The sequence below is a fragment of the Mesoplodon bidens genome (assembly GCF_964165515.1).
Source record: "Mesoplodon bidens genome assembly, chromosome: 5".
NCBI lineage: Eukaryota > Metazoa > Chordata > Mammalia > Artiodactyla > Ziphiidae > Mesoplodon > Mesoplodon bidens.
The window spans coordinates 4,379,083-4,521,796 of record NC_138161.1 but is presented as its reverse complement, the minus strand read 5'-3'; the positions used below and the strand labels follow the sequence as shown (position 1 = coordinate 4,521,796).

Below are 142,714 nucleotides of genomic sequence, written 5' to 3'. Positions count from 1 at the left end.
CGGCCACGTGAAAGCACCAAAGATCCGCTGCCCCAAGTCTTCCTGACAGTTCTGGTTTGTTTTCAAACAGAAATGAGTTAAACCTTTACCATGTACTGCGATTACCTTTCTTTTCCTAATTCCACTTACGGATGTGAGATATCTTATTAATAGATTTATTATCACTGAACTCATTTCACCTGACTCAAATAAAGGTCACAGTCATCACTGATCACAGTGCATCACTGTCTTAATGCACAGCTGGGCCTGGTCAGTAGTTCCAGTCGGCAGTCGAGGACTTTGCACCGATGCTCAGGCTATATGAGGATTCTCAGATTATTCTGTACTTCAAAGAATTATGTGTTGCACTGTTTCCCTACTTTTAAAACGATTTACTTGTGCTTTGATTTTACCCCATCTCCCTGCCTTTGGACGGCTTTATTTTTCTTGCTGATCCTCTTCGGGTCTTATCTTTCTCGAGTAAATGACTCGGGTCTGGGCGACCCCCCGTGTGGCCTGGCCGCCTCTCCTGCCTGACGGCCGGGTCACCCCCCACCTCCGGGCACCCGCTCTCGCCTTCGCCCCTTCCCCCCCCACACTGAGCACAGAGCCCGGGCCCCCCCACCTCCGTGCACCCACTCTCGCCTTCGCCCCTCCCCCCCCCACACTGAGCACACAGCCCCGTCCCCCGACCTGCCCTCACCTTTCCCACACTCGGCGCACAGGTACTCGCGGATGTTGTCATGCACGCGCATGTGTTCCTTCAGCATGTCCTTCCTGGCAAAGGACTTCCCACACTGCTCACAGGCGTGGCTTTTCACACCTACAAACAAACAGGTCAGACATACACAGCAGGAGATCCACACCCACAGTCACCGTGGGACAGCAGTGATGGGAGAAGTTCGGCCCCCCCGCCTGCAGCTGGAGCAGTGCCTGCTGAGCCCTCCTTCCCCGGTCTCCGCGAGGACCCAGAGCGGGGAGGGGCCGAGCTGGGTGGGGGGAGTGGTGGCAAAGACGGACAGAGAATCACCGGCAGGGAGGCGAGAATGACTGCTGGGCAGGAAGCAGCTCGGGCCCCTGCGTCCTCCCAGGCACGGCTACCTGTGTGGATAAGTTTGTGCCGCTCCAAGTTCCCGATGCTGTTGAAGATCCGCCCGCAGATCTCGCATGGGTGGATGTACCTGAAACCAGGCACAGGCTCAGCACGACCCGCACAGCCTCGTGGGGCCGTCAGCGGCCGAGTGCACCTGCCTGAGCGCCTCTATCAGCAGGTGGGGCATAGAAGGTGCTGGGGGTGGACAAGGGACCCAGAGACTTCAGCCTCCATCTGGGCTGAATTGTCCCCCTCAAAATTCACACATTGGTGGCCTGATTCCCAGCACTGCAGAATGCGACGGTGCTTGGAGATGGGGGTCTTCACAGAGGTGGCTAAGTTAAAACTGAGGTCCTCGCGACAGGCCCTAATCCAGTATGACTGGTGCCCTTAGGAACAGGGACACAGAGACACGCACAGAGGGAAGGCCACGAGGACACAGGGAGAAGATGGCATCCACACGCCAAGGAGAGAGCCTGGGACAGACGCTCCCTCACGCTCACAGGAGGAAGCAGAAGATGTGCTGCACCTAGAACGTCCGGCCTTCAGCACTGAGATAATACAATTCTGCTGTTCAAGCTGCCCAGTCGGCAGCCCGAGCAGACTACTCAGCTCTAAACAGGCTGTTGCCTGACTTGCTTGGACACACAGCGCTGATTACGGGCTGTAGCCAGATGTGGGACTGACATTCATGAAACCTAATTACTGTGGGGCAAAGGGGCTCTGGTCGTATGTAGGCAGGGCCTGCAATGCGGCCCACTGTGCTGGGGGTCCGGGAAGGCGTGCAGGCTGGGAGAGGCCTGATGACCCACGAAGGAGCAAGGCCAGTGCTTCCCCCAGACCGGCCCGGGGCTCCCGGAGGAGAGAGAACTTGCTCTACGCTCTGGACGGCTGATTTGGGCACCTGCCTCTCTGCAAGGAAGCCCGCCCTCCCTCCGCACCACCCTAGGCCAGGGAGCCCCTGCCCGGGGGGCCTCACTTCTGCACGTTGGGGTCAGGCAGGTTCTCGCGGTGGATGACCATGTGGGCGTGGTAGGTGGCCTTCAGGGCGAAGCGCCGGTGGCAGGTGCTGCAGCCGTAGCCCTTCTCCTTGTGCACTTCCATGATGTGCTTCAGGTACTCCTTCCCGCGGCCGAAGGTGAGCTGCGGACACGCACACTGCTCACGTGCGCACGCGGCCCGGATCTCCGCGGCTGACGATGCACCACCGCCACCCAGGCACCCTGGACGCCGGGGAGAGCCCGCTTCCCAGCAGGAGAGGGGGGTCTCCTGAGAGCAGGGCCAGCGGTGGGCAAGATCACGAAGCGGGGTGAGCATAAGAAGCAGATTCCAGTCCTCCTGGACCTGCCGGCAGGTCCCACCCCGCCCCCAGCCGGCTTCCAGAACCCCCTCCTCTCCACCCACCTGACCCCATCTCTCCCCCAAGCCTGAAGGCCCTGACAGGTGCACGGCCAGGTGCTGTGCCGAGCCCACGGGTGCGAACACCCAGGGAGAACGCAGGGACCTGCTTGGCAGTGGTGAACCACAGCTCCCTGAGCAGCGAAGCCGCAGAGACCATGGCCTACAGCAAACTGCTGAAGACTCACCGAGCCCCCAGCCTCTAAGCAAGGGTCCCTGCCGTGTGGGAGGCAGGCGGAGGAGAGAGGAGCCCTGGCCTGCGCCCACCTTGGCGGACACGGATCCCCACCGGTCAGCCACACGGGCACGTGTGGACCACACTGATTCTGAGACAGTGGTCCCTTGACGGCGGCGAGACCCGTATCCACCATCCCTGAGACGCAACGAGACCCGGGGCGCCTTCCAGGACATCTGTGAGGCGCCCCCGCCCCCAGGCCAGAGCCTCTGCGGGCCGGCAGCCCTGCAGCCCAGGGCTCGAAGGCTGGAGGTCCAGTTACCTGACACCTTTTGCAGCTGTACTTGTGAGGCTCCGAGTCTGCACTCTCGTCGGAATTGTCATCATTTTCCTCCGAGGAGATGCCAATCTTGCCGATGAACTCCTCCCTCTGGTGGTCGTCCATCAGCGCGATGTCCTGGAAAACAGCCACTGTGTCCAATTTCTGACATGCTTGGCGCAAGCTTTAACCGGTGATTTGTCGACCGGATGCAGAAACCGTGCCCTCGGGTCACCTGGGACACCCCACCTCCTGACGGCAGTGCCATCAGGCCTTGCCCGTGTTCAGGTGACCGTGAAGGCCAGGGCTGGAGCTGCTGGGAACAGTCACCGAGCCGGGCCGCGTCTGGAGGGCGTGTTCTCCGTCCTCACGTGGGCCTCGTCACCACCGACCGCTCCCTCCTTTTCCCTGGATCGGCACTTCTTCCCCCCACCAACCCCCGGAGCCATGACCCCGAATCCTCACTGCTCTCCCCACCACACCCACAAGCTCCCGTCTCATGTTCCTCAAAGGCAGGGAGGGAAGCAAATGCCCCCCCCGTCCCGACCCTCGGCCCTCGTTCTCCTCCCGGGAGGTGCCCAGCGTGGAGGGGTTTTAACGCGAGCCCTGCGGGTGGGCCGCAGGAGACGCAGCGAGAAGACTCTAGAGGGCTCACGGGAAGAGCGGCAAGGCGGCCACGCTGACCACGAGGGCCGGCCCCGCCCCCCGGTGCGGCCCGGAACGGGGACGCCAGCTCACCTTAAAGTGGACGTGGATGTGATCCCGGAGCACGTCCACGCGGAAGAACTTGCGCCCGCAGATCTCACAGGTGTACTTCTTGTCGCCGTGGGTCAGCAGGTGCTTGTTCATGTTGCTCCTGCAGGAGAACACCTGTGGGGGGAGAGCCGGGTCGGAGAAGCCCATTACCGTGCACGCCCGGCCCGCTGGGAGGCCGTAACCGGGCCCAAAAACGCAGTTTCTCCCCAGGGTTTGAGCTGCAGCCACTCCTCAGTGTTTGAGACACAAATAATCACGTGGTGCTAGAATCATGACCCTTGAACCGTTTAAGTTGGTGCTTACATTGTAACACAGAATTAACCATTGTCTAGTCTTCACCATAAACGGTATTCTGCTCAATTTTATTCAGCTCACTTAAATATTTCACTAGGATGGGGCCTACCAAGAAGACTAAGTCACAGGAACAGCTGCAGTTTTCTGAAAGCGGATATCAAAAAAGAGTTATGTACTCAGTGGGTGTTCCGAATTTCACGCACAATTCACACCGCCTCCCCATTTCTCAGTGCTTCCTGTCTAAAGTGATGAGTGCGGAGACTCGGCCATTCACCCAGTACTCATCCATTGGGTGTCCCTTCTGCTGCCCACAGGCCAGGTGCAGCCCCGCATCCACCAGCAGAGCTCAGTGGACAAAACCGGCAGCAGAGATGACCCCCAGGGCCCACACTGATCTGAGAGTCTTTGTCCACACGGCCTTCGCCCCAGTGGCCGAGTAACCTGGAGAGCAGGCCTCCTTAGAGCTCACCCCGACCACGCATGGTCTCAGGAAGAGAACATGCCATGAACGAAAGGGAAACGGTTCACGGGGAACAGAGGCTACCGCCTTCGCGGGACACTGCTTTTCAAGACCTGCAGGTGACTTGGGGCCAACAGCCCTGAGACCACAGCCCAGGGAGGCTGGGCGGGAAGAGGAGTCAGCAAGGCAGGAAGATGGGCCTCCAGGGAGGGACGGAGGCCGCAGGTGTCCCCCGGCACTTGTGTTCTCCAGGCAGACGGGGATGGAGACAGGGGATACTTGGAAGCAACGAAGAATTCAGTTCTAGAGACATTCAGGCTCTTTCACCGCCTGCCTGGCCCCTCCGTGAGGGTTCGGTGAATATTTCACAGAATAAAAGGTGTCTGAATGTCAGTCACACAGCTGGCTGGTTTCAGGTACACCATCTCCCAAGGACACGGAAGGGACACGGTGCCACCACTCCTCAGAGCCGGTGGTCAGTGGGCAGAATGAGCGGCACACGTGAACACGGGGCAGCCTCCACCCACCCCTGCCCGTGAGCGGTCCGGCCTGGCCACCCGGGCTCAGGCATGTTTTCCGTTACCCCAGCTCCACCGCCCCCAGCCCCCAAACCCACACTAAGTCAGAGCCCCAGCGTAGAGCCCACAGACCACGCTACCCTGCGGACCTGTTGCTTTGTGGTTTGAAAAAAAATCAGGAAATTTCCCACAAAAACACGGGTTTCTGTTTTCTCTTGAAAAGGTCAAAAGATCTGGCAATGCTGCCACGTGCCAACTGGCTGGGCCGAGTCACGGGAGGTGAGCCTAAGGAACGAGCAACCGCACCTCCAGCCGAGACCAGGCGTTTGTGCGCAAAGACCACTGCCATCTCACATGGTCAGCTGACGTGGCCTGGATGGCAGCGCCCGGACAGGGTTCCCTGTGCAGGGCTGACGTGGCCCGGAGCTGCTCAGATGGGGAGTGTACTCCAGACATTTAGGGCTGCTGAGGAGTCAACCCCCTCTGACGGCCAGCCGGACGCCCCGGACAGATCTGCTCACTCGGGGCGCCGGCATCCGTGGACCGGGCACGGAGCACATGGCTGTGGCTCGGTCAGTCTCTCACTGGGAAATGCTGCAGGGGGGACCAGCGCTGACCAGGAAAATAAACCTGGACATCCCGTCTCCGCCAGAGGCACGTGGCTCGGGGTGCTGGAGATGGAGTGTTCGTGCCGGGGTGGCACTAGTGGAAAATCGTGGCCGAAGGGAGGCAAGGCTGAGCTCCTTCCTCCACCGCAAGAGAGGAGATGACCAGAGCACCAAGTGAGGGGACGCTGTGGCTCGGGACACCAAGTACCCACTCGATCTTAACATTCCCCCGCCCCCGCCACAGGCAGTGCATAGAGCTCTGAGTCTTCCCGTAAGAAAAGGTGAGCCGTGTCCGGGCCCCGGCCCCAGCCTGCGTTACCTTGCCGCACACCGGGCATCCCGACGGCTCCTTCCTGTAGCGCACGAGGTTCTCGCCACCGCTGGCCTCCACGTCTTCCCTCTTCACCCGCCGCACTCCTGAAACCCCCCGCCCCCCGCCCGAGAGAGTCAGTATACACACGAGACCTTCCCACATCAGCCAGGGTCACCTCCAGCTGACGGAGGACAGGGCTGCCCACGGGTGGGACAAAGGAGCAAGCGGGGTCACTCGTCCATGACGCACCAGCGCTCTGACACGCGACCCGGGAGGGAGGGCAGTCGGCCCGCACTGCCGACTCCGGAACCCGGGCCGCACCTGAAACTTGGAAATCCAAGGGCAGCAAGTGTCTTGAGCTTTCCACGCAGAGGAGTCAGAATGAGCTACTGGTAAGGGAGGTATCTGTGCTCAATCTAAAGGCTCAAGGGCAAGGTGGGGTTCTCAGAGGCATCTGTAAGTAGGAGGGCATTTTTATTAAAAAGATACTAATATTCATCCTTCAAGTTAAATCAGCCCAATGAGGAATAAGGTAAAAAGTCAGAAAATAATAAAGTTTCTATCGTTTTAAGGCATAAATGTTCATAATTGGGATCGAAACAGACTTAGAAGTTCTCAGGAAACAGGGAATCTCTGAATAAAAGAAAGAGAGAAGTTCCTTCTCATGGTCTCTCTCTACACCACTGACCCGTCCTTCTGGGACATTCCTGCACAGCTGGGCTCAAGAATGGCCAGCACGCTGGCCTGGAGACAAGTATGTGACTCCCCAAAAAGCTCCCAGCGGCATAAAGCACACAGGTCTGAACTGGGCGTGGATTACGCTTCAGTATAGAGGGAAAAACCATGGAACGGCCACACAGCACTCGCTCATTCCCGAGGAAAATGATCTGAGTGTGTCAGCTGTAAAATGTTGTAAGATAAAGTTGTAAAATGCAACCCACATATCTGTCAATCAGGAAACACCTGACTTCCAGCAGTAATGGTGGCACTTATGGGCCCGCCTGGGGCTTTATCATCAGAGTCCGGTTCAACCAGCCCAGCAGGTCGGCACATCGGCCATCGCCACGACACAGGTGAGGAAACCGAGGCCCAGCAGCATGACCAAGGCCACCCAGTCACTAAGTGGACAGACACCAGGCGCTAAGAGCAGCATCGGATCACAGATGGAAGGGAGTGGAGCTTATGAACCCACGTGAAGGAGAGCCAGGTAAAAAGGCAGAGTGCAAAGGTGACGCAGGACGTGACCTGACTCCAGGCTCGTTTTAAAAGCCATGGAGACACGTGTATATGCACAGCTGTGTGCGATGGTCAGACTTCGCATACAACTTCGTTTTCTGACCTTTTTCCCTCGACAAGCGTATACTTCATTTACAATTCTTTGTAAAATTATTATTTTCAAACTTTTATAACAAGGTGAGCTGGTCAGTGAGTGCTTCTTACAGAGGCTGGTCAGCAAGCAGGCACTGGGTTTTAGGGTAAAAAACTAAAATGTCAAGATCACTAAAACTAAAATGCTATTTTGAAAGAGGGTCTGTCTGAGCAAGCTCTTTGAGAAAGCCTCCCAGGTAGGGTAGGTGCTCAGGACACACCTGTGGCCCAAGGTCCCCGGTCTCTCTCTTCTCTCGGGGCCCCTGCCTTCCCCTGCACAGCTCAGGGTCTGCCCTGTGGGGTCGCCCGCACCCCACCTCATCCCTCATCGTGTCACCTCCCGCCTTCCCCCGCCATTAGCGACCCCACTGAAGTCCATCTTTCTCCTGCGCTGGCCTCTCGTAAACCCACCACACGACAGGCAGCCCCCAGGCACCCCAAGCCCACCGCAAATGGCGAGGGTCATCAGGGGTCCCCGGGGAAACAGGAGCAAAGGCAAAATCACTCACGGCCCCAAACAGCCTCCGCCTGAACCGTTCCGTCCCACGCACACGGCTGAAAGCGCACCACACCCCATGTGAAATTTCAGACACTGCTTTTCTCCTGCTTTCGTATGGAAAGCACCTTCTCACAATATTAAGCTCTCTGAAAACAAAAAGGTTTTGGTGACTGATAAAATTCAGTCTTACAAAGAGTCTGGTTTTCCTAACTTTCCCCGCTGTGGAACGTCTGGGACATTTCCAAGCGTCCCCACTCGCACGTGATGCTCTAATTCCCCATCAGGACCTCTTGATGCCTGAGCCGATTCCCATCAGGTGGTGCCTCGCCAACTGGCACCCACAGAGACGGGGCCACCGTGAGCCCTGCCCCCTCCCCGGCAGGTGCATTCACCTTCCAGGTGCCTCCTCTGGTGGTCCAGCATGACGTCCTTGCGGTAGAACATTTTGTTGCAGACTTCACAGGCGAACTTCTTGTCCCCGTGCTTCTTCTTATGCTTGGAGAGGTTGCTGTTGGTGGAGAAGAATCTGAAACACATCTCACATTGGAACGTCTTATCATCTGTCGAGGAAGCAGGGAGACACACAGTAACTTTTAGGTCCGTGACACCGAGTACAAGCTCAACATCATGGCCGTGGGACCGGCAACGAGGCACGGAAGGAGGGCGGGGCACGGAAGGAGGGCGGAGCTGACGAAGCCCCCCTGTCAAGCCAGGCCTGAGCAGCGTGCAGAGCAAACGGGGAGCTCACCTCCTTCCTCCCTGGCGCCACAAGGCTCCCACAGCATCTGGGGATCCGTGGCAAGGAAAGCGGCTGGGCCACAGCTGTCCTTGGGCCGTCACCCCCTCAGCCAGCCTGACCGCAGCGCCGGCCCCTACTTCCCGCAGCGGCAGATGAGCGGCCCCCTGCCCCGCCCCGCCGCTCCTCCGAAGCCCACCCATCACCTGCCCCTCCCCTCCCACGCGCCCTCCACAGGCTCCTCCTCCATCGCACAAAGACATCCCCAATGTCTCCCACCTGTAAACAAAACCGTCTGGTCCCTAGGTCCCCTTTGGGAGACGTGCACCCACTCCCAGCAAACACCCCCTCCCACAGTGAAGCCTTCAGAGATACCCACAGCCCAGTGTCCCTCCCCAAAGGTGGCCAGACAGCCCCACCAGGGCCTCTGACAGTCCCCACCCTGCTCTCTCCCTCCAGGTGCCCAAGGCAGACCCTGGGGTGTCCTGTCCCCTCCCCCCGGCCCGGGGGGTCTACCCCCCATGAGCACAAGCACAGGGGCCATCAGGGCACCTGCCCCGCCCTGGCACCTCTTCAGCTGTCTGCCTTGGCCCCAGCCACCCGGCCTCCACCCCTGGTTTAGGGGGTCTCGGCTAGCGCTCTCCTCTCAGACGTGTCGTCTGCCCTCAACCCCACCACGCCCACCCTGCTCCTGCCAGGACATGTTAACTGCCCACGGGTCCGTCACCTAAACCAGCCCCGAAAGGCAGCCCTCACTGCCCGCGGCCCTCCTGCAGCGCCGGGAACACCGTCCCGTGTCACCTGAGCCAGTGGGCATGACAGTGTGCGTCCCCCTCCAGAGCGAGGGCCTGAGGTCACACCGTGTCACCCTCATTTCTGGGCCTTTGGCTACAGCCCACTGACCACTTCCCGTAGTCAGTAAACGTTTGCTGAATGCATAAATCCCGGAGGCCGGAGGCCAAGTTTCGTTGTCTACAGTGGTTCTGATTGTGGTCCTCACTCTGCTGCACAGTGGACTCCCGTGTCCGGGGATCACAGCCTGGGCGCTGCTGACATTCCGGCCGGATCACTGCGCGAGGCTGTCCCGTGCCCTGTGCGTTGAGCAGCGTCCCCCAGGCAGCTGTTCCAACCGAACCGGTTCCAGACTCTGCCCAGCGTCCCCGGGGACTCAGGCCTCAGCAGTTCAACTTCTGCCAGGCGGACCCCGATGCGCAGCCAGGTTGAGGCCCCGGGGTATCCACACAATCCCCTGTACACGCGTCTGTGTGTGTGCAGTACCTGTGCTTATCATGCGGACATTTCCATGCTTATTTTAGTGGTTACATAATATTCCACCAAGTTCATACATCGCAATTTACTTCATCTTTTTTTTTTTTTTTTGCAGTACGCGGGTCTCTCACTGCTGTGGCCTCTCCCGTTGCAGAGCGCAGGCTCAGCGGCCATGGCTCAGGGCCCAGCCGCTCCGCGGCACGTGGGATCTTCCCGGACCGGGGCATGAACCCGCGTCCCCTGCATCAGCAGGCGGACTCTCAACCACTGCGCCACCAGGGAAGTCCTACTTCATCATTTTTAATACTGTAGGTAACTTAATGATCCTTTTCCTACTAGATTTCCTCAGCATGGATCCTTAGGAATGAGACCACCAGAGACAAGGGCCGCGCCTTACAGGGCTGTTCCATCGGATCACCCGAGACCCCGTCCACTCTGGGCCTGCTAAACCACACAGGTAAGCCTCCCTCCTGGGCAGGTGGCCCACAAGCCCAGGAACCTGACAGCCGTGGAAGGTGCAGCGCGGCCCTTGGACTTTTGCTTCTTCTCTCTAACGGGTCGAGTCCCTCCCAGCGTATGGAGAGGACCCACCTCTAACCATCCCCAACAGCTCCGGTGTGGCCTTCGCCGGGCGACAGCAGAGCTGGAGCAGCTGTCCGGGCCAGGCTGTCACCACGGTGGCTTTTCCTGCCACGGCGTCCACATGTCACCAGTTCAGGAATCCAGGAAGGTGCTCGACGACAACCTTCCCCCCCGCCCCCCGTAATCCCTGCTGCCCTCGAGGTCTACTCTCATGTTTTAACAAAATGCAGCAACTGAGAACAAACACCTATTACGTGGTGGAGGGTCAGGCCTCTCAGCATGGCTGTCCCCCGCTCCCTGTCCGCCCCCTGCCCAGCCAGTGCCCGCCTCACCTCCACACGCTCCCCTGAACTGCTCGCCCCCTGCCCCAGCTGGCGACTGCTCTAATCCTCAGGCCAGAAAGCCTCTGCCTTTCTGCTAGTTCATTAAAGGGAGACACCTGCCCTCCTGAGGGGCTGAGAGGGGCATGCCCCAGCCGCTGGTTTCCCTGGTAACTGATGAGCCAACCTGATGTCAAGTTCCCCTATAAACGGCAGCCTCCTTCTCCCGAGGTGGGAAGATCTCTGCCTGACGTGTGCTGCCTGCCCTCTGCACGTAGTGGGGTGTGGCTTCAGGACCTTTGTTTCGGACGTGTAAGGTTCCCCCGTCCAATAAACCGTTGATGTCTCTGTCGCTGTCTCCGGGCTCTTTCTTTGGTCTCGAGGTTGGGCCGCTCCAAGGCTTGCAGGCCTGGGGGTGCAGCCCAACGCGTGGGCTCCGGTGAAGGAGGGGGCACAGGGTCACTCGGAGGCGGGACAGGGGATTTCCGGGGAGACCCTGTCTTGCCTGAGGGCCTGGACGTGAGCCTCTGCTCTTCTCCAGCTCCCTGAGGAAGGTCGAGGGCGGACGAGGGCCACCTCACACCCAGGACAGGCCCTGCTGAGTGAAAGCCTGAGAAAAAGCCGAGCAGACCCATCATTTCAAAGCTCACGCAAATCCCTGACTTGATGGTCTACGGAAGACACGTTCTCCTAATATGAACACTATAAGTACAATAGCCTGCAAATGATATATTACACAAATGACCTCAGCTCCCAGGTTTATCCTTTGTCTTCCATCCAAAGCTTCTGACCTTTGAAATTGAGAGAAACTGCATTTCAATTCATTGCTGCTCTGTTAACTTCTATATAAAAAAGACAGACAAACGTCTGGTCTAACAGAACTTTTTGCTGACATGTAGCAACTGCTGCTTTGACTTAGTACCTTCTGTTTCATTTGTGTCCAGAGAAATAAAGATTAAAAAGAAGAGAACTTCTCTGCCTCAGCCTCCAGCGGGCCTCAGCAAACACCCGGGCCGGGGCAGGGGCATCGCCCTCCGCTCTGATGCCCACCCACCGAGCTCGTGCAGAACCGAGTGTGGCCTCACGGAGCGCCATCCTGCCCGGCGATAAGCACAGCTCGAGGGTCCTCTGACTGATATGGCATCAAAAGATTGGTGGATTTCCCCCAGGTTTTGGGAACACCTGGGCTGCGGAATGCAGGTGGTGTAGCACCTGGAAGTGCACCTGGAAGCTTCCAAGGCCACTTCATGCCTGACCGACGCTCAGGACAGCCGGAGCTCAGGTGAGACAAGACTCACCTGCCACTCAGAAAAGCCCCGCCCTGGGAGCGAGGCACTGTGGGCGGAGGAAACCAGCGCGGTTTCCAGTGGGAGCCCTCAAAGCGGAACAAGCAAATGAACCAAACGAAGGGACCCTGCAGAGGCGGCAGGAGCGGGTGCCGGCCACCGGCAGGGAGGGGCGGCGGCGATTTGGGTGACGGGGTAAGGGTGCCCTGAGAGGTGGGCCGGCCGGCACCCTAACGAGAACCAGCACAGAGATACAGAGTGACCGGTGACACACACAGAGGGCTCGACAGGAAGGGGGCTCGGAATCAAAGGTTAACCTGGCAGGTCTCTAAGCCGACTGCCGCTGGTACCCACCCCCCAGGTGTGCGACGATGCCTAGAAGAGGGGGCCGAAGAGACAACTGCGACCCTCCGCCACCCCCATCCTCCCTGGGTGGGAACGCAGCCGCCCGCCTTCGCCCACGGGGCACAGGGCAAAGAGCCGCAGGGACAGGACACGGGCCTCCCCTGCCGGCTGGGCTCCCGCGCAGCCGTCCCCTGGCCGTCCACGGGGATTTACACATCGCGTACACTCGCCAGCTGCGTGCTTGACCAGACACGGGGCCTGAGACCCTCGGCCAGGCCCAGAGACCCGTCCCGGCCACCGGCTGGCCCAAGCACGCCGGCTTCAGCTGCACGCAAACAAACGAGGGTCCGTGTCATGAGAGGGGACTGGGGACAGCGGCAGGCTCAGCGGAGGCCGGTGTGCGCGAGGGAGCGGCAAGGCCCTCACCTGGACCCGGGCGGGGTCCTCGGAGGGAGGAGGGCGGACAGCTGAGGAAGCCCCTGCCGAGAGCGAGGCGGAAGCCCACCCTCCAGCCGCGACCCCACCTCTTCAAGGAGTTCTCACGGGGTCCCAGAGCAACCCTACAGCTCACCATCCTCGGCGACGATGAAACCCCCCTGCTTCACTACGGGCCCAACTGTGGGCCACATGTGGCTGCTTTGGAGGAATAATAGGATGTGAAATAAATCCCCTTTTAAAGGGAAAGTTTCAGTCTCTTGAGAGTAAGTAACAGCTGCTTGAAGCACCCCGAACGGAGGGGAATGTTACAGGTGAGGATACCTGTTAAATCCACCTTCACCCTCTGCCGGAACACCTGGTCCCCACCCCGCCAGGTGCCCGCGCCTCAGCGCCGGGCGGGGCTGCTCACCTGTCCGGCAGTTGTGAAACTCCAGCGCGCTCTGGATGCGGAAGGTCTTCTCGCAGGTGCCGCACCGGTACCTGTACTCGCTGTCGACCTGGCGGGAGCGGGGCGGGAAGGTGGGGCAGCTGGGACGCGCCCCCTCAGGGAGCTGCTCCAGCAACGGGCCCTTGCCCCGCCCCCCTCCTGCCCAGCGTAGAGCGTGAACCCTGTCTGGCCGTCCCCTGCCCTGGAAAGGGAGCCCCGCGTCCGGGTGAGCTCGCTGCCCACGCGGGCCTCCCGCTTGGCCTGAGCCCTGGCGGCGCCCAGCCAGGCCCGGCCCCACCTCGGCCACTCCGGCTCCCGCTCCCCACCCCCACCCCCGGGACTCCTTCATCCACGCCAAGGGTCTGCTTGCCTCCGTCACTAGACAGCAGTGGTCCTTCACCCACCTCGTTCCTGCTGTGCTTGTACGAGACGTGCTGCTTCAGGCTCTCCTTGCGGCTGAACAGCTTGGTACATTCCTCGCATTTAAACAGCTTGTCGCCTAAGGGACAAGCAGTGACAAGCCGCGCGCGCCACTGCCCCAGGTGCCCTGAGACCACGTGCCCGCCTGGGACACGCCGCCCGGCTCCCGGAGCGGACTGAGCCGCCCTGCACCGACGTCTGCGGGGACTCACCGTGGGAGCGCACGTGCCTGCTCAGGTTGCTGCTGTTCTGGAAGATCTTGCTGCAGATGCTGCACTGGTAGACCCGCCTGTGCTCCCCCAGCTGCCGGACCAGCTTCCGCCGGATGCCGTGGCGGCTTGAGAGAATCAGGCTCCTCTTGAGGGTGAGGCTGCTGCTCTGATGGTGGGGGAACCTGCCGGGTTAGACACACAAGCTGGTGAGACCGCTGGGAGACGGGGTGGTCGGAGAAAAAAGTTCAGGGTCACAGTCACCTTGGAGAGAGTCCCTGTCAAATCTTCCTAGCCCGACACGAGAGTGGGGGGCCGTGATCAGCACACCCCTGTAGCTTTGGGGCATCTGTAAGGGACAGACACCCTGAACGTAAAGTGGCACCAGCTACCTTTTCCTGTACTGGCCACTCAGCTCCCTGGGCATTAACTCCGGCCACCAGGAAGCCTGGAGCTCAGTGTGTGCGCCGACCAGAGTAACCATAACTGTTCTTTTTTTTTTTCACTTGCCTCTACCCTGTTTCATATTTTCCCTGAACCTGATTTTTCAAACTTCTTCTCCCTGTGACATGTGTTTCTGACGATAAGTTACCGAAACCCTCTGGGCAATGAGATGGAGTATAAATAAGTAGGTCAGGTTCACCATTTCTGACATTGCCCTGCTCTGTTTTCAGTTTTTCCACAGCTTCCCGAACCCTACAGGACCAGGTGCATTTTGACCTCATGGGAAAAGGGCTGGAAAAAAACACTGCCACCAGCTTATTCAACTTCAGGGCAAAAAACTGCCTAAGGATAATAACTAAAAGACAAACATTTTCCTCGTTCATAAAAAGAAGAAACACACAGAGCAAGGTGTTAAATTTACAGAAATTTAAATACAAACTGTTCTATCATAGCGGCATTTGTTCACAGCAGCCAAAAGGCAGAAGCAACACAAGTGTCCTTGATGGAAGAATGGATAAACAAAATGTGGTCCATCCACACGATGGAATATTATTCTGCCTTAAAACGGGAGGACATTCCGACACCTGCTACAACATGGATGAAGCCCGAGGGCATTACGCTAAGTGAAATAAGCCAGTCACAAAAAGACAAACACCATGTGAGAACACTTATATGAGGTCCCTAGAGACACAGGTACCTCCTCTGAGGTCTTCACAGAGACAGAAGGCAGAATGGTGGGTGCCAGGGGCTGGGGAGGGGGTGATGGGGAGTCAGTGTTTTTAGTAAGTATGGAGTTTCAGTTTGGGGAAGATGAAAAAGTTCCACAGACGGATGGAAGGCTGCACTGCAACGTGAATGTATTTAAAACCACCGAATCGTACACTTAAAAACGATTAAGATGGTAAATTTTGTACTATGTGTATTTTACTACGGTAAAAAATAGTTTTTAAAATTTTAAGCTATTTTCACAGTGGATGCACTATTAACCCCCTGGGCTCCAGAGTTCCTGCTGCTTCCCAAGCACATACGTTTCCTACAAGAAGTAAACCATCCCCTCTCATCCGGCCTTCCCTCTGGAATGGATTAGCCACCACGGCGCCTTTGCCTGTGAAGCCGGGCCCACGCGCTGCTCTGGGACATACTTTGGCACTGAGCTTGCGTCGCTGGGGGTGGCGGCCAGCTTCCCCAGAACCAGCTCCATGATCCGTTCATCCGGCGACGCAGCCACAGGCTCGACCTCGCTCATGATCTCTGCCACTTGCTCTGTGTGGAGGGGACAGGACAAGCTGTGTCATCACCAGGGCCGGGGATGGAACACAACCGAACCAAGATGACAGGCCCGAGGGGCCACAGCCAGGCCAACGTTGCAGACACAGATCACAAGATTGACACGGGGGAAAAAAAAAAAACTAGCAATAGTTTAGAATCCACACATTTACCTGCAGATTTAGAAAAGCAAAATGTTATTCTTAACTCAAAACTGGAGTTATGGGCTTCCCTGGTGGCGCAGTGGTTGAGAATCTGCCTGCCAATACAGGGGACATGGGTTCGAGCCCTGGTCTGGGAAGATCCCACATGCTGCGGAGCAACTAGTCCCATGAGCCACAACTACTGAGCCTGCACATCTGGAGCCTATGCTCCGCAACAAGAGAGGCCGCGATAGTGAGAGGCCCGCGCACCGCGATGAAGAGTGGCCCCGCTTGCCGCAACTGGAGAAAGCCCTCGCATAGAAACGAAGACCCAACAGAGCAAAAATAAATAGATTAATAAACTCCTACCTGCAACATCTTCTAAAAAAAAAAAAAACTGGAGTTATAATCTGTGATTAAGTCATGACACTATCTCAATCCTTTTTCGTACCACCTAAAACCAAAACACTTTGATGTACAGCGGGACCTTATAACCTAGCTAAATCTGTCCTGACAGAGATTTGGAAATATTAATTTTTATAATTACACAAGCCATCTTGAGTATGTTCAAAAGCAGATCATCATTTTGTGCAAGATTCAGATATCAAATAACCCCAGTAATAGGTTAGACCCAGGCCTGAACCTCTGGACAAATGAAATACGGGAAGGTTACACGAAAAGATTTAGCCACTTCACCTACTATGATGTCTTCCGAATGCCACTTAGAATTAGTGAAATAATCATTTAATAAGCTTTTCACCTCCTTCTCCTTTTCTCTACTTGTTTATAGAGAAGTAGGGAAACTGTCCAGGGGAAGTTTAAGCCACTTCTCCTGAGAACATTATGTGAGGGCTGCTCCTCTGAATTCTCTTTAATTCCAAGAAAGGATAAAAATTTCTTCTCACTCTCGCAAAAGAAATCCTGGGCTACAGCAAAAAGAAAAACTGCCCAGTAATCAGTGAGGAAGGTAGTGAGGGGACTCACTAGCGCCTGAGCATCATGTCTGGTCCTTACGTGCGAGAACCGCCAGGAATCCTCTGGCACCAGGCACTTCTGGCAGAGGCCAGGTGAGGGCCGAGGGGACATGGCATTTTGGGAATCCCACACCCGAGAATGAGGGCCCAAAAGGTCCCTCCAAGCTCAACTGAGGCTACTGTACAGTCGGAGGACGGCTTTAGCCACGGCCTGGAAGCCAGCTGCACGACCGTCCACAGGGGACACGCGAGCAGACGGTGGGGCATCCACATGACGGACCAACACGGCTCAGCAGCAGAGGAGAAGGGGCAGCGGGGACCCGGACGTGGACGAGCCTCCCCGACACGCCGTGTGGGAGATGCCGGGCACAGAGAGAGCGCGCAGGACGGGAACGCCCGTCCACGCGGAGACAAGCAGGGAAGTGGCTGGGGGGAACGGACATGCTCTCTGTCCTGATAGCCGGCTACACAGGTGGACCCGCTTGTCGAAGGTCACAGCCGGCACGCCCTGCCAACCGCGCTGCGAGTCGCCGTACGCGAAGAGCTGCTCCAGCGAAAGAGAAGGGCTTAGCGTTCGCCTCCGTGTGGGCTCTGTGCCGAGTTTTGCTACCTGGCATGGAGGCAACATGGCCTCAGGTCCCTCCCCATTCCCTTCACCGCTACCCCAGGACCAGCACCGCCTGCGGGCCCCTCCCCGGGGACCAGCCTCACCTGAGGGCTCCTTGCCTTCAACAATAACTAGAGGCTGCTCTGGTTTGGATGCTTTGGGTTTTCTCCCCCTTCGAGGCTTTTTCTTCTGCTCTTTGGCGGCACTGACACTCTTGGGAACTGCGGGAAGCTCCCCCCGGGGCACGTCTGCTTCCTTCTCTGCAGGCGAATCCTGCTGGCCGGCTGGGGGGACGCTTCTGGATTGTTCCAAATGGCCCAACAGGTGCTCTGCAGGACAGGGAAGCACAGGCGTAAGGCAGGGTGTCCACTCCCAACCTCCACTTGGTTTGTTTTTAATTTTATTTGCTCATGGTGTGCCCTCTGCGTAGGCAAATAAACTTTATTTCTTCTGCTTTGAAAACGACAGCATTTCCACTGCACCAAACACAACCACCATTTTAAAAAGTCAGTCAGGCAATAGAAGCAGGGAAGTTTTGTAAAATCACGTACAGTTTTGTGTAAAAACTAAAAGCATGGGTACACGTGTATGAGCAAAGAGAAACTGTGGAAGAACACAGCAAAAAGGTAATGTGGGTCTCTCTATGGTGACCTTACGGGCAACTTTTATATTCTTCTCAAAGCTTATTTAAGCTTTCTAATTTTTCTATGATGAATATATAATACAATTATTTTAAAATGTAGCCTTTGAAGAGGAATATTGATACATATTCAATTCATAATGAACAAAATTGTCTTTCAAAACACTGCATGAAGGCCAAAAGCCTTTATTTTCAATGGAAGAAACCTCAGAGACCTCCCAAGGAAAGATAACTGGGCCACCCACAGGAAACAGACAGAGATGGCCATGCTCCCTGAGTGAAGGTGAGCTGCGCTCAGGCTGGCCGGAGGGGAGGGCACCAGCAAGAGGGCGGAGGAGTGACCCATGAGACAGGTGGGCACCAGCGCCCTCAAGGGACCACTGGCGCCCGCCTGCACATCCGGCCAAGGACCGATTCTTCCCATCCACAACATCGACTGGCTCACACAGGCCTCGGTGTGAAGTGGCGGCTGTCTCCCCATTTGTTCCACGCTCAGGGCCACTGTGCAGGGCGAGTGCCCTCGAGGGGCCAGGGAAGGAAACAGGTGAGGGATGAGGGAAGGAAAGTTTTAAGGCAAACAACGTTACGTGCTGCGTGTCAAGGGAAGGGTTCGGAAGTTTGGCCACACAGCAGAACAAGCTAACGATGAGGCCTCCCGGCTGCAAATGCTTGGGAAGGCTACAAAACTAGAGACTGCCCCCCACACCAAACTAACGCTCTGCTGAGCTTCAGAGAAAGAAAACAAGATCCCTCGCTGCCAGGCACGCAGAGAACTTCAAGCTAAAGCACAGATCCCGGGAGGAGGCGTGGGAGACACAGGCTGGGAGCTGAGCGGCTCCCGCAAAGCCAGGGAACTCCCGTGCGTCCTGCCACCATCCCGGAGGGACGGCGTGGAAGTGACAGAGCACATCAGGGTGAGCGCAGCACGGGACTCACTGGCGTCTGGCTGAGCAGGCGCCTGCCCCTTACCATTCAGCAGCTGCAGCTCAAGGAAGGCGGCCGAACACACCTTGCACACCCACCGGCTGGGTTCCGCCTCCACCGGCGTGCTGCTCTCTGGGGTGCCTGCAGCTTCAAAAGACAAGAGGGGGAGGTGGTCCAGCAGCTGCCCTCTCTGTGCAGCCCAGCCCAGTGCAGGGCACACGTGCCCTCGTAGGAGGTGACAATGACAGCGGTAACAACTGCCACCACTTGGGAGCAGGTCCAATGCTCCAGGCACCGTTCTCAGAGTTTTACCTACACAGACTCGTTCGTGTCTGTGAATGTCCCCATTTCACAGAGGAGGACTGGAACCAGAGCCTGACAAAGGGCTGTCACCAGTCATGGAAAGGTGGCCTCCTCCCAGAAGCCAGTCTGGTGGGACCAGACACCGTCCCCCCATACAACTTCAAGAAAAGAAAAAATGCATGCTACAGCCCACATCGAATTCCCCAACCTCTCACTGGCTCATGTGACAAGAAAGGGCGGAACCCCAAACACCCAGGCCATGTGCCCTGGTGTGGCCACGGCTCCTGCCCAGCACTGGCCAGCAGAGCTTTCTGCAATGACAGAAATGTTCTGTAACTGCTGGCCAGGGGGGCAGCCACGTGCGCCAAGTGCCCCTGAGGAACTGGACTTTCACTTTTATTGAATTTACATTGAAACAGCCGCCTGGGGCAGGTGCTTACTGCAGAGGCAGTGCCCCTAGCCCTCCCGGCACCCCCGTGGGAGTCTGGGGGTGGGAGGGAGATGACCAGGGTCCATGGAACACAGAGGGAGACCCTGGCTGCTCAGGGTCCTTTTCAAAAAAAGCTACTGATGCTCTTGTGAGACCTCAAAGTTGGGGATGTAATGGAGAAGAACCTTTGTATTCTATTACAAGTTAATCACTAAAGGGATGTTGCCTATAAGCTTAAATTATACTTAACGGCCCTGAACTGGGAACCCTGCCTCCCAGGTAAAGACAGTCAAACTAAAATACCTTTGTTTAGCTCATAGGAAACATCTTGACCAGGCTCACCTGTGAATGGCTGCAGGAAGGAAGAAATTAACACATCCCCTGACCAGAACCAGGAAATGCCTGATTTTATTCCCTCCCCTTTTAGTATAAAAGCAGCCTGAATTCTAACTCAGCTGGTTCTTTGGGACATGAGTCCACCATCTCCTCGGTCTGCTGGCTTTCCAAATAAAGTCGCTCTTTCTTGCCCCAACTGGTCTCTCGATTTACTGGCTGCTTGTGCGGTGAGCAGTACGAGCTGACTTGGTAACGGGGACATTCTAAGTGAATGTATGTTTGTGATTTCCTGGCCCAGGAAACTGATTCGCTAAACCCCACGTGGCAGCCTGTCAGGGCTGGACGGGGGCCACCAGCCCTCACCACCACCTCCGCTCCCGCCTCTGTGCAGCTTGTGTCCACACGCACGACCCATCGCAACCCTCCGGGGCCGCTCACGAAGCAAAACCATCCAGAAGAGTGACTGCACATGCGTTCAGAACCAGGAAAAAGCACACCTCCGTCTGTGTCAAAAAACAGCGATAAGCTTACAAAGGACGGAAGAAACAGACGGAGACCACTGCCACAACCGTTTGCATGCATTTTCTGAGTCTCCGTAAGATAACAAGAAGAGAGAAATGTAACTGCAGCATGAAATTTTGGGTTATACCAAAACCAGAGCAGAAAGAGTGGAGAGTGGGCAGCCCAGAAGCAGGGCGCTGTTGTGGGGTGTGCCCTGCGGCCCAGCCTCCACTCTCCTCTGCGCCCACCTCTGGGAATCCACCGAAGAGCCTCAGGAGGAGATCAGGGCCAAACGGAATAAAGGGCCAAATTCCTGTATCTCACTCACCTTCCCAAACACACACGGTTCTAAAGAGGGCAAAGCACTCTTGCACAGGTGAGTTTCAGAGAGGGAAGCTGAGAAGGGGTTAGCTGGCAGTGGATACCCGGGAATAAAGGCAATTTCTTTTCATGTGAGTGAGCTGCTATCTCTCCACCACGAGGTCCCTGCCCAGGAATGGAATTCACATAGGCCTGACCTTCAGCAGGAAACCCATCTCTTCAGCCTGTCGTCCTGAACACTAGGTCAACGGGACTAACTAGAAGAACCAGTCATGACTGCTGTCCTCCCGCTGAGGGCAGTACTCTATTTTCCAAAAATTACCTTTAAAAGATAAGACTTAAAAGGCAATTCCTCTTCCCAATCACTCACACGTCCAACAAAAGAGAAGTGTCTACGCAAAACGAAACAGTAGCTGGCAGTGGAGAGACAGGGAGAAGGCCCACAGCAGGACGGTCAGCGAAACGTGTAATGAAGATCAACACGTGGTACATCAGCATGTACAGCAAGACCTCAACCAGGCAGAAGTGCACGGCTTTTTTTTTTTTTTTTTTTTTTTTTTTTGCGATACACGGGCCTCTCGCTGTTGTGGCCTCTCCCGTTGTGGAGCACAGGCTCGGGACGCGCAGGCCCAGCGGCCATGGCTCATGGGCCCAGCTGCTCCGCGGCATGTGGGATCTTCCTGGACCGGGGCACGAACCCGTGTTCCCTGCATCGGCAGGCGGACTCTCAACCACTGCACCACCAGGGAAGCCCCTGCACGGCTTTTTAAACGATGGAAAAGAAATGGTAGAACTACAGGGACAGAGGGTAGACGCTGGCCGCCAGGGGATGGAGTACAGAGCTGTACAAGGGAACCGTCTGGGGTGCTGAGAACGTCCTACATCTTGATTGTGGTGGAGCTCACACGACTGCAGACATTTGTCCAAACTCTGAACTGTCCACCTAAAATCACTATTTTATTGTTTGTTAACTACACGCCCACAGTGCTGGTTTTTTAAAACTATTAGAAAATGCTAATCAAAAATGCTAAGAGGGCTTCCCTGGTGGCGCAGTGGTTGAGAGTCCGCCTGCCGATGCAGGGGACACGGGTTCGTGCCCCAGTCTGGGAAGATCCCACATGCCGTGGAGCGGCTGGGCCCGTGAGCCATGGCCACTGAGCCTGCGCATCCGGAGCCTGTGCTCCGCAACGGAAGAGGCCACAACAGTGAGAGGCCCGCATACCGCAAAAAAAAAAAAAAAAAAAAAATGCTAAGAGTCGTAAAGATGGTGATGTTATATGTGATTTAAAAGTTCCCCAAATGGGGCCTCCCTGGTGGCGCAGTGGTTGAGAGTCCGCCTGCCGATGCAGGGGATACGGGTTCGTGCCCCGGTATGGGAGGATCCCATATGCCGCGGAGCGGCTGGGCCCGTGAGCCATGGCCGCTGGGCCTGCGCGTCCGGAGCCTGTGCCCCGCAACGGGAGAGGCCACAACAGTGAGAGGCCCGCATACCGCAAAAAGAAAAAAAAAAAAAAAAATTCCCCAAATGTTATGAAATGTACTTATATTTCATTTTTTTTCACTAGAAAGGTGATTTTGAAACTCTGATGCTGACAGCCGACTCTGAACCCCAAGCACCTGCCCACTGAGACCACTGGGCTTCCCGGTCCTCCTCCTTCATCTGCCAACAAGCCCAGGTGTGTATAAAGAAGAAAAATCAGCCTTAATGTGAGCTCAAGGAGAACATGTGATCAGAAAAGTAAATCCACTACCAGAAAAAAAAAATACAGATTAATTTTTGAAAGGAGTGTGCCAAGTAGAAGGAAACCCACTTCCCTCTGTATTTAAAAGTCTACTCTGTCAGTCTACAAATTGGCCGATTTCTATGACAAACATCTTTGACAAAGATGTTTGAAGCAAGTTCAAAACAGAGAGAGAACTAATGAGTCTTAGCAGGTCTGATGCTCACCTAGAAAGTTTATAAATAATGTAGAGGCACAGACTGCTCCTTGCCCAGGGGCCCCCTCATGACTCTTCTGGAACAAACTGGTGGTTCCTAAGGCCCCTTCACCTTGCTCTGACCCACCCCCATTGGGCTAAAGGTGCAGCGCTGGCCACAAAGGCCCCGTGTGATCTCACGGGTGCGTCCAGACCAGAGGCAGGATGGGGAACGGCCTCATCTCATGAGGGGCAGAGGTGAAGCCATCTCCCTACCTGTCAGATCTGGATAATCAGAATCACGCAGAAAACCAGCTTTCCACGGGTCTCTAGGCCTCCCTTCACAGGTCTTATCTGCTCCCGTTACTGAGAAGGGGGCACTCAGTAACCCAGTACTCCCAACGCACGGTTTCCGACGGGTGGGGCGTTCAAAACATACACCTGAGACTGCCCTGGGCCCTGGGCACCTGGATGGGTGGGGCTGGAGCAGGGTTCCAGAAGCCTCTCTGTGCCAGGAGGGGACGTCAGGGGAGGGGGGAGGGGCTTGGGGAAGGGACTGGGCAGGAGGCCAGGGTGGTAGGAGACAACACGGGGGTCCTAGGGCGGCTGCCACGTCCCTAGGTGCAGCAACGGTACTGGCGCCAGCAGCACTGCCAGGGCCAAGCGGTCACTCAGCAGGGGGCTCTCCCAGGAAGAAAAGAAACAAGGAACGCAACTAACCAACTAGGTAACAGCAGTCAGTAACCTTCATCACATTGCCAAGAAATATGTGCTTGTCATTTGTCCCAAAACAGAAAGTGAAAAAAATCATAAAAGTTATTTGTAAAATTTTAGAGTACCTAAGTTACTTATTTAGTTCCCCAATTCAGAAGCTAGTTTAGAGTGACCACACTGCTTGCCTGGTCATTAACAGCGCCCTACATTCTCAGAAGCCCAGAGGAGGGGCCACAGCTACCCTAGTGTCCCGCTTGAGAACGGTTAGAATGGAATCAGGAGGCAGGTATTGGACAACATGGTCCTGGGCTAATTTCATGAAGATCTATGCTCTCAAACGCAGCCCCAGATTAAAGAGCCCTCTGGAGGCAAAAAGCCAACAACAACTGGAGCTCTGATAAGGGGAGGTGACCTCTGTGTTGACTTTGACCTTGAGAGCCATGAGGGGCATGCATGCCACCTCCAGGACACAACTGACAAGGTCAGACTCTACAAGCCAAACTCTGACGTGCAGTCTGGGCTGGTCCCGGGACACGCACGGGGTAAGGAATCCACGACACGATAAAACCAGGTCAGGAAGATCCTGGTGACCCTGGACAGCACCCGGGGAGTTGGCCTCACCTCGGTGCTTGAAAATGACTCCTGACCCAGTGGAGTGCCACTGCAGGTGCCTCCCAGGGGCAGGGGCAGGGTCAGGTACCCGGTTTTAGCAAATCCTAGGGGCTAGAGCAGTCTGGTGAAAAACCTAGGGTCTCTCCAAATTCTTTCTGCCCCCTTTACTATCAAAATAAAGAAAGGCCCATCAAGCCCAGTCTCCCTCTGCAAATATCCCTGTGAAGATGCAAACCCTCTACTGCCACCAGACCCCGCGTGCAGCCATCTGTCACTCCCGGACCACCCCCCAGAGGCTCCACGGGCCACCATCACCCAGCCAGCCTGCAGGGACTGAAGAGGGGTCCTGGAAGTTCACGTCTGCCTGGAGCCTTTGGGTAGGGTCTTTGCAGAGGTAACCCAGATAAGATGGGCCAGACTGGTTGAGGGTGGTCCTAAATCCAGTGACTGGTGTCCTCATAAGGAGAGAACCCAGAGACACAGGGAGAGACCCAGGCAGGGATGGGGCGATGCAGCTACAATCCAGGATCGCCAAGGGCTGTCGGCAACACCAGAGCTGGGAAATACGGATCCTGGACTTCAGGCTTCCAGACTGTGAGACAACACATTTCCTTTGTTTTAGCCCCGGTGTGTGGTGCTTTGTCTGGGATGCCTCACGGATCCCTCCCTCCCCCTCTCACAGCCACGTGAGCCCACCGGAAGCAGCTCCCAAACCTCCGCCACGATGCACACGTGGGACAGACCAGAACCTCCCAAACCTGTACAGAGCTGTCTGTACCCCAGGTGCTCATAATAAGAGAGATCATCTCCTTGTCACAACCCTGTTGTTCGGGGGTCGGAAGGAAAGCCAGGATCAGCTTCTCCCCCACAGGAAGTAATCTTCGTGGCAGCAACAAGCATGTCTGCCCCGGGCAGTGCCAGGTGGAGCCGTATGAAAGCCCTGCTCTGCCAGGTCACAGTGCCACGTGTGAGCCACTTCACGTGGTCCCTCAAGGTCAGGTGGAGAGGATGAACACCCCAAGGACCCACGGCGTGGGTAGAAAAGATTTAAGTTCATCGGCCCCCTTCACGAGGTGATACCCCCGACCCCAGGTCAGCAGGACATGCATTCTGATTTGCTTTTCCAAAAGGATGTGGGTGAATCACACGTGACTCCACTAGGTCTTTCTTTGACGACACATGCTACACAGGCACACACATGCGTATGCACACACGCATGCACACGCACACCCCGACCTCGAGGAAGAGGCTGCTGGAAGGTGGCTATAGCACCAGCACTGGAACCAGAATCCGGGTTCAAACCCTGATTCCTTCACTCTCTGCACTGTGATTCAGGGAAGGTTCCTTAACCTCTCTGTGCTCCGTTCCCTCTGCCCAAACCCAGGGGCCACAACCTGACCCCCAGGGACTAAGTGGGTGAGTGATGCGTGTGAAGCCGCAGAGCTGGGGGCAGAGCTGCCCGCCAGCAAGCGCCTGGCTTGGGGCGAGCTCTTCTAATGGCTTCTCAGCCCGGATATTCAACAAGCAGACCTACAGACCCACCCCGTGGTGTCAGGACCGAGCCCTTGGTGCTCCCCACGCCCGCCGGCCCTCCCAGCCCGACTCTTCTCACTAACACCGGGCTGCTGCATGCGGCCAAGGGGCCGTGGGTCCCCACGGGGCGGCAGGACGGCGGACGCGCTGGGGACAGGGGCCCCCACGTACCGTGGAGCCCAGGGCAGGCCTGCCTCAGCATGGGCTTGTCCATCCTCTTGGCGTAGAAGGCCGCGTACCACACGCGCAGCTCGGTGCCCGGGGGGATGTCACGCGAGGTGGTGAAGTACACGTCGCTGCCGTGCTGGAAGGCCGTCAGGTTCTGGTGCCCGGGCTCCGCCGCCGGCCGCACCAGCATCATCCAGTTGCAGTCGTCCTCGTTGGAGGTGTCGAAGCACACAGGGTGCCCGTCCTTCTGGAATACCTGGGGGTGAGCGCGTCCCGCCGAGGGGCCGGGGCGGGGGCTGGTTATCCACCGGTGTGCGTCAGCACGTGTGTGTGTGTGTGTGTGTGTGTGTGTGTGTGTGTGTGTGTGTGAGAAGGGGGGCTGCTGAGTGACCAGTCTGGACGGCACCACATCAGAGGCCAAACCGTGCTCCATACAAACCTATTTAGGCATTTACAGTGGTCGGGGGTCAGAGGTAGACCCCTGAACAGGTCAGGCTGATCACAAGCAAAAGGGAAGCAGGAGACACAGCAAAAGGTCAGGTGTCCCTGGGAGACCCTAGTCCTCTGCATGGCTCAGGTGGGAACTGCCACGCCTAATTTCCACCTGTGGTCCAGGTGGGCACCCGGATGCGTACATTCTGCTGCACGGGGAAACCTGAGTCCTGCTCCTAGGCCAGGAGTTATCAGGAGACCTGAGTTCTATGCGTGGCCCGGCTGGGAACTGGGACATCTGAGGTCTACTTGTGGTCCAGGTGTAGAACCTGGACACTCAAGTTCTAATCAGTGTTCAAGTGGGCAAGAAGGTGCTTCTTGAGTTCTACTCCCGGCCCAGGTGTCATCAGGACACCTCAGTTCTAGGCATGGCACAGGTGGGAATCAGGACACCTGAGTTCTACTCCAGTTCCAGACGTCATCGGGACACCTGAACTCTATACCTGGCCCAGACGTCATCGGGACGTCTGAGTTCTACACATGGCCCAGGTGGGCATCAGGACACCCAAGATCTTATCCCGGCTCTGTTGCAAGTATGGTCAGTGACTTTAGCAAAGTTCCTCGATCTTTATAAGCTGCGCCCTCATCTGCAAAGCAGCACCAGTGTTTTATGGATTAAATGCAGGCAGGGACCAGGGGGAGAAGCCTGAATATTTTGAAGTTCAAAGTAACCACATGGAATAGGGGGTTCCTGTCCGCCATTTTCTGATGCAATCATTGCTTCCTCGTTGTAGGAAGAAATCGCCCCCCTCTCCTGGGCTTTTCCTGTAGGGGCTCCCCGCTGCTAAGAGCTAGAGGCCCTCTTTGAGGACGGAGCCCTCGGAAGCAAGGGGAGAGGGCAGAGGGGTCCACCAGGGGCCTAACGACCCTGAGCCGGTGTGGGAACTGCGCCCTTGCCCTCCCTCCATGGGCGTAAAGCTGCCCCCAGCACCCAGGTAACCAACGCTGAGCCTGTGCTGGAAACAACTCAATATGAGACACAGACCTTCAGAATCCGAGTCGCTGAAAGAAACCAAAACAGGCACAAAGGACTTTTTCAAAGGGGCCTCGGCCGACCCCGGGCCCACAGCGATCACGTGCGTCAGCCCCAGGTCTCTGTACCTCACTCCTTCCCGTAAAATAACGCTTCTTTCTTTTCTTTCTTTGTAAACAAATCAAGTGCCTTTCCTTTCGCTCTGCTGTGCTGAAATCTGCCTTGTAAACTCAGTTCTCCAAGGACTGGCGAAACTCCGCGGTCACCTAGATCATCTCTGCCCTGAAACACGTGGGTCTCCGCTGAGGGTCTCCAGGAAAGCTCACCTCTCGGGGTAGCCACCGCCCGACCAGCACCCGTTCCTCTCTGCTTATTTCACAGGTGTTTTTGAAGGCGGGCTGAGGCTGGGCGCGTACTGGGTGCGGGGACAGAGCCGTGACTGACACCCACGTCCCTCGCCTCACAGCGCCTCCGTGGGTCTCGCTTTAAGTGATCCAAGCCCTCCCACCGATTTCCTTCCATTTTGTTTTTCTCAGTGTCATATAAAAGCTGTCATTTTCCAGCCTGATGTGCTTTTCAGAGCTGCCAAATTTTGCACTGGCCTCTCATCAAGGCCCCGACAAGACACCTTCCTTTCGAAAGAGGCTTGCAAAGTATCCTACGCTCTGCACCGGTGTGAAAATACTAATGCACCCCTGCAAAAATCCACAGAAAGCCCCCCTCCTAAAGCCTGCGCTGGGGGTCTACTCTTGCATATGTTTTAAACAGAATCTCTTTAATGTCTTGCAAACTACTAACTTAACTCTGATGCTCCTGTGATATAAAAACAAACTAAAAAAAAATCTGAACACTGTCTTGGAAATTCACCAGAACTATAATACCTAGAGCTGTTTCCAAGACATTTATGAATCACTGGTGCTCAGCAGGCGTCGCCCCGTCTGCACGAGGAGGGTCACAAAGCAGGGGTTCTGCCTCCCCCACTGACCCCAGCTTTTACCTTCAATGGAAACGCAGACTCCTTCTCCCATTTGGCGACTCTCCTCGACTCAAAGGGGCCAAACTGCGTGCGCTTGACGAGCTGGGTCACAGCAAACACCCCCTCGGCTCCATCTTCCAGGCGTCTGATCTCCAGGTTGGAGGGAAGGGACGACCTAGAAATAGAACAAAGCAAGAGACTCTCGGCCCCGGGCATCCACTGACCGAGATGCCACCCACACCAGGGGACGAGAGGGTTAGGATGACGGAAAAGGTCGCTCTCACTGGCCCCCAGAGTAGGCGACAGACGGGCGTTGACTCGAGGATGCGTTTAAAATCCCCGCCCAGGAGACAGAGTTGATGCGTGTGTGTGCGTGCGCACACACACACACACACACACACACATCCTAAGTGTGGGCTTCAATCGGCCAACAGAGAGAGGAGGACCACAGAGAGACCACAAAGAGGGGCCACGTGTAAAGCACCACGGGGAAGACAAGAAGTGCCACCGCATTCCAAAGACCAGAAAAGCATTTCCAGCCAGGCTGCACTGGGCTGGTTTCATCGGGGATGTGGCCTTTCTAAGTAAACTCGGAGAACATCAAGGATGGGGCACGCGTGCCAGCGGGAAGGCATGTGGGCTGGGACCCTGCGTGAGCCAAGGCCAGGGCCAGCCTGGCCCACGTCGGGAGTGGGGCGGACCCCCAGGGCGCCTGGAGCACACACCCCTCACAGGAGCGAGCAGGGGGGCTGAGACGAGGAAACTGTCACAGAGGGACCGATGGCTCCCACGGGAACTTTGTGGGCAACAGGCAACCACTGAAGGTTTTTGGAAGAGAGCTCATCAGATCTGTACCTCAGGCGAAATTAGTCATCTCTCTGCTTTGTGCAGGGAAGTCCCAGTAAGACAAGGAAATAAAGAGGCTGGGAAAACCAGTTGGGCGGCTTCTAGGAACAGCATTGATTAGATGACAATTTTAGTGCCACTACATGCCAGGCCCTAAATCAGGTGTAAGGATCACAGCAACTTTCCAAGGGGTGGTTATTCTCTCCACTTTACAGATGAGGCAACTGAGGTGCAGACGGGAGCACGTCTCGTCCGGGTTCAAACAGCTACTACACGGTAGGTGGGGCTGTGCCCCTCCCCCCCCCCAGGGAAACGTGCACTGGAAGAGCTACGGAGCCCCCTGGCCGGATCTAGGTGCTTGTCCAGAAGCTGCCACAGCTTTGCCTGGCTGCCCGCATCCCTGCCCCTTGCCCACGGTGGGCGCTTGTTAGACAGCAGGCCTGGGCTCGGACCACAGGGGAGACTGAACAAGCTCGGCCGTGGCCGCTCAACGCATAAACCGACCCAGCCCATCAGCTGAACCAGGAACTAGATAAAAGACATTGACCCTGAAGTGTCTGCAACAAGCCTCGGCTCATCCTGGCGGCAGAAGACTGAGCTCACGGTGGGACGGAGATTTCTGACGGCCTCAGACGTGAGGACAGCCCTTCTCACCGAAGCCTCTCCCATTTCTTCTTTTGCTGCCCGCCCCCCCCCTTTTCGTAGACACCCAGGCCACCAGGCTCTTGCAGCAGGTGACATGCCGAAAACCCTGTCTGACAGGCAGGATGATAAAAGCAGCTCAAGGTGGTCACTCACCGTGCCCTGCTTAACACAAAGGAGTCTTTGACCATGACCACCGGGCCCAGCTCGGGACATTCAGAGTCGTGGTACTGGCTGCAGTCTTCACACCCTGCAAACAAACATCCCAGCGTCAGAGGGGGCGTTGAGCGGGGAGGGAGATGCCCACAGAGCATCGCGCGGCCTGGGAGTAAGCGACAGTGCTCCCCATAAATGCAAAAAGAGTACAACGCAGGACGTGCGCCCCCAGGAGAAAACCCTGCTCCACGGCACGCTGCAAAGTAGGCCAAGTCACCTCTATGGGGACAGAGGACGGGGGGGTCCCCAGGGAATGAGTGTAAATGAAAATTCACCAACTTAACCTGTTTATCATAAATCTAACATGTTGTAAACCTCTTTCTAAAACCTGGGGTTACTTATCTGAGTCAACTGCCACCCCTGCTGAGCGCCCTTTGCCAGGAGTTCTCAGAAAGATGATCCTTTTAAAACTGTACCGGGCAACATATTTCTTGTGTAATAAACTGTGGTTCTTTTTTTTTTTTTTGCGGTACGTGGGCCTCTCACTGTTGTGGCCTCTCCCGTTGCGGAGCACAGGCTCCGGACGCGCAGGCTCAGCGGTCGTGGCTCACGGGCCCAGCCACTCCATGGCATGTGGGATCTTCCCGGGCTGGGGCACGAACCCGCGTCCCCTGCATCGGCAGGCGGACTCTCAACCACTGCGCCACCAGGGAAGCCCAATAAGTCGTGGTTCTTAAAACAAGTAAGACCACGTCTAAAGGAGAGAGCTCTTCTCTACTATAAAAACCAAGCGTGGACGTGGCTTTGCCTTCCGTGGTGAGGATGGGCCACGGGCCACTTACAGATGAACATGATCTCCTCATTCCCATCTTCAGCCATCGCCACCACCTGTCAGGACAGAGCGCTGCGTTAGTGATCAGCTTTTGGGCAAAGGCATTTCTTAAATTGAAGTATAGTTGATTAACAGTGTTGTGTTAATTTCTGCCGTACAGCAAAGTGATTCAGTTTCATTCTTTTTCAGATTCTTTTCCATTGGCGTTTTTATTTTGTTTGTTTTTTTTTGCGGTACCCGGGCCTCTCACTGTTGTGGCCTCTCCCGTTGCGGAGCACAGGCTCCGGATGCGCAGGCCCAGCGGCCATGGCTCACGGGCCCAGCCGCTCCGTGGCATGCGGGATCCTCCCGGACCGGGGCACGAACCCACATCCCCCGCATCGGCAGGCGGACTCTCAACCACCGCGCCACCAGGGAGGCCCTCCATTGGCGTTTTTAAAGACAGTCCCTGCTAATGGCCCTCTCGAGCCTGTGTAGGGACTGACTTTGTGCTTTTTAAGAATTTTTTTGTTTTATTTTATTGGTCCTGCCACGTGGCTTGCGGGATCTTAGTTCCCCGACCAGAGATTGAACCCGGGCCCCTGGCAGTGGAAGCGTGGAGTCCTAATTGCCGGACCGCCAGGGAAGTCCCTGACTTGGCGCTTTAAAGGCAACAGGCAGCAGGGTCCCCTTTATCGTGGGTTCGGGTGGGGGCCTTGAAATGTTTTCTAACCTAGAATGATGCTGCTTTATAATAAACCATTGATGTGAATGGCTCTGAATTAGGACGTCTTCGTGAACTCAGGCTTTCATCTTTCATATCAGCCACCCATTTCCAGTTGTAAAATAAATATACCACTATTTTTAAAAAGCCAGTTTTCACACTGCCACTTCTATTTTTTCCTCCCTCACGGGACTGTGACATCCTCCGGGGCAAAATCACATCACGCGCGACCTCCATTTTTTTCCACCTGCTAACCTGTGTGTGACACCAAATTTCTCTCGAGGGGGGACTAAGCACCGCCTGACATCATGGAGGAGAGCCCGCCTGCCCTCCACAAAACCTTTATCACAACTGGTCACTTCTACCTCCTAGTCAACCTTGAGGTTCACCTCCAAAGCGGGCAGCTGCGCTCAGGCCCCCTGTATATTCGTGGGCGATCTGGATGTGTTCAGATGGGGACTCAGGTTCCTGATCTACAAAACGGAACTTAAAATGCCCACCTCATGTAGTTCTGGGGGGAGCATAAAGTGAGATACACCCCGTATGTGCCACTCAATAATCGTTCCTCTTCCCTCCCACCCCTCCATCCCCAATTAAGCTAACTCAACACATCCTTCCTGCATCCCACTCCTGGCCAAGCCCGAGTGTATCACGAGGTACCTTTCTGGGGAAGTACACAGGACGGCGCTCCACGAATGCCGATTCCACACGCCCTCTGCCCCATTTCCATCCCGGGAGCTTTTGAAGAATGAAGAGCAGACAAATGCGAAGTCCAAAGGAAAACGGATTTGCTGAACACATGATTAGTTGAAAGGTCCACCACAGAAGAGTGAATGAGTTATAAGGAAACAAGGCAGAGAGATGGAGTTTCCAATTTGCCCCTAAAATGCCAGGGATCAACAACCAGGGTATATTTTTTCTCCAAACACAGCACAGTTTTTTCTGTTCCTGGGGACACCCCTTTACATTACAAGATGCCGCATGTGGCCTCAGCACGTTTAACTTGGTGTTTCCTGGTGGATGGGCTCCACGGGTGGGGTCAGGGGCCAGTCTGGAACAGGGGCAACGGCTGGTCATGGAGCGAAAGGAGAAGAGGGACAAAGAGGCAGAGGAAACACATGAAAACCCGCTTTCATGAGCTGCTGAGGTGCCCCCAGGAGCTTGAGAACCGTCCACCCATCAGCAGGAACCCACTCTACCCAGCAACACCAGCTCACGGTCAAGGAAGTTCTGCAAGAACAGTGGGCTCTTAAGGGAGCCCTCAGACTGCCTACAAAGCTGGCAGCATTGGAGGGTGCGGACAAAGAGGACTGTTCCAGCCTTCCTCGTGGCCCAGTGTGGCCACCTCCCCTGTGCCTGCCTCTGATCTGGCCTCTCAAGGCTTCCATGTCTTGGCTACTGTAAATAGTGCTGCTGTGAACACTGGGGTGCATGTATCTTTTCAAATTAGAGTTTTCTCCGGATATATGTCCAGGGGCGGGATTGTTGGGTTGTATGGTAGCTCTATTTTTAGTTTTTTAAGGAAGCTCCATACTGTTCTCCATAGTGGCTGTATCAATTTACATTCCTACCAACAGTGCAAGAGTGTTCCCCTTTCTCCACACCCTCTCCAGCAACTGTTATTTGTAGACTTTTTAATCATGGCCATTCTGACTGGTGTGAGATAATACCTCATTGTAGTTTTGATTTGCATTTCTCTAATAATTAGCGATGTTGAGCATCCTTTCATGTGCCTGTTGGCCATCTGTATGTCTTCTTTGGAGAAATGTCTATTTAAGTCTTCTGCCCATTTTTGGATTGGGTTGTTTGTTTTTTTGTTATCGACTTGTATGAGCTGTTTGTGTATTTCGGAAATCAAGTCACATTGTTTGCAAATATTTTCTCCCATTTCATTGGTTGTCTTTTCGTTTTGTTTATGGTTTCCTTTGCTGTGCAAAAGCTTATGAGTTTGATTGGGTCCCATCTTTTTATTTTTGCTTTTATTTCTACTGCCTTGGGGGACTAAAAAAACATTGCTATGGTTTCTGTCAGAGAATGTTTTGCCTATGTTCTCTTCTAGGAGTCTTATGGTGTCATGTCTTATATTTAAGTCTTTAAGCCATTCTGAGTTTATTTTTGTGAATGATGTGAGGGTGTGTTCTAACTTCATTGATTTACATGTGGCTGCCCAGCCTTCCCAACATCACCGGCTGAAGACACTGTCTTTTCTCCATTGTATATTCTTGCCTCTTTTGTTGAGATTAATTGACTATAGGTGTATAGGTTTATTTCTGGGCTCTCTATTCTGTTCCATTGATCCATACGTCTGTTTTTGTGCCAATACCATGATGTTTTGATTACTGTAGCTTTGTAGTATTGTCTGAAGTCTGAGAGTTATGCCTCCAGCTTTGTTCTTTTTCCTCTGGATTGCTTTGGTAATTCTGCATCTTTTATGGTTCCATATAAATTTTATGATTATTTGTTCTAGCTCTGTGAAAAATGTCACAGACAATTTGATAGGGACAATTAATCTGTAGATTGCTTTGGGTAGTATGGCCATTTTAACAATATTAATTCTTCTAATCCAAGAGCGTGAGATATCTTTCCATTTCTTTAAATAATCTTTAATTTCCTTCATCAATGTTTTATAGTTCTCAGCATATGTCTTTCACCTCCCTGATCAGGTTTATTCCTACATATTTTTTGGGGGGGGGGTGAATGCGATTTTAAAAGAGATTGTTCATTTTTTACTTTCCCTTTCTAATATTTCACTGTTAGTGTGAAGAAATGCAACAGATTTCTGTTTGTTAATCTTGTATCCTGCTACTTTGATGAATTCGTTTATCAGTTCTAGTAGTTTTTGTGTGGCACCTTTAGGGTCTTCTATATAGTATCATGTCATTTGCATATAATGACAATTTTACCTCTTCCCTTCCAGTCTGGATATCTTTTATTTCTTTTTCTTGTCTGAGTGCTATGGCTAGGACTTCCAATACTATGTTGAACAGAAGTGGTGAGAGTGGGCACCCTTGTCTTGTTCCAGATTTTAGCAGGAAGTCTTTCAGCTTTTCACTGTTGAGTATTATGTTGGTTATGGGTTTGTCATAAATAACTTTTATAAAGGAGCCTCTTGAAGTCTGTGTTGTGCTGGCAAAATCCCTCTGGTGTGCAGAATGCTCCTTTGCAGAAGGGAAGTCCAGTTTCCAGACTTCTCCAGCATGTAAGAAATCTCAGACCAAGGGATTGTAAATAGTACTGTTGTAGGGAAAATGACAAAAAAATATTCAAAGTGTGAGAGTCAGCCATTTTAACCACTGATCCTGAGGAAACTTACTTATACCAGTGGTTCTCAGTGTGGTCCCTGGACCATCAAACAGTAGCACCAGCAGCACCTGGGAATTTCTCAGAAATGTGAATTCTTGGGCCCCTCCCCAGACCTGCTGGGCTGGGGCCCTGCACTCTGCGTATTTGCAAACCTCCAGGTTATTCTGATGCAGCTCAAGTCTGAGAACTGCTGCTTAACCCTCAATCTTTTTGACACTTACATGATTACTACTGCAAAAAGCAAACAAACTAACCACAACAGTGATCACTGGGGGACCACAGTAATCATGTCAGGAAACCAGATTTGTCATGAGGGTCAGTTAGGCTTAGACCAGGAGTATCTGTGTGTAACTTGGTGGGAAGTGGGGAGCAAGGGGAGATCTGGGGCAGATGTTCTCTGTGACACCTGAGATTTACTCGGCAGCCCCCATGATTACAACTGTTAAAAACAATTCTGAAAAAGAAGACTAAAGTGAGAGACATCAGTTTACCTGGTTCAAGCTTAATTATAAAGGACAGTAATAAGGACTTTGCTATTGGTAGAGGGATAGACACACAGATCAATGGAAATGGAGAACAGACTCACAGAAATATGCTCAACTGATTCTGGACAAAGGGGAAAAGCAGCTCAGTGGAGGAAGGATGGTCTTTTCAACAAACGGTGCTGGGGCAACTGGACATGCAGAGGCAGAAAAAACAGAAAAAAGAACTGTGACCTCACATCTCACACAAAGATTAATTCATAATGGATCAGAGACTTAAAACATAAAACAGTAAATATTTTTTTAGAAAAACAGGAGAAAATCTTTGAGATCTACAACTAGCCAGTTTTTAGACTTGTCACCAAAAGCATAGTTTATTAAAGGAAAATTGATAAATGGGACTTTACCAAAATTTAACATTTTTGCTCTACAGAAGATGCTGTTAAGAGGATGAACAGACAATGTAAAGACCGGAGACATTTTTGCAAACTACATAGCCATATGCAGAATATGCAAAGAACTCTCAAAACCCAACAGTAAAAATGCAAACAAGCCAATTAGAAAATGGGCAAAAGACATGAATAGACATTTCATCAACAAAATCACTGGAATGGCAAATAAGCACATGAAAAGATGTGCAACATCATTAGCTGCCATGGAAACGCAAGTAGAAACCACAAGGACACCACTACACACCTTTCAGAATGGCAGGATGCCGGTGGGGATGAGGAGACTGGGACATCTGTGTTCGCTGGTAGGAGTGGAAATCCATTTGACAGTTTCTGATAAAACCAACATGGCCTATGACCCAGCAATGGCATTGGTGGGCGGTTATCCCAGAGAAATGGAAACTTACATCCACAAAAAACCTGTACACGACTACTGAGGGTAGCTTTATTCCTAACAGCTCAAACTGGAAACAACCCAGAGTCCCTCACGGGGTGACTGGTTAAACAACCTAATCTGTGGTCCATCCACAGCCTGGAATACTAATCAGCAACTAAAAACATGAAACTACTGACACACACACAACCGATCTTGATGAATCTCCAGAATGCTGCTGGGTGAAAAACGCCAATCCTCAAAGGTTACATGCCATATGATCCCATTCACATAACACTCTTGAAATGACAAACTTATTGAGAAGGGGACTAGAGCACTGGTTGGTGGGGGTAAAGGAGGGAGAGGGGTGGGAGGAAAGAGGGGGAGGCTGTAAGGGGGCCCCAGAGCGCTCCCTGCGGGGCTGGAACATTCTGTATCTGGACTGCATCAGGGTGACCATCCCTGCTGCCCCCCGGTACTGGAGTTGTGCAAGATGGTACCACTGGGGGAAACTGGATGAAGGATACACGGATCTCTCTGTGTTCCTTCTTATAACCACCCGGGAACCTACAGTAATCTCATCAACATCAGTGAAATCAAATCACTGTAGTTCAAAAGCAACTTCCAGCACAATGCGTGGGAATGGTCTGGATCCTGGTGGAGATACAGCACATAGGACATTTTTTTTTTTTTTTCGCGGTATGTGGGCCTCTCACAGTTGTGGCCTCTCCTGTTGCGGAGCACAGGCTCTGGACAGGCAGGGTCAGCGGCCATGGCTCACAGGCCCAGCCGCTCCGCGGCATGTGGGATCCTCCTGGACCAGGGCATGAACCCGTGTCCCCTGCATCGGCAGGCGGACTCTCAACCACTGCGCCACCAGGGAAGCCCCGCACATATGACTTTTATCGGACAACTGGGTATCTGAATACCAACTGGATATCTGAGCAGATTTTGACCATATCAAGGAACCAGTATTAAATGTTTTAGGTGGGTAACAGTATTGTGGTTATTTTTAGAGCCCTTCTCCTGTAGAGACACAGACTGAAATATTTACAAACGCAATGATGTGACCAGGGTTTGCCTCGAGGTCCTACCGGTGGGGAGTCCTGGACGGGGTGGAGGGGGCAGTCAGACCTGGGCGACAGCAGCTGAGCTGGTGATGGGCAGGTGCGGCCGGCTGTTGCCTGCCTGTCCACTGTTTTGGGTGTTCATACTAAAGCTATTTGTCAATGGTGACGACACCCTCTTCCCAGGTCCTCCCAGGACTCCTGACTCGGAGTCCTGCCCCCAAAGCTGGCCTTGAACGCATGCCAAGTCCACTCAACAACTTTTTCTTCACCTCACGTGACCTCTGGGTCACGCCGGATGTGGCCGACTGCCCTCCCCTCCTCCACAGCCACTCCTCCCCCAACCAGCGGCACTGAGCTGCTCGCTCCTGGTGCTCCGCCCCCCTGGGGAATCCTCCTCCGCCACCGGATCGTTGTCTTGACCCCCGTGGGCTCAGCACCACTGGCCCCTTCTCATCCCTCCTCGTGCTGGACCCTCTTCCCAGGCAGTCACACCGGCTTCTGTGGCTGCTGCTAATACCACGTGGATGCTGGTGACTCTACTCAGGGTCCCACACGTACACCCAGCTCCCCGGCCGCACCTCCGCCTGGAAGCCAGCAGCAGCTCAACACACCAAAAACAAACTCCGGGCCACTCCCGGTTCCCTGCCTGGTGCTCCGAGGGCCACAGGAGGCCGAGTCTGGCTCTCAGGCAGGTGGTCAGGGACCAGGTCCCCTCCTACGGCTGCGAACGTTCATCACCCAGAACTTGGATGCAGGCAGACACCCCGCTGCCACCCTCAGCTCAGACGGCCCAGAAACCTCATGGGACTGTTGTCAGTTTCACACAGATTTTCTATAAAAACACAGTGCAGTTCTACAGATCACCTGCCACTGGTCAAACACCACCTGGAGAGGAAAGAGAGGGTAAGACGAGCCTCCCTCGCGTCCCAGCACAGACCAGCTCGATCCAGATTCCCCGGGAAACAGGTCCTGGAAGGGGAACCATACACCAAACTTGGGACCGAACACTCTTCACAACAACGATCGCTCAGATTCCAGGTCCTCAAAGTGCCTCCTGTAGGTGGTCGGACAGTGTTCCTCCTTCCGAGACAGGCTTGTTTCACTCAGCATCACGTCCTCAAGGGTCATCTACGTTGGCCTGTGTGTCGGAATGGCCCTCCTATTAAAGGCTAAATAATACCCCATCGTTATTCACCTGTCGATAGACACTTGGGTCGCTTCCATGTTGTAACTACTGGGAATGAAGCCGCTACGAACGAGGGGCAAATACCTCTTCGGGTCTCTGCCTTCGACTCTTTTGGGTCTATACGCAGAAGTGGACTTACTGGATCATACAGTAATTATACATTTAATTTTTGAGGAACCACCATACTGCTTTCCATGGCAGCTGCACCATCTTCCATTCCCTCCACACCCTCGCCAACGCTTATTATTTTCTGGGTTTTTTGACAGTAGCTGTCCTAGTGCATGCAAGGTGAAAAGGAATTTTTTTTTTCGCCTCGCCGCGTGGCATGTGGGATCTTAGTTCCCCAACCAGGGATTGAACCCTGCAGTGCCCCCTGCAGTGGAAGCAAAGAGTCTTAACCACTGGACCACCCGGGAAGTCCCGATAAGGATTATTTTTAAATGTGATCTGCAGAAGCTGGGGTTTAGAAAAAACAATCAGTTTTGAAACACTGGAAAATGAAAACTTCACAATTTTAAAAGACACGTAGCTTAAAATAACTCAAAGAAAAAGGCGTTTTCAAGAAGGTTGTTGATATAAGTATGAAACGAAGGTTATCGCTTGTTTGTAAATCTGGCTGGGCCTTCCCAGGCCGTCCCTGGCCTGCCTATGTGATGGAGGGGGACGGATAAAGTACAGAGGTGAGGAAGGTTGAGGTCCTGCATGTTTGCTATTGGCCCAGATGACTTAGCAGTCCCTCCTTGTCAGTGACCAAAGCAGTGGTCTCAACAGAAATATAAGGTAAGCCACACATGGGATACTTTCTAGGTCTTTAGTTTTGAAATAATTACAGGAAGTTTCAAAAATAGCACAGGGAGGTCCCCTGAACCCTTCAGTTTTCTCCAAGGGTTATATCTTACGTAACTATGCATATCACATACATAGTTTGAGAGCGTAACTGCAGCACACTCTCAAAACCAGGATATTGACCTTGGCACTGTGCGTGTGCATGTAATTCTATGTCTTCTCATCACAGGTGTAGGCTCATGGGACCACCTCCACAATCCAGATTCAGGAATGTTCTATCACTGAAAAGACCTCACTCATGTGCCCCTTTATAGCCACACCCTGTCCCCTGACCATCCCTAACCCCTAGCAACCACTAATCTGTTCTCTAATTCTACAAATTTTATCATTTCAAGAGTGTCACATAAATGGAACCACACAGTATGTGGCCTTTTGAGATTGGCTTGTTTTCTTCACTCAGCATAATGTCCCTGGGTTGTTACATGTATCAGTAGTTCATCCCTTTGACTGCTTCTCACTCCATGATGTGAGTTTAACCACTCACTTACGGAAGGAGCCTTGGTTTTGTCCCCATTTTTTGCTATTACAAATAAAGTTGCTATGAACAATTGTGCACAGGTATTTTTGGACATAAATTGACATTTCTCTGGGATAAATGCCCAAGAGTGTAATTACTGGGTCCTGTGTTAGGTGGATGTTTAGTTTTTAAAGAAACTGCCCCACTGCCAACGTCTGAAAGATCCAGTTTCTTGGCGTCCTTGGCAGCATTTGGTGTCACCGTGTTTTATTTTACCCATTCTCACACGTGTGCAGTGGTATCTCGTTGTGGTTTTAATTTGCATTTCCCTCATGGCAAATGACATTGCGCACCTTTTCCTGTGCTTATGTGCCATTTGTAAATCCTCTTCGGTAAATGTCTCTTCGTGTCTTTTGCTCATTTTCCAGTTGGCCCCTTCCTGTCCCACTGCCCTTCAGGTCTGACACTGGCTGCGTGGGCCTTCCTCCCACTGTCACCTGGGATTCGTTTGTCCTCTTGGGTGTGGAGCTCTTGTTTCCTGAGCCCTCGTTGCTTCCGTTTTCTTGGTTTATTCCTTTGATCTGGGGAGCACATTTTCCAGTAGTTTCCTTAGAATGGTATCCGGGAGGTAAATCTCGTGAGAGGACTTGCCTGTCTGCAAATGTCTTACTCCAATCTCACGGGCCAGCTGCTTTGCCTGGTCCACGGTGGTTTTCCTGCGGAAGGTTGAAAGTGAGACTCCATCGTCCTCAGCTTCCAATGCTCCAGCTGAGGAGTCTGATGACTTTCCAGCAGGCAAACCCTCTGTATGGGACTCCCTCCCCCCAGATCTCTTAGTCTGTTTTAGCTCCAGGGCCCTGAAGTCTCACGGTCCGCCTTGGTGCTGAGCTCGGGCTGGCCCTTTCAGCCTGGCTCTCCTGTCCTGCAGTCTCAGATTTTCCCGTGTTATTTCTTTTATAATTTCTTCTGTTTCCTCTTTCTGAACCTTTTAGTTTCATCCAAGATGACATCTGTTTTTCTGATTTTCACATCTGGTTCTTTAGGAGGGATTTCTGAGCAAAGGGGGCAAGAGAGGTTTGCATTCTGCCGTCTCAGAAATGGAAACTGAGCTAGCATTGGCCTTCTCAGGCTGATGAGAGCTCTAACGGGCGATCATCTTTTGCTTAACAAAAAAAAAAAAAAAAAAAAAAAGAGAGAGGGGAATGTGAGGCCTGATTCTTACTTAATAGGCCTTGTGAGACAGACAAGATATTTTAAAACTAGGCACCCTGGGAGCTTTGGTGGTGAAAAGATCCTCACACGTTCTCAGCATAAGGGCGAGAGCACAGTGGAAAGAGAAACCACAGAGAACAAAGTCCAGAGAAGTCAGACGTGTGGGACCAAGGGGCCCAGAGGGATGGGGCGGAGGGGGCGGGTGGCATGGAAGCAATGGATCAATGAACAGAATTGAAGCGGCTTGGTCAGAACAGATTTTGTCAACCTCTTGACTCATATGGCACCAAACTGCACTTCTGTTTTTGGTCACAATAAAAGGCAAACTTACTGTAACTAATTAGCATATATATTCTTAAGCTTACAAAAAGCCAAAGGCCTTGAGTTACAAAACGCTGGGAACCCTCCTTCCCCAAGACAGACTCTCTGTCCAGCAGGTAGGGTCCCATCCCCCCGACAGCGAGCAGCGGGTGACAGTTCTGGTACATCATCCCCTGCAGGCCCGACACACGAATCATGATCCAGGGACACTCGAATTATAACATTTGCCTCTGGCCTCATCATGGTGGAGGGCCATTTACTGAGGGTTTTCTGATGGTACCTGCGATACTTCAGCGCTTAAGCTGGAGAAGGAGATGGTGCTCAACACTGAAAACAAGTCAAACAGAGCCCTAACATGCAGCACCTCTCAGGTAAAGAAAGCCGTCATCTCTGGGAAGCCCATGCTTCAATTTTCTGTAAGTTTGCAGAAACATGAGCCCACAGGCTCTGGGAGACTCCAGCGGAGCATCCAGAGTTGGGCTTCCTCAGATGCTATTAGGATGAGAGGCTTCAACTGGGCCCCCACTGTGACCCTGAGCTGTCCCCTGCCCCGTGACAGCGAAAGGTTCCTCACCACCCCAAACCATCCATGACCAGCCTCCCAGCTTCCCCGACCTCTTCCTCTTGTTTCCTCCTCCAGAAACTCCCTCCACCTGCCAAACTCCTACCTAACCTTTAAAACCTAATCCAAAGGGCCCCTCCTCTCCAAAGCCCTCTTGGCCACACCTGTCACTCACCACACAGGCACACTGGCAGCCACGTCTCCCCGGGAGGCCCCACCCCACCTGCACCTCCCTTATTACACACCTGTCTCTGCTGCAGAGTTACACCCTGGATTATTCACACCAGCCTTCAACAGAGCTCACTCGTGAAAACAAAAAAGTTTTAACTGTGGCTCTAATGCCGCACTTCTGTCTCCTTTCATTGCAAAAATCCTGGGAAGGACTCCGGCGGCTTCTCTCTTGAATGGGAAGAACCGCCCTCACGGCTCCCCCAAAGCCCTCCACTGTGGACTGCATCCCCTTCATCCCCTAGGCAGCATTCAAGCCCTCCCCCTGGAAACCCTTTCCTGCGAGGTCTCCTGGTCTTTCCATCCCAACCGCTGCTCCTCCCGAGGTCCCTCTGTGCTCCCATCTCGAGCCACCACAGTGGGGCAGCCTGGGGCAGCCCAGGCCGGCTCTTGGGTCCTTTCTCCATCCGGACCCAGCATTTACCCGCCATCACCTCCCATGCCCGAGTCCACCCAGGCCCCTGAGCCCACCTGACACATGGTTCCATGAGCGACCTCTTTGCCAACAGTCCCACAAAAGTGTTTTACAAAATGCTATTTCCTGCCCTTCAGCTGACAGTGTACGCTGCTCAGCCTTACTTTAAACAGCTGCAAGGGACGTAATCTCCAGCATATTATGAATATTAACTTCTTGAAATAAAACTGCGATGTGGCTCTTCTAAACACATCTATTGGAATCGAAACACCACAGCGTGATACCCACTGCCATCCGGTCACAAGGCGTGTGGACAAGCTCCTCTTCATCTGTCAGGAGGCTCACGGCACTCCTGTCTTTACCATCGTCTGTTTCCATCACCACAGATGTTAAACCCAATGTGTTATGTTTGTGCTTGAAATGACTATTGATCACCTTTTATGCATATAGATCAAATTAGTCTTGATTTCCTATGACCATGAGTTTGTGCTAATTTCTCCCGGACTATGCTATCGTTCCAATAACTGGGACACCACTGATCAAAATGGAAATACTGCCCACACTGTAGGTGTAAACAGTCACCTAGCACAGAAGCTGGGTTTAATGAGATAAATAGGACTTTTCCGCCAATGCAGTCACGTATCATGGAATTCGATTCAACTCTGTTCCTACCCTTCGTTTTTACAGATGTGAGTGCAGGAAACCCTGCTCCCACAGACAAGTAGTTGGGACGGAAGAGCTTTGTTATAGTCGCCACTTAGCAACGACCACCTGCCGAGGTCTCCCATGCACCGTGAGAGCCACATATTTGTGAGCTGACCACGGCCCACACCAAGACTGGGGCTGGGGGTCGCCATTTTCTGGACGGTGGGAGGGACCCTTCCTTAGGAAGGGAGCACTTAAGGAAGGTGATGACCAGGACCATGGGCCCTGGGCAAGGGTTTCTGCCACCCGAGGGGCAGTTTGAAGATGCTGCTGGTCTACCAGGTCCCGATTCCCTGACCACCCCTCAACCTGCACACCTGTCACCTGCACCTCAGTGAATGGCACCTCCTGCCACCCCCTGTACATTCCCCACTCAAACCAGCAGCGAGGCCTGCTTCGCTCTAGAAATACCCTTTGTCCTGTCACCTCATTTCCCCTCTGCCCCCACCCTGTTTCTAGGGGAACCTTGTTGGGCAGCCACGGGGTCCTCTCTAAAAAGACACAGATCCTTTGGACCCCTGCCCCAAACCCCAGTGGTGTCCGCTTGGCTCTCAGGGTAAACTCTGAGTAGAGTACAGCCTGTGCCACCCTCCTGTGCTGCCCCAACTCGGCCACACAAAGCTCGCTGCCACCCCAGGGCCTTTGCACTTGCCACGTCTGGCTGTGACACCCTCACCCCAGATCTCCACTGAGGGCCTCGCAGCACTGGTTTCCATTGGAATGTCACCTTCTCAGACAGACCTTCCTGGTCCCCACTGCCCAAGTGTGCCTACCCCTGCCCATCCCCCGCCTCCACCTGTCACCCTTCCTGCCTTCTTCTACATGCTCTAACCACTGTCCACCTCCCTCCCTCCAGAGCAGGGCCTTCTCTCTCGCCCTCTGCAGCGCCCGGCACATGACAGCTGCTGGGTGGACGGCCAATGAACACGCGCACGCGTGAACCACGTGAGATGAAAGACAGGTATTGTCATACATCACAACTGGGGAAAGGAGGCTGAGAAAGCATTTGAGTCCTTGCCCACAATCTCAGCCTCTCAAATCACATGTGCAAGAAGCAGCTGCCTTCAATCTCCCTTAAATCTGCAAAATGGGAGAAGTGTTTTTCCCCTGGCCTTCTACACAGACGATATCAAAAGAATGATATATGAGAGGTATATCCCAAGCTAACGGAGTTCTTTCTCAAATACAATTGTTCCCAGAAAAGCTATTAGCCTTGTAATTGGGGGTGATTTTTAAATTTATTTATTGGTCTTCTGGAAAAAATAACCATTCCTTCTGCTTGCAAAATCGAACATATTGTATTCTCTGTTGGCAGCTTTTTTGCAAAAATATGAATCAAAGATATAGGAGAAAAAAACTTCATACAGGATAAATCTTACTATCTTTCCCTTTCAAAATTCAAACTATAGTCCTATTTCTTAACCATTCACCATAAGGCAGTGATGTCAAGGAAATCCAGAGAAGCAGAGTGGAGCCATGAAAATGCGGAAAACGTGAAAATGTCCAGGTTTGAAACAAAATACGGTGGTGTTTTGTGTGTACTGGGAGGGGGAGGCTAACTTACAAAAACAAAGTGTCTACATCATTACACTCTCCAGGGAGAGTTCTCACTGTTGCCTTTGAATATCTGTCACAAAACCACTTGCTCATTTACTTTTCGTCCTTAAAAATACGTCCAGGAACCAAGCTGGGTTTCTCCAAATTTATCTGGTGAGTCCAGATTCTATGAGAGTGACTTAAGCAAACATGGTTTTTGTGGGTTGGCCGCTTAAATATGTACACGGGTCCACGTGTCTCTGATCACACACTTGTTTCTACCATTTTAATCTACCCTTGGTGGGGCAGGGGGGCAATTTCTGAGCTTTTGTGGAAAAAAAAAGAAATCTCATCTACTACCTTAAGAGCTGAATAGAGATTAACACGTAACAACTATAGCTATCAGCACGGTGGATATTTCCATAATGCGTTTTCAATTGTCTTCTCAAAGCTGACCTTCATCGGGAATACCCGTCCCCTCGCCAGAGGCCACATGGCCGGCTGGTCCACCTGTCCGCGCCAGGGCGGGGCCAGCGCGCCGTTTTCCAGCACAGCCACCCACCCCGAGGGCGGGCACATGTCACCTGTCCACGGATTTCACTACCTTTCCTGTGCCACCCAAGGGTTTACACAAACAGGATGCAGGGTGCTCGGGGCGGGGCGGCGGCGGGGGGAGGCTGGGCAGACCCGTCGCCCGAATCCTGGGGTCTGCCTTGCTAACCGCAGGAGCTGGGGGTCCAGGGACCCTCCCTATTCGCCCCCGCGGGCTGGGCCCAGGACGGGAGAGAGTGACATCACGAGGCACCGTCGGCGACGAGGGCGCCCGGGGGCGGGACCGCGGGCCGGGGGCCGGGGGCGGAGGACCCCCAGCGCCGCGCCAACGGGCGAGCGCGGCCCCGGCCCCGCGCCCCGAGCGGGCGGGCCGCGGGGAGCGGGCGGCGGGGCCCGCGGCGGGGCCGGCGGCGGGCGGGCTGGCGGCGCGCAGGGCGATCCCGGAGCGGCTCCGGGAAATCCAGCCGGGTTTTGACTCCGATCGCCCACGGTGCCCGCAGCCGGCGAATGTAACAAAGAACAGGCGGCATGGCGGCTGGACCGGGGCGGGCGGCGGGCCGGGCGGGGCCGGGGGCGGCGGGCCGGGCGGGGGCGCGCGGGGGCGGCGGGCCGGGCAGGGCCGGGGCGGCGCGTGCGGGGGCGGGCGGCGGGCGCGGGGCCCGGGCTTTACCTGCCTTTGGAATGTGCAGAGCGGGATCGGATCCGGACTCCGGGTTGCGATCCGCTCCGGAAACTACGCAGCACCGGAAGCCGGGGGGCGGTGGCGGGGTATTGTGGGAGTTGTAGTTCTCCCGCGGCGCGGGCGGCGTGGACGCGAGAGTGTGGGAACGGACGGCCTGGACGGGAGAGCTGGGGATGGGCGGTGTGGCCGCGGAGCGGGCGGCCTGGCTTGGGGAGCAGGCGAGCGGGCAGCGTGGACGGGAGAGCCTGGGAGTGGGCGGCGTGGACGGGGAGGCGGAGGAGCGGGCGGTGTGGACGGGAAGCAGGCGGCGTGAACGCGGAGCGGACGGCCTGGGCGCGGAGGCGGGCAGTGTGGACGGGGGCCGGTGGAGCGGGCGGCATGGACCAGCGAGCAGCAGGGCCGCGGGTCGTGTGGACGGAGGAGAAGGTGGCACAGACCAGTGGAGCGGGAGCGGCTGCGGTGGACGCGGCAGCGGGGTTGCGGACCGCGTGGACGAGGGGGAGCCGGAGCGGTGTAGACAGGACTGTGGCAGGGCTTGGGCGGCGTGCACAGGGCAGCGGCGAGGCGTGGACGGGGCGCGCGGTGAGCGAGTGGCGTGGATCCGGATCGGCGGGGAGAAGCGGGGCGGCTTCCGGCTGCCCTCTCCCCGAGACTGGAGGGAGCGTCAGACGGCCACGCGCGACCCCTTACCCGGTGGCGCAGCCGGGTCCCGCCACCCCCGGCAGCTTTGCGCTGGCAGCTCGCGCAGGCCCCCTACCCACACCCAGTACCTTTCTTCTGATGGCTCCGTCGAGCCTGAATTCCCTGGAGGGGGCTGGGAGGGTTAGGTGAGAGCGGGGTCGAACTTTTCTTTAAAACAGTTCTAAGATTTGCTGCCCAAGCATAATGATTTCTGAATCTAGCCCATAGACTGCTGCCATTCTTGGTCATCTTCCTGTCCACTCGGTGAACGCTTGGAAGCCCTTGCGCTGCCCGCCATGAATCAGAGCAGCTCGCTGGTGAGCGGAGACGGGGCATTTCAATCCAGGCCCAGTGAATCCCCGAAGTCCCCGCTGTAACCACTACCCCACACTGCTCTGTGCAAAGTTTGCACACGGACCCAGGCTGCGAAATTGAGGCCAGACAGCTCCCTGGCACTGAGTGTTTCTGCCCCTCCCTCCACCCCAAGCTTGGGGGCTGGTGTGGCCTCCTGACCCCCACCAGTCACAAAGTATTAGAAATAGAAGGGACCAGAGGGATGGCTTATCTAGTCCTGGCCTCTCATATTCAGAGATGTAAGCTGTCTTGTTCATTTCTGCCTGGCAAAAACCTTCGTTAACAAAGTCAAAGAGAGGGGACGAACTGAGGGAAATGATTTGAAACTGATACTAGAAAGGGCTCGTTCCCCTCATATATGTAAAGCTCTTAAGAACCATTAAGAAAACGATAAAGAACCCAACAGAAAAGTGAACAGTCTATGGACAGTGCACAGAAAATGCAATGGCTCCTAAGAATAGGAGGTGCAAGTCAACTATATTGTTGCAACCATGTATGTAAGCAAAATCACAGTGAAATCATTTTTATCAATTACATTAGCAAAGAATTTTCAAAGTTGAATAGCATGATTTTGGAGAGACTGTGGAAAAACAAATGTTCTCATCCTTTCCGGGTGGGAGATTTAATGGGTACAACCTCCATCCAGGCCATTTGTTAATATCCACAGAAATTCTAGATGCACATAGCCTTTAGCCCAGCAGTCCCACCTGCAGGAATTTATCCTTCAGCCAGACTCACTTGTATGAATTGGTATGTGTTTAAGGTTGATCTTTTTGGCTTGTGGGTCCTCAGTTCCCTGACCAGGGATTGAACCTGCTCCCTCGGCAGTGAAAGTGCAGGGTCCTAACCACTGGACCGCCAGGGAAGTCCTGAGGTTGATTTTAAGTACCCAGCAGCAGGGCACATCCTCAGGGAGTGGGGAGGGAGCCTGCGGAGTGTGGCGTGCTGCCGGGGCTCATTTCGCCACCCCCCCATGCTTGATGTTCTGCTGTGGCTTCCCAGTGGCACTCACGGTAGGTCTGCACAACCAGCCTCCTACACCTAGATCACCTCACCTGTGTCCCCTCACCTCCACCCTGCTAGTGCCCCTCCCCCCTCCAGCGGTGAAATCCCAGCCCCCTGCCAGGCTTCTGTTCCTCCAACACATTCCCACGATCTGCACTCATTCCCACTATCTTGGAACAGGTTCCCAGGTTCTCCACCACCATCTCCCCGTCATTCAGGTCTTTGCCCAAATGTGTCCCAACTCCCAAGAGCCCCAAACTGACCATGACAGCTAATGTGCTCCCCGCACCTACACACCCACCCCTCTGGTGACATCACTCACAATTCTCATCCCAGATGGCTGATTCTCTGGTCTTTGCACACTAAGTATCTACTGGCATATAGGCACAAAAGCAGGTCGTTTATAGAAAAAAAGGGTCAGGTCAGAGCAAGAGTGGAAAAGCAGACAAGACCTCAACCCCGCTAAAGCCATTTCTCATAGCAATGCATGCAGCCCAGAGCTGGGTCCACATTCCCCAAGGTCATTGCATCTTCAAAAGAAATCTCAGCCTGTTCATTATATTCTGTCTGTGAGGGCTGGAAATAATTCCTTTTAAGGCAGATTTGTAGCCAAAATTCTAAAGTTTAAAAAAAAAAAGGTTTGTTGCTGAAAGTGTCAAATTCTCATTGTTAACAATTAATGCAACAGGCCTTCACTGAATTCCAGGCAGAAAAAAAGGAAAACCACCTATAAAGGATGTCATGGAGGCAGTCGGGGAAATGTGAATATAGACTGTGATACTAGATCATAGTATTGCATTGATGTTAGATTGAAATTTTTAAACATTAATGTTAAACTTCCCAGACATGATCATTGCATTGAATTACGACATGAAGATGCCTGTGTTCTTAGAAAAAGCCTTCTGAAGAATTTAGGGTGAAACATGATGTCCTCAAACAATAATTGATCGACTGACCGATAGATGCTGGATAGAGCAAATGCAGCAAAACTGGGGAATCTAGGTGAAGGGTATGTAGGTTATTCTGTAGGTTTGGAATTTTTAAAAATAAATCGGCCATCCAGCAAGTCCACCCAGATTCCTAGAGTGTCAGTGCAGAGTGGACCACCGGTCACACAGGAAGCAGCAGTTCAGTTCAGTCCCAGGCCCCAGGATACCTTAATCCCAAACCAGTCGCAGCACCATCGCCACCTGCCACGTCCAGAGCAGAGAATCCAGGGTCTGAGCCCCACTAACACTGGGGCTTTGCGTGGGCAGACTCTTCCTCTGAAATGCAGAGCTGTGCGTCAGTCTCGGCCCTCAAGTGACCACTCCACAACCGAAAGGACAGGCAGGGTCAGGACAGCTGAGAGGAAGGGTGGGGGGATGGGTGAGGGGCTGGGGTGGGTACCAGTTTTCTAAGTGCCGGGTGCTTGGGCAGAGCAGTGGGATGAAACTGACGGAAACAGGGAAGCTGATGACCAGGAGACGTGAGGCCTGCAGGGCTGGTGCAGGACGCTGTCTGTGCACCCCTCCCGACCCCTGCCCCGTCCCCACCCAGTAACCGTGGAGGAGCCCACGCCAGCCTGGATGCCAGCCACCACAGACCCCCACCTGGCATATGCCCCTCTGACCCCGTGCAGGTGTCAACTGTGCACCCACCCTCGGGCAACTGCTGGGATGGGGCGATGACAACAGGGGCGATGGATGGATAAAGGCTTCACGCCCCAAGGGGACAGCACTCCTCATAAGGTCCCTGGGGATCACACAGGGTCATGTGGCAACTGGGGGACCCAGGCCAAGCAGACCCTGACTGGCTGCACCTACAATTCACCAGAACCCAAAAGTTCATGGGAGAGGTGGACGGTCTAGTCAATGATTTTCGCCCCAGGCCTAAAGCAGGTGCTAAGTGACTTACAAATCACCTAAGAAGAATGTTAGGAGGACAGCTCCTGGTTTAGCCAGCTGACCAGGTGGCGCCTGACTAGAGAAAGACCAGGATTCTGGCGCCTCAGAGAAGCCGATGGACTTTGGGGACAGCACAGGACTCAGCAAAAACGACTCAATGTTTCGTGTTGCACGGGCACGTTTATTTCCTTCAAAGACCGTTCGTGTTCCCGCCACACCTTGCCCGCATGAACCCAACTGCACAGGGCTGGCGCAGGACTGCAGTCTGTTTTTAAAGTGCTTCCCAGGGATACAATCATTGTCGGGTAAAGTCATCACCACACTTGGTCCTCAAGCCAAACCTCTCCACATACCTGGAAAACCTCTTCTTTTCTTCTTAAAAAAAAAAAAATTGTAGCTTTGATACGATATTGAGGGGGAAAAAAAAACTACAAGCCTCAATTATAAACGGCACATCACTGACCAGTTGGCAGCTGGGTGAATGGGGCAGTTTGTTGTATTTCAAATGCCTCCTCATCCAGAAGGTAGGAATGCCCCCCCCCCCAAAAAAGGAACCAGAGAGGTGTAACCTGAGTTTGCTTCGCAGGATGAGCAGGGCTGGCGTCCCTGTGCCGCTTGCTTTGGTCATCACGCCTTCGCAGGTTTGGGGCAGCAGAGGCAGGCCCTGGCGCCAGGGTCTAGGCCGGCGCTGAGACCTGTTTTTCATCTGATGGGAGTTAAATGTTCTGACTTCGAACATCCGCCAACTTACACTGTCAGGTTTCAAGAGAGCCGAGATGGTTACTCAGAAAGCATTTGAGTTGAGTAGCAGCAGCGTAATCTTTCCCTTTCTGTTCAAGAAGAAAATCTGCAATGTTCTTCTAGAGGTGTGGCCAGTGAAACAATCTAACATCTGGACAGGCACCCAGCTTGTGACTGGTTGGCAGCGGCAGGCCAGGTAGCCCTCTCTAGGAATCCAGGGCCGCTTGTGAACTTCAACTTGAGACCTGATTTAAATAAAGTGCTCGGTCTAAACCTTCTTCCTCACAGCAGGTTTTCAACTGGAACGATGAGATGGGTACTTCTGTTGATGCTACATGAAAACATACACGCACACCTAAAGGTCCATTTCATTCCTCCGCAAAGAACACAGGCTCGTCCTTAAACAAATCCAAGGGAATTGTTGACAGCTCATTAAAACCAACGTGACCAGCTGGTTCCAGACATACAGACGCACATGAGCATTAGTGCTCGCGAGAAACTGCTTTCAAAACACCGCTCTGCAAAGATTTCATCAAGGCAAAACAAAGACAAAAACAAAAGCCCTCAAAACACTCCAGCATGTGGAAAAGGTAAGGGAATAAGGTGACTTACAAATGAGTAGGTTTTGCATTTGGTGTATAATCTAGATTGATGTTTGGCCTTAATGACATTTACTTTGACATAAATATCCTACACCATTAAAAAACAGATCTGGATAAACAGCTTGGAAAGGAAACATTCACAGCATCGATACAGCCCCTGTTCTCATGGTGCGACCCTGACCCTATGCTTCTTTTTTCCCATCCTATTCCCTGCTACGTTAGTGTCCTCCGTAACTTCAGAAAAAGCCATCTGATGGTGACTGTGTGTGTGTCTGGAGGGCAAGCTCTGGGGTTGACTCAGATGTACAGGGTTCTTGATGTGCATCCAATAGACACCAAGAAACATGCATCTCCCAGCAACACTGTCCCCCTCATGTTAATCCACGCGCTTCTCACACACAGGGTGGACGCAGCCCACCTGACACATTCCCAGGACCCTGAAGAGGTTTCAAGTCACGAGGAAGCTGAGAAAGCAGAGCCCCGGATAAAGGTATGAAGCAGTGAACAGAATGCTCATGGGGTCATTCAGGAATGGGAATAGCTAAGACTTTTTTTAGAGCGAGAAAGTTGAATCTAAAACTCATGACACCTTCACGCTTGAATATATCGAGTCCATCTGAATTTCCAAATCAAAACCAAATTGTACTTCTGATCAGTGCCTGAAATTCGACACACAATATCCTCTTAGAATTAATTTTGGAATGTCACAGTTTCTGTCGACCACATGAGAACAGTAATCCTTCAAGTAGAAGAGAACATTAATGAGACCATCGGTTCCAAAAAGACTAGTAGCGATTACTAGCCTATGGGGACTAACTTGCTGTGAACATACTATATTTTGGAATACCAGGTGCTAATTTACAGTGATTACAATTGGAGTATAATCTTTAAAAGCAAACTATGCTGAAAAAGTCATTCAGTTACTTGATAATTCTTGGGATACCTAAGAATTTTAAATGTGCATTTTATAATAAAATTCTTAATGTAGTTTTCTAATCTCTCCCTCAAAAAAAAGGAGAGGAAAAAAATTCTATAATTTTGATTTTTATAAAGGTTTTTGCTCATCCATGGCTCTCTTACTCCTGAAATATATGTTTAAGGATTCACAAAAGCAGCTATAGGAAGGAACTCACCCAATTTCACATCTGTGACAGAAGCCAAGTGTTCATTGTAGCCTTTAAATCTTATTGGAGGCAAATGAAACTTACTCAAAATCTTTCACCCTGATAACAAGTGCTTTTTAATAAGCATGTCTCCTAAAAGTGTTTCATTGAGAAGGAGTGGACAATGTGAAAATTGTGAACCCAGGGTAACGGCGTACAGATGAGGAAAGTGGTTTGGAAGACACGTAGGGATATTAACATCGTGTGCCAAACTGACTGTTTTTTCCACTGGAAATCAAAACGAGGGCATCCCAAGAGCTGCTAAACACAGCGGAATTCTGAAGAGCTCACAGAAGAAATGAGATGCACGTTTGGATCATTTGTTATTAAACTTCCATTCCTCAGACTCACACCTGAGACGTAAAATAATTTCCTCTTTTGCCCTAAAAGGACTTTGTTCTGGCTGTGGGCAATATTTGGCAAACCAACCTTGGACCGAAGAAAAACCATATATGTGTGGTGCCCATGTCCCTCTAGCTGTGGCTTATTGCTAACTTCATCTTTTGGCTCTTCTGTGAACAAGGAGGCTGGACGGGAGAGAAACATTCCACGTGTTGGCTGCTCTGTTGGTATTATTACAGCTCTGATGCTATAGAGAAAAATATAGAAACCACATAAGGATTTATATATCTCCCACTCGTAAACAGGCTCAAAGCAAACTTAGAAAAGTGTTCAGCATGATATGCAGAGGATATATTTAGTATTTGCATAACTTTTCAAGTTATATGGCTAATATCAAAGGCAGATGTCTTCCTACGTTTGTCAGTGTTTCCATTCCCATGGCAATTTCTCTGTTTGCCTGTGTCCCACCTCTCAGTACTCAGGGCTGCCTGCACTTTTTATTCTGAGCAGCCAATTAGGAGAGGTGACCCATCCATTCCGTTCCCAGTGACAGCACAGAGGGGCCCTCCTCTTTGTGATGTGGTCCAGGCACGGACCAAAGTTAGAGCATGGAGGGCAAAGCTTGTCCCGCTCACCTGCCCGTCCACCGCCCCTTATGGTAAGTTCCATTGTTCACACAGTGGTAAATATCCTTCTCCCATTTAACTTCAACTCTTAGATGTGAGCACCACCCACGCTGTGGAGCCGTCGGGTCTCGTGGCTTCCGGTGGCAGATTGGGCTTTGTAGGTTCTCTCCGGGGGAAACCTCCTGGCTGGAGACTCAGATTGGTGTTTTTTTTGTTTTTTCCCCTTTAAAAGATGAAATTGTTGGAAAAACCCCAGCTAGACTGGGGACAGGGAGGCCGTCCACAACTCACGGGCCCTCTGGCTGTGTCCTGGCGGGTGGCTACGGAGGGTCCACGTCTGCAGCATCGTGGGGAAGGAGGCGCGCGGCCGGCTTACGGGCAGGGGTCCAGGGGGGCGCCGTTTGCGGTGCTCTGGCCCCGGTGTCTGGAGAGCAGCTTCGTGTTCAGGATCCGGGCAAGCGTCGCCCCCTTCCTCCGCGGCCCTGCCGGCTGCTGCAGGAACACGAGGTCGTTGTGGGACTGGCTCAGGCCGGGGTCTTTCTGCTGGTGCCGCCGGCGGAAGAACAGCTTCGCGCCCTTCCTTAAAATCCCTCCTGCAAGAGCAAGGCACGGGGTCAGGGGGGCTGCGGGTGAAAAGCTGGGTGGGCGACGCGTCCAGGAGGAAAGGAAGGCAGGCGGCTTCCTCCAGCGACTCTAATACAAGGAAGCCTGTGACTGCAGCGCGCCTCCCTGTTGGCACAAGAAAGGCAGCTGGTTCTGGCCTGAGCACAGCACAGGTGCTTCCAAGGCGCAGTGAGCAGGGCTGTCACTTGGAATCCACTCCCAGGCAGGCGTCTAGATCCCTGACTTTTAGAGACCCCCCTGGCCTTACCCACTCCCCATCACGAGGAGGGGTATAAACGGCAGAGCAGTGCTTTGTGCCCCAGAAAGGACGCTCATGCTATTAAAACCAAATTAAGGACTCTGAGAACAATGGTATTCACTTTGTTAAGAAATTTAAATAACATTTATTCTTTTGGGGAGGAAGATCTTTTACAACTTCAGATCCAGCACGTGTATATCAGGCTAAGTCACATGAAATGTCTGTTACTTGGTCACTTTAGACCTAAAACCCTCAGTTTTGTTTGCTTTGACCTATCTGTATATGACATCAAGTGGTGCAATATGAAACAGGAAAAAAATTAGCAGCAGCAATGATTTCCACGGCAATGGTTCCTTAAAGGTTAAATGCCAGCTAACATATCAGTGGCCAGAGCCCACTAACCTGCTTCCATTTTCACAAACTAGTTTCACGTCCTATGAACAAGGCCCAGGGGGCTCAGGGGGCCCTTCCAGCCAGGCTGTGAAACCCATGACCACGTGCATGTAGGTGTTAATCACTTTGAAAGAAGAATGGCCTGCCCATCTCAATAAGGAGCTTTAGAGCTAATTTGCCAATTCATTCTTTTCACAACAGATCCAAAGAATACTTCAACACCTACGATACGCAGAAACCATCCTGGTTTATCCAAACAGGAGGCTGGAAGGCGTCACTTTGCTTTTCTACATGAAATGTATGGACAGTTGTGGAACCTGACTCAGCCTTGTCCACAGACCTTTGCATAATCAGCACTTACTTCGGGAAAAACAGCACACCCGTGACTTTAAGAGGCCATTTACTGGACCTGAACTTAAGGATGCATGTCCGAGGGGATATATATATATATATATATATATGTAGAGCTGGTTCACTTTGCTGCACAGTAGAAACTAACACAACATTGCAAAGCAACTGTACTCCCATAAAAATTTTTTAAAAAAAGAAAATTTCCAATTAACAATGAAAAAAAAAAAAAAAAAAGGATGCATGTCCTACTTGCCCCGCCTGGGTTAAGCAACAGAACGCAGAAGCTCGAAGCTCCAAGGAATGGGCCGAATTTAATTCGGTCAAAGCTGGTCCAAAAGATTTGCTTTTCATTGGCTCTTAGGATACAATCAACCTATTGCGAAGACTCATTCGGACATTTTCTACCATTATCTAAAGCTGGGAGGCGGCGTGCAGGGGGGCTGAGGAAGGCTGCAAAGGGATGAAGCGGAAGGGTGAGGATAAAAGTGTCAGTGGCTTTAGGCTCAATGGGCTTCTCCTCGGGCCAGAAAGGTCTGTTCCGGGAGCCGTTCAAATCCCTGCAGGATGCAGCGTATCTCAAAAAACCACCGGGTAGGGTGTGTTACGGCAGGGGTCACCACCACCGACAGGGCTTGACTCTGGACTCTGGCCAGTCCCAGGGGCAGATGCAGTGATGCCCACCGGTCAGTTACCCAGCATATCGCAAGTCCCGGGGCCCCCCAGCCTGACCAGGTTACCTCAGATTGGGACCTAGGAGGTATTTCTGATCTCTAGGTACCTGCTTTGGGTTAAGCTTGGAGCCCCCAAATAGCACGTGAATGGGGGGCTGTCACATTGGAACAGAGAGGAAGGAAGGTCTGACGGATCTACTCCATTAACCCGGACCCTAAGGCCACCCCCCACCCCCATCTCCCCGGGGCAGGGGGCAGCGGATGGAAGTGTGGAGAGGGGAACAGATCAGTCCATCCCCCAGGCCAGCTGAAGATCTAGGGATGTGGAAGCCCAGCAAAGAGGACTTCCCCTGGAAGGCTCCATCTGCAAAACCCACTTCATACGTGTCCCTGTGCTGAAATTCAGTCTGGGGTCTGGAGCCAAGGTCTGAGGTGTGAGCAGGGGCGGTGTCACGGGTTGGATCGTGCCCCTCCAAAATTCTTATGTTGGGGTCCTAACCCCAGCACCTCAGAACGTGACCTTGTTTAGAGATACGGTCACTGAAGAGGCAATTAAGTTATAGTGAGGTCATTAGGACAGGTGCTAATCCAGCATGACTACTGTCCTTATAAAAATGGGAAATTTGGACAGAGACACGCAGGGAGACGCCATGTGAAGATGAAGGCAGAGCTCAAGGTGATGCTCTACAAGCCTAGGAGTGACAAAGATTGTTAACAAACCCCCAGAAGCTGGGGGAGAGCCTGGGACAGATTCTCCCTCGTAGCCTCAGGAGGAACCAGCCCTGCCCACACCTTTACCGTGGACTTCCAGCCTCCAGAACTCAGAGAGAAGAAATCTCTGTTGTTTAAACCACCCCATCTGCGGTACTTTGTTACAGCAGCCCCAGGAATCTAACACAGACAAGGAAGGGCAGGGGAGGATCTGACTTAAGATGAGGGTCCTGAAGCACCGGCCACGTCCTCCTGTTTATCCTTGGACCCTGGACCCTGCCCTGTGGAAGATCAGGGCAGAGGGCAGATGCTAGAGCAGTCTTCTCAGCCCCAAGACACGCTGGAGTCGGGCAGCAACCTGGAAAAACTCCAGACGTCCAGGTCCCAGCCCTGGGGAATCTGATGTGAGGGGTTCTGGGGAGACATATGGACATCAGCATCTTTTTAAAAATCCCAGGTCTTTCTAACATGCAGCTGGGGCTGGAACCACCCACCAAGGTCTGGTCAAACCGCCATCAGTACTTGGTACGTGGAAAACTGCTAAGGACACAGACGTCAGCACAGGGGACCAGACCAGAAAGCAGTGCGCTCACTTTCTTTTACATAGTTTCCTGATGCCTCTTCACGTCTTAATATCTCAGGGCTGTGCGGGACGGGGGACGGGGACATGGGGGACGGGGACATGGCAGCCTAGCCTGCAGGGCACAGCACCCGGTTCTGAGGGTCTGGCTTTGCACCCTGGACTGAGAAACCAGAACACAGGAACAGGCAAGGGGCAGCTGTGCTCAAAACTCCTTAAAAAGGGAGTCTGCACACGTCTGAGCGGTCACTTTCTCTCATTTAAATGACATTGCACCTGAAACAAACTTCAAATTCTCGTCACATTAACATAAAACAGCAAGGACTTGTGTCCTGGGAGCGGAGCTGGTAGAGGAGATGTGTTGGCCATAACTGTTTAAACGGCCCTGCTGGCTGTGCTTTGTTCAACAGCATCCCCACCCCAGCCAGCCCCATGTCGGCTGTGGACCTGTGCTGCCCCGACAGGCCTGCCACGCGGTGTTTCTGTTCTTGGTCCTCACGCCCACCCTCTGGAGCAGGTGTGCTCTGTTGTTAACTTTGCCTGTTCAGCGTCACCGCCTGAACCGGATGCTGTCATGTGTACCCTGGTGTGCATGGTCCTGAGGTCACGTGCACGGCTCACCAGGTCCGTGTTTCCCCTAACTTGACACCACTTGTCATGGCTTCTGTGGGGACGTCGGCTTCTTGGACAGAGCACAGTCATGTGAGGGGAGACACAGAGGTTTGCAAATCTACAGGCTGGGGCCCCGGTTATGTCTCCCAGCCACCTCTGAGGGTGCTCTTATCTCTTGCCTACAAATTGGGAAGCAGAGACTCGGAGGGGTGACGTGCTCTGCCCTACAAAGCCGTGCTCTCGAGCCTGGCTCTTCTGTGCTGCTAAGGATGGCATCTGAGCTGGAAGTGGCCAGTAGGCGTCTGGGGCGCCGGTCTGCGGGTAGCCGCTGGCGAAGCCTCTGGAGGGCAAGATGGATGCGGCTCTCAGCGGGATCGCAGAGCAGAGCCCTGCTCTCTGACAGGCTTTCCAGAATGATGCAAGTCTCCCGAGAGGCATGCTGGCGGCCTGGGTAGGACAGAACATTCTAGCAACGTGAGCCCATCTCCAGGGTCCACAGACTAACTCACCAAACATGAAGAATAACCCACACAGGGGCTTCCCTGGTGGCGCAGTGGTTGAGAGTCCGCCTGCCGATGCGGGGGACACGGGTTCGTGCCCCGGTCCGGGAAGATCCCACATGCCGCGGAGCGGCTGGGCCCGTGAGCCATGGCCGCTAAGCCTGCGTGTCCGGAGCCTGTGCTCCGCAACGGGAGAGGCCACAACAGTGAGAGGCCCGCGTACCGCAAAAAAAAAAAAAAAAAAAAAAAGAATAACCAGCACAAACAGAGGTTATTCCATTTTCATGACTCAATAAAAATGTTATCGTCCGTTTAAATTTGGCCAATAAAGCACAACGACCTTTGGGGTAAGTAACGCCGGAAGGTCGTGGCCACATGGGGGCTCAGTGGACGCTGATGGGGCTGCACCACAGGTGGGCGCGAGGTCGTAGCTCAGACGGGCGAGGGCCCCCTCGGCTGCTGGCAGGTGGCGCCGTAAGGGGCTGCTGGCAGGCGGCGCCGTAAGGGGCCGCCGTGACTAATGGACATCGGAGCTCGGTTTTCTGTGCCAGTTTGTCCCAGAACGCCCAGTGACTCCATCTCAGTACTGAGCTGAGTGCTGCAGGGAAGGCTCCTGGTCGACGTGGTCCAGATCTCCCTCAGTGCCTGAGCTCTAGGAGATAACCTGGAGTGAGGTGGGTGGGCTTCACCCAATCGCTGAATGCCTGAGAACAAAAAGGAAGGTTCCCGGGGCGGAGATTCTGCCCCAAGACTGCGGTGCCAACTCCTGCCTGCCCTGCAGATTTCAGACTCATCAACACGAACCGGTTCCTTGAAATACAGAACCTATTGGTTCTGCTTCCCTGGAGAACCCTGGCCGAGAGAAGAACGCTAGTTTGGTATGTCACAGTTGACGCTGGGCCCCCAGCATCTGTCACCCTTTGCTGATAGGGAAATTCACATCAATGGGGCAAGGCAGCTGGGGCCGTTTGGATTTAATAAGCCCACCTCCCTCACTCTGGGCTACCTCATCCACCCAACAGGCAAGAAGCAAGACTCAGACCTCAGTCCCAATCTTAAAGGTGCGTGAAGGTAAGATTTGGAAACAGGTTATGTGAAATTTAAGGCAAATAACCAAAATCTTAGATGGGTTCTAAAAACAATCATAAGACTAAAGGTTAATAAAAAAACAATCATAAGGCTAAGGTATAAACAAATATAGGAAGGAATTAAAAATCTTAAGATGGGTTCTAAAAACAATCATAAGACTAAAGGTTAATAGAAAAACAATCATAAGGCTAAGGTATAAACAAATATAGGAAGGAATTAAAAATAATTATTCTAAATTAGAGCTTTAATGTTGCAAATATTCCCAAATTTATTCCCACTCGTCTCAGTTTAACAGACGTAAATTGCTCATTGAAGAATGCATCTTAACATCTTATAGGTAGGAAAAGTGACCAAAAGCAACCTTATAAATTATAGTTTGCCACCCAAAGAACAGCTTTAGTTTACAAGGGGAACCACGGAAGGCCCAATTACAGAAGTGATGACTTTTTAGAACCAAGGACAATTAAGGGAGTCGGTCTGTCTGAATTTCTGGGCGAGGTTGTATTGTCACGTCAGCTAACACAGGGATGCCTTCCCCTGAGATGATGGTCCTCTACTACCAGACCAGGGCACTTTGAAGGAGGAAGATGGGAAAACTGGCATCCGGGGACGGTCAAAGTGGAAAGTGATGGGAGGGAAAAGGAAGGGGGGAGGGGCTAACTTCCGGCTCAGTTATGATAAGTGCTTTTCTCATAGCAAGGCTATACTTAATTTAAAAATATATATGTATAAAACAAAAATAACTTACTGTGTAGGCAATTAATTCTGGTTGGCATAGCGATCCTCTTAAGTTAAAGGGGTGAGCAGGAGATGGAGAGAAGGAAGAGGTGAAAAGAAAAGTTTGCAACAGCAGAATTAGAACGAGAGACGCTAAGAGTCTGAAGCATTTGCGTTATATACAACATGGGACGTTACTGTGCAGGGTGCTTGGCAAGGTGTGTTTTTGTTTTCCTTTTTAATATTTTTCAGAGTCTCCACCAATGCTTTTGTTCTTACTTGTGGTAAAATACACATAACACGAAATGCACCATCGTAGCCAGTTCTCAGTGTAGAGTTCGGTTGTATTATATTTTTACTAGCACATTGATGCTTTGTTAAGCTAAAAATGAAACCAAATTTGAGGAGTGCATTTCCTGTCTTGGCTGCATCACAACCATATGTACATTTCCAATCGGCAGGGTTCCAGGGGAATTCTAAATAGGCAGTCTTGGAAAGCTTGAGCCAACTCCTTCCTGGGACAGGGGATGCAGGTGGTCCTTGAACTGAAAAATAGGCTTCAGTTTACAAAGGAGAGAAAACTCCACAGAGCTGCCCCCTAGATCGCCAGTTTGGAAAAAATTTTGGTGGAAAAGAAAAACTATTTGGTACCCATAAAGCGTAATCATCTAAGGTTCTGCCAGTATCTCACAGAGATGCCGAGTGCAAATCTCTCAGGAAACAATGGAATGAAAAGCAATTTTTAAAACGCTGCCCAATGTGTCCCTTTAAAAACTCCGGGTCGGGGCTTCCCTGGTAGCGCAGTGGTTGAGAATCTGCCTGCCAATGCAGGGGACACGGGTTGGAGCCCTGGTCTGGGAAGATCCCACATGCCGCAGAGCAACTAGTCCCGTGAGCCATAACTACTGAGCCTGCGCGTCTGGAGCCTGTGCTCCGCAACAAGAGAGGCCACGACAGTGAGAGGCCCGCGCACCGCGATGAAGAGGGGCCCCCGCTTGCCACAACTAGAGAAAGCCCTCGCACAGAAACGAAGACCTAACAGAGCAAATAAATAAATAAATAAATAAATAAATAAATAAATAAACCAACCCCTACTCCCAACATCTAAAAAAGAAGAAGAACAGCTGATATTATTTAAAAAACAAACAAACAACTCCCGGGGGGTCTGTGCAGGGCTAAGAGTGAGGTGCATGACCGCTGGCTCAGCGTCCGTGCCCGGCCCCAGCTGCCAGGCCTCAGGGTGGAGCACCAGGCACACCTGCCGGCACCAGGTCCCCAAGAGCGAGGGTGTCATCCACCTGGCCAGTGACGGGACAGGAGCGGGGTGGCCAGGACGCAGCAAGGATGGAAACCCAAGGGAAAGAGCTCCCCGGAAGGGACAGCAGAGGGCGGGAGGGAGGGAGGGAGGGCAGGAGGGACGGGATGAGGGAACAGCGGGCTCGGAACGGACCTGGGGTGGGGAGGCTCGGCCGTCCACAATGAACGGACGGCGGGAGGGAGGGGCGGGCGCTGTGAGAAGAGGAGGTGGGCTGCTGGCCCATCAGGTCACGGACGCGGCACCCCACCTGCACCCCACCCTGCCCAGCGCCCACCTGCCTTCCTCAGGTCCAGGTGAGCCCCCTCGGGCTGCTCTGGCCCCGAGACAAAGCCCAGGCCGGGGGCGCCTGCCGGGCTGTGGACCAGCAACTGGGCCACCTTTTCCATAACAGAAGCCAGGGAGCCACCACAGAGGGCGGTGCGCATTCCCACGCTGCTCCCGGCCCCCTGACGGGGTCCTCGGGATGAGGCGCCAAGCCCGGGCAGCGGGCAGACAGAGCCCAATCTCCATCGCAGGGTCTGGGAATCACATCCAGGAACACTGCTCCTTCCTCTCTCTCCTCCTCTTCTTTTGCCTCCACCCCCGCGAGGGGGTGGGTCATGGGGGAGCCCAGGAAGCGAATGGGAAAGAGGAGGGCAAGGCAGGATGCCGACCTCCCCCGGCGGGGCTCTCGGCTCGGCCCCGTGGACGCTGGGGCCACGGGATGCTGCGGTGGGGTGTTGAGCGCCACCCCTGGCCTCCACCCACATGAAGCCCCCAGCGCCCTCTGCCCCCAGCCGTGCCAACTGAAACGGTCTCCAGCCATGGCCGGTGTCCCCCGGGGAGCGGGAATGATCGCCCCACGTAGGAACCACTGGTCCGAGGCTCCAAGAACAGAGCAGCTCCCCAAGGTTCCCGACCCGAGTGGCTGAGACTCCTATGTCTACACTCGCGGGGGAGCCGGGACTTGGTGCAGAGTTGCACCCAGGACTGCTGGTTTGGCTCCGGCCCCTGCCTGGGCTCTCCCAGCCTGTCCTCTGCACTGGGCTCTCCTATCACCGCCTGGCCGGTGGGGTTCTCGGGGAGGTGGGCGCACGTGGTGGGCACATCCCCGTTTACAGAGGAGGGAGCTGAGACTCAGTGAGTCTTGAAGCGTCACATCTAGAACTGGCCCGAGCCTCTGGACTATATTCCCTCGACAAGTATCTTCAGGTCACCATCGTGCCAAAGCACCGTCTGGGAAAAACTGCATGCGTTGAAGACATTTACAGATTTAGAGCACTGATTTAGCGCTAATGGGAAATAGTTGCTTATTCCAATGCAGTGATTCCCTCACCACTGCACACATATTAAGTTAATGGGCTAATTTTCTAGGGAGCGCGTCTCCCCGTGGACCCTGTTAGGGTCGAGTGGGGAAGTCTGGTTTGCTTTCCGTTGGAGGGGGGAGTCTGAGAGGCACACAAGGGGAGGGGTGCCCATCTCCGCAGCTGAGGGAACCCCAGTCTCTACCCGGCTGGTCTCTTTGGCTCCATCGTGGTACATGGCTCTTGGTGACCCCTCGCAATGCTCTGGATACTTCTACTCCTGCGGGGAGCAGTGCCCAGACAGAGGAAGGGGCGCTTTTAGCCATGAACACGAATTGCCTCCACAGATGAAGAGAGCTGACCCAGCCGCTCACACTGGGAAGGATTGTGAATACAGCCCGCACCCCCTACCCCTGCCCATGGGCTCTAAATGGGCTCGGGTATTCAGCGCAGGTGTTTCTGCAGGTGTAGGGGCGCTGAGGGTGGGGTGCCCTTGTAGAGGAGAAGGCAAAGAAAGCAGAGGGTGAGAACTTGCTTAGCTTGGAACTAGTAGGAGCAAAGCCGTGGGGCGGGGGGGAGTGGTGGGGAGTGAGGGGGGCTGGGCGGGGCGGGGACGGGAGGGGCTGGTACCTTTACGCTTCTGGGAAGTGCCCGGCTCCAGCTCAGACACATTCAGGGAGCGCTCCGAAAGCTCATCCCCAGCGGGGTCCCGCGGGGCCTGGCCACCCCACGCCCCAGCCGGTGGCTCCTCCTCCAAGTCCCAGGAATCCAGCTCAGTCTCCTGGGGCTCCAGGGCCAGCCGGGCCCCTGCTGGGGTCTCCTTCTCCTCCTGTTCGGGTGGGGCAGAGGCCACGGCCGCCCCTGGCTGGCCCGGGGCATCCTTCTTCTGGCAGGTGCTGTCCATGGAGGCTGCGTAGTCCAGCATCAGGGAGGCGTCGTTGTCCTGAGATAGCGAGGTCTACCCGGGGGGCGAGAGACAAAGTCAGGGTAAGGAAGATGCCGAGGATACTTGGAAGAAGCAGCGGGCGAGGAAAAGCCTCAGCAGCCCTGTCCAAACACCCTGGCTGGCGGTTCCAGCATCAGAAGGCGCCCCGGCCCTCCAAGGAGGCAGCTAAGGGAAGCAAGGGCTGAAACGCAGTGGACAAAGGTCTCCTGTGGCAGAGGGTCGGCCCGAGGTCTCAGGCTGGAGGGGTCTGGGGGAAGAGCATCCTTCCTACGTACGGGACGGCAGACAGGGTGACGGAGGATGTGAGCTCTGGAGTGCCAGATGCGATTATCTTTAACCTTTGTTCCTACAGCATTTTTGTGTTTCCTGCAAGGAGGAACTGACCGCTATGCACTTTGTATCCTAAGAGTTATATTTATATGTAAAAGAGATGTAGGTGCTTGGGGGTGGGAAAGTGGTTCGCTGGAGGGCAGGAAAGTGACTGCAGGGACATGGCGGTGGGGGGGGGATACCTGGGGGCCGGTCTGCTGTTCCTGATCTGCGTGGCAGTTGTACAGGAGAGTCTGCTAAGTGACAGGTGACAAGTGCCCTTTTCTGAGCCAAGTCAGAAACGCCCACTGACTCAGTTTGGGACAATTTTATCAGCAGCAAAGATATTAAGTGCAGTCAGTTGGATGGACTAAATGATCTAGAATAAAATCTTAGAGAAGGCACAGAGGAGGAGACGGTCACAAGTCTTGTCCTTATTTCACTCATTTATTTATTCATCCTAAAGAAAAATCAGACAGTGGGCCAGGCGCTTCCAGAGACGCCATCGCCCCCTGCTGGCTGCCTCTGGAAGCACACCCAGGTAAGCCCAGAGACTCACCCGGCCCCTGGACACGAAGGCCACTTTGGTGACTCACCTCTGGCACCTCCCAGGACCTGTTCTGGCCCCTCTCCCAGCAGCCAAGGGGTCAAGGGTCATCATGCCCTCCCGCCCCACCCTCCCATGCCCTTAAAGTATCAACCCACCCTCCGTGCCCCAAAATTCATCTTCCTCATCCCCTCCCAGCTACCCAATGTCCCACCTGCCCCTCCACTGCTCACATTCTCCTTGCTTGTTCTGAAATGTTAAAAAGAGTAAGGGACTGTAATGTGGGCCCTTGCCTGCCCGGCGTCCGCCAGGGACGCCTCGCACCCGCCAGCTGCTCTGGACAAAGGTCACGGAGCAGGAGAAGGAAGGAATGGGGGTCAGGGTAAGTTTTAAAACAAGCTTCGTTTCTCTGATCGCGAAAGGCATAAACATTCACTGCAAAATGGAAACGGTTTGGAAATGTGTAATGTGTGTAAGTGAAAGCTCCCCAAGATGGGGCAGCCATGAGGGTGGAGGTTCTGTCCCAAAGGGGAGTTGACATCACGCTGGTCTTTCAATAATTTTTCTTCACATGATCCACCAACCTCTCAACAACCAAAGCACCCCCGGTCAGAAATCTTCAAGTTTCCTTCCTCAGCAGGAAAAGCTGCATCACGAATAGCCCCTCGTTGGTGAGGGAATGTAAGCGGACATTTGGGGGGGAACTCGCTGGAGCTGATCAAGGGCTGGGGCCGGGCTGATGCAGGATGAGCTGCAGGCTCACCTTGGAGACCCCAGATATGATGATCGTGCTCTTCTTCCGCGGGGACTTGAGCTTCAGCTTCGAGGACTCGCTGAGCTGGCGGATGGCAACTTCGGCCACCGGGTCGGCACCGCTCAGCACCAGTAGCTCTGCCGGAGGAAAAGCGGGCGTGAAGCACGTTAACAAAATCTGAAGCTTTGACGGCAACTTCTGGCGTGACAGATTTGGTCTTTTAGCAGGGGGTGGCAAATATTTTCTGTAAAGGGCCAGTGACTTCGTGGGCAGCCGGCCTGTCGCAAGTATTCCACGCTGACTTGGAAGCTAGAGACCGGATGTAAAAGTGTCCACGGCTGGGTTCTGGGGAAACTTTATGAGCAGGACGGGTGATGCCCCTGGGTCTGGAGCTGATGCTCTGTGGTCACACACACTCACTGAGGTGTACGCTTCAAATCATGCACTTTAATGAACGTAAATATGCCTCAATCGAGGTGAAAAACAGAAACCTCTGAGCTTTGGGGAGACTTCGAAAGGCAACGCAGCTACTCCCTGGCCCTCCCAGGAGCGGTGGAACACAAAAACTAGTGTTCAGGGTGACCGAGGGCTGGTGCAGAGAAGCTGCTTCTTCCCAGGGTTAATTCCACACCCGGGCCAACATCCAGGGAGGGCTTAACACGGACCTGTGCCCTGCAAAGAGCTCCGTGCATATTATTTCAGGTAATTAACCCCAAGCCCTCTGAGGGAGGTGCCTTTCAGTTTCCATTTGAGAAATGGGGCAGGTAGGAGACAGCCAGGTGGGCGGCGGAGCTGAGATACCCAGCCAGGTCTCTCCCACTCAGAGCTGATGCTGGAACTCACACTAAGGTGTCTGCTGCTGCAGGAAGATGAAAAGGACAATGGGATGAAGGGTCAGGATGTTACCAGGAACTTTTTCTCAGTTTGGCCTCGACCCACTGACAACAGATGCTACATTGTTGTGTGTGTCTGTGTGTATATATATTTTAACGACTTAAAACATACATTGATATCCCACAAAAGGAAGATCAACTTTTTTTGGTAAACATACACACATAAAACTTTATGATAACTTTCAGTTAAACAACAAAAAAATTTATGATATCAACTCAAAGTAGTAAAGGAATTTTACTTCCTGAGAATTTTTTTACAGAAAAAATTTTCTCATCTGAAAACTTCCTAGAAAATGTCTAGGTCAATGCCAGGAGGGTTTGGAAAGACCTTTAAGAGAAGGCCAGCCCAGCATCTTTCTCGGAAGTAGAGGTGGATTTGGTTTCAAGAAACCAGGCCTGTTGGAAGTGATAAAACGGAAGAAATCCTTTAGGAATCACTGGATGTAAGATACTATTAAAATCTCTCTAAAAACACAGATGCTACATTTCCCAAGGCAGCGGCGAGGGACCAAGTGGCTGAGAACTCTGTGGCTGCCGACCCGGCGGGGAAGAGCAGGACGTGGTGAGGACACCTGGGGAGAGGGCTGCGCTGGGAGTCCCTGGCCTTGGGACACCAGTCGGGGGGGTGCTGAGCCCAGAGCTTCTGTCCATCCTCAGCGAGCCCGTCCAGGTGCCAGCTGTGCCTGAGGAAGCTTGCAGGGCTCCTGGCTGCATGGTGCGGGCTGGTGCCAGCACCCACAGACAAGAGGGGGAACCACAGCAGGGATGTCAGCCCGGGGTGAAGGTGCCCCCATGGTACAAAGCAGAGCTGAGACAGGGCCCCCAGGAGTGGCCAATGAGGGGCATTGCTTCTGTCTAGGATTTTGCAGCTGGGGGGACCCTGCAGCTTCCAAACAACCAGGGAAGCCCCCACAGGGAAAGAGGCAGTTTTCCACTTCCGCCAGGTTCAGAGAACACACGGCCATCCCAAGACAGCAGCCATCACATGAGAGCTGCCTGCCCACTGCCTATCCCTCCCTGTCCTGTCCTTGACATTGGCAGGGTCAGAAATAGGACTCAGTGGACTGCGGTGGGGAGAAGCTGCCCCCCTAGCCCTTCTTAGACTGCAGGTCACATGTGAGCGAAGAGAGAAAATTGAACCCCCAAATTTAGATGATGCTCTGATTCCAAGAGACAGTGACACAAGCGACCATAAAACTGGGAAATCTGCATCCAGAGTTCCAGGGGAAACTAATCCTATTAAACAGGTTTCAGGGGACAGTGGGGGACAAAATAAAGTTGCCTTTATGATTATGTCCCCCGAGTCCTGCTTATTTTATGACATCTGTGGAACTAGTGCGTTGAACAAGAGAAAAAATAACATTCAGAAATTTTACACAGTGAGGCATAAGCTGGCTTTTTGTGCTTATTTTGTTCAAGTGTTCCCTGAAACTTAAGGCAGGGATGCCAACGCCACACCTGGTCTTCCGTCGACTTCCATTTCCCTTCTCTCTTTCTAGTTAGTTCCTCACTTACTATATTAAAACACCTCTCCCCAAACTCTAAAAAGGAAAAGCATCCTTCTCACCAGATGCGGGGCTCGAGGGCAGAGCCTGAAGGAGCTGAGCGGGGACCATCTGGAGTGGCCTTGCGTTACCTGTATCCGAGGAAGAGAACATCTTGCTGACGGGGGCGCCGTGGCAGGAGATGGCCTGGATGGAGATGTCCTTCTCGATGACCTTCACCCTGACAGGTGTTCTCAGGGGAGATTCTGCCCAGGAGAAATCCTGATTACAACAGCCCTCCGAAAGCTGTCTGACTCTTACAGTTACCGGAAAGTGAAATCACACCTCACTTCAACTCTACTTCATGCAGTTGGAAAAGGTAAGAGGCAAACCTTAAGATATTTTTAACAACCTCTCTGATTCTTTTTTGGGGGAGGGGAGGAATGCCCAAAAGGGGCATTGGAAGCCCAGGTTTAAATAAAATTTCAGAGACCTTTTAATTAAGCCGGAATTTCACTTTCTGTTTTGCATTCAAGAACAGTGCCAAGTGATTTATTCTGGGATGATAATACTTTTGTACAGGCAGGAACACATTATAAATTTTAAAAAAATAATAAATCATACACTTATACAGAAGTTGTCTCCAGGGTGGTGGCTATGGGGACAGGTACAGAATTCGGCTAGATCTAAAATGCACATCAAGCCTTCGAATGAATGATTTTTAACATAAGAAACTCTATGCTGGCCTCTCACATCTAATGTTTCAAGATAGTGTGTGCTGTCCCCACGTAAACGTCATGGACTACTTAATGTAATGAGATATTTCATCTAGGATCTAGATTTTAGCTTCAGAATTCACTACAGGTTTGAACCTTGCTTTGGCTTGTCGTGTGTCTGTCTGACAAGATAGAAAGATAATTGTCTGAAAAAAAAGCTATGCAGAAGCCTTGCCAATTACCATTCTTCCCGTAACAGGACATTTTCTTACAGATAATCCTACAGCCTACAGCGGTCTGCAGTTTATACAGGCAAGACATTTACAGGGGAGGCGTGACTTCAGAGTTTCTGCGGGGAGGAAACTCACCGGAGCTCAGCGGGGAGGCCCTCCCTGCATCGAAGCGAGGCTTGGTTTTCACGGCAGTGACGGTAGTGACCACGGTCCCGCACGGCATCACTGTGCGGTCTTTTTCTATCTTTGCAGCAGGAACAGGTGGAGGCATTTGCCAGGATCTCGCTTCACCGGGTTCGATGTAAGAAAACTGCAGAGAGGGCTGGTTACATGCTTTGTAGTCAGCGCAGACGGACACCCCGCCACGGCACGCTGCCTGCCTTTGCAATAACCTCTGATTTCTCTAGCTGTCGCTTAGTATCATAAGTAACTTACAATTAACCGATTTCCCCAGAACTGACATAGGATGATGAGACCCAGGCTCAAACCCAGCCACTCGGCACATAATGATGGGAACAAAAGCTGGAGAACCAAACAAAATAAAAGAGCCCTTTCTGGGTTAGGCCTGCGTGAAAGGGAATCATGGAAAGTTATGTCAGAGGTAGACAACGCAACGCAACCCGGGGCAGGAAGCCTCCCATTCATGTCTAGAAATGCCTGGGAGGAAACATCAGGTCTTGGACAAGCTTCTTGCTTTACATTGAAGCGAGAACAAGACTCTGACAGACATAAATCAAGATGTCCCTTTTCTCAAGTGGGTCGAGCTGGGCCTTGGCATTGTAGAGAATGACGTCATACCTCTGCAGTGACCGAACCCAACGCTGAGCTGCCCGAGGAGGACCCGCTGGTCAGCGTAAAGCTCTGTGGCCCAGAAGGCTGCTTCTTGAACAAGTCCAAGGGGACAGTCGTCATTGCCAACAGAGCTAAAGAGACAGAGGACAAACAGGGAACATTGGGGGTGTCTCCATGGGGTTCCACAGGGACAGGATGCCCGCAAGTGGCTGCAACCAGAACCAACTCTGGACACACGCCCCGCTCACTGGGACATGCTCCCGTTTCAGAATGTTTTAGAAAAGTCAAGGTCATAAAGGACAAAGGAAGGCTGTGGAACTCTTCCAGATCAAGGGAGGCTACAGATGTGACAATCAAGAGGTAGTATCTGATCCTACACAGGACTGGGAAATACTGCCAGGAAGGACCTCAGGGGCTTGGCTGATGGAAACTGGAATCTGGGCAGTAAAGAGGTGGACCAACGTAACCCAGGAAGCTGATAACTGTGCTGTGGACAAATAATATCCCCACTGGTAGGAAATACGCAGTAAAGAATTTAGGGTAAAGGGCCAGGATGCCCGAAATTTACACTCACACAGTTCACACATTTACCCTCGTGTGTGTGTGTGTGTGTGTGTGTGTGTGTGTGCGTGCGTGCGTGTGTGTGTGTGTGTGTGTGTGTAGACAGACAGAGGGAGCAAAGTGAGAGCGACCAGCAACTGTGAGCACAAATAATAAAGGAAATGGGGCAAAATATTAAACATATATGAGCCTGAGGAAAGGTTATATGGTTGTTGTTTGTTCTCGTTTTTTTGTTTTTTTTTTTTTTTAAGTTTGAAATTTCACAGATCCCATCAGGCTGGCCTGGAATGAATTTCCAATGGAGCCAACAGGGGTGGTGCCCCAGGAATGGATTAGGCAAACAGTGGTTCCACCCTGTGTTCAGACCACACGCCCTCTCTTGGAATGTCAGTTCTTATCTCAGGAGCATCTGAGTTATCTCTAGACTACAGAACCAGGGAAACTGCCTCAAAACTCCTTGCTAATACCTAGGAGCTTGAATTGTTTTTTCCTATGCCTTTGTAACTTTAGGAGATAACCAGATGGCTTGGTGTCACAGCTGAATAAGCCAGGGAAGGGTCACCTCTCCCAATTTTGGTATGTTCATAGGGATTTTAAAAAACCTAATAAATACTGAAACTACTGATTTACACACATACACACCAGGTCCATGTTCACTTTAGTGATTTTCACCTCTATTTGTTGCTGACTTGTATCTAAAGCATGTGTCCAAGTTAAGCTGCTACGGCTTATTCTACGAGGAAAAGTCAGCTGTAATTCATGGAGACAGAGAGCAGAAGGGTGGGGGCCAGGGGCTGGGGGAGGGGCCTGGGGAGTGAGTGTCTAATGGGGACAGAGTTTAGGTTTTGTAAGATGAATTCTGGAGATGCATGGCGGTGATGGTTGCACAACCATGTGAATGCACTTAATACCACTGAATTCTACACTCAAAAGTTGCTAAGATGGTAACTTTTAAGTTATATGTATCAACACAATTAAAAACTGAAGAAAAAAAAAAGTAAAAGGTCTATTAAGGCTAAGAGGGTTGAGAACTGCTCTAAGCCAAGAACTGTTGAATAAAAGATGTTTGATATTTGTTTAAAAAAAAAAGAAAAAGAAAAAGAAAAGAACCAGTTGAATATCTCTTTCCCAAAATGTTTGACCTTGCTAATAACAGAATGGACTTCCAACCAAACATTCCCTTGGGAAGACCTGGAGTGGCTTAGGGGGAGGGGCCGAGGCTCTGCTGCGTCTCCCGCCCTCTCCACCCCAAGGCCCTGGTCAGGGCCGCTGGATGACCCTCCCAGAGAGCAGGGTCTCCGTCTGCGTGCTGACCACCCACCTTCTGAGGATTGCCCATCCTCTGAAATCTGCAGGTGCAACTCCCTCGACTTGGCATTCAACTCACTGTGGAAAGGAAGAGGGGCCATGAATCCTTAAAAATGCTTTACTAATTTCTTGAAATAGTATTGTTTTCCTGATGATAGAAAGGAATGCAAATCAACATCAATATTTAAGAAACTACAGAGATATATAACCAAAACACAAAGATTATCTGCAACTTCACCATCCAGAAATAGTTACTGTTAATATTTGGTGACTAGTCTTCCAGGGTAATCCAATGGGACTTTCTGAATGATGGTGGAAATGTTCTGTAGAGCTGCTATCAAATTCGGTGGCCACTAGCCACATACAGCTATTCAGAACTTGAAATGAGGCCAGTGCAAACTGAGGAACTGGGTTTAATTTTGTTTACTTTTAATTAATTGAAATTTAAAGAGCTACATGTGGCTAGTAGGTACTGTATTGAAAGATAGAGCCATATAATTGTCTGAAAACAAATATAGAACATAACATACCTCTCTCCTCCTTTGTAACCTATTTTTTTCACTTAAGATATCCTGGACATCTTTCTATGTCAATAACTACAGAGGAACATCTTTTTTAATAGGTGTCTAGTATTCCACTATCTGGGCTTAAGAGACTTTATTCAGCCAGTTCCTTAATAACCAACCCTTAATAATGGGTTGTTTCCAATATTTTGTAATTATTAACAAGCTGAGATAAATATCCTCATACATATATCTTTGCACACACTGTGTGATTATTTCCTTAGGAAAGGAGCAATTGCCAATCAAAAGGTACATGCGTATAAGAGATTTTCTTTTTTTATACATATTGATGACCTCCAGAATGATTATTCTAATATATACAGTATTTCCACTGGCTTTTCTCACTTTTTACCAACCTATAAGGCAAAAAACAATCTCTTTTGTTTAAGTTTGCATTACTTTAGCTATTACTGAGATTGAACATCTTTTCAGATGCTTCTAGCTATCTACAGCTCTTACTTTTGCTTTTCTAGTACAGAAATTTTGCCCAGTTTTCTAAAAGAGTGCTCATATTTTCATTAATAATTTATAAAGGCTCTTTATATTATACATGGGACACCTTCTTCCATTATTTTTTCTAATTATTTATTGTTTACGCACCAGAAAGTGACTGATTTCTGTATTTTTGTACTCAGCTACTTTACTGAAATATTATTTATATTAGTTTTTATAATATTATTATTTCTACCCTATATTCATTATTTCTAACAGTTTCAATTGATTTTCTGGAGTAGCCTAAATATGCAATAATATTATCTCCAAGTAATGATTAGTTTTGCCTCTTCCTTTCCCCTACTTGTGTACTATTTCTTTTTCTTATCTAATTGCATTAACTAGTACTTCTAGAACAAAACAGTTGGTATCCTTCTCTTGACTTTAGTGGGACTGTTCCTACTACTTATCACTTACAGTGATTTTTTTTTAATACTATGAAAAAAGTGACCATAAATCTTGTTCTAATTAAGTTTTAAAAATTAGAAATGGTTATTAAATGTCACTGAATATCTTTTGGGCATATAGAGAAATAATAAGTTTGTTTTCTCCCTTGATCTAGTGACACAGTGGATTTCATTAATAGATCTCCTCACATTAAACCATCCTTGCATTTCTGGTATGAACTCAGTTGGTCTTGGTGTATTATTTTTAATGTACTACTGGATTCTATTTGACAATACACTAGTCAGAATTCCTACATCACAATTTGTAAGTGGTCTATAATTTTCCTTTTTTCCATTCTCTTTGTCAGATTTTGGTATCAATCAGAAGTTTCCTTCCATTCTGCTCTGGATGGTGGGTGTTTCTAAAGCAAGTGGAAGGCCCAACAACAGATCTCTCGTCACAGCAGGGCATGGGTATGTAGGTGAGGAGTGAATCAATACTAAGAGCTGCCTTCAAAAAGAAATCCATGTCTGACTTACAGCTTCCTCAGATGCTTAATATACTTCTTTTTAATTTTTTATATTTTCTTTTTTTCTCCCTCCCTCCCTCCCTCCCTTCTTTTGTATGAACAGTGCTGCAGAGTGGTTTTAGAATTTGGCAGTCTTGAGTAGGTGTGGCCATGGAAACCCGGGCCCCTTACGCACAAGGTGAATTCTTCTTCCCAAGTGAGGGTGGTAGTGTTTTTCAAGAGGGTGCTGGAGAACTTCTGGATGGGATCATTCAGCTGAACTACACATACTGGGTTAATGTTGCCTGTAATCAAACAGAGGGGCACCGTATTGGCTTTTATTTTTGTTTTCTAGTTGCATTAAGACATTTTGCAGATAAAAGAAAGGCTGAATTAAATGTCTGGTCTTGGCTCACTGGACCCTTGGCTCAGAGGGTCCAGTGTTCCTTTCATTTGCCATTTACAAACTCTCAGAGCACCGCATCTGGGGTTACTCACTGGATGTCCACAGCCCCGGGCTGCCCCAAGTGCCCCTGCTCCCCCCTCGGTTCTGACTGCGGGCACAGCTCTCTGGTGAGGGCCCTCCCTGGGGGCAACATTACTCCAGCAGAGATGTGGGCCTCACTTTGAACAAGACTAACAGCTTGGAAAAGGAAGGGCATCTGGGGTAACTGCTAAATTTGGGGATACCTCCCAGAGAACCCATTTCCCTCTTACAAAGATGTAGGTTTTTATACCTAACTCAGCTCAGTCAAAACTTTTTGAGGTATTTGATCCAGATAACAGGACATTTCACTAGTGAACAGTTGTGTCTGCTTCGAGGCAATGCTTGCCCCATGGCAGAAAGCTGGGAATATACTGTGTAATCAATAATCAATGGTAGGGCTTCCCTGGTGGCGCAGTGGTTGGGAGTCTGCCTGCTGATGCAGGGGACACGGGTTCGTGCCCCGGTCCGGGAAGATCCCACATGCCGCGGAGCGGCTGGGCCCATGAGCCATGGCCGCTGAGCCTGCACGTCCGGAGTCTGTGCTCCGCAACGGGAGAGGCCACAACAGTGAGAGGCCCGCGTACCGCAAAAAAAAAACAAAAAAAAAACAATCAACGGTAAAGGACTGGAATATGTTGGCCCTTTACCGTATACCAGGTGGTGTTCGGTGTTCTACACACATCATCTTACTAATCACCACAGTCACTTTCAAGGAGAGATTCTGACCCAGATGGGGACCTGCTGGCAGAGGTTAGAAATTGGGACCCAACCCTGGCCGACTGGGTCCCGGGAGCCCCTCCCGGCTGCTAAGTGGCGTGGCCTCAGGGGGCGAGGTGTGAGTTACCAAAACACCACCCATACCCAGCTTCATTCACAGAGTTTCTAGGTAGTTCAGTGTGTTCTACCTGCACTTCTGGAACGGGAGGAAACTCGCCACAGATAAACATAAGTAACCCCGATGTTCTCAGACAATACAAAGAACTTATCGCTACTCTTGGCAAAAACCACACCACAGTGGAAAGATGTGTCCGGTCCCAGGCTACTCGGCATCCGGGGTCTCAGCACTGACTCAGAATCACCGAAAAGGAGTCACCCATTCTGCGATGTTTCTGTCTTGTCTCCATAGCAGCCTCTCTGGGCAACACAGGGTTCCCGGTGGGCCCAAAGCCTTCTGGACACCCATAATCCCCCCATGTGGCACCCCCCTTCCACAGGAGGAAGCAAAGGCCACGTACAACCCACGAGCACCTCCTCCCCTCTGCTCACACTGCAGACGGTCACATCCACAGCCAGCCGGGTGCCCTGCCCTCCCCTGCGTGCCCCTGCCGCGCCATCACCCACCTGAAGCACCAGGATGGCTCAGCAGCGAGGCTCGGATATTCTTCACCAATAGTTTGAGCTCATGAGCCCTTGGAGGTTTGGGAGGGCAGGATTCCTGAGTAGATGAAGTGCGCTGCAGATGCTGCAGAAAGGAAGACAAAGAACAGTGAGCCGTGGGAAAGAGGCAGTGGCCACTGGACACCTGTTACAGGGAAGGAATCTTCTAGAAAACCTTCAGAGGGAGCCTGGCCCCCAGGCCTGCTCTGTAACAACTGGGGAGGGAGGGTACCAGTCACGCACAGCTGCTTCCCCTCCTTGGGAGCCTTGTACATCCCACAGAAAGCAAGCGAGGGAGTTAAGCATTCACCCAGAGAGGACTCCCCTGAATCTCACTGTGGGTGGAGATGGGGCCACGCGGGACCCAGGGCAGGAGCTTGAGACAGAGTGGGGCGCCCTCCCTGGGATTCAGGGGCCCACTGCCTACTAGCACTAAGTGTGACACCAGCCAGGACACTGGCTACTTCCCACCTCCTGGCAGACCTGCCATCCACGTGGGGAGGATCTAAGTGTCATCCAGGTGTCACGCTAGGGACAAAGCAGAGGCAGGTACCCCCTGAGCCTGCTTCATTACCATATCCTCAAATGGGCATCAAGGTGTTTCCGACAGAGAGCCTCCCCAAGCTTGTGGGACCTCATCTTCAGACCAGCCTTTCTCAAGCTAGCTTCCACCTCCCACTCATGGCTACAAGTGTTATTTACAAGGGGCTCCTTAGGTACAAACATTTGGGAATCCTGGAAAAGCTTCTCAGAGACATCACAGGCCTCTGCACAGCAAGAGCCTTCCAGGGAGGGATGCTAAGAGCTGATTTGACCTCAGAGTGCTTTTGCGGGGGATGCTTACTAACATCTCAAGCGACTGTAGTGTTCTTTAGGTCACCACCTAGCAAACATTATTCTGAGCCAGGGCAGGGCCTTGCCCACTGTGAGCTGCAGGTGCTGGGAGGCCAAGAAGTAATCACAGAAGTCCTCAAGATCCAGGTCCCTGAGCACTGGGGACAGAGCAGCCCACATGTCTGGGGTGGAGATGCACTGTTTTCTCAATTGTGTATGCGTGATGGCTTATCTTACGTGTTGACTTGACTGGACCATGGGGTGCCCAGGCATGTGGTCAGATGTGATTCTGGGCATGTCTGCAAGGAGGCTGCTGCCTGAGATTTACATTTAGATCAACAGACCGTGTAAAGCAGATTGCCTTCACTACTGTGGTGGGCCTCGTCCAATCAGGTGAAGGCCTGAATAGAACAAAGGGCTGACTCTCCCTCAAATAAGAGGGAATTCCTCATGCCTGACTGCCTTAGAGCTGGGATATCCATTTTTCCCTGTCTTTGGACTTGAGTGGAAACAGCAGCTCTCCTGGGTCCCAGCCTGCTGGCTTCTCCTGTAACTCTTGGGGCTTGTCAGACTCTGGCATGAGCCAACTCCCCAGAATAAGTCTCCTTATATATATAAATATATATATTTTATACATAAATATATAATTGGCTCATGTAGTTATGGAGGCTATTTTATACACACACACACACACACACACACACACACATTCATTGGTTCTGTTTCTCTAGAGAACCCTAATATAATATGCATGTTATTTTGATACATACACTCTACAAATTTATTGAAAAGCATTATTGAATTTATGGTAGTCTTGGTCCCTTTATTTTCTGAATCCATGTATTCTAAAAATGCAGTACTATTTTGTGAAGTTTCTCAAATTTTGACATTAAAAATGTATAGTCATATTCAAAACAGGCAGCTCTGATTTGCACTAAGCCACCAGGATAGAATTACTGAGAGAGAGAAAGCCAAGCCTCTGCTCTCACCTCTGGGAAGCCTGGCCTGACCCCCCGTCTCTGGGCCGAGCCCCACCTGGTAGCACAGCCCTGGGAACCCTGCGCACACGCCCACAAACCCCTCCCTCTGCTCGTCTGCTTACTCAGCTCTGCTGCATCAGGTTTCTTATGTTCTGATAACCTTCAACACCCAGAGCGAACCACAGAGCACCGTGATCCCCTGATATCTGTGCAGGGAATCAAAGAGATTGTGTCTCCAGGCTCTACACGTTCACAGTGGTGATGCCCTAACAGGAACCAGAGACCAAGAGCCTGCATCAAAAAATCATATGAAAAGTTATACTTTAGGGACTTCCCTCGCTGTCCAGTGGTTAAGACTTCGCTTTCCAAGGCAGAGAGTGAGGGTTCGATCCCTGGTCAGGGAGCTAAGATCCTACATGCCTCGTGGGCAAAAAACCAAAACATAAAAAACAGAAGCTATATTGTAACAAATTCAATAAAGACTTAAAAAGAGAAGTTATACTTTCACACTGGCTTCACCACCCACTATATACTAACAGTGGATATTCTACCATGCCACATAAAAATGCTGGAAAGACACAGGAAAAATAACTTTAGGGACTTTAAGTGTATGTTTTGCATAGTCATCACGAAAAGATCTGCTCATGATTGGGAGAATTAATTGACCTCAAGCCAAGGTTTTTAGATGTGTCGCCAAAAGAGATGTGCGGGGCCAAGCCCAGGGAGGCTGTCCTGGGCGAATGCCTGGACGTGAATTTAGCCAGAGAATTAGCACCTAATCGGGCAGTGGGGAGGGCCCCAGAATGGGGAGGGGGGTCGTCAGCATGGGAAGGACCCCACAGAGGAGATGGCCTCATGTGTCCGCACTGCCTGAGGGCGACAGACCCCCAAGAGGCAGTGTGGACGGAGGCTGTCCCCGTCCTGGGCTAAAAGTCTGTGGGTCCAGTGCGCTCACTCTGCCTGCCTCGGGACAGTTCCCAGGTACCTCAGTTCTGGAAGGGTGCGATCCCAGACAACAGGCTCTGGGGGCACGGCGAAAAGTCAAGTCCTGGCTCCTAAAAGGAGAGGATCTGGGCTACTTCGGCTTGGACTCTGCTGAGTGGGCCAGACACCTCTTCCTTTCCTCCCGTGCGGCTTCGGAACCCTGTGCCCCGAACTCAGAGCTTTGCCCCAGACCATGGTCATCACCCACCAGCAAGCGACTGTGCAATCTCGCTCTACCAACGGGGGTGGGGGTGGGGGGGCGCAGAGGCAAGGTGCAGGGGTGGGGGGCGAGCATGGGAAATGCACACAAATTCTCCAAGCGGGCGGACCACGGTCCTTCTGGGGGTCGTGAAGCACCCACCCCCGGTGAACTGGTTTACCTGAACTTCCCTCACATCCGTAGGCTTTGTGCTCAGAACCACTGATGGGGAGGCAGAGGTAACCAGGTGCTTCAGAATATCCTCGAGACTTTCAGAGACGGCGTCCGCCCCAACCGCCTGGTCCTGCTGGAAGAGGAGGGAGTCACCTAACCATCTCGTAACCAGGCACGTGCACAAGTGGGCAAGCAAGTGCATGGCTCTCCAGATGTCCCTGGGACAAAACAGACTTGGGGTCCCCAGGGCTCCAGGAGATCAGACTAGGACAGTGAGCCGCTCACTCACTCTTATCTTTGCCGATCTCAGAAGTCATTCATCCTCCTTGTTTTTAAAAGTTAAGGATAAGACATGTGCAGCATAGACATGTGTTAACATTTCTGTGTGTATCTTTTCAGTCCTTTCCTGTAAACATAGAGGCACATGTTTTTTCTTTCTTGCCTGATGGTTTGTTTTTTTTTTAATTAAAAGGTAGTCAAGGGACTTCCCTGGTGGTCCAGTGGTTACAACGTCACCAGTTCAATCCCTGGTTGGGGAGCTAAGATCCCACATGCTTTGCAGCCAAAAAAAAAAAAAAAAAAAAAAAAAGAAACACCGAAACATAAAAGCAGAAGCAATAATGTAACAAATTCAATAAAGACTTTAAAAATGGTCCACATCAAAAAAAAATAAGAAGAAAAAAATGGTATTCAAGTAAATGGAAAGGCTCAATAAAAATGAAGACAAGCTTGTAGAAGAATAACACAGCAGGATGACTTGCATCACCAGATGTCAAGCTCTATAAGGCTACAATAATTAATACCCAACAGAAACGCGCTCATGTGTTTTAGAATGTTCACAGCACCACTATTCATAATGACCCCAAACTGGAAACTACCTAAGTATCCATCAATACCTGAACAGATACACAAGTTATGGTGCAGTCACACAATGGAATACCACAGGGTGATGAGCACAAACAATGCACAAGCACACACAATGACACAGATGAATCTCACAGACATAATGTTAAGTGAAAGAAACCAAACACAGAAAGACACATACATAGTACTGCATGATTCCTTTATTTAAAGTACCAAAACAAGCAAAACTAAGCTAATGCTGTTTGTGGGCAGAATTCTAAGATGACCCTCAAAGAGTCACGTTCTGCATCATCCCCTCGCCTTGAGGGCAGGTGGCGCCCGTGACTTGCTTCCAGCCAACGGAATACGGCAAAGTGATGTGACGGGCAAAGGTTATGTTAGAGACAACTCCCTCTTAGCAAACCAGAGCAAGAGATTCTCCTCCGAACCTTGAAGAAGTCAGCTGCCACGGGTGAGGGGGCCACATGGCACAGAACTGCAGGGCTTCAAGGAGCTGAGAGCAGCCGCAGCCCACGGCCATCAAGGAACTGAGGACCTCAGTCCTACAGCCACAAGGAACGGAGTTTTGCCAACAACCACAGGAGACTGGAAGGGGATCCCGAGCTCTAGGAAGGGCAGTGAGCCCAGACCATGATGACAGCCCATGAGACCCCGAGCAGGGGACCCAGTCTAGCCTGGACTGACTGACAGATACTATGAGGTACATGTGTGTTGTTTCATGCTGCTGGGTTTGAGGTAATTATTAGTTGCAAGCATAGATAACTCATACATGTTAGAAGTCAGGAGCATGGTTACCCTTTGTAGGGGCTGCAGGTGGTGAGTGGAAGCGGGTAAAGGGGGTTTTCTGGGGAGCTGACCCTGCTCCGTTTGTTGAGCTGGGTGCTGGGTACTCATGAATGGTCAGTGTGTGAAAGCTTCAGTGAGCTGCGCGCTTACAAGATGTGCACTTTGCTGCATATCTTCTCTCTCATTTTTTAAGCAAGGAGGATCTATTTTTTAAAATCTCAGTGAAAAGCCTTGTTTAAATATAATAGCTTTTGTTTTGAACTCTTAAAAGCTGGATCTGCCTGGACACTTGCTAAAAGAAAATATCAAACTCTGCCAGCTCTGCTGGCATCCACGCCATCATTCCGTGGTTTCAGGACGGCGGCTGCAGTGCGGTGAGTGCCGATGCTCGGCCACCCTGGCCATGATTCTGGCTCTGCCACTGACGGCTCCAGGGCCCTCTGTGTCCCTCGTCACGTCTGGTATAAATGTCCCCACTGTGGGGCTCCAGCCCCCCCCTGCGCAGGGGGATGGACACTGGCAGGACTTGATTTCCACCAGGACCACAGACCTATTGAAAAATCTTCCAACTTGCGGGGTTGGAAGTGATTTCAGAAATTGGTCTGTGGTGTCCCAAGGACAACCAGCTGGCCAGGCCTTGTTACAGCAAACTCAGGCCAAATCTGCCATTTATTGAAAATCTACTCTCTGCCAGGAACTCTAAACTCATAATAATCAAAATGGCTCACACTTAGGTCACTCTGAGGATGTGTCAGGCTCGAGGCTACGCACTTATACATAGTCACTAGTTTAAGCCCCACAACCACGTTGAAAATCATCACCCCCATTTTACAGATGAGGAAACTGAGGCACAGAGAAATTCATTAACATGTGTGGGGTCTCACAGCTCCTAAGTGGCAGAGCTGAGAGTTGAGCCCAGGCGCTAAGGCTCCAGGGTCTGCCCTGAGAACCGCTCCGCCATCATCTTTCTCTTAGTGCAATAGGTTCTTGATACCCTTATTTTTAAACTGAGGTGAATTCACATAACATAAATGTAGCCACTTTAAGGTATGCATTTCAGTGGTGTTTAGTACATGCCTACCCGGTGCTGTAAAAGTATCGCCTCTCTTTGTTCCAAAAGATTTCCATCACCTCCAAAGTAAAGCCTTTACTCGTTAGCACTCATTCCCCAACCCTCCCCCCAACAGCCCCTGACAGCCACTAACCTGCTTGGCATCTTCATGCACTTGTGTATTCTGGGTATTTCATAGAAATGGGATCACATGACACGGTCATTTATGTCTGGCTTCTTTTACTGAGCACAATGTTTTCAAGGTTCATTCATCATCTAGCACATATTAGTACTTCAATCTTTTTATGACTGAATAATAGTCCATTGTACGGATGTACTGCACTTGGTTTATCTATTTCTATCTTTTTTTAACCCGCACATTTCTCCTCACTTTACAGAGGAGGAAACCAAGGGGGAAAGGTGGGTTCTGGGGTGCTCAGAGTCCATCACATTTTAGATGCACAGAGCAGCTGACTTGGGGACCTTCCTTTATAGCTGTCCCCCTGCCCCCATGCCATCTCAACCGCCAGGGGCCCAAGGGGTTACTAAGCCCACAGGACCCAGTTCCAAGGGGCTGGTTTAATCCCACAGGATTACTTCATTGGGAAAGTCATGCTTCTCATTAATATGGGGAGCCCACGGTTGGCAGAGAAATGTACAGGGCCTTGTGGGGAGCAAGGTGTGAAGAGTGCATACAGCATGCCACTGCGTGGGTAAGAAGGGGGGAATAAGGTCCATTTTGCAAAAAGAAACCTAGGCTGGGTAAACGAAAACGAAAGACACAAGCGAGCAGAGAGCAGGGGATGGATGGGGTGGAGGGGAGAGGAATGGAGACGGGACTTCTGCACACGATAGTTCATGTAATTTTGACTTTTGAACTATGTTAATATTCTGCACGTCCAAACAATATGTAAACCAACAAAGATGGGGGACAAAACCTGAAAGTGTACTAACAGAAGCGAATGCTGATATCCGCTTACATTAACTCACATCAAGTTGGTAACGTAACCACACAGAGGAAAACACTTAATTTGAGTAGTTTTTGAACACAGAACTCGGTGTCCCCTCGGCAGGATACACTCTGCTATGAAGACCAGCGGAGCAATCTTGAACTTCGGAAGGTTTTATGTCAGACCTGGCAGGGGAGCCGTTTACAGAACCGTTCTGTGTGTACTGTAGGCCTGAAAAAGCAGTGCCGTGTGGGGGAAAGCAGATGCAAACGTGGGCGGGAAGGAGAAAAAGAAAATAAAGCAGCGACTAGGGAAACACTTAACACGCGTACTTTGTACAACTAAACGGTCAGGCAACAATTCCACTTCTGACGTATGCAAGGGAAAAGAATTACAATTCAAACTCCTTAGTCTTAAAAACAAACTGCCTACACCTATATCAAGGCACAAACAGTTACACTATTTATGGACAAATCATTAAATTTTGCACGATCTTTCCAGCCACTGACAGTGACAGCGCCCGTGTGACTCGGCGGGCCCCTCCTTCTCCCAAGTTCACTTCCTCACACCCCCAGGACCACAGGAAGCGGGGAGATCACCTTCAGACTTGAGACGCAGCTTTGCAAAAGCTGTGGGGAGAAAGGAGGTGGTGGCCTTGGAAGCCAGGCTTTGGACTCAGGCTGAGCTGTAGGTGAGTCGAGCGCCCTCACAGTGAAGGAAAGCATCTGAGGGTCAGGTGTGATAGAACGGTGAGGAGAACCTAGGTTCCATCACTGCCATGGTTTTCAACCATTGCACACAAGTGCTTTAAAAAATCCCTGGTCCAATTAAACCTGCCTGGGGGACAGGGCAGGCTTCAGGATTTTTAAAAGCCTGGGGGACAGGGCAGGCTTCAGGATTTTTAAAAGCTGCCAGGTGATTGCAGGTGCAGCCCAGGTGAGAGCTGGCATTAAATCCACGGAAGGCCCTCCCCACCTCCCCTACCCCCCACCCCGCCCACCAACGCTGCCCCATCATTGCCCTGTGCATTCCCCGGGATCACACATCAGACACGCATTAATCAGAGGCCCCGTCTCCCAGAGCAGGTGGTCATAATGTGCCATGTTTGCACGTACACAAGGGAGGAATCACAAAATCTCACGGACTGACCTCCCCCAGTGCTTTGGGCTGGATCGTAATGGCCATCTCTGGTGTGCTGATGAAGGACCACTTGATCTGAATGTCTTCTCTCTTCTCCTTCATGTGCAGCTCCAGCTATTACAGAAAAAAAAAAAAAGATTATTGGAGGACTGCTCTCTTCCCTGGAGCCTCAAAATGTGTCTGTGGGGCTTCCCTGGTGGCGCAGTGGTTGGGAGTCCGCCTGCCGATGCAGGGGACACGGGTTCGTGCCCCGGTCCGGGAAGATCCCACATGCCGTGGAGCGGCTGGGTCCGTGAGCCATGGCCGCTGAGCCTGCGCGTCTGGAGCCTGTGCTCCTCAACGGGAGAGGCCACAGCAGTGAGAGGCCCGTGGACCGCAAAAAACCCACAAAAACACACAAACAAAAATATGTCTGTGTGTTCATTTGTTTTCTTAGACCGTTATTTATCGCCTCCTTGGCATACTGTGTGCTTTCAAAATGGAAAAGAGGGTCCCAAATCCCCTGACCTCCCTTCCCCCGTCGTGTAGCCCACCCTGCCCTCCCGGGCGCCTTCCTCTGCCTCAGCCTGTCACTTGGAGAGGAACGTCAGGGTCGGGGCTAAAGGCCAGGTGCCATGAAAACGCTGCAGCCTCTTGAGGACCAACCCTCTGCCTTGCAGCTCTCTTCTGAGAGCATCACCAAGGCATAATGGAGCCGGAGGGACAAAGAGAAGGGAGCCGGACGCCTTGTCCAGCCCCACATGCTGACACAGCCCCCGAGGGTTGAGTACAGAGCCGTCAGCATTCTTATCCTCTCTCGCCGGGGCCTCTTCACAACCTCCACTTGGATTCTGATCTCTCCCGATGCCCCTTCCGGCCCTAACCATCTGTTGTGGCAGAATAACACCTGCCCCCACAAAGATGTCCACACCCCAATCCTTGGAACCTCTGGATATATTACCTCACGTGGCAAAAGGGACTCTACAGGTGTGATTAGGGTAAAGGACCTTGGGGTGTGGTGACAACCCTGCATTAACCCAGTGATCCCTGGGGAAGCATAGGAGCCCTTAAAAATGGAAGAGGAAGACAGACGAGCGTGCCAGGGAGATGTGACTGGAAGACAGAAAAGGATGTCAGGCACCCAGGAATGAGGTTGCCTCTCGAACCTGGGACCTTGCCCTTAGCTGACAGCCAGCAAGGAATTCGACCCTCAGTCCTGCAACCATAATAAGCAGCTGAATCCTGCTGATGACGGGCGAGCAAGGAAACAGATTCTCCCCCAGAGCTTCCAGAAAGGAAGGCAGCCCACGACCCCAGGATTTTAGCCTGTGTTGGACATCAGACCTCCAGAATGGTGACATGATAAATGTGTGCTGTTTTCAGCTAAGATTATGGTGATTTGTTTCAGCAGCTATAGCAAACTGATACGTCATCCTTCCTTCTTCAGCTGGAGACGCATTCTAAAGCCAAAATCTTGACCCTTCCCACCTCCACGCCTCCGCCCCACCACCCAGGGAAAGGGAAGGAGAGAATGGCTTTAGACTTGTTTTCTCAGCACTCAGTACTCTCCCTCAGGCTAGCAACGAGTACGAGGTAAGAGAAAGGATGCTTCCCTTGCCCTATCATTCTGGCTGACTCTCGCAAAAGTGCACGTTAATTTCATTGCCCCAGTCCCCGCGTCGCTCCCACCAGGTCAGGGAGAGGGGTTAGCTGCTCGCCTCTATGCATCTTTTATCTGAAGAACAGCAGAGGAGGGGATGCCTCCTGCCATGAGCATTAATAATTCACCAACCTCTAGCAGCTGCCTCTGCTTTGAGAGGTGATCCACGGGCTGCTTTTAAACTATGGTAAGAGATCAAAGATACAATTGTGTTACCTGTATCTGAGCTGCCGAAAATGGCACATAAACAGCATCTCAGAAACTGTTTCCTCGGTGAATGTTTGTGGTCCTTGCTGGACTCACCCCATCCTGAAATGTGTGTCGTGTTGGGTACGTGTGTCCCAGACTTGAAAATAATCTAATCACATTGTCTAAAAAACTAAGGGGGGCACAGCAGGGCTTTAACATCTGACAAGTCCACGAGGCCAACGTAACCTCTTCGACTCTCGGAAAGGGAATGTTACCAGGGTAGGGGTGGGGAGGCTGGGTTTCAGAGAAAAACCATTTAGGGAGCCAGAAATTTCTGTTTGCTCTGGTTGTTTAAAACCATGTCTTTTAAGCAAAGCCAATGGAATATAATCTTCCCTTGTGGTTGAGAACCCTGAATGATTTGCGCTCGTCCCCCAAATTAGCAGTCAAGTACAAGGACAGAGGAGAGGGAACGGCTTGAATCAGCAGTGACCCCTGAAACAGACCCAGAAATTCACAATTTTTACACACTGGCTAAACAAGAGTTGCAGTGAACTTCTGCTTCTGTGTGTGTGACATGCACAGCTATCTGATGGTTTAGGCATCCAGAAATTTCACTAATAAGTCTATTATAATTATTACATATGTCTCTATTTATAATTGCTTTATGTGTAATCATTAATGTTATATATACAATATATAAATATATCAATCATAAAAGTTATAATTATGTAAGTCTAAGATAAGTATTATAATAATGTCTATTATCCAAAAAATAATGGTAGTACTCATCCTTTAACATATAATAAGGGGTCTTTTAAAGCTGACTTTTTCAAACACTAAAAGGAGGAATGCCAAGTCCAGCCCCTAAGCTGTTTTCCAAGCTGCAGGAGTCTTCTGAGGTCTAGTACTTGATCCTGAAATAGAACCACTCGCCTTCTCTCACATGCCATTTTCCTTAATCTAACAGTCGACAACACCCTTGATATGCTCCAGTGCCTTGAAAAATACCGTATCTCCTGTATTTGATGGATGGGAAACTCTGAATTCATTATATATACGTGTACATATGTGTGTGTGTATATATATGTGTCTGTGTATATACCTATGTGTGTATATATGTGTGTGTGTATATACATACACCTATTTCACACACACTTTATTTCCTACAGAGACAATATAATATGGAAGGTGACAGTTCGAAACTTATGAAATGAACAGTAATTAATGAAAACAGGAGCATCCATGTCTGTGATTGTGCCCCTCTCACCCTGCAGGTTTATGAGAACTGTTCTCCTAGGACCCGCTCAGTCTCCCCAATTTTACCTGTAGATGAAGCGGGGAGAGACGCACACTGTAGAGCGGGCGCCCTGTGTCCTCGGACGAGGGGAGCCCCACGCTGACCAGGAACTGGATGGTCTCACCCACCACATGACAAAACACCACCTAGAGAAGGGGCCGTAAAACAACGGAACTTTACACAAGAGAGAGGAGAGCTTGCACCTTACCCATCTTCATTTCACTGAACAAAATCATCTGGACTCTATAAACCAGCAAGGACAAGAATTCAGAGTTTCAAATATGGATGAATATCCAGATTCACACCTTTTCTACTATGCAGTAATTTGAAAACTAGAAACAATATTTCACATCTTTTCTTCCTGATGGATTCCTGGGAGCTAACGCTGGCTTGCCCAAATCTAGTGAGGATCTTTCCACTCATAAAGATCTTTTTCTTTAAACATGGCTTTGTTCTATTTCTCCATGCAGCTGATTTTAAATTGCCCAGACAGTTCCACATTCACACGGAGTGAACGCCATTAGCCACCGTCTCTCACTAAAAATGGGCCTTAAAAAGAAAACTTCTTATGGATGTTACAGGGAAAAAATAAAAAACGTACCCAGAACACAAGAAATTGTTTCTATTTAAATAAATTTTAACCTATCGTGGTTTTCAAAGATGCAGGGATAATTCAAAGAACAAATGAAATATTAAACAGTTACAAAATGATACAGCCTTAACAAACACAGAATTATAAAATGAGCTCATTTAAAGACCTAGGAGACAAAATAATTATGTCGGGAATAAACCTGACCATACTCCTGACATAAATTGCAAAGCATTTTAGAAGGATGAGCGTGAACGCTGTTACCTCACAGAGAAGTATCGCGTTTCTGTCACCGAATCCCCCTACTGGAGCAGACCTTCCAGAATGAGGGGTCGGCCACCCTCCTGGCAAGATGCCAAGCAAGCCCAGTGTGGCATGACCACAAGGCCAGGTGCCAGGTGTGCAAAGGCAGGGAGGAAGGGCAGTGGGAGAGGATGGAGGGGGGCCAGCAGGCGGCCAGTGCGTCTGGCCAAAGCCGGCTCGGCAGAGGCTGAGGGTACGGCGGGATGGATCCCACATTCCCGGGGGAACTGCTGACTCCATATTGGACGGTGTCACTTGGGAAGGAAGGAAAAATTCTTTCAATTCTCTAGTGGATTTAGAACCTAAAATACCAAGTAGCAAGACTGTCAAAACAGTTACTTTGTCAGGGTAACTGCTATTTCACAAAGTTCAGACTAAAAACATGTCCCCCTGCTGATCCCTGGCTAACCCTCTCCACTTGGGGCCCACCTGCCCCTCCAACAAGAACCTGACCTGTACTATACTAGCCCCCCCAGCAAGGGGCCCATTTCCAGTGTCCACTATAAATGCTCTTGACAGTGCGGGGTTAGAAAAAGAAAAGCTTGCCTTTTCCAAATACTGGCGGAAAATTGCACAACCCTTATTTTCATCCGTTCTTGTAAAGTCCCTCTCAGAGGACTGATTTATGTGGATTAGTTCTATATCTTCATCATGTTATTGCATCTCCAGAGCTCATCAAAGGGTGGCCCCGAAAAATGTTTGTATAAGAAATGTCATCTATTCATTTTAAAAATAAATGCTCTATAAACAATCCTTTTAGAAGGAATTTGTTTTTGTTTTTGGCCAAGCCACGTGGCATGCGGGATCTTAGTTCCCTGACCAGAGATAGAACCTGGGCCCCCTGCATTGGGAGCGTGGAGTCTTAACCACTGGACCACCAGGGAAGTCCCAGAAGGAATGTATTTTGATGCCAGATGAGTTATACACACAAGTGACGTGACACGGAGAAAATTCTCTGTTCTTTGAGTCAATAGCCGAGGCCGTTTTACTGCTTAAAATTAAAAACCAGACAGTGACTGGTTGACTTCTTCTTTGGAAACGTCTATACTAAGCTAATTAGAATGTTACTGAGAACACTGACAGCTTCATTAGTGCCCTGACTCAAGAAAGAGTTTGGTTTCCGTTTGTACGCAGTTCTACAAAAAGCTACCCCACTGCGCCATTCCTGATACACAGATATAGCCCAAGCACCCGGTTAAAAGCAAATAAACAAATAATCCAACAAAGATTTTAAAAGACTTTAAAACTTCTAGAATGCAAGCCTCCAGAGGTCACAATTACCATTCAAGTCACATCAGGAAAGTAAGTGCAATCACTAAAAAATGGGACATCTAAAGGTCTGAATGCCCTTTCACAGAGACCCCCCTGGAGGGTCTTCCCTGGCCCTATGGCTTTCTGACCCTCTAAATAACACCTGTCATATAGACCAACCATTTCTTGGCCTCTCTTTAGTGTATTCAGCTGGAAAAACTAATTAAATCAACAATCTGATCAGTTTTGATATGGCCAAACAAAATGCCACCACTGTTCCTACAGGTCCAGCTGGAGGGATGACCATTAGGCCAAATCCGTGTCCGGGGCCAGGCTCTGCCCCGCCTCTCTAAGAGCAATCATGTCCCATTTGCCAAATGGATGAGAACAAAACGGAAAGGAGGCTTTAAAAAGAAGTAATCTTCTCTTAGTGCATTAAGGTGTCATCCACAACGGGGATTGAGTTCTCTCACCCAGGCAAACAGCGGCAGGGCCGCCCGCACCCCCAAGGGGTCCCCTCTTGGAACAGCAGAAGGCAGCATCACCTGATGCAAGGTCAAGCAGACCCTCCCAGCTAGCGCCAGAGCGTCCAGGGTTGGCTTCTACCTACATATGGACGAGCGGGTAGAGACCCTGATCTTGACCCTAGAGTCTCCCCGCCCCAAACACAGTCGTGTTCATGAGGCTCCCTTCTGAAGTTTACAAGTCACCTCCTTGGGGCTTCCCTGGTGGCACAGTGGTTGAGAGTCCGCCTGCCGATGCAGGGGACACGGGTTCGTGCCCCGGTCCAGGAAGATCCCACATGCCACGGAGTGGCTGGGCCCGTGAGCCATGGCCGCTGAGCCTGCGCGTCCGGAGCCTGTGCTCCGCAATGGGAGAGGCCGCAACAGTGAGAGGCCCACGTACCACCAAAAAAAAAAAAAATACAAGTCAGCTCTTTGGAGCATCCCAATTATACAGGGCTGTTTAAATATGGCTGTCAAACCTTTCATGTGTGGTCCTCCCCGCGAAGCAGCCTGATATCGGTACTGGATTTTTAAAGTTAAACTGAAGCAATATCTAGCTTCTGTGGTGGAAGCCCTGGAGCAGGACTCCACAAAGCCAAGATCTGGATGCACAGAAGCGAGCTCCCTGGAAAGCAGCCAGCCGCAAATCCACCTGCTTTATTCTTGAGATTTGTTTTTTCCCAAAGCAAGCAAAGAAATCCTCGATTACACAAACCATTTCAAAAATCGCACAACAGGGGCTTCCCTGGTGGCGCAGTGGTTGAGAGTCCGCCTGCCGATGCAGGGGACATGGGTTCGTGCCCCGGTCCGGGAAGATCCCACATGCCACGGAGTGGCTGGGCCCGTGAGCCATGGCTGCTGAGCCTGCGCGTCCGGAGCCTGTGCTCTGCAACGGGAGAGGCCACAACAGTGAGAGGCCCGCGTACCGCAAAAAACAAAACAAAAAAAATCACACAACAGAAGGCTGAACCGTGTATTCAGATAAATCCCCTTCCTCCCTCCTCTCTACATACGAGAGCCTTTCATGGGGGGTGGGCTCCACATGGGGAGGGTTTCAAAGGTGCAAGTCTTTAGCCCAAGGAGCAGCTGCGCTGACAGGTGAAGGGTCAGGGTCCCTGGTCCACCCCCAAGGGTCAAGAGGGGAGGCAGCTGAGGGAAGCATCTTTAGGACGTGAAAGTGGGCACATTTTTGTTATAACAGCAGGATGGCCATCAGTCAAGGTTTTTTTTTTTCTCTCTAGCCTCCAGATCTTAAACTCAGTCACATACCTATGCAAATAGGTCTTATCTTCAAACTATATTCCTTTGTTTAGACAGGGGCCCAAAGAATTCCAGGCCTAGGTAGTCCCAGGTTTTGCTATTGCTTTGCCAACAAGCAAGTCCTCAGATACCTGTCAATCTCACCACCCTTTTCCACTTTGCTTTTCAATTAAGCCTCTTGTATGATGGCCTCAGCTCCTCCTTCTCTGAGAACTCTCTAGAGAACTGGAAATAATTTAATTACTTTTGTCTCCAAAAGAATTAGGAATACAGCTGAGAAGAAGGATCAAAAAGGTTTATGCCACCCAATATATTTCACTTCAATCACGCTATATGACATCGTGCGGGAAAGAACTCCAAAATAAAAACGGAAGTCAAGACCCTTCAGAGTTCCCAGTCAGATTTCTTCCCCAACTCTGCAACCCAGTCTTGGCCCTGTAAGTATTCTTTAAGATGGCACGAGCCTGATAGAAAATATTACTTCTACTCTGGAACAGACTCCATTTAAAAAGTCAACTGCGGGGCTTCCCTGGTGGCACAGTGGTTGAGAGACCACCTGCCGATGCAGGGGACACAGGTTCGAGCCCCGGTCCGGGAGGATCCCATATGCCGCGGAGCAACTAGGCCTGTGTGTCACAACTACTGAGCCTGCGCGTCCAGAGCCTGTGCTCCGCAACAGGAGAGGCCACGACAGTGAGAAGCCCGCGCACCGCGATGAAGAGCGGCCCCCGCTCGCCGCAACTGGAGAAAGCCCTCGCACAGAAAGGAAGACCCAACACAGCCAAAGATAAATAAATAAATTAATTAATTAAAAAAAAAAAAGTAAACTGCGTCAGAGCTGACTAGTCTCAGAACATCTATAAAGTTAACCCTACTTGCCCGCTTGTTCACAATACCTGGGTGAAGGTGTATTTCTATAAGGACTCTCCCAGTGGACCGAGGTGAAAAATGCTGGAAACAAGATGGCGGCCAACCCCAAGGAATGCTGGGTAGATGCTCTATTTCATCCCCTCGAGGGGTGTGCCTTGGCCCGCACGGGCTCCGATACCCCACCCCCAACTACACTCTCCATCCCTTCTCTTGTTGGGATACTTTAAGAAGAACAACGAGGCCTTTCAGTAAGAGTACACGACCAGAAGGTATTGTTACTACATCAAGTGGTTTAATGTGAGCATTCCTTGGCTTAAAAATCCAAGAATGTGCTGTTCTCCTCCATGGACTCTATGCATTAAAAGACACATACAGGACACTTCCTTTAAAATGAAAGCACTTGGTCACACTTCCACCTAATGCCGGTGTGTTCCAACTCACAAACAAAACCCCAGCTTACCCGAGGGTCCTTTTACCTGGTCTTCACCAGGCGAAGCACCTGAGGGCTGACTCAGCCCAGAATTCCACATGCCTTTATCCAAACAAACAGGTGGCCCTCCCAGAGACACTGCTCCCATTCACATCTCAAAGGGCGAGGCCTCCAATGAGGAATTTTGCACCTGCCCTTGGAAAGACCTGGCTTCAAAACAATTTCACAACCTGTTGGTATTTTAGCATAAATACCAGGCTAATGGGGTACCTGGAATTTCAAGTCATGCAAAGTCAAAAAAGAGTCAACCAAATTTCCTATTTGCAACTACAACTTTGCGTGCTCTACCCTTGCAAAGTAAGGGGTCCACCAAGGTCTGGGAAGAGCCCAGCAGTGCCCAGAAGCTCCCAGGGTATATTTTAGTATATGAATGTATAACAGCCTTAGGTAGAAAAAACCCATGTGCTCACAATATACAATTCATCCCAGTGACGGCTGTGGGGTTCCCCGACATACACTGTGGAATAAGATTCCGGGGGAAATTCCATGCAATTGCCTGAAGTCTGTTTGTTGCTATGGTTTTACAGAAGCAAGGGTTGGTGAGTGCCTTTCAGTTCCTTTTTTCCCATTTTCACCATCTCTTTCCTGGTGGGGGTGGGTGGGAGCTTAAGTGAAATGATAATAATAAAAAGGTAAAGAATAATAGTAACAGTGCTGTTGATGGTGTATTGCGGTTGGAGCTCGTTTCTGGAGGCCGACTTGGGTTCAGTTCCAGCCTCTGTTATTCAGCAGCTCTTAGTTCCCTTGCCCGAGTGCCCCAGCCTCTCTTGGCCTCAGTTTCCTCCTCCGTACAATGGGCACAATGCTTCCTTGGGCAGAGAAGGGCTGTGGGCACTCATGAGGACACACACGGCCCTTATTGCCCGGCGGCATCAGAGCTACCACGTGGCAGGGGCCCTGCAGGTGTTGCACAGGCCAGGGCCAGGGAGGGATTCATCCTTTACAGACACAAAGCCCGTGGCTCAGTGAGGGCCTCACACCGAGAAGGCCAGCGTCACTGCACTCCCCCAGCAGCAAGTGACCCTTGCTTTGCCTGGCAAGCCTTCCACCTATACATCCTGTTCACAGGGACACTCGCCACGCTTGCTAAGTAAATGTGTGGCCTTTGCAGCGCGTGCCTGTCCCAGCACAGCCCTCCTAACCCTGATTCACGTTTGGAGAGCTCCCACGCTGCCCTTGTAGACCTCACGCCTTCACAAAGCTTCCGAACCCACGCATTTGCCCTGGAGGGGTTACGGCTGCACCCCAAGAAGGAAGAGCTGCTCTCAGGCCACTTGAAAAGTTAAGTTTGCTCCTTCTGGGTCAAACATTCTGGAGCAAACCTCTCCTAGGACATGAGGAAAGAGAACCTAGCTGAAACTCGCTGCTCTTGTGTAAGAGGGCAATTACGGTCTGGGAGAGAGAAGTGTACTGGGGGTGTGTCGAGACCGGAAGGGAGAACACAGAGAGCCCTGGAGGGAAGCTGAAGGGCAATGCTCTCCTCCACAAGAAGTGCCCCACCGAGAACGCCTCTCGGTACCGAGCCCTCACTGGGGCTGCCACCCGGCTACGCTGAGCGTGTGTCTGCAGACCACGAGCCCTGGAAACCCAGGGGTGCTTCCAGTCGCCCCCTGAAAAGATGCCCGTCCACAGGAGCACAGGCGTCCTGCCCTGCCCAGGGAGAACTCCTTTAGAAAACTGCCCCCGCCCCAGCACAGCTTGCCCCTCTTGGGATAAATATCTGGTCTTTGTCCTCAGTTTCTGGCACAAGGCTCCTAAAGCCCTAGGAATCTCCCAAGTGATAAGAATGTCTTTTGTATGCTAAGGAGATGACTGGTGGTTGGAGGTGGGGTCTAGATAACATCGGGATGGGGACTGGGGGCCAGAAAGAAGACCAAGGCGTGGTTACAGGGTAGCAGCTTTGCCACCTGGACTTCAGGGGAGGGGAGGGGAACTAGAGAGGGAACACTCACCCATGCCTGTGATTTAATCAGCCGTGCCTCTGTAATGGAACCTCCAGAAAACCCCTGAACAATGGGGTTTGGAGAGCTTCTGGTCCTGGGAGGGCGGTGCACGTGGAGAGCGTGGAAGCTCCCCACCCCTTCTCCCTTCCCTGTCCCAGGCATCTGCCATTTGGCCGTTCCTGAGCTGTGTCCTTTATTAGACACTGATAATAGTAAGTAAAGTGCTTTCCCGAGTTCTGTGAGCTGTTCTAGCAAACCATCAAGCCGCTTTACAGCCAGTCGGTGGGCCCAGGTGGCCCAGACTTGGGGTTGGCGTCTAAAGTGAGGGGAAGTCTTGGGCTGAGCCCTTAACCTGTAGGGTCCGTGCTGTGTGGGGAGTTAGTGCCAGAATCGACTTGAATTGTAGGACACCCTGTTGGTGTCCAGAGAACTGGAGGGCTGCTTGCTGGGTGCAAGAAAAATCGCACACATTTGGTGCCAGAAGAGTCATGAGTCAACGGCTCAGAAGCCCCCAATTCAGCCACGGCTGCAGGGTGTGGACTGTGCCTCTACCACGGGTCCTGCAAGGTGACTCAGATGCTCTAAGCTATGCAAGACCCCACTCTCTGTGCAGGACGGGGGGCGGGGGGCTTGCTGATGAGCCAGGTACTTGCAAAGGTAGTTGCTCTGGCACATGGGGGTCTTCGGGGGCTGCAGGAAAAAGTCCGAGCACATGGCAACTGGAAGGCAGGGGAGACCCGGTTGTGTTCTGCGAGGGTCGTGCCGGGAGACTCAAGACCAAACCCCAGCTGGGAAGATGCTCACAAAGGGAGACCAGAGCCCCATTCTCATCTACTCGATCGAAGACGTGACTAGACACCAGACCCCAGAGTCATCCCTTTCGTTACCTCAAATGTCATCCACACGTCCCTCGTCAGGACTGAGTTCTGAGTTCGAGGGATGAGAAACACAGACCCTGACGCTCTGGATGGGAGCGTGGGAAGGGGAGGGGGATGTCACTGAGTCTCCTGTCTGCATTCCTTGGACAACTTCTGAGTCCTCAGACTCTGCTACGGTTCTCCCCTTCTCAAGAGTTACACAGAGCAGAGAGAACACATGACGTTGTTGGCACAGGGTTCAACCTAAGTTTGGAACCCATGGCGGGTGTTTAGATCCTAAAAGCAGGAAGACACCGTCATCAGTGTCCTGCCCGACAGGCAGTCCTAGAGCACGAGCTCCTGGGACGACGCCTGTCCTCCGCTTGACACAGGGGTCCCAAACCCCGGGAGCCGGTCTGTGGCCTAACGGGAACCCACAGCAGGAGACGAGGGGTGGGCGTGTAAGCAAAGCTTCATCTGTCCCTCCCCATCGCCCACATTACTGCCTGAACCATCTCCCCTCCACTGCTTCCCACCCCCCATCCGTGGAAAAGGTGTCTTCCACAAAATCGGTCCCTGGTCAGGAAAACACAGGAGTCAGGAACTATGAAGAAACTTGTGAAAGAAAACAAGATCGTGTGTACTTAACCAGTAGTTTACTAGGTAAGAAGCTTCCTAGAAGATCACGTGGACAGCCAGCCGTCCATGGTCCTATCCGGGGGCGGCAGAGGAAGGAAGGCTGAGAGCAGAGAGGAAGAGGGCAGACTTAAAAAAAAAGTTCATGCACGTCTATATATTGTTTTTAACTTTTTGACGGGTATGCACAATTTCTGTAATGGTATTAAAACAAACACAGTTTAACTGTCCACTTTCCAAAGGATGCTTTTCTGGCACTACATATCCAGACCTTTAAAAACAGTCTAGGGGCTTCCCTGGTGGCGCAGTGGTTGGGAGTCCGCCTGCTGATGCAGGGGACACGGGTTCGTGCACCGGTCCGGGAGGATGCCACATGCCGCGGAGCGGCTGGGCCCGTGGGCCATGGCCACTGAGCCTGCGCGTCCAGAGCCTGTGCTCCGCAACGGGAGAGGCCACAACAGTGAGAGGCCCGTGCACCGAAAAAAAAAAAAAAAAAAAAAAATTAAAAATAGTCTATCGCCATTTCCAATCTCTGCTCCCTCCCGGCACCTCCTGGCCAGCCCCTGAGATGTGTCCCTCTTTTAACGCTGACAGTGTCAGAAATCAGCAAACAGAAACTGTCCACCACAAAGGGACCTGGGGTCTATTTGTAATGATAGAGCACTCACTGCACAGGGGCACTTCCCAAGCAGGGGCCTTGGGTAGGTGAGGCCAGCAGCAATCTGTCCCTCAGTCCCCCAGCCTTTGAAACTTAGGCACTGGAGCATCTGCTCACAAGGCCCCTTCCAGCTCTCATGGGCTGTGTTGGTGTCAGCATCCTGCCTTGTGGCCACCAGTTTCCTCCCAATATCTTCCAGAGACTTCTCCACGCTTGTTGCAGGGGTTATGGAGCTCTGTGACTCCCGTATCCGCCAAGGGTGGGGAAAGAGAGCTTCCCTGAGCTGCCCGGGCAGAGGAAGCTGGGCCAGCCCCTGGGCGACCAATTCTGGAATCCGTGGTGGAGCTGAAGCATGTGTACCTACAACCTAGGAATGTCACTCGTGCCCTGGAGACACTCCCGTTCTTGTGCCTGAGGCACAAGAAAAACTACCTAATTATCCATCAGTGGGAGGTGGGGAAAGCAGCCCTGGTCCACCCACAATCCTGAACTGTGGTTCCAGCTAATGAACTCGAGCGACACAAATCAACCTGGCTGAACCTCCAAACTGGCATGTTCTATAAGGAGAAAGCTTCTTGTGAAATTGTGCACACAGAACAAGAAACGTTTGAAATGCACAAACTATGCTCTAACTGAGCCAGGGAGGAGATGCACAAGAGGTGGGGTTCCAGGGGGCTGGATGTGAGCTCCTTCTGGGCCCGGGGGCCACCCAGGTGTCCCCTCCTTGCTGTCTGCTAAATGACAGGCATTTAATTTGATAATAAAGTATACAGAGATACAAGGGTAAGCCTTGTACCTAAGAGTTTCTCAGCACTTCTACAGATACTTTTTGTTATAAAAAAAAAAAAAAAAAAGAACTTACAGTTATTTATGGTATTTGACCGGTCTAATAAGTAACTTCAGCATGTGAGCTGTTAGCAAATATAAAATAAACTCTATGTAATATCTAAATGACTCAAATCTATATATCGTGTTACAGAAATTATTCACATATTATTTATATAACTATATATATATATATACACAGATACAATTCACCCATTTAAACTATACCATTAAGTGGTTTTTAAATATATTTCACAGCATTGTACAAGTATCACCAGTTTAGAACATGTTCGTCCCCCCCCCAAAACCCTGTCCCTGTTCACCTGAGCAGTCACTGGTCACATCCCCTCAAGCATTACCCTGCCCCAGCCCCTGGACACCACTAATCTACTTTCTGTCTCTACTGATTTATCTATTCTGAATATTTCATATAAATGGAATCTTCTGTGTCCTTTCACGTCTGGCTTCTCTCACTTAGTGGAGTGTCTTCGAGGCTCATCCACGTGGGAACACGTGTCAGAACTGCACTCCTTTAGGAGGCCAAATAGTGCTCCATCGTGGGGACATGCCATATTTTATTTATCTAGTCATCAAGTTGATGGATCAGATTTTATTTATTTTTTTGATGTAAGGTGTCTGGCATTTTCAATAATTCTAAGACAGAATAAATTCCTCCACCCCAGCTTTTTCTCTTTTTTAAGTTGAAGTCTAGCTGATTTATAAGGCTGTGTCAATCTCTGCTGCACAGCAACGTGACTCAGTTATCCAACCCCGCTTTAAATTCGCTTCCTCGGTGAAGAAAGGCCCAAGGCAGGTGACGGTGCCCGGCTCACCTTCTCCTGGGCTGACTGGGCCACGCTGGACACTTGTCCCATGGCCAGCTCCAGGGGCTGCTGCAGCGGGTCCTCCTGGAAGCAGAAGCGTGGCGGGCCCTGGAACGGAAAAGCACGGTGAGGAGATGGGTGCAGTGCCAGGCAGGGTGGCTACTTTCTCAAGGCAATGATGTAATTGCCGCAAAGCTCGGCAGACCTCAGAAAATGTGGTCTGACTTCTTTTGGTTCAATCCATGCCTCTAAATAGCAGCAACGGGCAAATATCAGTAAGGAACGCAGGGACAAAACCAAAGATGTTGCAATAAAGTCGGCAAAGGATATTTTGAGAGTTCGTGTTTACGGTGTAAGGGGAGAAGCCCAGGCTCCTGGGATGGACCGTGGGTCTGGAGATCAAGCACAGCACCTGGCCAAGCATAGCAGGTTCAAGGGCTGTGCTGCCCTTCTTCTGGGAAAGCACTCTCTCCGGTTTCACAAATCACCTCTCCCTGCTCCACGTGGGTGCTGGCACTCTACTTAGGGTGGCCCCCTTCTCCTCTCCCACTGCCCAGACGGCGTATGAGGGGGAACCCGGGGTGGGGGGGCGGCAGTGGGAGGCTGTGGCTGCTTCTCCCTGGAATTTGGGATTCTTGGCTGGAAATGAACTTGGGCCGGTGGCCATGCCCAAGGATCGGGTTCCTCCAGAGCTGCCAGGCTCCTGCCCTCCAGGGTCTCCTGGTTCAACCCCGCCCTCAGCTCTGTGCATCCCCATAAGCTTCCAGAAAAGTCGTCTGTGGCTTGTCGCCCTATGTCCATTTTTTTTTTTTTTTTTTTTAATTTTTTATTTTTATTTTTTGTGGTACGCGGGCCTCTCACTGCTGTGGCCTCTCCCCTTGCGGAGCACAGGCTCCGGACGCGCAGGCTTAGCGGCCATGGCTCACGGGCCCAGCCGCTCCGCGACATGTGGGATCTTCCCGGACCGGGGCTCGAACCCGCGTCCCCTGCATTGGGAGGCGGACTCTCAACCACTGCGCCACCAGGGAAGCCCCGCCTATGTCCATTTTGGTCCTTGCAATTAAAATCTCCAAGTGCGAGACGTGCAAGTAATGACTATGAACGCAAGGCAACAAGGTTGACGTTTTATAAAAGAACACATCAGGCTTGGATTGCCAACCAGGTCTTGGCCTTATAAAAATAAGTTCTCTTGAGAAGCTGAACACTTATGCCTACAATACGACCCCGGAACGAAACTCTTCTTCAACTCTTTTCCTGACATGCTCCAGAAAGTACATCATCGTCAAGTGAGCTCCGATTGACTGGTCAAAACAGAGATTCAGACCCACAAGTTCCCTCCGTATCTCACCTATTTCTGAGACTCTCAGCTGTGATGCGCTGGTTCCAACTACAAGGCCAGATCAAGGGGTACAAAGAGGCACCAAAGCTCTCCTGGCAGGTGCAGTGCAGAGGAACAAGAATGAAGTCCTCACGGGGCTGTTTCTTAAGAATTCCCAGTGATCCAGAGTAAACCTACAAGGCACAGGACGGTGGCACTGACGTGCTTCTAACCTCACCCTGTCTTAGCAACACTGATCTCACCCCCTAAAAATCATCAGGGAAGAATTAAATCTACTTCTCAGGCGTGTGATGAAGTCATGCTTTGGGGGCTGCTCTGCTGACATTCTCCACGGCTAGAGCTTGTTTGGGGGTGACCTGCTGACCAGGGGCTTGGGGATGACATCGCCCTGTGTGCCAAGCTGCATGGCTGAAACAGTAGCACCCAGCACAGAGCCCAGCACCAGGCAGGGAGCTGACCCCTTGCGGGAGTCGTTACAGCCGCCGGGGCTGCGTGTGAAACAACGCACCTTCTGCACCAGCCTGAAGACAGCACGTTGCCTTAAGCAGCCCCGATGCCACCTCCTGCCCCTGCCCGTCAGGAGGTGCCATCTATGCCCTCTTATGTATGACAGCTTCTGAATGAAAACCCTGGAAATACTTTGCTAGGGAAGTTCATGTCAAGGGGCAGTCTCACAAAGGAAATACATTAGGAAGTTAAAGTAAGGACCCAGAGGTTCCCCTTCCCTTTCTGCTTGATCCTTGAGTTTCAGGAAGCCCGGCGTGCGTGCAGCATAACCACAAACTCCCACATCTCTGCACCCCGTCCTTGGGAACGCAGCTCCGTTCCGGACTCAACCCCACTCAGACTAGAGCAAGATTTTACGTCCACAGGAAAAGCAGCAGGCAGGAAGTGCCGGGAAAACACTGAGAAAGAAAAACAAGAGACTAGCTCTCCTTGACGTTAAGACGCACTCTAGAACCTCTGCAATTCAAAGTGTGAACACACAGACGACTAGTAGGGCCGGAACAGGATGTCCAGGATAGACCCCAACACATGTGAAAACAGTACGTGACAAAGGTGGCATCCCAAATCACTGGCGAAAGATGGATCTTTGAAAAATCTGGATATGGGAGGAAACCCAGATAGAATGTAAACCTCACTGCACTACAAGTAAAGAACACAACCATGCAAACGGAAGGGAAACAGATCTAACCTGAGAAACTGAAGAAAACAGTGTCCTGGCTGCACATAAATGCTAGAATCTAGTCAGTAAATGTGTTTCTCATGGGGGTACAGGTCAGCAATTCAGAAAGTAAGTTATGTGTAAACTAGAACTGACCAAATAAATATGTTACAGAGAGTACGTCCCAGATACCTCACTTTTGGAGGAAGAAGTTAGAGATAAGGAAAGGGGAAGATGAGAATGAACTCTGTGCCGTTGACCTGGAATCCAGGATATAGGTATAGTCATGGTTTGGAAGATGCAGACAGAGGGATGTGTGCACATGAATGTGTTCACATCCATATATACACTGCCTAGGTCTGTCCACTAAGAGGGTCTAGAAGCAATGAGACCCCAGCAGTAATGAGCACACCTGATGCCCAGATCTTGTTTTCTAAACACTTCTCCAGGAAAAGGAATCAGAGCTGCTTAGAAAACTGGCTGAATCCAGGGCCAGAGAAGAGGAAAATACACGACGAGCTCAGAGCAAACATCTTGTGGAACCATCAAGCAAGGAAATGCTAAGAAAAGAAAAAAACTATGTGTGTGTATATATATATATGTATCTCGATGGAAGAACACGACAGAGCTTCTAATGGCCAAAACAAGAACAGTTTAAGCAACAAAATAAATAGTGATGGTACTGAATTATAACCCATGGAATAAAATAAATACCCATGAGTCCACACTGATGTAAATAATCAATTACATATACAGATGGAGGAGAAGTGGCAGCTCTTCCTTGCAGTAGAACTCCAATGAATAAACGTAGGAGAGAGGGAAACAGAAAATCATCATTAGGCAAACTCCACAGAAGTCAATGGCTGCAGACTAGATACACAGATGGATGCCAAAATCAGTGAGTGAAAGTATGAGGGGTGACAGGATTTGTACAACCTCAAAGTATCTCCCCAAGTTATGCAGTAACTAGAGCAGGAAAGGATAAGAGGAGACCTAAGATGTAAGAAGAGAAACAGGCGGAAATCACCTTAACCAAGGAATGAAGGCCACTGCTTCTCCCCAGCAGTACGCCACACTGACATCACGCACCCCGTGACGCAGCACGCTGAAAGGGGCTCAGCACTTCCGTGGTTTGTATAATTGCAGTCCAATTGTGTGAAAACACCAAACTGAGGGGTATTTGGCCAAATAACAAGCAACAGTCCTCAGAGTTGTCAAGGTCACAAAGAAACAAGGGAAGACTGGGAAACTGTTACAGCCTGCAGGAGACAAACGCAAAGCAACAGCTCAATCCATGTAGGACCTGAACGGGACCCTGGAACAATAAAAGAATACTGGCGGAAAGGCGGTGAAATTCAGGCTGTTGCACAGTCACCACGGCCTCTGCTGTTGCAGGCTTGCCCCGCATTCCAATTATAACTACCGTACCCCTTCCTCCCCCCGGCCTGAGTGAGCCAGAGTCCCCTAATCAGCCACTGCTTTAACCCTGTCCTGTCTGGGCGGGAACAGATGCCTGAGGGCAACCTACATGTAGAGGCGGGGCCGAATCCAAAGCTGAGCCCCGGGAGCTGTGCGAACAAAGAAGAGAAAGGGGAATCTCTGTGCAGCCTCAGGAGCAGCGGATTAAATCCCCACAAGCGATTTGAGGTACCTGCATCTGTGGAATACCTGAATAGACAACGAATCAACCCAAAACTGAGGCAGTGGACTTTGAGAGCAACTGTAGACTTGGGGTTTGCTGTCTGCGACTGACTTGTTTCTGATTTTTGTTTATCTTAGTATAGTTTTTAGCTCTTGTTATCATTGGCAGATTTGTTTATTGGTTTCGTTGCTGTCTTCTTTTTTTTAAATTACTTTTTAATTTTTTTATTTTAATAATTTTTTTATTTTAATTATTTTATTTTATTTTATTATTATTTTTCTTTCTTTTCTTCTCCCTTTTCTTCTGAGCCGTGTGGCTGACAGGGTCTGGTGCTCCGATCTGGTGTCAGGCCTGAGCCTCTGAGGTGGGAGAGCCGGGTTCACGACATTGGACCACCAGAGACCTCCCGGCCCCGTGTAATATCAATCGGCGAGAGATCTCCCAGAGATCTCTATCTCAACACTAAGACACAGCTCCGCCCAGTGATCAGCAAGCCCCAGTGCTGGGTGCCCCATGCCAAACAACTAGCAAGACAGGAATACAACACCACCCAATAGCAGAGAGGCTGCCTAATATCATACTAAGCTCACAGACACCCCAAAACACACCACCGGCCGCAGCCCTGCCCACCAGAAAGACAAGATCCAGCTTCATCCACCAGGACACAGGCACCAGTCCCCTCCACCAGGAAGCCTACACAAGCCACTGAACCAACCTTACCCACCAATAAACAACGGGAACTACAAACATGCAGCCTGCGAAAAGGAGACCCCAAACACAATAAATTAAGCAAAATAAGAAGACAGAAATACACAGCAGATGAAGTAGCAAGGTAAAACTCCACAAGACCAAACAAATGAAGAGGAAATAGGCAGTCTACCTGAAAAACAATTCAGAGTAATGACAGTAAAGATAATCTAAAATCTTGGAAACACATTGGAGAAAATACAAGAAACGTTTAACAAGAACCTCGAAGAACTAAAGAGCAAACAAATAATAATGAACAGCACAATAAATGAAATTAAAAATTCTCTGGAAGATGAATCAATAGCAGAACAACTGATGCAGAAGAATGGATAAGTGACCTGGAAGATAAAATAGTGGAAATAACTAACCCAGAGCAGAATAAAGAAAAAAGAATGAAAAGAATTGAGGACAGGGCTTCCCTGGTGGCGCAGTGGTTGGGAGTCTGCCTGCCAATGCAGGGGACACAGGTTCGTGCCCCATTCCAGGAATATCCCACATGCCGTGGAGTGGCTGGGCCCATGAGCCATGGCCGTTGAGCCTGCGCGTCTGGAGCCTGTGCTCCGCAATGGGAGAGGCCACAACAGTGAGAGGCCCGCGTATTGCAAAAAAAAAAAAAAAAGAATTGAGGACAGTCTCAGAGACCTCTGGGACAATATTAATCACAGCAACATTTGAATTACAGGTGTCCCAGAAGAAGAAGACAAAAAGAAAGCGTCTGAGAAAATATTTGAAGAGATTATAGTTGAAAACTTCCTTAACATGGGAAAGGAAATAGTCAATCCAGTCCAGGAAGTGCAGGGAGTCCCATACAGTATAAATCCAGTGAGAAACACACCAAGACACATAATAATGAAACTCTCAAAAATTAAATACAAAGAAAAAATATTAAAAGCAGCAGGGGAAAAGCAACAAATAACCTACAAGGGAATCCCCATAAGGTTAACAGCTGATTTTTCAGCAGAAACTCTGAAAGCCAGAAGGGAGTGGCAGGACATATTTAAAGTGATGAAAGGGAAAAACCTACAACCAAGATTTCTCTACCCAGCAAGAATCTCTTTCAGATTCGACAGAGAAATTAAAATCTTTACAGACAAGCAAAAGTTAAGAGAATTCAGCACCACCAAACCAGCTTTACAACAAATGCTAAAGTAACTTCTCTAGGCAGGAAACACAGGAGAAGGAAAAGATCTACAATAACGAACCCAAAACAACTGAGAAAATGGTAATAGGAACATACATATTGATAACTACCTTAAATGTAAATGGATTAAATGCTACAACCAAAAGACACAGACTGGCTGAATGGATACAAAAATAAGACCCGTATATATGCTGTCTACAAGAGACTGTCTTCAGACCTAGGGACACATACAGACTGAAAGTGAGGGGATGGAAAAAGATATTCAATGTAAATGGAAATCAAAAGAAAGCTGGAGTAGCAATTTGCATATCAGATAAAATAGACTTTAAAATAAAGACTATTACAAGAGACAAAGAAGGACACTACATAATGATCAAGGGATCAATCCAAGAAGAAGATATAACAATTGTAAATATTTATGCACCCAACATAGGAGCACCTCAATACATAAGGCAAATGCTAACAGCCATAAAAGCGGAAATCGACACTAACACAATAATAGTAGGGGACTTTAACACCTCACTTTCACCAATGGACAGATCATCCAAACAGAAAATAAATAAGGAAATTCAAGCTTTAAATGACCCATTAGACAAGATGGACTTAACTGATATTTATAGGACATTCCATCCAAAAACAACAGAAAACATTTTCTTCTCAAGTGCTCATGGAACATTCTCCAGGATAGAGCATATCTTGGGTCACAAATCAAGCCTTGGTAAATTTAAGAAAATTGAAATTCTATCAAGTATCTTTTCTGATGACAATGCTATGAGACTAGATATCAATTACAGGAAAAAAAAGTGTAAAAAATACAAACACATGGAAGATAAACAATATGTTACTAAATAACCAAGAGATCGCTGGAGAAACCAAAGAGGAAATCAAAAAATACCTAGAAACAAATGACAATGGAAACACAATGACCCAAAACCTATGGGATGCAGCAAAAGCAGTTCTAAGAGGGAAGTTTATAGCAATAAAATCCTACCTCAAGAAGCAAGAAACACCTCAAATAAGCAACCTAACCTTACACCTAAAGCAATTAGAGAAAGAAGGACAAAAAACCCCCAAAGTTAGCAGAAGGAAAGAAATCATAAAGATCAGATCAGAAATAAATGAAAAAGAAATGAAGGAAACAATAGCAAAGATCAGTAAAGCTGAAAGCTGGTTCTTTGAGAAGATAAACAAAATTGATAAACCATTAGCCAGACTCATCAAGAAAAAAACGGAGAAGACTCAAATCAATAGAATTAGAAATGAAAAAGGAGAAGTAACAACTGACACTGCAGAAATACAAAGGATCATGAGAGATTACTACAAGCAGCTATATACCAATAAAATGGACAGCCTGGAAGAAATGGATAAATTCTTAGAAAAGCACAGTCTTCCAAGACTGAACCAGGAAGAAATAGAAAATATGAACAGACCAATCACAAGCACTGACACTGAAACTGTGATTAAAAATCTTCCAACAGGGCTTCCCTGGTGGCACAGTAGTTGAGAGTCTGCCTGCCAATGCAGGGGACACGGGTTCCTGCCCCAGTCTGGAAAGATCCCACATGCTGTGGAGCAGCTGGGCCCCTGAGCCATGGCCGCTGAGCCTGTGCGTCCAGAGCCTGGGCTCCGCAATGGGAGAGGCCACAACAGTGAGAGGCCCACGTACCACAAAAAAAAAAAAATCTTCCAACAAAAGCCCAGGACCAGATGGCTTCACAGGTGAATTCTATCAAATCTTTAGAGAAGAGCTAACACCTATCCTTCTCAAACTCTTCCAAAATATAGCAGAGGGAGGAACATTCCCAAACTCATTCTATGAGACCACCATCACCCTGATACCAAAACCAGACAAAGATGTCACAAAAAAAGAAAACTACAGACCAATATCACTGATGAACATAGATGTAAAAATCCTCAACAAGGGGCTTCCCTGGTGGCGCAGTGGTTGAGAGTCCGCCTGCCGATGCAGGGGACACGGGTTCGTGCCCCTATCCCGGAAGATCCCACATGCCGCGCAGCGGCTGGGCCCGCGAGCCATGGCCGCGGAGCCTGTGTGTCCGGAGCCTGTGCTCCGCAACGGGAGAGGCCACAGCAGTGAGAGGCCCGCGTACAGCAAAAAAAAAAAAAAAAAAAATCCTCAACAAAATACTAGCAAACAGAATCCAACAGCACATTAAAAGGATCAAACAACATGATCAAGTGGGGGTTATTCCAGGAATGCAAGGATTCTTCAATATACGCAAATCAATCAATGTGATAAACCATATTAACAAACTGAAGGAGAAAAACCATACGATCATCTCAATAGATGCAGAAAAAGCTTTTGACAAAATTCAACACCCATTTATGATAAAAACTCTCCAGAAAGTAGGCATAGAGGGAACTTACCTCAACATAATATAGGCCATATATGACAAACCCACAGCCAACATCATTCTCAATGGTAAAAAACAGAAACCATTTCCTCTAAAATCGGGAACAAGAAAAGGATGCCCACTCTCACCACTACTATTCAACACCGTTTTAGAAGTTTTAGGCACAGCAATCAGAGAAGAAAGAGAAATAAAAGGAATCCAAATCGGAAAAGAAGAAGTAAAACTGTCAGTGTTTGCAGATGACATGATACTATACATAGAGAATCCCAAAGATGCTACCAGAAAACTACTAGCGCTAATCAATGAACTTGGTAAAGTAGCAGGATACAAAAGTAATGCACAGAAATCTCTTGCATTCCTATATGCTAATGATGAAAAATCTGAAAGAGAAATTAAGGAAACACTCCCATTTACCACTGCAACAAAAAGAATAAAATACCTAGGAATAAACCTACCTAAAGAGACAAAAGACCTGTATGAAGAAAACTATAAGACACTGATGAAAGAAATTAAAAATGATACAAACAGACGGAGAGATATATCATGTCCTTGGATTGGAAGAATCAACATTGTGAAAATGACTATACTACCCAAAGCAATCTTTGGGTAGTATCAATGCAATCCCTATCAAACTACCAATGGCATTTTTCACAGAACTAGAGCAAAAAACTTCACAATTTGTAATGGAAACACAAAAGACCCTGAATTGCCAAAGCAATCTTGAGAAAGAAAAACGGAGCTAGAGGAATCAGGCTCCCTGACTTCAGACTATACTACAAAGCTACAGTAATCAAGACAGTATGGTACTAGCACAAAAACAGAAATACAGATCAATGGAACAGGATAGAAAGCCCAGAGATAAACCCACACACATACGGTCACCTTATTTTTGATAAAGGAGGCAAGAATATACAATGGAGAAAAGACAGCCTCATCAGTAAGTGGTGCTGGGAAAACTGGACAGCTACATGCAAAGGAATGAAATTAGAACACTCCCTAACATCATACACAAAAATAAACTCAAAATGGACTAAAGACCTAAATGTAAGGCCAGACACTATACAACTCTTAGAGGAAAACATAGGAAGAACACTCTTTGAGATAAATCATAGCAAGATCCTTTTTGACCCAGCACCTAGAGAAATGGAAATAAAAACAAAAATAAACAAATGGGACCTAATGAAACTTAAAAGCTTTTGCACAGCAAAGGAAACCATAAACAAGACGAAAAGACGACCCTCAAATGGGAGAAAATATTTGCAACCAAACAACTGACAAAGGATTAATCTCCAAAATATACAAGCAGCTCATGCAGCTCAATATCAAGAAAACAAACAACCCAATCAAATGGGCAGAAGACCTGAACAGACATTTCTCCAAAGAAGATATACAGATTGCCAACAAACACATGAAACATCACTAATCATTAGAGAAATGCAAATCAAAACTACAGTGAGGTATCACCTCACACCATTCAGAATGGCCATCAACAAAAAATCTACAAACATTAAATGCTGGAGAGGGTGTGGAGAAAAGGGAACCCTCTTGCACCGTTGGTGGGAATGTAAATTGATACAGCCACTATGGAGAACAGTATGAAGGTCCTTAAAAAACTGAAAATAGAACTACCATATGACCCAGCAATCCCACTACTGGGCCTACACCCTGAGAAAACCATAATTCGAAAAGAGTCATGTACCACAATGTTCATTGCAGCACTATTTACAATGGCCAGGACATGGAAGCAACCTAAGTATCCATCGACAGATGAATGGAGAAAGAAGATGTGGCACATATATACAATGGAATATTACTCAGCCATAAAAATAAAGGAAATCGAGTTGTTTGTAGTGAGGTGGATGGACCTAGAGTGTGTCAAACAGAGTGAAGTAAGTCAGAAAGAGAAAAACAAATACCGTATGCTAACACATATATATGGAGTCTAAAAAAAAAAAAAAAAGAAAAAATGGTTCTGATGAACCTAGGGGCAGGACAGGAATAAAGACACAGATGTAGAGAATGGACTTGAGGACACAGGGAGGGGGAAGGGTAAGCTGGGACGAATGAGAGAGTAGCACGGACATATATCCACTACCAAATGTAAAATAGATAGCTAGTGGGAAGCAGCTGCGTGGCACAGGGAGATCAGCTCGGTGCTTTGTGACCACTTAGAGGGGTGGAATAGAGCGGGTGGGAGAGAGACGCAAGAGGGAGGGGATATGGGGATATATGTGTACATATAGCTGATTCACTCTGTTATACAGCAGAAACTAACACAACATTGTAAAGCAATTATAGTCCAACAAAGATGTTAAAAAAGAAAAAAAAGTAGGGTCTTCAGTTTAGTTTAAAACTTTTGTTAATTTCTCATACTGTTACAATGTTAATATCATTTTATTATAAAATATAGTAACATTGTGCCAATATTAATTTCTTATAGGTTACAATAATATGATTGTACTATGAAATATAGTAACATTATACCAATGTTAATTTCTCATACTTTTATAATGCTAGTATCGATATACTATATTGTAGTGACATTGTACCAATGTTAATTTCTCGGTTCTGCTCTTGTGCTCTGGTTATGTAAGGCTGGCTGAGGAAAGTGTGGAAACTGAATTATTTTTGAAACTTCATTCTAAATCTAAAAGCAGTAAAAAATTTAAAGCTTTTTTTTTTTTAAGGAAGATGTTACAAGAAAGCAGCCCGTCTTTATTGACTCTACTGACTAAAGGCCTCGCACAGATCTCATCGCCTCCGGAGTGGAGGCTGTTTTCCAGACTGAACCCAAACTTATCCTCTTCCCCAGATGAAGCACAGAGAGGTCAGGGCTTTGCCCAAGGTCACACAGCCCCAGAGCTGCCTTCCAGCCTAAGCAGTGGCCACACAGCTCTTCCGAGTGGCTCAAGGGGTCCCTTCCCTCCTCAGCCACCCACAAGGGGCTGACAGGAGTGGATGTTAGCTTTGGCTGCGTTTTAGTTGACACTAACACTACACCCACTCTTCCTTCCCCTGGATTCCCGTCTTGCTGAGAGCATGGGTGAGTGCAAAGAACAGCCTGAACTGGGATCTACTCCTCGTTTCTATTGACAGTTTGCAAAGTCATCCGTCAGCCTCGTTTAACGTTGATTCTTTAGAAGTGAAAAACAAAGCACATTAAACAGCTTGTTGGGCCCAGGCTTGGCCAGCTCCCAAGCAGGGGAGGCCTGTGTCCAGACAGGGTGACGCGCATCTCCACCGTTTGTCCCCCTCCAGGGACAAGTTTCTAACAGGCCCTGGTATTCAGGCTCCAATCACCACCTGGCCCAAGCCAGCCGTGCGCTGGGCACCGGGCGCGCTGTGCCTGCACGGACAGGGTTCTGCCTCCCTCACAAATCCCAGGAGCTGATGAGGGTACCAGTGGCCACAGGGTCCTGCTGGGGAGAGGGTGGGGCAGCATCCTCCAAAAAATGAGAAGGTCAGGGACCCCTGTGCTGAGACCTGAAATACTGACAGGAGTTAAATAAGGAGAAAGGTTAAATAATGTTGGAGACGCAAGAAATGCCTTGCGGGAAGATCCCAGACCGGAAAGAGCACTGAATGTTTGAGCAATGGAAGGGAGACCGGTTTGGGGGTCAGGTAGAGAGGGCCTTCCCGTTCTTACCAGCTGACTTCTACTGTGGCCACCATGGGTGGTCAAGGAGCTTGAATTTTTGTGAGCAGCACTCAGAAGAAGCTCATTATAGAATAAGGAAACTCCCAAGTCTTGTCACTTTGTTTACTTTTCAAATTGCCACACCTCCTGTACAAGTCAGAGCTATTAATAACATGTTCTAAGTTCACAGGACATCTTTTTTTTTTTTTTTTTTCCCCACAAAGACCACAAATTGTCCTACAGTCTCGGTCATTCGCATTTAGAACATTCCTCTGAAAAAAATCCTGGGGCAAAAGACTAAAGAGACAAACAGCTCTGTTAACCCTCCGCAGCCGGGGCCTGGGCCTGCTGGAGTGGCCTGGCCCATTTCTGGACAAGTCCAGAACGTGGCCCTCACTCTCAGACCGCTGCTTCCCGCACGTGGTCCCAACAGCATCAGCCTTGGGAGCAAGGTGCTGTCCAGCCCACCGGTAGGGGGCACGGGACCACGGAGACACTGGCTTCCATAGCTGGTGACCTGCTGTGGAAACGGCAACCCTGGAGCCACCAGGTGGGTGTCGAAGGTGTGGACCATTGCTGGGGTGACTGTCACCCCAAACCACTTTGTAAATGTTCATGTAAATGCAGGGGAACCAAAGGGAAAACCTCAGCTGTTGCCTTTAAATCATACAGCATTTGCTCCCAGTCTGGTGACTGAGCCAGTTCTGGGATCTTTCTGTTCTCTGGGACCAAACCGCCATCAGATCAGCTGGAATTAGGTGTTTGCAATGCCAGAGTGGAGAGACGTTGTGGGGTGAGGGGGACCTGAGTGACTGACTGGTGGCTGGCTTACGGACACTGTGTGTATCCAGCAGCATCTCACTAGTGAGGGGCTAGCTCGGGGAACTTGGGGAAAATATAGTAAGCTCCCTGCGCCCCCGACAACTTCCTAAGTCTGAAGTGGGGGAGGGAGCAGGCACGTGCATTTTTTCAAAGCTCTCTAGGCGATTCGCCAGCGTTCCCCAAACACCTGGCATCAGCCCGACCAGCCGGCAGAGCAGCCGCGGTTTCCTCACCTGTCTCTCCAATTCACCATCCTAATTATTCAGAGTGAGGGCTGCAATCCCAGGGGCCCTCTGACACAGGGAACCTGCAGTGCCACAGTCACTGGTCATCCGGGGCCAAAGGAGACTCCACAAGCTACTGACCCACCCTCAGCTCCTTGGAGACAGGAGCCCCTTTGTTAGGGATGATGCATTAAACAATCGCACCCTTTTATCCTTTCTTGCTGGACCTCAACTAAAGGAAACATTTGGGTCTCAAAGTCAAGTTTGCTGCCCACAGGGGACCGTGACTGCAGATGTGGATGGACCATGAAGACCCCCCAGCCCAGGGTCTTGGTCAACCCTGGCAAGTCTCTCTAGCCCATGGGCCTCAGTCTCGCCTTTTGGAGAAGCAAGAAGTGCTGCGAGAAGGGTTCAGGGTTCCTTGCAGCCCTAAAACACAAGCTGGGGTAAAACAGAGTGGGAGGAGTCGCTCCATTCAGGAGAGAATCCCACCTCGCACGGAAGACGCTGGGCTGCCTGAGTTCCTGCCAACCCCCCAGCGACAGGCAGAGGCGTGGTCTCCTCCCCGGCCAGGGCAGACAGATAACAGGACAGGGTGGGCCCAGATGGGGGACGCTAAGCTGAGGCTCGCTGGGCTGAGTGCGGGCTTGGAGTGTCAACCCTAATCGGGGATTAGTGGAAATCGTGTTGGAGGTAGGGCAGAGGGAGACTCCGCAGGGCTGGCTGCCAGGTCAGGACAGCCGCTAACGGAACACCAGGGCCTGCTCACCCACGCTGTCATGAGTGTCGCAGTCGGGATGGCCCAGGACAGGGGAGAGGTATGCCAAGGCCAGGGCAGGAGTTACCCAGATCCTATCAGCCTGCAGAATGTTCCATCTGAATTCAAATCAAGCAACATTTCCAGGCACCAGGGAGAGCAAAGTGACGCCACCAATTCCCTCCCCCCATAACACACAAACACACACACACACACACACACACACACACCTGACACCACGGTCAGACCCAATCTACAGTCAGAGAAGACTCAGGGCTGCCTTGAGCTTAAACCCAGTACATTATTGCCCCTTCCAGGCAGGAGTTCTGGAAAAACTGGTGTCTAAGACTCTGCAGTGCACGGCGAATAGCAGAGAACGGAGAAGGTGCAAAGGAGCCAGAGCCCTCCCCGCCCCCTGCGCCAAGGGCCCTCTCTCCTCCCACACAGAGATTCAAGTGAGTAGGGAGAAAGGTTTGCTTCCGAAACCTTCAGGTATTTGCTTCAGTTCTCAGCCTTACCCGACCGGCTGCAGACAAATTCCAGAGCAGGGATATCCTCCTTTCTCTCTGAGTGCTCCAGGCACGAGGGTAAGCTGGAAGCATTATATCGAAGGGAATCATAGTTTCTAAGCCAATCAGGAAATGTCAGGGAACATGGCAGAATGCTTTAAGCAGGACTGTCCCAGACTTACAGGAGGGAGGCTCGTGCCTCTGCCTGACCCTCTCAGGAGTCCCAGGGGGATGACCAGGACCCTACAGATCATTCACCCAACACCAATACGCATGTTACAGCTCACGAAAGGCTGAGAAGCAGAATCAGTGGCCCACGTCACGCCCCCTGTCTCATCTAGCTGGGACAAGACTTTCACCGGCTCACAACTCCAGCCTGCAGTGTACTCAGCCCCAGAACCCAGGCCCTGGACACCAGGTCAACCAGGGGTCAATGACAGCAGCTGCGTGGGGAAACAAATCTGTGTTTGCTCACATAGGTGAGGTCACATGGCTTTAGGGGCTCCCACAAGAGGTGGGGTGGCCCCCCTGAAGAGCTGTCCGGTTCTGGCGGCCGCGACACGGACTCCAGGCACCGAGGCAGATCGCAGTCAAATGACCTTGAAGGCTTTTTTCATCCAAAGGTTACGGTTATTTATTTATTTTTTCCCCCAGAGTTCAGAACACGGCCTTTTGTTGGATTTATGCTCATTCACACTCAAAGCTATTTTGTTTTTTAAATCCGTGGCTCTGTGAGTCAGTCAAGGCCATGCGCAAAGACCAGACAGAGGCCCACCGTGGAATATTTTGCAGGTTGATGGTCCAGACACACAGCATTCACTATTTCCAAAGCACAGTGCCACAGGCTTCTCCACTGAGTTCCCAAGCAGGTGGCGGAATGGGGTACACCTGGGAGCCATCAGGACAGGCGAAGACTGGGAGGTACCCCAACCCCCCCAGGCCCCCGTTCCTCCTATGGAACACCTAGAAATAGCAGGCGCCAGGAGCTTGTCATTAAGCCAAGATGTCTTAGCAGCAAAAATAAGTCGCCCAGTCATTAACCAGACAAGGAACATAACCACAGGAGCATGGGGCAGCCGAGCTCAGTCATCAGCCCCTGAGCTGTGAGGTAGGAGATACGTGGGTTCAAATCCCAGTTCTGCCACACCCACAGGCTGTGTGACCCTGGGCGGATTACTTAACCTTTCCAGGCCTCAGTTTCCCCACCTGTAAAATGTTGACAACGCCTTTGTCGCAGGAGTTGTGAGGATTCAGAGATGACAGACGTACCTGAAGCCCCCAGTACACGTCTGGCGAGTGGCTAGCCCTCAACGGACACTAATTTTAAATGCCAAGGAATGCAAACCTTTTGGAAATAATATGCTGGGCGAAATTCAGCTCTGTACGTGGAAGCATATTTGGTTCACAGTTATTCAGGTGCAAAAGCAGTTCAGTGTCCGCCTGAAAACGGGAATCCACCTGGGACGCCAGGAAGGGCACGTATGAGCCTGAAGGGGAAGGGGAACCCCGAAAAGTCTCTCCAACAGCCAGTCTGTCCCTCCAGTGGAGCCTAGGGCCTGGCACACCTCATGGCTGGTTAATAAAATCGAATCGTTTCCTCTTGATTCCCCATCAAGGGTCCTCCAGTCTTCAGGGTCTTTCTCCGAACTTTCAAGGATGCTCTGCCCCTGAATCAGTCAAGGGCTGTGGCGAGGCTCCGGGGAAGAAGAGCTCTGCTCTGAACCCGCGCCCCGAGATCGCCGCGCCCGACCCCGCAGCACGACCGGCCCTCGCGGAAACTCACCGCTCTCCGTTTGGCCTCATCGTTCAGGGCGGCCACCCAGGCGGCCTGCCACTGCTTCCTCCAGATGCTCAGCGTCAGGGTCCAGGCGAGCAGCGCATCCGGCTCGGGGCGCTGGCCCTCGCCGGGCTCCGCCGCCCGCCTCGGGGAGCGGGGTCGCGCCCTGGCCAGCGCCCACTGCGCCAGGTACAGGCCCACAGTGCCCAAGGCCACGACGAAGAGCGCCACCAAGCCCAGCCACTGGACCTCACCGAGCCACGAGTCCAGGCGGGGCATGGTGATGGCGCATACCCGGCGCGCCTCGCCCCAACTTCCCAGGCAGCCCCTGGCCGGGCGCACAGCCCGCGGGCGGCGAGCTCAGGACATCGGCTCGCGGACAGCCGGGGCTCGCGAGGGGCGGGGAGGGGGCGCGGCGGGCGGATCCGGGCGGCTGGCGGCGCGGGCCCCGGGCGCCGAGAGGCCGGCGGGCGGGGTGAGCGGGAGGAAAAGCCCGGCCGGCTCACGACGGCCACGGCCCGGGACTGCGCCTCTCACCCCGCACCCCTGGCAAATGCGGACGCGGTATCCCGCGTTCCCGACTCGGGCGTCTGGTAGTTCCCGGGACTGTGGCCGGGAGCCTTTCCTCCAGCGCGCCGCCCCAGGCGTCCCGCCCGCGGCCCAGCGGCGGCCGGAGAAGGGGCTGGGCCGCGGGGCGGGGGAAGGGGCGCGGCCTGAGGGGCGGGGCCGGGGCGGGGCCGGGGCCTTCCCTGCGCCAGGGTCGTCCCCGCCGCTCCCCGCTCCCCGCGGCCCGCCCCGCCCGCCCCTTGAAAGGCCCGGCGCCCAGCTCGCCTGCCGACCCCGCCCCCGCTGCGGCCTCGGCCCCCGCCGGCCGTGTGCGCGCGCCGCCAGCCCCCTCCGGCGCCTTCGCCCGGGCAATGGCTGCGCGGTGGCCGCGTGTGCGCCCGGAGCTGCATCCTCCTGCGCCGACCTGTCTCCGGCGTGGAGACGCGAAAGCGCGGGACTTTCCAATTAGTCAGCCCAACCCCAGGGCTCCAGTGGGGCGGGCTGGCGGGGCTTCCGTGAGCCTGTGTGCGCGTGTGTGCACGCGTGTGTGTGCATGTGTGTGCGCGCGCCTGTGCGTGTGAAAGGGTGATTTCTAGGATCGCCAAATGCCCACCAGCAAAAGACAGTTGTCTGGTTTTAACATACTTGGAAAGCCCCTAGAAATCCACCACTCGCACCCTAAAGTCTGGAACCTCGCTTAAAGAGCTGCCATGATGACTCCCGGGAGGGTCTCAGGAAAATGCCCGTTAAGAAGTTTGTGTGTGCGCATGTGTGTGGCGCGCTCCCTGTGCCCCTCACCTTGCAGTCAGCCCCCATCATTAGGCAATGCCTCAGATACTAGCCTGAGATTCTCCAAGGCCTAATGCAAAGCCTGAATCATAAAATAGTGATTTGCTTGTAGTTCTGCGGCTGTATGAAGGGAATTTGACCTTGAATTGGGTTGGTTAGACCTGAGCACTTAGCCTTCTCTTACCTAGCCAGGGTCTGCCTGTCTGGTTGGTAACATCAGTGAGGATTCTGGCCCCGACATTTGTGCCCATGACACTTGTGGCCCCGACACTGCAGCAGAGGGTCCTCACTGGCTCCTCCCCAGCCCCTCCCTGCCACGGCACTGGGTAAAGAGAAGCCTTCCAACCTGGCTCAGAGGGGAGATTGCTAAGAAGACAGACCAGTTTAGCCGATGGAGGTTAGGATCTGGATCTGGTTCAGAGACTAATGGCATTTATTGACACCTATTTTGCGAAAACCCTGGGAGCAGTAGAACAAAGAAAACCACAGATGCTGTGACAAATCTGCCCTGGATGCCAAGTATTAAAGAGGAGGGTGAGGTGCCAGGCTGGAAAGGGGGAGGTTGGATGTAATGGCATTTGAAGAAGTGTGTGTGTGCAAAGGCCCTGAGGCCTGCATGTAGCTCAGTACCCTAAGCCCTAGAGTGTGGGCCCTCACAGGAGAGGGTATTTCTGGCTTAGAGACTGGAGGCCAGGAGATGAAGGTGGGTGAGGGTTTGTTTGTTTTTTTAAATTTATTTTATTGAAGCATAGTTGATTTACAATGTTGTGTTAATTTCTGCTGTACAACAGGGTGATTCTGTTATACATATATACATTCTTTTTTACATTCTTTCCCATTACGGTTTATCCCAGGAGATTGAATATAGTTCCCTGTGCTCTACAGCAGGACCTTGTTGTTTATAGGGTGGGTGAGTCTACAGCAGTGGGAGGGTGAAGGAGTTTACACCCGAGGGCCCGATTTTCTTTGAGAAGGAGGCAGGAATTGGGAGGTAGGTGGGCTGAGAGCCCTAGTGGGGAGCAGGACCAGAAGCTGGCAGGGAGGGGAATTCATCAGGTTGCCCAGGTGAGCTGCGGCCAGGGAGAACCGGCCCTCACTAGGCAGGTCTGATATTAGAAAGTGGAAATAGAATGATCCTATCAACTTCCTGCGAGTTATCTATCCTTTAAACTGTAAGTCGCCCTTCAGCCCTCAGGCTGTAAAGGATTTGGGAGGAGTTGCTCTGCTTTTCTCAGAAATCTCTTCTTATTTGGAAGAAACATCTTATTATTTTCTGACCTGTAGCCAGATCTATGCAGTTGAATGATCCAAGTCATGCTGGCCCCGTTGCCAGAATAACCTGGATAACTGGATACCCAGGGCTCCGCGTCTCCCTGTTCGATGGTGAGTACAGGTGTGCGCATGTGCCCCGGCTGTGTGGCAGGTAGGAGACAGCCTTCCCCATCCCGTGTGACTGGTGGAACCAGTCTCATTCCTCTGCGGCTGTGTCTCACCCCACTGGCACATTTAGGGGCTTTGTCACACACTGTAAACTAACAACCACCCCGGGTTTAGAATTTGTCACACTGCTGTAAGTTTTTCCAAAGGGAAGGTAAACATATAAATATTGAACTACTTCTGTGTAGAAACAAAGTGAGGGGAAATGAGGAACATCATGGGCTTACAGGAAAATGCAGTTGGCCAAAATGTGCAATAGGAAGGAGCTAAAACACCTTGTAAACCTACGGAAAAGAACAGATTCCCTTTACTTCTGCTCCGGTGCCCGATCCCATTCATCCACTGCCTGGAGTGGATACTGGACAGCTCAGTCTCCAGAAAGAGTAGCATTTCACCACTGTCACACATGGTGACAGTCTCTGCTCCTAGTATGTTGCCCTCTCCTCCACCCCGTGTCCCTTCAACCCAAGGAGCCAGACTGCAGCTCTGCCCAGGAAGGACACTCGTTGTCACCCACCAGACCTTCCAGTGGATCGGGGTCCATCACACTCTACACCAGCGGTTTGCTGCTTTTAACCACTCCTCAAAGGAGACTACCATGCTTTGAATCCTCCAAGCACTCGCACTGAGCTTCTGTGAGCAGGTGGGGCTGGGGTCTAGGGGTCTGCATGCAGGGGAGGGGCCCATGGGTGCTGGCCATTGTTCCCAAGCCAGTCACTCATACTGTGGCCCAAGGGAAACTGGCTTCACATCAACCTACTGGATCCCCCAGAGGCAGCCACCTGCCTGGAATTCTCTGGAAGGCGTGACTCTGAACCTGGGACCAGGTGGGTCCCATTACTGCATGAGGAGATAGCAGAAACTATGTTTCCAAATTCCTCTTTGGAATGTTCCACAGTGACTGGTTGTGAGCCTGGCACACAGGAAACAGGAGCAAAGGCTCCTTGTTCCCTTGGTGGCTCATCTCTGCGTCTTCCGTGGAAGTTTTTTTTTTTTTAACCTTCTTCTTTTTTATTATTATTATTTTTTTTTATTGGAGTACAGTTGCTTTACAATGTTGTGTTAGTTTCTGCTGTACAGCAAAGTGAATCATCTCTACGTATACACATATCCCCTCTTTTTTGGATCTCCTTCCCATTTAGGTCACCACAGAGCACTGAGTAGAGTTCCCTGTGCTCTACAGTAGGTTCTCATTAGTTATCTATTTTATACATAGTATCAATCCCCATCTCCCAGTTCCTCCCACCCACCCCCTTCCCCCTTGGTATCCATTCGTTTGTTCTCTACATCTGTGTCTCTATTTCTGCTTTGCAAACAGGCTCATCTGTACCGTTTTTCTAGATTCCACATATAGGCATTTAATATACATTATTTGTTTTTCTCTTTCTGACTCACTTCACTCTGTATGACAGTCTCTAGGTCTATCTACGTCTCTGCCAATGGCACAATTTCTTTCCTTTTTATGGCTGAGTAATATTCTGTGGAAGTATTTTAATGTTTCCCTCTACGAAGCCCAGGAGGCTCTATGATAATGTTACATTTTTTTAAATTAATAAATATGTCTAGTGCCATATATGTTTCATAACTACAAACAAAGTTATACTTGTCAATACTAGAAAATATCCATTGTCATTGAACCAGATATTCTTAGGGGCTTTTAAAAATACTTAACAAAAAATTGGGATAGATACTTAAATACTTACCGCAAGTGTCATTGAGTTTCCGGTTCCAATCTTACATTTCTAGAAGAGGAAAAGGGCAGATCTAGTTTGTCTCTGACTTGGTGGGGATGCTTCTCCCTCACGCTGCAGCCATTTGCATGATGGTGAGGAAGATGATTGCTTGAACTATCAACTTGTGCCCGCACTGCCGCAATGGACCGATGGACCGGAGCCTGGGCCCCAGCGGGGCTGTGATGGGCGACCTGGGAAGACAAACGTGCAGCTTTCCCTGGCAGCGGTTGATGGAAGACATTCCGCGAATTCCTTCTTAGCAAAACGCTTTTAAGATTTGGCTGTGCTCCCACGCCCTCAGCAGTGGGGTCCGTGGGGACATTTGACCCAATCTCCTAGGCTGCATTGGCAGGACTTAGTCATTTCCACAGTCCGAGGCTCGGGGGCTGGGAGCCATTTCCTGTTGTGCCTGGGGGTCGAGGGGGGTGGGTGGACGGGGCAGGGGTGGGGGGAATGCAGGGAGCCTGCTCCAGGCATTAGAGGCCTTGGATCCTCCTGCTGGTAATTTTCAAGGTTTTGTGATGCCTTCCCTGGGAGAAAGGCAGCACCTCTGCATAACTGTCTTAACCCCAAATCACAGCATCAGGAGGGCTGTGAGAAAGTTTCTGAGTCTGAAGATCAGACCACACACAAGTTGCCCCAGCTGCGTGAGATGGAGATGTGGTCTGTCCTGCGTGCCCCGTCCGTGAGGTCATAACTGCCCCTGGGGGTGGGTCCCCATACACGTACCTGGTGTGGCTGGGTGGCTACAGGTACTCACACTGGGGAGCCGTCCACTCGAGGGGCTCACTTAATTTTCATGGCAACGTGAAGGATGGCATCATCCCGTGTTAAAGGTGAGGAAGCTGAGTTCAGAGAGGCTGAGTCACTTGCTCAAGGCCACACAGCGAGAACATGGCAGCGCCAGAGGCGGCCCCCAGGTGGTGTCGACCCCAAAGCCCGTGTTCCTTCCATCAACTATTATAAAGCAAATTCTGCTAAAAACAGAAACATGTTAAAAGCTGGAAATGAAGGCGTCCCATTTCTCATGTGCTCCGGCAAAGATCTGTCTAAAGAAGATGAATTGCCTTTTGTGTTCTGAAGTCCAGGAGACACGGATTCTTTCAAACTCAGAGGGGAAGGAAGTTCATTCAGGGGTCATGCATACAAGAGGGAGTTGTATGGCGCTTCTGCTGTGTCCCAAGCCCTTTCTGGGGAAGATGGCAGGGAAGTCAGCCAGCCATCCCGCGGTGCCCACCAAGGAGGGCCCGACCCCCCGGCCCCCAGCCCCGCAGGGCCTTCCAGGCCGTCCACCTCTCACCCGGAGAGTGAGCAGTCAACAGGATGTGCCCTCATGCCCCCTGGTGATGATGGCCACCGAGGAGCCTGAGTCACTGGTGGTTCGGGGGGGCGGCGTGGTTGGGGCAGAGGCATGGCCTGGCAGCCTAGAGCCTGCCCTGGGCCACCCTGATGACGCAGCCCCTGTGACTCTCTGTCCACACGGGGTGGATGGAGGAATGTGATCCAGATGGCAGCTCCATCACAGCCAGGTGGCTCAGTGTGACTGCCCAACAGCAAGGGGATTTGGCAAGTTTGCTTGCACCCAAGGCGAGGACCTACATTATGAATGAAAATATTTGACCTCGTGTTTTTTTATACACTGAAAAAGTCCTTCTGAGGAGGCAGTCACCTACAGGGTATGTTTTCCGTGACTCGAAAGAATGCTGCCCTGCACCCGTCCACTGAAGTCTGAAGTCACGCTGTCGGGGAGTCAGATGTGTCCACAGTATAGAGGTCAAGTTCATGGGGGGTTGGGGGGGCGGCCTGGCGGGAGGATGTGCCAAGGAAGAGAGAGATGATGTCACTGAAGACAGACATCGACCCCTCCCCCAACCTCGTTGGGACTCTGCTGGGGCTGCATCTGAGACTCCACCTGGGGGTGGGCGCCGTGCAGTCTTCTTGCTGGGTACAGGCTCCTGGGCACCAAGGGGCACTGCTCCATCCTTCTCAGAACCCTTCGGATCTGCCTCTGGGTCCCCCTGACCTGGCATTCCTGGCGCTGACTTCAGAAAAACGCGGACTTGATGTACGGGATGGTGCAGCCACGCACGGGCGCTCTCATGGCTGCTCCCAAGCCCAGCAAGCTGGAGGGAGGGCCATGGCTCAGCCAGCCCATGTGAGACCTGGGAAAGCTTCTCCCGTCCCCCATCAAGGCACGTGCCATATAATTAATATTTTGCCTTCATTCTGGCCCCAAGTTTTCCTTTGTGCTATGTATTTTTTTTGAAAAAGCCTTACTGGCACAAGGACAGAGGCAAGAAAATAACAGGAGGAATATTTAGTCTCTTTGGGAGTTAAAGGAAACTAACTGCTACTAAAGGGCTTTTAAAACAACCCAAAGACACCTACTTACCTACAAAGAATTGATGTTCTAATTACAGATGATTATTATCTATTCCAGCGGCTCACCGAGCAGTCCAGTAAGATAAAGTGAACAATTTTGCTGGTCTGGAAAATACTGGAGCCTGGAAACAATTGATCTAGGGATTAAAAGAGGAAAACACAAATGCCTTCTGTTTGCCTAGCTCTCTGCGATGATTCCTCTAACAAGTAACTCAGGAAGGACCGCTTGGCTTGAGCAAAGCTAGACCTGGAATCCAGGTGTTCTCTGTGTGGTCCTTCCTGCTACACCTGTGGGCCGTCCCTGTGCAATTAAAGAGCGATCCTTCACACAGATTTATTGCAATGTCTCATTTTTCACCGATTCTGATGGAGTCGTCATCTTCCCTTGCCACTCGGGGTGGGAGGTGTAACTGTACCTATGAACACCTGCGATCATCACACGCATCTCTTGGTGCATCATTTCCTGCAGAGTCACCTTCCAGAAGCTCTGCCAGCTACCTCTCCGGGGGCCCCACTGAGCCCAGGGACCGGGGAGCCAGCAGAGCTGGGGTGGGGAGGGAGACAACCCTACGATTCCAGCTTCCCTCCACGTCCACTCCAATCGGCTTGACTCTCCTTGAGTTAAGGCGGGGTGGGGGAGTGGGGGGGGTGGTCACAAGGATGAAGCAAGAACTCTACGGAGGGAAGCAACTGAGCCCTTACCCTTCAGGCTCTTCCCCAGGTGACAGGAAGAAGGCAGCTGATGGGTCCCAGCAGGAGAAACAGTCCCGCCTCAGCCCCAGCCTTTCTGTTTGTGCAAACACACAATAATCCTGCCTCGAGGGTGTTTGCGGCACTGCAATTCCTGATTATTCGTACATATACTGTTTTTTTATTATTTCTTCTTTATTGAAGTATTGTTGATTTACAGTGTTTCAGGTGTACAGCAAGTGATTCAGTTATATATATGTATATATATATATTCTTTTTCATGTTCTTTTTCATTACAGATTATTACAAGATATTGACTATAGTTCCCTGTGCTATACAGTAGGTCCTTGTTGTTTATCTATTTTATATATAGTACTGTAGTGTGTATCTGTTAATCCCAAACTCCTACTGTATCCCTCCCCGCTTTCCCCTTTGGTAACCATAAGTTTGTTTTCTATGTCTCTGAGTCTATATCTGTTTTGCAAATGAGTTCATTTGTATCCTTTTTTTAGATTCCACATATAAGTGATATATGATATTTGTCTTTCTCTGACTTATTTCGCTTAGTATGATAATCTCTAGGTCCATCCATGTTGCTGCAAATGGCATTATTTCATTCTTTTTTATGGCTAATATTCCATTTTACATATATATATATGTCTATATCTCACATCTTCTTTACCCATTCATCTGTCGATGGGCATATAGGTTGCTTCCATGTCTTGGCTATTGTAAGTAGTGTTGCTATGAACATTGTGGTGCCCATATCTTTTCAAATTAGAGTTGTCATAATTTCCAGATATACGGCCAGGAGTGGGATTGTTGGATCATAGGATGACTCTAATTTTAGTTTTTTAAGGAACCGCCATACTGTTCTCCATAGTGGCTGTATCAGTTTACATTCCCACCAACAGTGCAAGAGGGTTCCCTTTTCTCCACACCTCTTCCAGTGTTTATTGTTTGTAGACTTTTGATGATGGCCATTCTGACTGGTGTGAGGTGATACCTTATTGTAGTTTTGATTTGCATTTCTCTAATAATTAGCAATGTTGAGCATCTTTTCATGTGCCTGTTGGCCATCTTCATACATATATTGTTTTAACTCCATGCTTCTGTGTCCAGTAAGATGGGGGGAAAAATACACCGAGAACCATCCTGCCTCCACACATGGAAGAATGCTGTGGGGAGTGACACCTGCTGCCTTTCAAATGCACGGCTCAGCTTGACTGGAAAACAGCCAGAGTCCAAGCCTTCCCCAGAGGAATAGGAAGAAGCCCAGGGTGATTTCCCATGCAGGCACCAGGACAGGGCAGGGCAGGCTCTGAGGTCTTTGTCACCAAGGAGCTGGGGGTTTAAGGCCACAGGGGAGCAGGTGGAAATGAGGCCCCTCCCCCCTGTGAAGGAGAACAAGAAAAAGAATGTTCTGGGGGTAAAGGATGATGACAAGGAAGCTAGTCTACATTTATGTTAAGTGCGTGATCTCACAAATCCACGCAAACATTTCTATAAAAGGTTGTCACCTGTGATGCCCAGGGCAGTCACACGGTGATGTCATTCATGATTACGCCAAAGACCCTAGGCTGGACCGCTTCATGGAACATAGATTCCAAGTGAACAGAATCTTTGAGAAAGAAAGTTGTCAGCTGAAACCACCCAGAACCTTAGCCAATACGATTGAGCATAGACTAACCCAGGGTAAAAATGACCGGAGACTGTTTAAAGGGAATTGAGACCATGAAGAAGGAAGAAGACGCGTTTTGATTTTAGCCCTCACAATGCTATGAGGTGCACGATTACCCGCATTTTGGGGTAGGGGCCTACAGTCCAGAGGGCCCTGCGTTTACTACGGACACAGCTGAGCAGTCATGGGTGTGTCCAGGGCCCTGCTGCTCCCACACTCCCCCCTGCTCACTGAGAACAGCCTTGGGGAAGAGACGTGACCAGGAGCAGAGAACCTCACACATCGGCTCCCCTGGATGCCCCCTTGGGACCCCTACACACCAGCCTCCCCCGGATGCACCCTTGGGACGCCTCGGTCTTTAGCCCGAGCTGTCGTAATGGGCTGGTTGACGTTATTTGCTCCAATGATAAACCCCCGCATATTCATTCAAAAAATATCATCAAAGGTGCTCTCAAGTGAAAAAGTGCACAGGCATCGTCGGGTGCATTCCAGATGACAGAGTTGTTTATGCATCACTGTTCAAATGCAGTATCCACCTCGACCGGGGATTATTTTGCCTTTTTATTTTTAAAGTTGATCTAAGAAGTTATGCAAAACTGAAAGAACGGGAAAGAGGTGTGGTCTATGTGAAGTTCTGTCGCTGCTAGGGGCATGTTTAGTGTGGAAATGTGCCCCTCTGAGGGGCGGTCTGATGGGGAGCTATCCTGCTCTGTGTCCTGCTCTGAGGTCCAGAAATGATGGATGAGAGTGACACAGACGCTGTCTCCTCACCAAAGATTCCCCTCCCTCCCAGGACGAGGTAGCGAGTACACCATGGGAGATGCTTCCTGACGCTGGGTTTATGAGATTGAAAGATTCTGGTTAGAGGTGGTGACAAAAAGAACATTCTTTTTTGCTGGGGAGAGCTAGACTGGCCATCACTGAATGTGGTAAGTGAGAGTCCTGGACCAGGGGGACAACCAAGGAGGCCATTAGAGGAATTGTCCTCGTGCACGAGGCCAAGAGACAGGGCTGGTCCATCCATTGTATTGAATGAGCTCTGTCCCGAGAAGACCAAGGAAAGAGGGAGCAGGTGGGAGAGATGATGCCAGGTGAGCCTGGAGGGAACCTGTCCTTCATCCTGTAGCTCTGGGACCAGCCACAAGAAGGCAAGGACTCCAATCAGCTGAAATGACAGGGGAGACCCAAATGTCCATTGATAGATGAATGGATCAACAAAGGGGTCTACCCATACCATGGAATAGCATTCAGCCACGAAAAGGAATGAAGTAGTGACACATGCTACCACATGGATGAACCTTAACTCGTGATGCTAAGTGAAGGAAGCCAGACACGAAAGGCCACATAGAGCGTGACTCCCTTTATATGAAATGTCCAGAACGGGCAAATGCATAGAGACAGAAAACAGATCTCAGTGGATGCCAGGGGCTGGGAGTGGGGAGGAATGCAGGCTGACTTCTAATGGTTAGGGTTAGGGTTAGGGTTTTGGAATGATCAAGACGTCCTGAAATTAGGGTGATGGTTGCATAACATTGTGAAGGTGCTAAATGCCACCAAATTGTCCACTGTAAAATGGTGACTTATAGTGAATTAAAAGGAGAACACAGTAACCTACCCATGGTCAGTGATGGTTCTCTTTGTTAAACACGATCGAAGAAAGTGCAAAGGGAAAAGTCGCTCATTCATTCAGGCAACTCATGCTTACTGAGCACTTACTTGGTTGGAGAGGTAACATACAAACACAATTTAAAACGTTTATGCAACAACAGAAATATTCCCGCCCTCCGACTTCTCGATTTGTGCCCCAGTGGCATCATTTTCTCCCACAAACACACCAGAAGCATCTTTACCAGCCTCGTTTCTCCAACCCTGATCCCATCCCATCCGATGGGTCAGAACCAGCATCCCATCCTTGTCAGTCTAAATGCAGCTTCTTGCTTCCCTCCTCCTGGAACCTGTCTACAGGGCTCTCTAGCCGGTCCTCCCACAGCTGTGTCGTGTTCTCCTCCAGGCCACCCTGTTCCTACTTTCTGACCACCTGCTGTGGCGACCTACTCCCCACCTCATGCACTTTCCAGGCTGGGTGACCTTGACACTTTTCCTGACCTTCCTTGAGCTCACCTCCCTTCGCAAAGCGGACACATGGATGCCTAGCTCACTGGGCCACTGGGGGGCCTGGAGACCCCAGCAGGGGTAGAGCTCCTGTACAGTGCTGGGCGCAGGTGAGAGAGTCAGGTGTTGTCCATGGCTGCCCAGTGCCCCCAGGATTACTTCCTGGCACTGAGGGCACCCTGTTCTCTCCAGGCACATGCTCAGTCCACCTCCACTGCCCATTCCCCCGACCGGTCCTCCTCCAGGTTATAGCCCTCGGCCTGTGCTCCCCGCACGGCGTCTCTCCCATGTGCTGTGTCCTGCCTGGGACCCGAGCCTGCATGCCCTCCACTGTCACACCTCCTCTACCATGCTGGACTGTCATGGGGATCTTCACAGATGTCTCTGTGTGTGTGTGTGTGCACGTGTGGCCCTGCTAGACTTCAAGTTCTTTTAGGATTGAGACCAGAGTCCTCTGAATTCTCTTTGCAAGAATCTGCAGGTATTCTGGAAACATCTCTTGATTTGGATTAGAGGTTTGTAGCTCGAGCCCCAGAGTTAAGTTGGATTTAGGGCTGCCGTCTGCACCTGAACCCAGGTGTGCACAGGTCCTGCTCCAGCCGAGTTCTCCAGGGCTGGGCTGGGTCTGCTTTCGGGGACCAGAGGCTCTGCCCCCGTTCCTGGGCTTGGTCCTCCCCACTGTGGCCAGGGTTGTCTTTCTGTGATGCCGACGGGCAGGGAGAGCTGCCTCCCCTCAGCCTGGAAACAATACCAAACTGTCCCTTTCTCATGATCACTCTGGGCCCTCCCCAGCCATGTCCAGCCTCCTGCGAGGCCTCCACAGACCCTAGCCCCGTCCGATGGTCTGCATAACCCAGGCCGTTCTCTGTCTGCAGCTCCCCCCGTCCCCTCTCCGCCCGCAACCATCTCTCCTTCTTCCAGGATCAGGTCAAAGTCGCCCCGTAACAGGAACTGTCACATGGGGGTTAAGACCTCAAGCTCCAGGTCAGACCAACTGGGTTCAAATTTGGGCCCCTGTGATCTTAGGCAAGTAATTTCATCTCTCCGTGCCTCAGTTTCCTCATCTGTACAAAGGGGTTATTATTCTTATCTCCAAGAGGACTGGACAAGCTAACACACGCATGTAAAAGCACAGGGCTGGCAGCAGCCCAGCTCCCAGAGCCTCACTGTTGGCTCCGTCCAGCCCTCTCAGCCCCTCTCTTGTGATGTGCAAAAGTGGGCATCTCGGGCTTCCCTCGTGGCGCAGTGGTTGGGAGTCCGCCTGCCGATGCAGGGGACACGGGTTCGTGCCCCGGTCCGGGAAGATCCCACATGCCGCGGAGCGGCTGGGTCTGTGAGCCATGGCCGCTGAGCCTGCGCGTCCGGAGCCTGTGCTCCGCAACGGGAGAGGCCACAACAGTGAGAGGCCCACGTACCGCAAAAAAAAAAAAAAAAAAAAAGTGGGCCTCTCATTTTCTGTGTCTCCTTCCCTCAGGAAGGACACAGAATTCCTGTCCTCTGCAGTGTCGTACCCCAGCACGGAATAAGATACAGGTCAGAGGGCGCAGGCTCAATGGATGTTTGTTGTATGATTGAACGTGTCGACTGAAAAACATGCATGACCTACAAGTTGAGAGTTATGTTTTATTCTGTGGGGAAAACTGAGGACTTAAGCCCGGGACACAGCATCTCAAATGGCTCTGAGGGACCGCTCTGAAGAGGTCAGGGTGGAGCCGGGATATACAGGAGTTTTTGCAGCAAAGACCAGGTAGTTGGACCATCAAAAGTTTACTGTTAATTAAAGAAAACCAGACATCTCAAGTTAAGGAATTTAGTGCTTTTCTATGTATGGGGAGATGCAAGAGTCCGGGCTCACTGAAATCATTCCTTTGATGTGCACCTCAGCTACCTGGGGCCAGCGTCCTGTGCCTTCTCATCCTGAGTTTCCTCAGGGTGCACCATCTGGGGACTGGGGATGGTAGTGGCTGCAGTGTCTGATAATTTGATGACGGGTATCCTGTTTCCATTCGGAGTTCCCTCAGGGCTCCCCATCTGGGCGGCTGTAATGTGATGGCTTGATGGCTGCAACATCTTTATTTACTGATATGGCAGGCAAGAGTTTTCATTCACAAATGAATGAATGAATGAATGAATGAATGAATGCAAGCAATAAAAATCAACAAGCAAGCTTTCAAAGGGAAATTTGGGTCGTTGGCCCAGAATATAAAGTTACCCTGTTGGTGCAGGACAGGGACGTCGCCTGTGTCTCCTTCGGGGAGGGCGCGCTGGGCGCAGGGCACCGCAGGGGTGGGTGGAGGAGAGTCCTCTGTCGCCTGCAGGGCCTCAGGTGAAGAGCAGGTGCCGGAACGTTCAAACAGAACCAAAGCCAAGATCCCAGAGTCTGAATACACACCAGTGCCCACAGGCACCCAGGATTTGCTCCCCAGAGGTGGATGGTGAATGACAGGCCAAGTGTTGTCACTTGTTATTTCCGGTCACTACAGGTGACTCCGTGTCCATGTCCTCTCCTTACGAGCGTTCTTGGGGCTTCCTGAACAGGGACTCAAATGCAAGGCAGCCTTAGTGAGCTGTTTACAGCCCCAAGTCCTGAGTTGGGATGTTTGAATGCTTTCCCTGATTCGAAAGCTTCTGCTTAAAATAAGTGTGATTTTGGCCTCAAAATCGAGGGTCGTGCCGTTATCCTAGCTCATCAGGGGAAGTTTGAGGTTATTCATCTTGATGTAGTATGGACAATAAACAGATTTGAAAATCAAAGATCTCCATGCTACATTTATTTTACATCCATAAAGCCTGGGAACTTTCAGTGAAGGAGCCAGCCTGTGGCTTCTCTGCTGTGTCTGGATGTTTGTTTGCCGCAGACGCACACACACTCAGTAGGAGCTGCCCTCTTTCTCACTTCCGGGGGTGCTGAGTACCCCAGGGGCCACAAGGTCCGCTCCACTGGACACCCCCTTTGTGCCTTTTTGCATTGCACAGAGGAGGCCCTGGCAGCAGCCTTGGAGGCTGAGACCCCTTAGTGGATTCCTATGACTACCCCTGACTTCCTGTTCAGTTGCTCAGGCTGCTCACTGCACAAGGACATCGGGTGGAGAGGCGCCTGGGGCTGCCGTGCATCCTGCCTGGAGGACGGGGCATCTTTTTCTAACACACACAGAATGTCCATGTGGGCCGGCAGCAGCCCCTGCTCTCTCTCTGGGCTGCACAGGGCTCAGGGCCTCACAAAGGCAACCACGCTGGCCCGGGTGGTAGAGACCCTCAGAAACTAAGGCTGCACATTCTGTTAGCAGCCTCGGGGCAGGGAGAGTGTTCTTATTTTAAGGAGAGAAAAGCTATGCTCTATTTCGTGCTGGGCACGAGGGGAGAAAGCTGGGTGTGTTCCACAGGTGAAGCTGTGAGACAGACAGGGTGGGGTTGGGCGGCTTGCTGGCTTTCTCCCCGGGGGCACTGCTGGGCGCCTCAGCTTCTAGGCACTCATGGACGTCAGGTGCACGGGGTGTCAACAGGTGCCTTTGTGGAGGCCCGGACACCTGGTCCCACGTCTCCCACGGCCTCCCCCTCATGGCCCACGGCTCACCCACGACCCCTGGGAACACGGCTTCTCCTTGCAGGTGAGAGTTCGTATATTTGTTTTGGAAAAGCAGGCCGTTTCCTCGGGGTGGTGCTGCCAGCAGCCCGGCACGCTCTCTGCGCCCCTCTCCCGCTTTCTCTTCCTGCTGTGCGCGCAGGGTCGGTATCCTCAGGCCTGAGATGCTCTTTCCCACCCTCTTCTCCCGGCAACATTATGGTTTCTAAGTCGGTCCCTCAAGAGGCCTCCTTCTGGCACGCTGGCCTCGCTGGGTCCCCTGGGGAGATCCTTTGGCCCTTTGGTCGGGCTCACTCCACCGTCACCTGCCCGTCCCCTTTGAAATCCTTTCCGCACTTGTAATTTGTGCGGGTGTCTTTCCTGTGGTGGGAGAGCCACACCAGGCAGCGTCTGTGTCTGAGCTGTCAATCACCCATCACAGGAGCCTGGGCCCCCATTACAGACCTCTACAGTCCGTCCCCTACATACGAACGAGTTCAGTTCCAAGAGTGCGTGCGTAAGGCCCATTTGTTCATTAAGTCCAACAAAGTTAGCCTAGGTATTCAACTAACACAATCAGCTGTATAGTACTGCACTGTAATAGGTTTATGATACTTTTGACACAAATAATATGTAAAAACAAACACAAAAAGTAAAGAAAACATTTTCAGTCTTACAGTACAGTACCTTGAAAAGTACAGTAGTCCAGTACAACAGCTGGCACACAGGGGCTGGCATCACGTGAACAGGCAAGAAGAGTTACTGGCTGGAGGAGGGAGGGGAGGTGGGAGACGGTAGAGCTGAAGGGTCGTCAGCAACAGGAGACGGAGGGCAACTGCCATGTCATTCACGCCTGACGCCGACGGCACAGGTTCTGGTTCCTTGCTGGATTCAATTCTATCTACCTTCTTGAAAAAGCGATCTAGCGATGTCTGGGTAGTAGCTCTTTTTTTCTCATCATAGATGACACGGTGGCACTGGGTTGCATGCTGAACGGCTGCTGCAGCCTTCATGTACTGTTCTACGTTCAGGTCCTGTGCCTCAAAAACTAACAGCGCCTCCTCAAATAAAGAAAACCCCCTTGCAATTTCCTGCGTTGTGAGTCTCTTGGGTTCTTCCGTCACTTCTTCTTCCTCTTGTCTCTCTTCGTCCTTTCTCTGGGCCTCCAATTCCATCAGGTCTTCATTAGTAAGCTCCTCGTGTGGCACAGCAACAGTACCGTACAGTAAAGTGCACAAAAGCACAGCCACTGGAGGATGCATGCATGTGACGGTGTACGCCTGACATGTGAACAAACTTAGGTGATTGAACACGCGAACGCACGTTCACGTCTTTGAAAGTTCGCAACTTGAAGGTTTGTATGTAGGGGACTTGCTGTAAATAATTGTGGACCAGATTAGAGATGCACTTGAGAACGCCCCTGCGGGCCCCCTCTTTGAGGACAGACGGGCTTTTGTCTGTGTGAGAACACAAGTCAGGGTCTTGAACTGTGACAGCAAAATATTGGTACCAAATGTCACACAGAACTCGGTCCACCAGGCCCTGGTCCATGAAAGTCACCAGGGATGCAGGGAGACCCGCGGGTGCTGGGGCCACCTGGACATCCAGGATCGGAAAGACGACTCACAGAGAATCAGGCGCTTACCTATACCTTGAGCAGCCTTTCCTCTGGGATTCTGAAGCTCCGTCTTGTTTTAAGTTAAATTGTGAGAAAAAAAGTGCCTCGCTTCAGCCCCCCATGAGAAGAATCTCCCTGAGTTAACATTAATGATGGACCTTCAGCTTTTAATAGGGTCTAATCTAAAGACGATTTGTTTGAAGAACATTTCTGGTCTTTTTAAAACACAGAAGACTCGGTTATTTCACCAAGGACCCTTCAGTTAAGTAATAAATTCCTCTTTTACCACCAGCCCGGGGTCGTCCCCCAGTTGAACATGAGACATGACTGTAGAGGCAGCCGCGAGCGGCTCCCCAGCTGCCTCCTGGCTCAGAGGGAAATCCAACAACGGCCCCTTTTCACGGACTTGATCCCCATGCGTTCTGCATCAGGTCTCGGGTTTTTCGTTGTTCTGGTTTACATTCAGTTTACTTTGTTAAAGTCCCTTAGAAGCACACTACAAGGTGTGGAAAGAGAAGCCAACCTCTAAACCAACGCATTTGGATTATTATGGAAAACAAAATTCTGGTAGGAGTGGGTGCTTGCTGACACAGGCAGTGCTGGGGACCCTTCCAGCTTTTCCAGGGGTCACATGGGGGCTCGGTGTTCTCTTGTCCCAGGAGAGGAAGGAGGAACGTGGATGCCGGTGGGGGTTAGAGGAGGAAGCTGTGATGATGAGCTCCAAAATAAACACGCGTGGAAGCAACTATTAATTATAATTTGTTTTTCATTTCACATATTCATATTTCCAGTTTAAAAAGCCAGTGTTTTCTCTCCTATGTTTACATCAGCATCTGAGCACCAGCAGACCCTCCGCGTTATTATCTTCCTGTTCTGTTCAAACTGTCCCCCAGACCTGCCCACTTCAAACCCCGTACTGCCAAAATGTTGTTTCTCACACACTTTTGAAGGTGCTTCTGATGCCCTGACACCTACTGGGGTCAAATGGATGCTAGGATCTCGGTGAACCAACTCTTTCTTCCAGTGCATGAAGTGGTTCTGCAGAGTCCTTGTTTTTTCCTGCTCCCACGAAGTTGTTGTTTTTGTTTTTTCTTTTTCATTTTGGCCTTGCCCGTGATCTACTTGATATTCTTCCAGCTTTTATTTTATCTGCAAATTTGATCAACGTCAGTCTGACTTCAACGTCTTTGGACAGAGAAATGGGGGCCAGCACGGGCTGAGGCCTGAGAAAGATGGAGACTCCGCCAAGAATGGCCTGGTCCTCAGCCTCTGTCTTGAGGCTGGTTCTCCGAATGGCGGTGGGTGTGGGCTGCACACTCGGACCCACTTCTCCATCCTCCCTGCGAGCCCTTCAGGAGAGGCCTTGATCAGTTCCTGGTTGTCAACCTGACAACTGGATCCACAAAGAAAACGAAGCCGTTTGTTCTCATCCATCTGTCCATCCATCATCCGTCCAATCCGTCCAGCATCCCCGCGCTCACAGCCAGCAGCTGGCCCCGAGCCTGGTGCAGCGGTCCCCGCTCTGAGCTACGCCCGAGGGGAGCTGCAATCCTCCCAGTGTCAGGTGCTTTGGGCCTCACCCTCCCACCCTCCTCCCTCTCGCCTCAGCCTTGCCCGGTGCCCACGGTTCTCGGTGGGCACAGTCACCCTCTGTTACCTCCTATGGATGGCACAACCGTTCTGAACACACATAAGTCTTGAGATGACAGAGCATCGATATGCTCCGGGCCAGCCCTGACCGGTGGTGACAGGAGATGCAGGACAAACACTCCCCTCTTCGCGTCTTCCTTCTCAGAGGCCCCGTCTGCCTGTCCTCAGAGGCGTCCCAGCAGGAGGGGCCCCTGGGCCTACAGCGTAACTAGCTTGAAACCGTACCTTCTGGGCGGGGGGGAGGGGGTGCCTTCTTCCCAGCCTCCACCTGTTCCCCAGAATAGCTTCCAAAAGTGAAACACCAGGGGGCAGGCTCTTGTCCCTTGGGGAGACCTGACGAAGCTGCACGAGGGAGGGCTCCCGGTGCAGAGGGATGGACAAAGTTACCCCCGAACCATTAGTTACCGAACAGTGTGCATGGGGGCCACAGAGGAAGGACAGCCCGACTGTTAGGGGTGGCTGTGCATCCGGGAAAGTCTGAACAGGGTCTTGAATGGCAGCAGAAGTCAACAAGCCTGAAGAGGAAGTGGGGCGGGAAGGCCAGGCACAGAGAGGGGCGGGCCCAGCAGGGAGTTCAGAGGCCAGGAAGTGAGGGCAGGCGCTGGGCTTCTGGCTCCTGCAGCCGACGTTTGACATGTCTGGTGGACCCGATGGAGAGGAGTCTGGAGATGCAGGCAGGGCCTGGCCAGCAGGGGCGCTGCTGAGACTCGGCTCTTAGCCCTAAAGGGATGGGGTGCCTTACTGCCCTGCGGTGAAATTCTTGTGAATCTATAGTGAAAATTTTTCATGATTGAAGACCTGTTCAAAATTGAAAGAAAGAAAAGTAATTTGACAGAAAAAGAAAGAGCAGGGAGACCAGCTCTGATGCTTTCAGACTGGGCGGTAAACAGCAGCAAAGCTGCAGGGGAAGTTAGGAGGCAACGCAGTTCCCCAAGCTGGTTCAGCAGCTGTAAAACGTCGCCCTTTTGAGTGAATACTGCTTTCTTGTCTGTGACACCCCAGATGCTCTTTGCTATACCCAGCTATGCACCTGCTAAAATGCCCCAACTTCACGCCAGCCCCCACCCTGAATTAACCCCTGGCCGAGGGCTGAGCAAGGAAGTTTGTACGGTACGTCACCCAGAGCCTCGCTAGGCAGAGTGCAGCCTGGGACCAGCTGCCGCAGCATCACCTCGGAGCCTGTAGGAAATGCAGACTCTCAGGCCCTGTGGAAGCCAAGGCTGCACTTTAAGAAGAGCCTGGAGAATTTCAATGCACATTAAAATTTGAGAAGTCCCGTCCCAGGACACTTTGAAGCGGATGCTCCTGGCCGGGTGGGCACTGCGGCCCGTGGGGCTCTGCGGGCAGGGATGAGGAGGTGGGCGAGGGGTCAGAGGCACTTGGGGAGGAATCTGGGGAGGGGGAGGCGGAGGCAGGGACAAGGCGACCGCCGGGCCTCCTCTGCGGCTGGGAGTGAAATCCTTCATCGAGCCGCAGGGCTGAGAGCAAGTTGGAGGATGGTGGGCTCCATGTGGGGGACACTACATCTTAGGTGTCTGTAGTGATGGCTCTAGAACTTGAAAACCAGAGACGTGCAGTGGGAGTGGATGGTGGTGACCCGGGAGGCTTTGAGTCTCTGCTGTTTTCTAAATCCTTGCAAACCACCTGCGTAACGATCCGTCTGACGTGCTGTCAGGAGTCAGTGGCAGATCGAACTTTCTGGGAGCCACCTTGTGGACAATCGGGACGTTTCCATTTCCCCTTTCATTGCACCTTATATTAGAATCTCTGAGCGGGGCCCCCTCCCTCCATTAGCACCCCTCTTCCTCACTGCGGTTCTGAATAAGCTGGGAGTGAAGTAACCAGTAAACAAGGGGGCAGACTGGCAGCATTAGTGCTGGTGAGCCAAGTGGACCACTTGGCCCGGGTCTCTTAGCCGAGCCCCCAGATCAGGTAGGTCCAGGCGCCCGAGCACAGGCAGGGCTGGGACACACCTGCTTCCTGCAGGCAGCCGGCCCTCTTCTTGCCGGGGCAGCGGCCCAAGGGCCACAGGAGGCCGGGGCTCACAGGAAGGAGGCCCGGGGTTGGGAGATCTCCCCTTACACACCTGTCTCTGCTCGCCCAGCTCCAAGGACAGGGATCCTGTTGTCACATCTGCCAGCTCGGCGGCATCTTTGTGTTGACCCACCCGGGCCTGAGGACCTGACCCGAATAGTCTCCTTCTCCGGCTGCAACCCAGTCTGGCTGAATGTGTTTAGTCTGGGGACCACTGTCGATGGTGAGGGAGGAGAAGCCAATCAGAACAGAGCGGGGCCCCTAGAGTGGAGGGGCGGGCGCTCTCCCAGGCTGCCAGCCTCGCTCAGGGACGCCCAGGAGGGCCCAGCTCTGCTTCTAGCTGGCCGGCCAGGGTGCCATCATCGTGGGAGCCCCGTGGAACCTCCCTTGAGATGAAGGGGTGTCCCTGGGGTCCCTGTTTTCCTTCCCCACCTGCGCACTGCCGACAGCCCACCCCAAGCTGCCTGCCCGCTTGGAACGTGCCTCCTGCCCTTGGCTGGTTTCTCCTCCTTTTAAAAATCACTTTTAAAAGTAGCTTCTGGGCTTCCCTGGTGGCGCAGTGGTTGAGAATCCGCCTGCCAATGCAGGGGACACGGGTTCGAGCCCTGGTCTGGGAAGATCCCACATGCTGCGGAGCAACTGGGCCCGTGAGCCACAACTACTGAGCCTGCGCGTCTGGAGCCTGTGCTCCGCAACAAGAGAGGCCGCGACAGTGAGAGGCCCGTGCACCGCGATGAAGAGTGGCCCCCGCTCGCCGCAACTAGAGAAAGCCTTCACACAGAAACGAAGACCCAACACAGCCAAAAATAATAAATAAATAAAAATTTAAAGGTAGTTTCTAAAATCCCTTTAGCCAACTTTCTCATCTGAAGAAAAAGTGAATTCTAAGGAAATTCTCACCACCTGATGAAGCAGTTGGGAACTTGATCGGTGTCTTTCAAACCTGCCTAAGAACCACGTGCTTGTTTAAAATGCAGGTCCCCAGGCGCCCCGGGCATGGAGAGTGAACGGTCACTGCCTGGTTGCCCCCAGGTGGTGCTGTGTCAGCAGCATCGGTGCCACTGGGCTTGTTCTAACGCAGTCAGGAATGCAGAGTCCTGGGCCCGCCTGGGCCTGGGAGACAGGGGCTGCAGTTAACGAGATGCCAGGCGAGTTGATCCACACTGACGTCTGAGAGGCACTGCGCTCGGTTCCCACGTCAGAACCTATCGGGGCGCCCGGAGAGCTGGCCAGCTGCCTCAGACGTGGGGCTCGCCCCCAAAACTCTGATCGGCCCGAGGTGGGCCCAGCCTTGTGTACTTTATAGTTACGTTGTGAACGTTTGCTGCAGTATAATGTACCCGAAAAGGTGTACGCATCTTGTGTTCAGCTCCGTGAGCTGTCACCAGTGGGCGGCCCCCACGTAACCCAGATCAGGAACCTAAACAGGAACAGCATGTGGGGCCCCGCGACGGACTCCCTCTTGGTCACGCCCCGTCGCCTCCTCCAGAGGTAACCAGGTGATGACGGCAGACAGTCCAGGGTCGGCGGCTTTGGTTCTTCTAGAAGCTGCTGTGCTTCCCCTTCCACACAGTGGGGCTGAGCTGCCCCTTCCACACCGCAGTGCACAAGTCCATCGTAGGGACACATCAGGCTACCCTTGGGGGACGACGGGTCGCTTCCCGTTTGGACTATTGTGCGTGTGCACCTGTTTCTTAACAGTTCCTGAGCTGATTTTAACGTAGAGCTAGCTCAGAGCCACTGGCCTGCATGATGCTTCGTCCCCTCCTGGCACGCCGTCCCCGCCCCATTCCCATCCGCTCCACCTTCGGAGCCCACTGAGTGGCGCTGGCAGCAGCCCTTTCTTCCAGTCTTGCATCCAGCTGCCCAAGGATAACAAATGGCCATTTCCAGAAGCCTCTGTGTTCCTGCAGGACAGCAGGAGCTGTGATACATTTTCAAGTCCAACCTCATTTTCTTTAAGTCAAGAGCTCTGACGAAAAACGATGTGAGCTTGTACCCTCAACCAAAAGGTTTCAAGCGTCTGGCCGGGGCAAAAGGCTGCAGCGCCATCTCTGCCCGCTTTCCCTGCTCCTGGCAGGTGGACGGCTCAGGATGGAGGTTGGGTCCCAGCGCCAGGGTGAGGGTAAGGTGAGGAAGGCAATTGTCTGGGTGCAAAATTTAAGAGGATGCCAAACACTCAGTAATCAAGTATAAACACAGTTTTAATACAATATTTAGAAAAAACTCAAAATTAATGCAAAAAGTCCATGATGAATAGAATATCGACATTTTAAACAGAGGCTATTTCTGACCTGAGCCATATTGGACCACAGGCAAAAGAAAAAAAATGTGCACTATACATGGTCTTACTTTTTTTTTTAACATCTTTATTGGAGTATAATTGCTTTACAATGGTGTGTTAGTTTCTGCTGTATAACAAAGTGAATCAGCTATACATATACATATATCCTCATATCTCCTCCCTCTTGTGTCTCCCTCCCACCCTCCCCATCCCACCCCTCTAGGTGGTCACAAAGCACCGAGCTGATCTCCCTGTGCTATGTGGCTGCTTCCCCCTAGCTATCTGTTTTACATGTGGTAGCGTATATATGTCCATGCCACTCTCTCACTTCCTCCCAGCTTACCCTTCCCCCTCCCCGTGTCCTCAAGTCCATTCTCTACTTCTGTGTCTTTATTCCTGTCCTGACCCTAGGTTCTTCAGAACCATTTTTTTTTTTTTTTGGATTCCACATATATGTGTTAGCATATGGTATTTGTTTTTCTCTTTCTGACTTACTTCACTCTGTATGACAGACTCTAGGTCCATCTACCTCACTACAAATAACTCAATTTCCTTTCTTTTTATGGCTGAGTGTAACATTCCATTGTATATATGTGCCACATCTTCTTTCTCCATTCATCTGTCAATGGACACTTAGCTGCTTCCATGTCCTGGCTATTGTAAATAGAACTGCAATGAACATTGGGGTGCATGTGTCTTTTTGAATTATGGTTTTCTCAGGGTATATGCCCAGTAGTGGGATTGCTGGGTCATATGGTAGTTCTATTTTTAGTTTTTTAAGGACCTCCATACTGTTCTCCATAGTGGCTGTATCAATTTACATTCCCACCAACAGTGCAAGAGGGTTCCCTTTTCTCCACACCCTCTCCAGCATTTACTGTTTGTAGATTTTCAGCAAGATCCTTTTTGACCCACCTCCTAGAGAAATGGAAATAAAAACAAAAATAAACAAATGGGACCTAATGAAACAAAAGCTTTTGCGCAGCAAAGGAAACCATAAACAAGATGAAAAGACAACCCTCAGAATAGGAGAAAATATTTGCAAACGAAGCAATTGACAAAGGATTTATTCCAAAATTTACAAGGAGCTCATGCAGCTCAATATCAAGAAAACAAACAACCCAATCCAAAAATGGGCAGAAGACCTAAACAGACTTTTCTCCAAAGAAGATATACAGATTGCTAACAAACACATGAAAGGATGCTCAACATCACTAATCATTAGAGAAATGCAAATCAAAGGTCTTACTTTTTTTTAATAGCTTGGGTTTTTTCCAGTATATTAAGATAATTGAAAAATATTGAAGAATGGAAACTATGTATACTGAAACGCATGACATTATTTTAAGTATTTTACTAACACCATAAACAGAATTTATACGTTTCCTTTCCTGGTTTTAATGGAAAAAAACCTCATCAATAGTATTTTCAAAATCTACTTCTTTGCTTATCTCATTTTTAATTCAGTAAATGCTATGTCTGACAATCTATCTAGACCAAGTGATGATCTAAAATAATTTAAAATTAATATTAAATATTATTTTATGTTTTTGTTTTTTTGGGGGGGGGTAGGCGGGCCTCTCACTGTTGTGGCCTCTCCCGTTGCGGAGCACAGGCTCCGAACGCGCAGGCTCAGCGGCCATGGCTCACGGGCCCAGCCGCTCCGCGGCATGTGGGATCCTCCCAGACCGGGGCACGAACCCATGTCCCCTGCATCGGCAGGCGGACTCTCAACCACTGCGCCACCAGGGAAGCCCTATTTTATGTATTAAATAACATTAAATATCAAATACTTTAATGATATAAAAATTATCTAAAATTGTCACTTGATCAAGAGAAATTACTATGCATGGCAATGCTCTCATTAACATTAAATATCATTATTATAAAATATTAATGTTAAATAGCATTAAACATTTAATGGGGCTTCCCTGGTGGCGCAGTGGTTGAGAATCTGCCTGCCAATGCAGGGGACACGAGTTCGAGCCCTGGTCTGGGAAGATCCCACATGCCGTGGAGCAACTGGGCCCGTGAGCCACAATTACTGAGCCTGCGCGTCTGGAGCCTGTGCTCCACAACAAGAGAGGCCGCGATGGTGAGAGGCCCGCGCACCGCGATGAAGAGTGGACCCCGCTTGCCACAACTAGAGAAAGCCCTCACACAGAAACGAAGACCCAACACAGCCATAAATAAATAAAATTAAAAAAAAAAAAACATTTAATGTTTTAGTACCATTTAAATAGTTAAGAGTTGTCTGTTGCTGAGGATCCAATGCCTTGAGGGCTGTAGTTATATTTTATCCAGTGTTTTAGTTGTTTTAGGTGGGGAGGCAAATCCCGTCCCTATTATTCCATCTTGACCAGAGTGGAAATCCTCTATAACTTTGAAGTTTTCCTCCATATTTTCAAACTTCTTGTCTCTTTGTGCTGATTCTGTGTAACTTTTGTTAGTTTTTTTTTTTTAATTGAAGTATAGTTGATTTACAACTTTTCAGGTGTAGAGCAAAGTGATTCAGTTATATGAACACGTACACACACATATATATATACACACATATATATACATACATATATATATTCTTTTTCAGATTATTTCCACTTTAGGTTATTATAAGATATTAAATATAGTTCCCTGTGCTACAGAGTAGGTCCTTGTTGGTTATCTATTTTATAAATATATAGTAGTGTGTATCTGTTAATCCCAAACTCCTAATTTATCCTCCCACCCTTTTCCCCTTTGGTAACCATAAGTTTGTTCTCTATGTCTGTGAGTCTATTTCTGTTTTGTAGATAAGTTCATTTGTGTCATATTTTAGATTCCACACATAAGTGATACCATATGATATTTGTCTTTGTCTGTCTGACTTACTTCACTTAGTATGATAATCTCTAGGCCCATCCATGTTGCTGCAAATGGCGTTATTTCATTCTTTTTTATGGGTGAGTAATATTCCATTATATATATACACATATAGATATATGACATCTTCTTTCATCTGTCAACGGACATTTAGGTTGCTTCCACATCTTGGCTATTGTAAATAGTGCTGCTCTGAACACTGGGGTATACGTATTTTTTCGAATTACAGTTTTCATTTTTTGGGGATATATGCCCAGGGGTGGGATTCCTGGGTCATATGGTAATTCTATTTTTAGGTTTTTAAGGAACTTCCATACTGTCTTCCAAAGTGGCTGCACCAATTTACATTCCCACCAACAGTGTAGGAGGGTTTCCTTTTCTCCACACTCCCTCCAGCACTTATAATTTGTAGACATTTTGATGATGGCCATTCTGTAGATTCTGTGTAGTTTTCTTCTGATGTATCTGCTAGTTCATTAATTCTCTTTGGCCATATGAAATCTGTTCTTTGACCCAGTTGCCTTTGTCCATTTGATCTGCTATAACAGAAAACCACAGACCGGGTGGCTTATAAACAACCGAAATTTATTTAGGCTGGAAGTCCAAGATCAAGGCACCAGCAGATTCGGTGCCTGGTGAGGGCTCTTTTCCTGGTCCACAGATGGCGTCTTCTCACTGTGCCCTCACCCGGCAGAAGGGTTGAGAGAGCTCTCTGGGGCCTCTTTAATAAGGGCACTAATCCCATTCATGAGGGCTCCACCCCCGTGACCTAGTCACCTTCTAGGGGCACCACCTCCAAACACCATTACACATTCTTATGTAAGGCATGGGGGACACAAATATTCAGCCCACAGCACCATTCATTGAGGTGTTTTTTTTTTAATTTCAAATTATTATTTTTTCCCTAGACGTTCCATTTGTTTCTTTCTCAAATATACCTGATCCGTCCCTATACTGTCCAGTTATTTGTCATCTTTATTATTTCACTTTATTATTTTAAAATGTTTCATAAGTATCTATTGTGTGCCTGTCCTATGACGGTGTCACACCGGCAGTTTCTGGTGGCCTGATTCTGTTGCTGGTTGTCACCGCCAAAGCTCACCCAGGGGGCCTGCCTCCTCACGTGTTCACTGTGAGCTCTTGGCTTGATCTGCTGGAATCATGAGCACCTATATCTGAGGTGCTTTCAAACAGAGGGGACTATTGTCTGATTCAATTGTGAGCCTTGGGTGACATGGACTTGAAACTGCGTATTGGGGGCCCAAGACCACCCCCAGGTTGGGTCGTTTGCTAGGACTCACAGGACGCGTGGACATGATACACTGCAGTGAAAGGATACAAAGCAAATGCAGCAGAGGGGAAATGTGCATGAGGTGAGACCCAGAGGAAGCAGGAGCAAGCTTCCTGGTGGAGCCATGTTCCTTCAGCCCTGAGTGTGACGGCACATCACACGTCACACCTACCAGGGATGCTCATTAGTGGCTTGCTGCCCGTTGTTCTACTGGGAGCTGGTCATGTGGCACCTTCTGCCCAAAATTCCAGACTCTCCGAAGGACAGCAGGTATTCAGCATAAACCGTATTGTTTGTACAAACAGCTGAGGCACAGTGAACCGCTCTGGCCCTGCACATTTCCTAAGGAGGGCAGGCTGGCTGCGGTCACACTTTTCTGCACAGCCCGGCTGCCCTGCCCCACAGTCCCAGCTCCCCCACCTTGTCACTGCCCAAGGCTCAGCATCCCCGAGAGTGATGCCAGGGGCGCCCACCCTCAGGCAAGCCAACTCTCTCCAGCTCACGAGATTTTTTGCTTCTTGGGGGTGAGCTGGAGAGGGGGCTTGGAAAATCCCCCTATTTCTTATGGGTCTGGTAATTCATCAGATAGTGTGTCCTATCAAGAATCCAAGTGCTTCCAAGCAGGAAATCTCAGAGCATCTAATTCATCATGCATCAGAAATAAAAGTGTTTCATAATTATTTTTTTAAAGAATTAAAAAAAAAACCCAATAAGAATTCCTGATCTCAGGTATCAGGCTAAAAAATAAACATAAAGTTGAGAGGTGATCATCCACTGAGTAATAACTTCTCTAACAGAAAGTTTGGAAGCCCAATTTCCATCTCTCTATCTGGGGAATCTGGCTCTCTTGGCAGCTTTCATGGTTGCTGGCCTTGCTCTTCCTGTAATCAGGGTCGATTTATCCACTAGGCACAGGGTTTAGGGTCCATGGTAGTTTTAGGGAAGCACAAAAGTATTTTTATGGGGACCACAAAAATATTTTAATTTCTTTGAAAAGCCGAAGGAAAAAAAATGAGGTTTTAGCACGGCAGAAAATGTTTTAACTCACTTCAGCCAGTTGTATTTTTCTTTTTTAATGAAAATGATATTATATTTTAAATATAAAATACAATTTTTAATCTTTATGTTTCTATGGAAGAAAGGTTCTCCCGAAGTGTCTAGGGTCAACAAAAGTTATAATGTGGCCCTGTCTTCAATGTATTAAGAAAATCACTTATTGGGAACATACTATATTCCTAGTATTGACACTGGAAATATGGTTATTTCAAAAAAAAATTTCCAAGTTGTATACATTGTAAGACTGTTCCAGAGCTCTGGCAACTCTTTCAACTGTAACTATTTGGACCAATCGAAGTAAGTTTGCAGGGAAAGAGCTTCAGCTCCTGAATTGTGTAAACTCTTCCTAGGTGGTTGGCTACAGCCATTTCCAACTATTCAGTGCAACAAATCAGGAAAAGTTCCCTGGATGTTTCTAACATTCTATGGGTGTGTAGGTGGCTAGAAACAGAGCTCAACTCTTCTTAGAGACCCAATAGCACTTGATGAAAATGATTTTATTTTAAATGAGAGGGCTATTCAAGGCTATTTTGTACTTTAAGTTCTTTCACATTACTAAAAAACAGACAAAAATAACATCAAATGTTACAAACTATTCAGTAATCCATCTTTGGTCTTTGATTTTGTGAACAGAAACAGGTTCTTTTTTTGAGGGGGGTGGTGGGCGTGCCACGTGGCATGTGGGATCTTAGTTCTCCATTTCCTGACCAGGGATCGAACCTGCGCCCCCTGCAGTGGAAGCATGTGTTTTAACCACTGGACCACCAGGGAGCACACAGAAATGGTTTCTTGATAAGCTCTTTGAACTGAACTTGGAGACCCAACTTGAATGCCTGTGAACACCTACTTTTCATCACTGAGACCATTAGAACCAAATCTCTGCTTCCTTACACACCAAATTTCTGTTTCGAGGGGAACAAATTAAGGTGTCATCCTGATGTGTTTATCACATGAGGGAGAAGAATAGGTCTGGTGTGCCTGCCATTTTAATTACTTATAATCTCTGCCACCAAAAACACTGAGGATTAAAAGGACGGCCTTCCCTCAGCCAGCAAGTTCCAGGCCCCCTGGCCTCCTCCTATAGAGGACACCTTGCCACCCAGTTATCCAATGACCTGGGCAGGACAAAGCATCTAATGGTGGGTTGTGACCCATTACCAGATTAGGAAATTCACATAACGGGTTGTGACCTAGGTTTTTCACTATAAATGAATAAAACAGAGGCAGATTTACTGTGCGGCTAATGAAGCTAGGCTCCAGGGCCCCTCACTTGTGCAGGCCACCTCATAAATTGTCCTATTGTGGCAAATTGTATAAAAGTGCGACCAGGCACATACTGATCACAAGGGAGAGGTCTGTCTGTTTCCATCCTGACATCCCCTCCGCCATCATTTCTTTTGCGATGGTTGGTGTTGAGGTGAACATAGGCTTTTTGAGACCTGACTGAAAGGTAAGCTGAGGAGGGGACAAGTTTAGTTTGAATTTAGTGAGATGTATACGTGATTTTTCGGTCAAATTGGAGAAAATTTCATTTATGAGCTGCTTGGAATTTGGAAGAATTTTTCAGACACACAGTGCTAGACACTTTAGGACATGTTAGCTAAGCTATTAATAATAAAATAACTAGTCTCAGTTCCCCTTCTGACCAAGATGGAGTAACAGGACTGCATTTACCATCCTGCTTGAAACAACTGAATTCCAGACAAAACATATAAAAGAATGATTTTCCAAACATTGACCATCAGGCAAGGAAGAACAGTGACCACTGAGGGAAGAGAAAAAAATGAGGCAAAGCAGCATCTCTCTGACTGAGGAGCTGGGGCCACAAGTCCAGGGAAGACATGGTGGCTGGGGTTCAAGGGGAGACGACCAGAGAGGAGAAGGCTGCCCAGAGAGGCCGCTTGACTCTTCAGCGTGGACTGATCAACACACATAAGGAAACTTCTGACGTCAGAAAAGAGTCACCCAAACATATTAGAGGGGACAATCCCAGAACTCATGCTGCTTTAAATAATTCATGGGACATTGGGTAGAAGGGGTGTATTTGCCTCAGCAGTGGAGCAAAATTAGCCCTAGATTAAATGCCACTTGGATCCCACTTAACATGGTTTAAAAACAAAACCTAAATGGATAGAGCTGTTTCCAAGTAAGCTAATTATGTCCCCCAAACAAAGTTCTAGAATATTTATAGGAATACAAAAATACCCAGCACCCAACAAGGTAAAATTCACAAAGGCTTCCATCCAACAAAAAATTACCAGATAT

General features: G+C 50.9%; 2 protein-coding genes across 10 annotated transcripts in view; both read right to left on the bottom strand.

Annotated features, from left to right (window-relative positions):
- PRDM15 (PR/SET domain 15) overlaps nt 1–45,676 on the bottom strand; it is a 59,640-nt gene extending 13,964 nt beyond the window's left edge. The window contains exons 1-18 of one of the 3 annotated variants that reach the window (XM_081234458.1): nt 45,633–45,676; nt 30,573–30,618; nt 29,731–29,824; nt 28,108–28,261; nt 25,649–25,901; nt 18,856–18,957; nt 17,351–17,575; nt 15,399–15,519; nt 13,816–13,997; nt 13,588–13,682; nt 13,166–13,253; nt 8,173–8,340; nt 5,920–6,017; nt 3,703–3,834; nt 2,968–3,102; nt 2,052–2,215; nt 1,081–1,160; nt 683–802 (exon numbers count right to left, since the gene is read on the bottom strand). In XM_081234458.1, the coding sequence (XP_081090584.1) occupies nt 683–802; nt 1,081–1,160; nt 2,052–2,215; nt 2,968–3,102; nt 3,703–3,834; nt 5,920–6,017; nt 8,173–8,340; nt 13,166–13,253; nt 13,588–13,682; nt 13,816–13,997; nt 15,399–15,519; nt 17,351–17,575; nt 18,856–18,957; nt 25,649–25,901; nt 28,108–28,261; nt 29,731–29,824; nt 30,573–30,609 (2,248 nt within the window). In that variant the 5' untranslated portion in view covers nt 30,610–30,618; nt 45,633–45,676. Of the gene's footprint in view, nt 1–682; nt 803–1,080; nt 1,161–2,051; nt 2,216–2,967; nt 3,103–3,702; nt 3,835–5,919; nt 6,018–8,172; nt 8,341–13,165; nt 13,254–13,587; nt 13,683–13,815; nt 13,998–15,398; nt 15,520–17,350; nt 17,576–18,855; nt 18,958–25,648; nt 25,902–28,107; nt 28,262–29,730; nt 29,825–30,572; nt 30,619–45,632 lie in introns of those variants that run through there. The other 2 variants (XM_081234459.1, XM_081234460.1) reach the window with 2 other exon arrangements.
- A 4,054-nt stretch (nt 45,677–49,730) lies between these two features.
- C2CD2 (C2 calcium dependent domain containing 2) lies at nt 49,731–113,405 on the bottom strand. 7 transcript variants are annotated; one of them, XM_081234452.1, is made up of 14 exons: nt 112,732–113,405; nt 96,600–96,698; nt 85,605–85,724; nt 82,460–82,564; nt 77,667–77,792; nt 74,453–74,573; nt 72,821–72,929; nt 70,688–70,752; nt 68,812–68,936; nt 68,149–68,323; nt 67,217–67,330; nt 64,697–64,824; nt 62,762–63,089; nt 49,731–53,637 (listed from the first exon to the last, which is right to left on the bottom strand). In XM_081234452.1, the coding sequence occupies exons 1-14, from the start codon at nt 113,002–113,004 to the stop codon at nt 53,417–53,419; spliced, it is 2,109 nt and encodes a 702-aa protein (XP_081090578.1). In that variant the 5' UTR covers nt 113,005–113,405; the 3' UTR covers nt 49,731–53,416. The 7 variants fall into 7 exon arrangements, with proteins under 7 accessions (XP_081090578.1, XP_081090579.1, XP_081090582.1 ...); XM_081234453.1 differs by having other exon boundaries at nt 77,667–77,789; XM_081234456.1 differs by lacking the exon at nt 49,731–53,637 and adding an exon at nt 58,482–58,576.
- Between the last annotated feature and the right edge of the window lie 29,309 nt (nt 113,406–142,714).

Coding starts and splice junctions, on each gene's coding strand:
- C2CD2 (XM_081234450.1), bottom strand. CDS start 113,004: ATGCCCCGCCTGGACTCGTGGCTCGGTGAGGTCCAGTGGCTGGGCTTG. Junction 77,793..82,459: donor AGCCCAAAGCACTGGGGGAG/GTCAGTCCGTGA, acceptor CTCCTCTTCCAG/CAGGACCAGGCGGTTGGGGC. Junction 60,076..62,761: donor CACTTCCCAGAAGCGTAAAG/GTACCAGCCCCT, acceptor CCTATTTTTCAG/TTCAAGGACCACCTGCATCC.